This window comes from Salmo trutta, chromosome 30 (genome assembly GCF_901001165.1).
Source record: "Salmo trutta chromosome 30, fSalTru1.1, whole genome shotgun sequence".
In the NCBI taxonomy this organism is placed as follows: domain Eukaryota; kingdom Metazoa; phylum Chordata; class Actinopteri; order Salmoniformes; family Salmonidae; genus Salmo; species Salmo trutta.
Genome location: NC_042986.1, coordinates 39129457 through 39236956, shown reverse-complemented (window position 1 = coordinate 39236956; position 107500 = coordinate 39129457). Strand labels below are relative to the sequence as shown.

Sequence of the window (107500 nt, the reverse complement as noted above, 5' to 3'; positions counted from 1 at the left end):
AGAGAGAAGAGTGTTGAGGACAGAGTTCGATCAAAACACGATCTCAATTATCAGTCAAACTATTTCCACCACGGACTATAAAGCTTGGTCCCAGATCTGTTTGTGTTGTCTTGACAACTCCTATGGTTGTTGTCATTGAAATTCACCATAGGAGTTTTTATTGTTTTATTTCACCTTTATTTAACCAGGTAGGCAAGTTGAGAACAAGTCCTTTATTTAACCAGGTAGGCAAGTTGAGAACAAATCCTTTATTTAACCAGGTAGGCCAGTTGAGAACAAGTCCTTTATTTAACCAGGTAGGCAAGTTGAGAACAAGTCCTTTATTTAACCAGGTAGGCCAGTTGAGAACAAGTCCTTTATTTAACCAGGTAGGCCAGTTGAGAACAAGTCCTTTATTTAACCAGGTAGGCCAGTTGAGAACAAGTCCTTTATTTAACCAGGTAGGCCAGTTGAGAACAAGTTCTCATTTACAACTGTGACCTGGCCAAGATAAAGCAAAGCAGTTCGACAAAAACAACAAAGAGTTACACATAAACAAACGTACAGTCAATAACACAATAGAAACATCTATGTACAGTGTGTGCAAATGTAGAAGAGTAGGGATGTAAGGCAATAAATAGGCCATAGAGGCGAAATAATTACAATTAAGCATTAACACTGGAGTGATAGATGTGCAGATGATGTACTGGGGTGCAAAAGGGCAAGATGATAAATGACAATATGGGGATGAGGTAGTTGGGTGTGCTATTTACAGATTGGCTGTGTACATCTCTATGACACCCTTTCATCACTGTCAACATGGTCAGTTAGGATACCATTCGGAGCAGGTGCTAGAGAAGAGAGCAAAATCTTTCCCTCCATGTCTAGTAGTAGTAGTCGTGCTACCACATCTGTCCACTGGAGGGGGTTGTTGTCCATGTCTTGTTTACATGGTCCTCTCATTCAAGTAGGCTACAGTAAAATCCCTTATATCTCGTCTCTGTGTGTGTGTGTGTGTGTGTGTGTGTGTGTGTGTGTGTGTGTGTGTGTGTGTGTGTGTGTGTCCAACCGTGCGTGTAAACACTGTGTGCGTACCAGTTTGGAGCACTGATTCTTGGCAGATATGGGGGACACAGCGGGGCAGACTGGTGCCTTTGGGTCGGTGGCAGCCGACTACACCACACTGCTGGCACATATCTCCTCCCCGTTCTTCTGTAGTGGGGGGAAATAAACCACACACATACAAAACATATTATATCAGATAGTGAAATATAACCACATCCTCAATATAACACCCAGGGACATAAAGTACAGTATCAGCTACATGTGGCTGTAGTCAGACCATTAGGTCCTTTTTTTAGAAAACTACAGCAAAAATGATTCCACACAGGAAAACATTCCATCCATTACACAGATGCATTACACAGATCAGATTCGTTCATTACATCTTCAAGTGTGAGATTCCTGACTGGACTACAGTTACAGTATATCCATGTCCATGTGTTGGACAAACCCAAATATATGCACAAGCACAGAAGGAGGAACATTTTAATATTGTTACAGTCATGTTTAAAAAAAAAATTTTTTAAAACTACTTTTTGCATTTGTAAACAATGTTGAGGTTATCACATCGAATTGGAGAATTGACACGTTTAATACTTAGTCAGAGGTTTTATAAATCAATCAAAAGAATAACGCCTAGCTAGGTGTATCTGGTTCCACTATGCAACATGTTCTGTCACCTTACTCCTACCGCCTCTCATCTCCTTACCTTGAAGAATTAAATTCCTCACACCTGTACTGGCATGACGCTTGTCTCCAACACAGGAGACACACCAACTCTTAACAAGTCGCACTTAGCATGATTAAACCTAGGAAACATACAGTTTTATAAAACGGTTTTAAACTACCATTACTTGTTGTAAATCATGCAAATATCATGATAAAAATCATCTTCACTCTGACCAGAGACATTGTATCATCAGGCGGGTAAAGGCCAGAGACGGCAGAGGAAGTGAGACAACTCACACACTCCTTTTTTCTTGTTCATATACGGTCAGTGAACTAAGCAGAAAAGACCATAGACTTAGACAGACATCACATCATTGTATCTGTTCCACGCAGGGGTGAGGAATTCCAGTCCTCGGGGCCTGATTAGTGTCACAGTTTTGCCCCAGGCCCAGCTAACACACCAGACTCCAATAATCACCTAATCATGATCTTCAGTATAGAATGTAATTTGATTAATCAGGTGTGTTTGTTAGGGATGGAGAAGAAGTGTGACACCAACCATGCCCCTGAGGACTGTAGTTTCCCACCCCTGCATGGCGTCTGTGAGAGCAGTGCCTCTAATGCCATCTCAGTTGAAAGTATTTAATTTTCTTCTACAACTACTTCTATGAGTTGGTAAACAAAATGAAAGGCTGAATACTGCCCCCTGGAGGGTGTTGTTGAAACATGTATAAAGCCAAGGGTGGCGATTAATGCCACCTGCAGTTACGGAATGTTGTCTTATGAGTATAATTCATTGGCTCAGCCCCCCTGGTGACCTGGATGGAATTATGTGATCTTTCCTTAAGCAATAGGAAGTCCCACCCAGTTGACTGAGTTCCCAAGCTTTTTTTTACCAGGGCCCCCCCCCCCTTTTTCACATTTGAAAAATGTCACTATATTAAATAAACCACCAGCTTGATTTTGTTTAATTTAAAGGACCTAGGAAAATGTGATTGTTTTGAAGCTAATTTCCTGCAATTCTACGTAGTTTAATTATACTTTTGACTTCTTTTAGGTAGGCAATTTAATTATAATAATAATAATAATAATAATAATGGGTTAGGAAAATAAATTATAGACCCGATTTTCCCAAATGTTATTCCGCTAGCAAATATGTTTTATTATGATAATGTAGATGAACTGTCAATTGAATTATTCATGGTTTTTATGTTTCGTCACAATATTGCTTTGAACGTTCGTTTTAGGGCTGATGTCACTATATAAAATACACCACAAACAATGAAGAGACAGCCTACAGGGAGGAGGTGAGGGCTCTAGGAATGTGGTGCCAGGAAAATAACCTCTCACTCAACGTCAACAAAACAAAGGAGATGATCATGGACTTCAGGAAACAGCAGAGGGAGCACCCCCCCATTCACATTGATGGGACTGCAGTGGAGAAGGTGGAAAGCTTCAAGTTCTTAGGCGTACACATCACTGACAAACTGAAATGGTCCACCCACACAGACCGTGTGGTGAAGAAGGAGGCAGAAAAACATTGGCTTGACACCTAAAACCCTCACAAACTTGTATAGATGCATAATTGAGAGCATCGTGTCGGGCTGTATCACCGCCTGGTACGGCAATTGCACCACCCGCAACCACAGGGCTCTCCAGAGGGTGGTGCGGTCTGCAATATTGCCATGAGCTAGCAAAGTAAACTTGACAACATCGTAATGTCAACGAAGTTGTTTTCTACTAATTATGTGTCTACTTTAGCAATGTCATCATATTTCCAGGGCACTATTGTGTAATGTTGATGAAAGAGTCATTAGCTCCCTGTTCAGAAAGACTAAGCATTAACCTTCAGTCGGACGTCAATATGCTGCGGCATCTGTAGAACATTGATAACAATGGTAACGACATGACGGAGGTGCAACCCATGAATGCATATTATCTTTTACAGGAAGTGAACAGATCAATTGATAGTGACAGAGGCAGACATTGTATAAGATTACTTCCCAAGCAAAGTCAAATTTCTTGGACTCCTTTACATTTTAGCTAACCCTAACCCTTTTCCTAACCTTAACCTAATTCCCCTAACCTTCTACGTAAATTATCCTAACCTGCTGCGTAACTTCTCCTAAACCTGCTATGAAAAGTCAATTTTGACAAAAGCTTAAAGAGACAGGAACGGTGTTGTTGTTTTTCAATGGTAAACAGCCTGAGTAAGACATCTTCATTTATCCACCATCTTTGTGAAGGCGCGCGGTCCTTGGTTCTGAAATGTTGAGCCGCTGTCCAGCTCCAGCAGAACATTGATTTTCTCACTGACTTCAGCACAAGCCAAAGAAAAGCAGAGAGAACCCACTGGGCACAGAGGTCAATTCAACACCTTTTCCACCTTGGTTTAAAGTAATTTAATTGAAATGACATGGAAACAACGTTGATTCAACCAGTGTGTACCCAGTGGGAATAACCTCAGCTCTCAATAGACGGGGGACTTGAATTAGGAAGGATTTGTTTTGTGGACTTAAGTGTGACTTTTTTTTCATTCAGTTATAACTTCATGTGACAAGTTAATCTGGATGCTTGGAATTGTCTGGCAGACGACCAAATGGAGACTGAAAATGTGATGGCAGTGAAGAGAAACTCAAACAGACAGTGACTCACAGTAAGTGCTGAAAAACAACGTCTTCTACTTCTCCTCCCCCTCATCCCCCTCATCCCTCCTTCTTCATAAAGGAAGTTCTCTGGACTTCACATCCATTCCTTCTTCTTCGTGGGTACCTCCATGCTGCTGTATGGTCTGTTTCACTCTGTCCTGGTTTTAACACCGGGAGTGTAAACAAGATCTGTGGGTGGATGCAGTTTGCATCAAGTGAGATTAGAAGAATCTAGCTTAACTAACCTGCACATTTTAATGTATAGCATCCCGTGTTTGCTGAGCCAACATGTATAGCCTAGGTGCGGACAAAGAGGCCATTTCAAAATGCCCTTGCTGGCCTTCCTCTCTATCCAGCCTTTAGGCAACCTTAGCTCATGAACAGTCATACAGGCCCCTGGCTGTCACCCCCAGTGACTGAAGTTGTCATCCCTGTTGTCCAGGAGAGGTGAGATGACCAACCTACCCTGTCCAGTCTGTGAAATCTCTCCTGTTTCAGAGGTGGCATGCATCCAGTGCTATTGTCACTCGTTATGCTAGAGGACAGTTTTATTACTCATTATGCTAGAGGACAGTTGTATTATTCATTATGCTAGAGGACAGTTTAATTACTCATTATGCTAGAGGACAGTTTTATTACTCATTATGCTAGAGGACAGTTTTATTACTCATTATGCTAGAGGACAGTTTTATTACTCATTATGCTAGAGGCCAGTTTAATTACTCATTATGCTAGAGGACAGTTTAATTACTCATTATGCTAGAGGACAGTTTAATTACTCATTATGCTAGAGGACAGTTTAATTACTCATTATGCTAGAGGACAGTTTTATTACTCATTATGCTAGAGGACAGTTTTAATTACTCATTATGCTAGAGGACAGTTTTATTACTCATTATGCTAGAGGACAGTTTTATTACTCATTATGCTAGAGGACAGTTTTATTACTCATTATGCTAGAGGACAGTTTAATTACTCATTATGCTAGAGGACAGTTTAATTACTCATTATGCTAGAGGACAGTTTTATTACTCATTATGCTAGAGGACAGTTTTATTACTCATTATGCTAGAGGACAGTTAATTACTCATTATGCTAGAGGACAGTTTTATTACTCATTATGCTAGAGGAAAGTTATAGAGGACAGTTTTATTACTCATTATGCTAGAGGACCAGTTTTATTACTTCATTATGTAGAGGACAGTTTAATTACTCATTATGCTAGAGACAGTTTTATTACTCATTATGCTAGAGGACACAGGTTTATTACTCATTATGCTATAGGACAGTTTATTACTCATTATGCTAGAGGACAGTTTAATTACTCATTATGTCTAGAGGACAGTTTTATTACTCATTATGCTAGAGGACAGTTTTATTACTCATTATGCTAGAGGACAGTTTAATTAAATCATTCTGCTAGAGGACAGTTTTATTACTCATTATGCTAGAGGACAGTTTTATTACTCATTATGCTAGAGGACAGTTTAATTACTCATATGCTAGAGGACAGTTTTATACTATTATGCTAGAGGACAGTTTAATTACTCATTATGCTAGAGGACAGTTTTATTACTCATTATGCTAGAGGACAGTTTATTACTCATTATGCTAGAGGACAGTTTAATTACTCATTATGCTAGAGGACAGTTTTATTACTCATTATGCTAGAGGACAGTTTTATTACTCATTATGCTAGAGGACAGTTTAATTACTCATTATGCTAGAGGACAGTTTTATTACTCATTATGCTAGAGGACAGTTTTAATTACTCATTATGCTAGAGGACAGTTTTAATTACTCATTATGCTAGAGGACAGTTTAATTACTCATTATGCTAGAGGACAGTTTAATTACTCATTATGCTAGAGGACAGTTTAATTACTCATTATGCTAGAGGACAGTTTTATTACTCATTATGCTAGAGGACAGTTTAATTACTCATTATGCTAGAGGACAGTTTAATTACTCATTATGCTAGAGGACAGTTTTAATTACTCATTATGCTAGAGGACAGTTTAATTACTCATTATGCTAGAGGACAGTTGAATTACTCATTATGCTAGAGGACAGTTTTATTACTCATTATGCTAGAGGACAGTTAATTACTCATTATGCTAGAGGACAGTTTAATTACTCATTATGCTAGAGGACAGTTTTATTACTCATTATGCTAGAGGACAGTTTAATTACTCATTATGCTAGAGGACAGTTGTATTACTCATTATGCTAGAGGACAGTTTAATTACTCATTATGCTAGAGGACAGTTTAATGACTCATTATGCTAGAGGACAGTTTTATTACTCATTATGCAAGAGAACAGTTTAATTACTCATTATGCTAGAGGACAGTTTTATTACTCATTATGCTAGAGGACAGTTTTATTACTCATTATGCTAGAGGACAGTTTAATTACTCATTATGCTAGAGGCCAGTTTAATTACTCATTATGCTAGAGGACAGTTTTATTACTCATTATGCTAGAGGACAGTTTAATTACTCATTATGCTAGAGGACAGTTTAATTACTCATTATGCTAGAAGACAGTTTAATTACTCATTATGCTAGAGGACAGTTTTATTACTCATTATGCTAGAGGACAGTTGTATTACTCATTATGCTAGAGGACAGTTTTATTACTCATTATGCTAGAGGACAGTTTTATTACTCATTATGCTAGAGGACAGTTTTATTACTCATTATGCTAGAGGACAGTTTAATTACTCATTATGCTAGAGGACAGTTTTATTACTCATTATGCTAGAGGACAGTTTTATTACTCATTATGCTAGAGGACAGTTTTATTACTCATTATGCTAGAGGACAGTTTAATTACTCATTATGCTAGAGGACAGTTTTATTACTCATTATGCTAGAGGACAGTTTAATTACTCATTATGCTAGAGGACAGTTTTATTACTCATTATGCTAGAGGACAGTTTTATTACTCATTATGCTAGAGGACAGTTTAATTACTCATTATGCTAGAGGACAGTTTTATTACTCATTATGCTAGAGGACAGTTTAATTACTCATTATGCTAGAGGACAGTTTAATTACTCATTATGCTAGAGGACAGTTTTATTACTCATTATGCTAGAGGACAGTTTTATTACTCATTATGCTAGAGGACAGTTTTATTACTCATTATGCTAGAGGACAGTTTAATTACTCATTATGCTAGAGACAGTTTATTACTCATTATGCTAGAGGCCAGTTTAATACTCATTATGCTAGAAGACAGTTTATTACTCATTATGCTAGAGGACAGTTTAATTACTCATTATGCTAGAGGACAGTTTAATTACTCATTATGCTAGAGGACAGTTTAATTACTCATTATGCTAGAGGACAGTTTATTACTCATTATGCTAGAGGACAGTTTTATTACTCATTATGCTAGAGGACAGTTTTATTACTCATTATGCTAGAGGACAGTTTTATTACTCATTATGCTAGAGGACAGTTTTATTACTCATTATGCTAGAGGACAGTTTTACTCATTATGCTAGAGGACAGTTTTATTACTCATTATGCTAGAGGACAGTTTTATTACTCATTATGCTAGAGGACAGTTTTATTACTCATTATGCTAGAGGACAGTTTTAATTACTCATTATGCTAGAGGACAGTTTTATTACTCATTATGCTAGAGGACAGTTTTATTACTCATTATGCTAGAGGACAGTTTTATTACTCATTATGCTAGAGGACAGTTTTATTACTCATTATGCTAGAGGACAGTTTAATTACTCATTATGCTAGAGGACAGTTTTATTACTCATTATGCTAGAGGACAGTTTAATTACTCATTATGCTAGAGGACAGTTTTATTACTCATTATGCTAGAGGACAGTTTAATTACTCATTATGCTAGAGGACAGTTTAATTACTCATTATGCTAGAGGACAGTTTTATTACTCATTATGCTAGAGGACAGTTTAATTACTCATTATGCTAGAGGACAGTTTAATTACTCATTATGCTAGAGGACAGTTTAATTACTCATTATGCTAGAGGACAGTTTAATTACTCATTATGCTAGAGGAGAGTTTAATTACTCATTATGCTAGAGGACAGTTTTATTACTCATTATGCTAGAGGACAGTTTAATTACTCATTATGCTAGAGGAAAGTTTAATTACTCATTATGCTAGAGGACAGTTTTATTACTCATTATGCTAGAGGACAGTTTAATTACTCATTATGCTAGAGGACAGTTGAATTACTCATTATGCTAGAGGACAGTTTTATTACTCATTATGCTAGAGGACAGTTTTATTACTCATTATGCTAGAGGACAGTTTATTTACTCATTATGCTAGAGGACAGTTTTATTACTCATTATGCTAGAGGACAGTTTAATTACTCATTATGCTAGAGGACAGTTTAATTACTCATTATGCTAGAGGACAGTTTAATTACTCATTATGCTAGAGGACAGTTTAATTACTCATTATGCTAGAGGACAGTTTAATTACTCATTATGCTAGAGGACAGTTTTATTACTCATTATGCTAGAGGACAGTTTAATTACTCATTATGCTAGAGGAAAGTTTAATTACTCATTATGCTAGAGGACAGTTTTATTACTCATTATGCTAGAGGACAGTTTAATTACTCATTATGCTAGAGGACAGTTTTATTACTCATTATGCTAGAGGACAGTTTTATTACTCATTATGCTAGAGGACAGTTTAATTACTCATTATGCTAGAGGACAGTTTAATTACTCAGTATGCTAGAGGACAGTTTTATTACTCATTATGCTAGAGGACAGTTTTATTACTCATTATGCTAGAGGACAGTTTTATTACTCATTATGCTAGAGGCCAGTTTTACTCATTATGCTAGAGGCCAGTTTTATTACTCATTATGCTAGAGGACAGTTTAATTACTCATTATGCTAGAGGACAGTTTAATTACTCATTATGCTGAGGCCAGTTTAATTACTCATTATGCTAGAGGACAGTTTTATTACTCATTATGCTAGAGGCCAGTTTTATTACTCATTATGCTAGAGGACAGTTTAATTACTCATTATGCTAGAGGACAGTTTAATTACTCATTATGCTAGAGGACAGTTTAATTACTCATTATGCTAGAGGACAGTTTAATTACTCATTATGCTAGAGGACAGTTTAATTACTCATTATGCTAGAGGACAGTTTAATTACTCATTATGCTAGAGGACAGTTTATTACTCATTATGCTAGAGGACAGTTTTATTACTCATTATGCTAGAGGACAGTTTAATTACTCATTATGCTAGAGGACAGTTTTATTACTCATTATGCTAGAGGACAGTTTTATTACTCATTATGCTAGAGGACAGTTTTATTACTCATTATGCTAGAGGCCAGTTTTATTACTCATTATGCTAGAGGCCAGTTTAATTACTCATTATGCTAGAGGACAGTTTTATTACTCATTATGCTAGAGGACAGTTTAATTACTCATTATGCTAGAGGACAGTTTAATTACTCATTATGCTAGAGGACAGTTTAATTACTCATTATGCTAGAGGACAGTTTAATTACTCATTATGCTAGAGGACAGTTTTATTAGTCATTATGCTAGAGGACAGTTTAATTACTCATTATGCTAGAGGACAGTTTTATTACTCATTATGCTAGAGGACAGTTTTATTACTCATTATGCTAGAGGACAGTTTAATTACTCATTATGCTAGAGGACAGTTTAATTACTCATTATGCTAGAGGACAGTTTTATTACTCATTATGCTAGAGGACAGTTTAATTACTCATTATGCTAGAAGACAGTTGTTTGGACCTTACTGTATCCAATGGTACCCTGTTTCATGTGGTTTTTCCCCCCTTTTCAAGCCTTGGTAATTGAATGCAGTTTTATTTCATCATGTTGTTATTTAGCAATGTTTTCTGTATACAATATAACTGTATAATCATCAATCAAATCAAATCAAATCAAATTTATTTATATAGCCCTTCGTACATCAGCTGAAATCTCAAAGTGCTGTACAGAAACCCAGCCTAAAACCCCAAACAGCAAGCAATGCATGTGAAAGAAGCACGGTGGCTGGGAAAAACTCCCTAGGAAAAACTCCTGAGTAAGGCCAAAAACCTAGGAAGAAACCTAGAGAGGAACCAGGCTATGAGGGGTGGCCAGTCCTCTTCTGGCTGTGCCGGGTGGATATTATAACAGAACATGGTCAAGATGTTAAAATGTTCGTAAATGACCAGCATGGTCAAATAATAATAATCATAGTAGTTGTCGAGGGTGCAACAAGCACGTCCGGTGAACAGGTCAGGGTTCCGTAGCCGCAGGCAGAACAGTTGAAACTGGAGCAGCAGCATGGCCAGGTGGACTGGGGACAGCAAGGAGTCATCATGCCAGGTAGTCCTGAGGCATGGTCCTAGGGCTCAGGTCCTCCGAGAGAAAGAAAGAAAGAGAGAAAGAGAGAATTAGAGAGAGCATATTTACATTCACACAGGACACCGGATAAGACAAGAGAATACTCCAGATGTAACAGACTGACCCTAGCCCCTCGACACATAAACTACTGCAGCATAAATACTGGAGGCTGAGACAGGAGGGATCAGAAGACACTGTGGCCCCATCTGATGATACCCCCGGACAGGGCCAAACAGGCAGGATATAACCCCACCCACTATACCAAAGCACAGCCCCCACACCACTAGAGGGATATCTACAACCACCAACTTACCGTCCGAAGACAAGGCCGAGTATAGCCCACAAAGAACTCCGCCACGGCACAACCCAAGGGGGGGGGCGCCAACCCAGACAGGAAGACCACGTCAGTGGCTCAACCTACTCAAGTGACGCACCCCTCCCATGGACGGCATGGAAGAACACCAGTAAGTCAGTGACTCAGCCCCTGTAAAAGGGTTAGAGGCAGAGAATCCCAGTGGGAAGAGGGGAACCGACAAGGCAGAGACAGCAAGGGTGGTTCGTTGCTCCAGCCTTTCCGTTCACCTTCACACTCCTGGGCCAGACTATACTTAATCATAGGACCTACTGAAGAGATAAGTCTTCAGTAAAGACTTAAAGGTTGAGACTGAGTCTGCGTCTCTCACATGGGTAGGCAGACCATTCCATAAAAATGGAGCTCTATAGGAGAAAGCCCTACCTCCAGCCGTTTGCTTAGAAATTCTAGGGACAATTAGGAGGCCTGCGTCTTGTGACCGTAGCGTACGTGTAGGTATGTACGGCAGGACCAAATCGGAAAGATAGGTAGGAGCAAGCCCATGTAATGCTTTGTAGGTTAGCAGTAAAACCTTGAAATCAGCCCTTGCCTTAACAGGAAGCCAGTGTAGGGAGGCTAGCACTGGAGTAATATGATCAAACTTTTTGGTTCTAGTCAGGATTCTAGCAGCCGTATTTAGCACTAACTGAAGTTTGTTTAGTGCTTTATCCGGGTAGCCGGAAAGTAGAGCATTGCAGTAGTCGAGCCTAGAAGTAACAAAAGCATGGATTAATTTTTCTGCGTCATTTTTGGACAGAAAGTTTCTGATTTTTGCAATGTTACGTAGGTGGAAAAAAGCTGTCCTTGAAGCAGTCTTGATATGTTCTTCAAAAGAGAGATCAGGGTCCAGAGTAACGCCGAGGTCCTTCACAGTTTTATTTGAGACGACTGTACAACCATCCAGATTAATTGTCAGATTCAACAGAAGATCTCTTTGTTTCTTGGGACCTAGGACAAGCATCTCTGTTTTGTCCGAGTTTAAAAGTAGAAAATTTGCAGCCATCCACTTCCTTATGTCTGAAACACAGGCTTCTAGCGAGGGCAATTTTGGGGCTTCACCATGTTTCATTGAAATGTACAGCTGTGTGTCGTCCGCATAGCAGTGAAATTTAACATTATGTTTTCGAATGACATCCCCAAGAGGTAAAATATATAGTGAAAACAATAGTGGTCCTAGAACGGAACCTTGAGGAACACCGAAATTTACAATTGATTTGTCAGAGGATGAACCATTCACAGAGACAAACTGATATCTTTCCGACAGATAAGATCTAAACCAGGCCAGAACTTGTCCATGTAGACCAATTTGGGTTTCCAATCTCTCCAAAAGAATGTGGTGATCGATGGTATCAAAAGCGGCACTAAGATCTAGGAGCATGAGGACAGATGCAGAGCCTCGGTCTGACGTCATTAAAAGGTCATTTACCACCTTCACAAGTGCAGTCTCAGTGCTATGATGGGGTCTAAAACCAGACTGAAGCGTTTCGTATACATTGTTTGTCTTCAGGAAGGCAGTGAGTTGCTGCGCAACAACTTTTTCTAAAATTTTTGAGAGGAATGGAAGATTCGATATAGGCCGATAGTTTTTTATAATTTCTGGGTCAAGATTCGGCTTTTTCAAGAGAGGCTTTATTACTGCCACTTTTAGTGAGCTTGGTACATATCCGGTGGATAGAGAGCCGTTTATTATGTTCAACATAGGAGGGCCAAGCACAGGAAGCAGCTCTTTCAGTAGTTTAGTTGGAATAGGGTCCAGTATGCAGCTTGAGGGTTTGGAGGCCATGATTATTTTCATCATTATGTCAAGAGATATAGTACTAAAACACTTTAGTATCTCCCTTGATCCTAGGTCCTGGCAGAGTTGTGCAGACTCAGGACAATGGAGCCCTGGAGGAATACCCAGATTTAAAGAGGAGTCCGTAATTTGCTTTCTAATGATCATGATCTTTTCCTCAAAGAAGTTCATAAATTTATTACTGCTGAAGTGAAAGCCATCCTCCATTTGCGAATGCTGCTTTTTAGTTAGCTTTGCGACAGTGTCAAAAAGAAATTTCGGATTGTTCTTATTTTCCTCAATTAAGTTGGAAAAAATAGGATGATCGTGCAGCAGTGAGGGCTCTTCGATACTGCACGGTACTGTCTTTCCAAGCTAGTCGGAAGACTTCCAGTTTAGTGTGGCGCCATTTCCGTTCCAATTTTCTGGAAGCTTGCTTCAGAGCTCGTGTATTTTCTGTATACCAGGGAGCTAGTTTCTTATGACAGATGTTTTTAATTTTTAGGGGTGCAACTGCATCTAGGGTATTGCGCAAGGTTAAATTGAGTTCCTCGGTTAGGTGGTTAACTGATTCTTGTCCTCTGACGTCCTTGGGTAGGCAGAGGGAGTCTGGAAGGGCATCAAGGAATCTTTGGGTTGTCTGAGAATTTATAGCACGACTTTTAATCTTCCTTGGTTGGGGTCTGAGCAGATTATTTGTTGCAATTGTAAACGCAATAAAATGGTGGTCCGATAATCCAGGATTATGAGGAAAAACATTAAGATCCACAACATTTATTCCATGGGACAAAACTAGGTCCAGAGTATGACTGTGGCAGTGAGTAGGTCCAGAGACATGTTGGACAAAACCCACTGAGTCGATGATGGCTCCGAAAGCCTTTTGGAGTGGGTCTGTGGACTTTTCCATGTGAATGTTAAAGTCACCAAAAATTTGAATATTATCTGCTATGACTACAAGATCCGATAGGAATTCAGGGAACTCAGTAAGGAACACTGCATATGGCCCAGGAGGCCTGTAAACAGTAGCTATAAAAAGTGATTGAGTAGGCTGCATAGATTTCATGACTAGAAGCTCAAAAGACGAAAACGTCTTATCAATACACTTATGTTTGTGGTCCTACGCACATACATAAAAACATAGGTTCTGGGCTAATAAAGAATACTAGTACAGAACAAGAAGGCCCACACACACTGTTAAAGCTCTCAATTCACATCTTTATTGACAACGCTTCGATCCGAAACAGATCTTCGTCAGGTCAAACAAACTGAGTGCTCACATCCCAAAATACACATTTCACCTCACATGACCATGTGCATCTCTAATAATTTAAAAGCAATGAGATGGGTACATGTAGTAGTTCCAGAAAATAATATATATTTACCCAATGACCAACCCGGAAGGCAAGACAAATCAAAGTGACATTCATGTAAGAAAAATGGTGTGATATCAAACTCTTGGTTCAGACCTGTAGGAGACAGTGCTGATGGACATGCGTACAAAAGATCTTGCACACTTCTTCCAAATGCGTTATTAAAACATCACTACCCAGCTAAATCATTTTAGCTAAGACATAGTAGGGTCCGTTCCAAATTGCACCCTTCTTCCCATGTAGTGCACTATACAGTGCATTTGGAAAGTATTCTGACCACTTAACTTCTTCCACATTTTGTTACGTTGATGCCTTATTCTAAAATTAATTACATTGTTTTCCCCCCTCATCAGTCTACACACAATACCCCATAATGACAAAGCAAAAACAGGTTTTTAGAAATGTTTTCAAATGTCTTAAAATCTAAAAACTGATATCACATGTACATAAGTATTCAGACCCTTTACTCAGTACTTTGTTGAAGCACCTTTGGCAGTGATTACAGCCTCGAGTCTTCTTGTGTATGACGCTACAAGCTTGGCACACCTGTATTTGGGGAGTTTCTTCCATTCTTCTCTACAGATGCTTTTTTGTTACGTTACAGCCTTATTCTAAAATGTATTAAATAAATGTTTCTCCTCATCTACACACAATCCCCCATAATAATAAAGCAAATTTAATAAAGAACTGAAATACCTTACTTAAATAAGTATTCAGACCCTTTGCTATTAGACGCAAAATTGAGCTCAGGTACATCCTGTTTCCATTGATCAACCTTGAGATGTTTCTACAACTTGGAGTCCTCCTGTAGTAAAATCAATTGATTGGTTCCACAGTTGACTGTGCATGTCAGAGCAAAAACCAAGCCACGAGGTCAAAAGAATTGTCAGTAGAGCTCCGAGACAGGATGGTGTCGAGGCACATATCTGGGGAAGGGTACCAACAAATGTCTGCAACATTGAAGGTCCCCAAGAACACAGTGGCCTCCTTCATTCTTAAAATGGAAGTTTGGAACCACCAACACTTCCTAGAGTTGGCCGCCCAGCCAAACTGAGCAATCAGGGAAGAAGGGCCTTGGGCAGGGAGGTGACCAAGAACTCGATGGTCACTGACAGAGTCCAGAGTTCCTCTGTAGAGATGGGAGAATCTTCCAGGACAACCATCTCTGCAGCACTCCACCAATCAGGCCTTTATGGTAGAGTGGCCAGATGGAAGCCACTCCTCAGTAAAAGGCACATGACAGCCCGTTTGGAGTTTGCCAAAAGGCACCTTAAGGACTCTCAGACCATGAGAAACAAGATTCTTTGGTCTGATGAGACCAAGATTGAACTATTTGGCCTGAATGCCAGGACAACAACCCTAAGCACACAGCTAAGACAACGCAAGAGTGGCTTCGGGACAACTCTCGGAATGTCCTTGAGTGGCCCAACCAGAGCCCGGACTTGAACCCTATCGAACATCTCTGGAGAGACCTGAAAATAGCTGTGCAGCGACACTCCCCATCAAACCTGACAGAGCTTGAAAGGATCTGCAGAGAAGAATGGAAGAAACTCCCCAAATACAGGTGTGCCGAGCTTGTAGCGTCATACCCAAGAGGACTCAAAGCTGTAATCGCTGCCAAAGGTGCTTCAACAAAGTACTGAAAAGGGTCTGAATACTTATGTAAATTTTATACATTTCTAAAAACCTGCTTTCACTTTGTCATTATGGAGTATTGTGTGATGAGGGAAAAATTCAAATTTAATCCATTTTAGAATAACGCTGCAACACAAAATGTGGAAAAAGTGAAGGGGTCTGAATACTTTCCGAATGCCCTGTAAAGGGAAGCGGGTGCCATTTTGGACACACCCTAGAATTTGTTAAAAACTGTACATGGCTGTAATATACAGAACAAGGCAAACTCTTTGGTAAAGGTATATACACACAGACGATTTTATTTTTCTCAAAATCTCTTATTTTGGATGGGGCTCTTATGAACATAATATTACTTAATGAAACCCACAAAAACATGGAGAAAAATCAGTCTCTAATCCGATGAGAATGAATCAATGACAAGGTAATACAATAACGGATTCTGTACAAACAAGGTGGTATGGGTTTTACTGACCCGAACAGCTAGACAGCCCTCTAATGTATTTCCTGTGGAGATCAAGAAATAGTTCAGTCCAACAAAAAAAGAGAGTGTGGAGTGCAACCTACACGTTCATTCATGTTCGTTTGCCCTATGTGCAACTTCCTAATACAAAACAAAATGCCTTATGGGTGAAGGTGTAACACATTAGTACTCTTTGCCTTTATCAGAGGAAAACCCAAGTGGTATCAAGTTATATGACAGAGGACAGGATTACAAAAGTGGTGGAGGACACTAGTGACTACAGTTCCTTGATCTTGTTCTGCTCCAGGTCTTGTGCTGGGGTAGAACAAAGCAAGATGGTGGTGGGAATCACAAGTTATCTTACACTACATAACCAAAAGTATGTGGACACCTACTCAACGAACATCTCATTCCAAAACCATTAATATGGAGTTGACGTTGCTTCCAGAGGTAGTTTGGAACTCGGTAGTGAGTGTTGCAACCAAGGAGATGATTTTAACGCGCTTCAGTACTCGGTGGTCCCGTTCTGTGAGTTTGTGTGGCCTACCACTTCGCGGCTTAGCCGTTGTTGCCCCAAGACGTTTCCACAATAACTGCACTTACAGTTGATTGGGGCAGCTCAAGCAGAGCAGAAATTTGACAAACAGACTTTTTGGAAAGATGGCATCCTATGACGGTGCCACGTTGAAAGTCACTGAGCTCTTTAGTAAGGCCATTCATTCTACTGCCAATGTTTGTCTATGGAGATTGCATGGCTGCGTGCTCGATTTTATACACCTGTCAGCATTGGTTGTGGCTGAAATAGCCGAATCCACTAATTTTGAAGGGGTGTCCACATACTTTGTATATATATAGTGTATATGGGTGAGAAGTGTACAGAGCACAGAATTCTGGACCACCAAAATGATTGGTTTATGGTCAGTGATGTCTACTGGCTTCTTAAACATCAGTACAAAAGGAAAGAAAAAAAAGGAGAAACAAACATTAAAAAAAAAGACAAAGAGTCCTTGATGACGATAATAAGAATAAATTGTAAGAATACAAAAAATAAATAAATAGCCATCTCAGATGATCCAATTGGAAAGTGATCTGTTGCAACAAGTCTCTTGTAAGAGGTTTAATTTGCATCCCAGTGGCCAGATGCCTCCACTAGAGGGGATACATCTAGGGATATAATTCAGGGACGTGCAACGCTACTTTTACATTTGGAGTCATTTCACACAGTATTTCCTAACTCCACAACAGTACACATTCTCAGGTAAGCACACCTGATTCAACTACTCAGCAGGTCCTCAATGAGCTGTATCAGGTAGGTTTGTCCAGGTCTACAACAAAATGGGGCTGTTGGGGGTACTGGAAGACCGGAGTTGGGCTTACTGGAGGACCGGAGTTGAGAAACACTGGTCTAGCAGCAGACGCACTGGATAAGAATGTCTGCTAAAAGACTAAAATGTAAAATGGAACATTGCAGATAGAACTGTAATGAAAATAACAGACACGATTGCCTACTCTGACAGATGATCGATCACGTGTTCGACACCATACATTTTTATCTGAACGTTCAGTAACGTTACATACTCCTGAACATAGCCCCAGGGTTTTACATTGCAGTGGTTGGAAGGTTATCAGGGGCAAACCAGGCCGGGCCGCATTCAGCAGGGCAAAACGTTATGGAACGTTCGGATAGAAGTCCTTAATGGAGAACAAACATGCCTCAATGACAAGTAGAAAAATGAGTTAAGTCAGCTCCAATCATTCAAATTAGCTGCAACATTCAAAAACGTTTGCCTACTGAACAGGCCCTAGGTGTTTTGCATTGCAGTACTGGGGGCCGTCACTAGGGGGCGATCCAGGGGTGGCGCAGGCAGTCTGCAGCCGTGGCCCTCTTCTCTGGTACCAGCTCCAGCATGGGGAGGAGGAAGTCAGCGAAACAATCAGCCTCCTCTTTGGACCACTCGTACTTATCCTGCAGCACCTCTAGTAACCCCCACGGCTTCAGCTTGGTGATGTGCTTCAGGTCCCCTAGGAAAGAGAAGTTAAGAGACAGCCTCAGAGACACATAGAAGGATTAGACAGAAAGAGACGGCACTCAGCCAGCCAGTCAGACAGGGTTTTACACCACCACAGCACACGACAAGACTCACCACCATCACACACACACACACCACTCAAGAATGTTACTAAAAGCTTTCCTTTAAATGACAGCATACAAGAAAATCAACAAAAAAAAATGATTGGCACTATGAAATACACAGATTTACAACAAAGGAGAGATAGGTAATATAAAAACCTTACATAACCGCTTTGCTTTACCTTTCTTGGTGAAAAAATCCTTGGAATATCTCCCAGCTGTTACGAGTTTGTGTGGAACTTGCCCCAGCAGCTCAATGATCAATGCAATATGGTCTGCACAGACAATGAGAAGAGAAGAGGGGAGGACGAGACAAACAGAGTCAGACTTGGTGTGCCAGGCAGTCATAGGCCCACCCTGGGTGACGGTGAAGGGGTCAGTCCGACAGCACTATTTGGGTGTACAGTCCCTTTTATTTTGGGGTGTACAATTCCTATAACTACCTGTCAAACAGTACAAAGACAGCTGCCTAAAACTAAGTAGAGAACACCTATACATGACAGAGACTGATTTAAAGTGGTTCTGATTCTACGTAGTATACAAGTGTTGACATTTGGAATGTAGCAGTTGAGTCTCCTGGTGCTGTCAGAGGACCTTGCCTGCTCTACCTCCCCACATCCCCCAGTGCTGGCCACAGACACACAGTACCGCTTCTGGTGAACCATTCCTGGGAGAATTTCCCACTCAGTGCATAGTGGTGGGGAACTTTCCCCCAACAACTCAATAAATCAGAGCGATATATATAAGAGAGATAGAGAAATGAGAAAGTGGAGGAAGCAGAGGAAGCAAGGAGGAAGCAAGGAGGAAGCAAGAAGCAGAACAGAGCCAAGCGGCAGCATATTTTGGGGCTCCAGAGTGGCGCAGCGGTCTAAGGCACTGCATCTCAGACGCGCTAGAGGCGTCACTACAGACCATGGTTCGATTCCAGGCTGTATCACAACTGGCCTTGATTGAGGCCCATAGGGCGGTGCACAATTGGCCCAGCTTCGTTCCGGGTTTGGCCGGTGTAGGCTGTCATTGGAAATAAGAATTTGTTCTTCAATGACTTTCCTAGTTAAATAAAAAAAGGTTAAATAAAACAATATTAAAGACAATGAGAACACAGTACGACCTGAAGCACATGTAGACGACAACCACAGTATCTTCACCAACTGAACACATTCAGTCTTTGGAACAGAGCTGTCAGAAACCATAGCGATAATCCATTTAACACCATCCTGGCAGAAACTCGTTTCAGTAGACTGAAGTCACGAAGCAGAAGAAAGACAATGTGTGCTGCACACACACACACACACACACACACAATACAAGCTAGTAAGAAAGAATGGACATGGAGTTATGGGTTAGAAGATCCTCAGATCAACTCACACAGACCTATGTCTTACTATACTTGAGGACATTCAAAATCCTATTTTCCCTAACCCTTACTCCTAACCCTATAATAGCCTTTAAAAACAAGTGAATTTTAGCTTCTTTATGACTCTTGTAAGGACTTCTGGTACTCACAAGTAGAGTAAAACGTGTCCACACGCACAACGTCGGGCCAATCTATAACTAGGCGTTCAGATTCAAGGTGTGAGCAGTCACCACGTGGCTGTAGCAGATGGAGAGCTGTAGCTTATGACTGCTAGCCTTGGGCTAGCTTCCACCTACCTCAGAAAATACCTAAACGTGCCACTGAATCAAATCAAGCTGTGCCAAACTGATTTTTTATTTTTTTTAAAGTTACTCAACGTACACAAGTATGAGCAAAAAGCCTAGCACAGAATCAGAGGAGAAGAGAAGAAGAGCGAATGAGGGAGGAGGCGGCAGATGAGTAGAGGGTGTGGGGAACTGGAGAGGATGTGCAGTGTTGACAGAAACATAACTCCAATTGCTAAGAGGGGGAAAATAAAACACAGGAATGCAGCTAGGTACTCAACATCACATGTTCATACATTTACTCATAACAATAATGTCCAATAAACACCTAGCAGGTTATTATGTAGCAGGAAAGCTGTAAAACGAGGGGTGGATAGGTACATAATAAACACCGAGCAGGTTATTATGTAGCAGGAAAGCTGTAAAACGAGGGGTGGATAGGTACATAATAAACACCTAGCAGGTTATTATGTAGCAGGAAAGCTGTAAAACGAGGGGTGGATAGGTACATAATAAACACCTAGCAGGTTATTATGTAGCAGGAAAGCTGTAAAACGTGGGGTGGATAGGTATATAATAAACACCTAGCAGGTTATTATGTAGCAGGAAAGCTGTAAAACGAGGGGTGGATAGGTACATAATAAACACCTAGCAGGTTATTATGTAGCAGGAAAGCTGTAAAACGAGGGGTGGATAGGTACATAATAAACACCTAGCAGGTTATTATGTAGCAGGAAAGCTGTAAAACGTGGGGTGGATAGGTATATAATAAACACCTAGCAGGTTTCCGTTGGACTAAAAAACTATTTCAATGTAAAATCTGAACATACTTTCCAGTCAAGGCTTTAAAATAATCCGGGAAACTGGCCCTTTAAGATTGACTATAGCTGACATATAGCCAGCTACAATACCACACAACGTTCTAGAGTCAACAACTTCATCTCTCCAATTAAACACATGGTATGACAATGATAGACCAGCTGGCTACAGTAATGAACAGGCCCAGGCTAGCTGACACATGCTAAACCAATGTATCCAGATGGCTATTAAACCAATTACAAAATCACTGTAGTCTTTACTGTCAACTAGACTACTAATCAGTATTGTACCATGAAATGCATTGCACAGTATTGTACCATTGAATGTACACACCACCTACTGCACAAAGTATAACTGTTGGTTTTTAATCATTAATGAATTTATTAATATTTAGGACCAAGTAAAATCCCAAAGTGACAAGAAAATATTGAAATGAAAACCTATTAATATTTCGGAAGGTATTTCACAGTATGCAAACGGTTAATGTCAAGAATCCAAAATAGCTCTTCTCTGTAGGCCAGGGCTCTCCAACCCCGTTCCTGGAGAGCTACCCTCCTGTAGGTTAACCCTAACCCCGTTCCTGGAGAGTTACCCTCCTGTAGGTTAACCCTAACCCCGTTCCTGGAGAGCTACCCTCCTGTAGGTTTACACCAGGGCTCTCCAACCCCGTTCCTGGAGAGCTACCCTCCTGTAGGTTAACCCTAACCCCGTTCCTGGAGAGTTACCCTCCTGTAGGTTAACCCTAACCCCGTTCCTGGAGAGCTACCCTCCTGTAGGTTAACCCTAACCCCGTTCCTGGAGAGCTACCCTCCTGTAGGTTAACCCTAACCCCGTTCCTGGAGAGCTACCCTCCTGTAGGTTAACCCTAACCCCGTTCCTGGAGAGCTACCCTCCTGTAGGTTAACCCTAACCCCGTTCCTGGAGAGCTACCCTCCTGTAGGTTAACCCTAACCCCGTTCCTGGAGAGCTACCCTCCTGTAGGTTAACCCTAACCCCGTTCCTGGAGAGCTACCCTCCTGTAGGTTAACCCTAACCCCGTTCCTGGAGAGCTACCCTCCTGTAGGTTAACGCCAACCCCGTTCCTGGAGAGCTACCCTCCTGTAGGTTAACGCCAACCCCGTTCCTGGAGAGCTACCCTCCTGTAGGTTAACCCTAACCCCGTTCCTGGAGAGCTACCCTTCTGTAGGTTAACCCTAACCCCGTTCCTGGAGAGCTACCCTAACCCCGTTCCTGGAGAGTTACCCTCCTGTAGGTTTACACTCCAACCCCAGTTGTAAATAACCTGATCCAGCTGATAAGCCAGCTAATTATTACAATCAGGTATGTAAGATTAGCACAGAGGCAACCTAAAATTAGACTACTATAATTATATTCAAATCAAGCAGATGAATAGTCGGCTGCATAACTACCTTCGTCCCTGGAGTAATCTTCCCCGGAATGGGGCTCAAACAAGTAGTCCCCAGTGGCCAGCTCAAACGCCTGCAGAGAAGGAAACAATAAACAACAACAAAACAGACAGCCGAATGGCAGGAAGCAGACAGTGCACGTGTAGGGAGGAAGATCTTGTAAAGCCATTCTAAATATGATCTCTTTCTTGTACAGATGTCCCTCTTTCTTCCATTAGAGTCAAATATCCTCTATTATAAACTGGCTGGTTCGAGCCCTGAATACTGATTGGCTGACAGCCGTGTTATATCAGACCGTATAGCACAGGTATGACAAAACATGTATTTTTACTGCTCTAATTATGTTGGTAACCCGTTTATAATAGCAATAAGGCTCCTGAGGGGTTTGTGGTATATGGCCAATGTATCCAGGCACTCTGCGTTGCGTCGTGCATAAGAACAGCCCTTAGCCGTGGTATATTGGCCATATACCACACCCCCTCGTGCCTTATTGCTTAATTATCCCAAGTGGGGAAATTCACGTGGCTAGTAAAAGGGAATTCTAGTCCGTCGTAGCGTCGCGATCCACCCAAGACTACATCCAATTACAGCAAGGAAACGACAAAATTAACCTCTTCAACTTTTCTATTTACTGGTTTTAAAATGTCTTTAAGTGTGTTGTCGTCCAGTCTTACCATGCAGGCTGTACTCCATATGTCAGCTGGTGTGTTGTAGCCAGACCCTATGAGCACCTCTAGAGAACGGTACTGTCTCGTCTGGATGTCTTCCGTAAAGTGCTTGTGCTGCGGAGGAGAGATAAAGGGGCAAGAGGGAGCCAGGTCAATGAGACTGCTATTGCAGAACTGGGTTCAAACGAGTGGTTTTTCTTTTTGAATTACTTTACACGTTTGATTGAGCCTGCTGGGGAGGAGTTCTGATTTTTTGGGGGATTATTCCATTGGCAAACTCAAGCAAGCAGGCAACATTAATGCCGGGGAAGAGTTAAGCAGGAAATCCCTTAGGTCATCTGCACACAGATACTCACCAGCCAGCATGCGTTCCCCAGGTCTGCTATCTTGACCTTCAGTCTGTCTGCGTTGAGTGGCTCCAGGGGGTTCACCAGGAGGTTCCCCGCTGCTAATTTGGCTGCATGGAGAGAGAGAGAGAAACTCAGCAACCTGCCATTACAACACTGATCTGACCGTCAAATAAAGGACGAATACAACAACGTACTGTAGTCGACGCCCACGCCTAAATCTCATTAGCATAATAATCCAAAATCCGCCTGCTTAAAAATACAGATATCCGATACCCGTCCGCCCACCGTCCCCGACTGTCCGCCCACCATCCCCGACTGTTTGCCCACCGTCCCCGACTGTTTGCCCACCGTCCCCGACTGTTTGCCCACCGTCCCCGACTGTCTACTCACCGTCCTTCAGACTCTCCTGTTCTCCTCCATACTGGACGTTCTCCAGCACCTCCTCTGTGGCCTCCTCCTCCCCACGACTCCTGTTCTGCTCCTTCCAACTCCTGCCCTGCGCCTCCTCTGTGACTTCCACTTGACTCCTTTCCTGATTCTTCTGCTCCTCTGGCGTTAGCTCCTCCTCCTCCTCCCGGCCACCAAAGCTTGTCGTCTCAGTCTCGGATGCTTTAGTCTTTATTTCAGCCACCTTCCTGGTCAGAGCTCCACTCCCCTCCTCACTCTCTGGGGTATCCGGGGACACCAGGCCATTATACACGAGTTGAGGTGGTGGAGACTCCTGAAGAAGAGGACAATTCTCTGTTTGGTCTACGTTACCGTTGTGTTGGTCTTGTTCTCTCCACTGTGCCTTCCTCTCCTCTGTTTCATCGTCCTCTTCCTCGGGATGAAGGCCGTTACAGTTCACTTCTGCGTCTGTTATTATCCCTTCTGGTCCTAACCGCGTCACCTCCGCACGCGCAATGTATCCTGGGTAAATGAGAAAATAACATTAGATCTAGTGGAGGCTGGACTAGTAGTTCCCTTCTAATTAGTTTAATTCTGTGTTCTTAATCCTAATCTGGGAGACCCAACTGGGTGTGCAAGGTTTTGTCCCAGCTCAGTTGGTTCAACTAATCAAGGGCTTGATAATTAGTAGATTAGTTGAATCAGGTGCATCACTGCTGAGCAAAAAGCTGTACAACCCAGTGTGGATCTCCAGGCCCATGATTGAAAAATACTAACTTCCCCTTGAGTGACAAAGTAGTATTCAATTGAATTAAAGAAAGTCACCTGCTGTGTCTTGGCTGGCTACTTCCTGTAAGGAGACCTGTCTGAGAGGAGCACAATATGGCCGCTGCTGCTTGGGAGATACGGGAGATTCCGGATCCTCTTCATCATCCTCCTCCTCCCTCTCAGGAGCCTTCTCCATCTCCTCCAGATCCAGAATGCACTTCTCCAACAGCTCCGCCTGACGCTTCTGCTTCTTCTTTAATTTCTTCTTCTTGTTCTTGGACATTTTGGTCGTCTGGAGACGAGGAAGAACAGACGTCAACAGGGTTTACTGAATACAAGAGCTACTGGTTGCAGTAGCACAGTAACACTGAATGGCTGAAATTGTAAGAAAAGGCAATGAGTGAAAAGGGGAGACTTACTGCTTTTGGAGCTGGAGCTGTGCTGACTGAAAATACAACAGAGCCAAATCAACATACTGCTGTACACCAAAGTACCATATTTTGGGGAAGTTTTGCACAAGTGCTGCTGTCTGTGTGTCGGCGTCTGTGCGGTGCGTATGTGGGGTGCATGGACTTAACCCCTACCTGCGGACCCTGAGGGAGGGGGAGCCCCTGCTTTCTGCCACTCTGTAGCCTCCGCGGCCAGCCTCCTCACGTATGGCTCATTCACCGTCAACAGGATGTTCTCTGGCTTGATGTCAGTGTGGATGATCTCACACTTGGTGTGAAGGTAGTCCAACCCCTGGAGAACCTGCACAATGGGCACCAATTATTTTATTTAACCAGGCAAGTCAGTTAAGAACAAATTCTTATTTACAATGACTGCCTAACCCGCCCGGCCAAACCCTCCCCTAATCCAGACGACGCTGGGCCCTATGGGACTCCTGATCACGGCCGGTTGTGATACAGCCCGGGATTGAAAGGGTGGGGCTGTATTGACGCCTCAGACCGCTGCGCCACTCCGTAATACTAGTCCCATATTGCCATTCCTCTTGGTCATTGGTCAAGGAAGTCTGGAAATCAATTTCACTTCAGCCAGAGACCATGTGATTGTCTTACTTATCTACTTAAACTTAAAAAAAAATAGGATTGAATCGTTTTTAAATGAATCTTTACAAGGTCAATGAGGTGAAGGATCAGTAGCAGGGTTGGTGCCAATTCAATTTCAATTCTTTGCTTTTCAATAGAGGAAATAAGGAATCTCAGTTAACTTGCTGAATTGATATGGAATTGACCCCAATCCTGATCAGTAACAAGGTCTAGGATTAGGTTTGGATAGCCACGGTATGGAGGACTACGCCCTGTGGTATTACCTGTCGTATGATGGTCTTGACGCAGGGCAGAGGAAGGCCCTGGTAGTTGGACTTGATGATCCACTTCAGTAGGTGGTGCCCCAGCACCTCAAACACCATGCACACATGAGTCCCGTTGATGCCGGAGATCTTGAAGTCATCCAGTAGCTGAACCACCATCTCCCTCTTGGGATCGTCAGGGTCTGTGTTTCTCACCTACGAACCACAAACAAAAAAAACAGGAAATAAAAAAAATGTATCAGAACAAATGTCTGAAAGGAAAGGTGAACAAAGGACCAGGGAAGGAAGCATTTTCCAGATGAAAATATCAGGCTGATGTCATGCTGGTGAGTATGATTGACTAAGTTAGTCACTCACAGATCTGAGCAGTTTGATCTCATCTACAGCCGTCTCTGTGTAATGCTCTGCACTCTTCACCACTTTCATAGCCACAAACCTCTTCACCCTACAAACAAACAGTCAATCAGTCAGTCACAGAAGACAATGTATGTTTGATTCTATGCAATATAGGATTATTTCAGCAAAAAATAAAAATGTTGATTTAACAAATAGTGCTTCTGGTATTGTGAAGATCTGTTGATCAGAATCTAATGTGATGCAGTCTCAGGCCTTCACAGACAATGATATGAGATCTTACTGGATGTCCCAGGCCAGCCACACAGTGGAGAAGTGTCCCCAGCCCAGCTTCCTGATCACATGGTACCTCCCATTGAACAGGTCTCCTATCTTTACATGGTGGTAGCCACCTAGACACGCAGCAGAGTGAGATTAATGACAGTAGGAAAGAAAACATCATTAAAACGAGTCATTGGCTCAGCCTTGAAGTCCAGAATAACCTAAATAAGCATGTAGACTCCCAAGTTAATGTATTACAACTAGAGAGGACTAATAATGAAATAACATTCTACTTTTAAAAAAGTCATACAATGAATTGGTTGACTGTGCCAACTTTAAAAACTCTTGGCTCTGCCTGAAACCAGTGGCAAGATTCACACGTTAGGAAGGAACGGAACTTCATCATAGTCGTCACCCCCGCAGCAGTCATCCCCTCACCCCCGCAGCAGTCATCCCCTCACCCCCGCAGCAGTCATCCCCTCACCCTTGCAGTAGTCATTGGGGTCCTCCTGCTCCTCATCATCAGAGCCTAGGATCTCCTCAGGCTCATCTGGCTCCTGGGGAGAGGCCTCTGGCTGGGGCTGCTGCTGGGGTGCTGCCCCCCTGGGGTGGGCTGGCTGTCTGGATGGAGGACACGCATAGCAGTAGTTAGAGACCTTCTTCCTGAGCACTTGGTAAATATTGTCACAGCCTGTGCCAATACTGTTCAGTGTTCAACTTTTCCCTCTTTCCTTAAAAATCACTAGTGGAACTCTTTTCAATAATATATTTTTAGTCACAGAAAATAGTACAAGACAAAACATTCTGGTATTTCTGGCAGACTTACTAATGTATATTACTAATGGCACTAAGATTACATCTTGTTGTATAGCAGCACAGTATTAGGTCTACATTCTTTAACCATCATTCCAGGGAAAACATTACATTTTTCCAGAGATGAGTGATACTTGCATGGCAATTACAGTAACATTTAATACAGGACTGTCACACTTTCCATTCATGACGTCTCACAGTAGAGTGACAGCCCACTAACTGACTTACGTAAGGGATAATCAGTGGGGGGGGCTATGCGTTTTACGGAAAATAATGAACAATATTCCACGGAGTTGCATTATTGTCCAGAGAGCGCATAGAGCCCTGAGGTGATTATCCTTTTATACCATGGCTATAATCGAACACATTGTGTTCAACATCTACTGAAGTAGCTAGAATGTTTACTAGATAACTACCGTAGTTGCCTTGGTAACCAAACCAACATATTTGCTAGTTTAGCTAACCAAACCATCAGTCCTATAGCTTGCCATTATGAAAATTGAATTAAACAATATCAATAATGTTTTCAATTCGGCTTTTGCTTTCAAAAGCAGCTCAAATATGTAAGAATGAACTATAGACATTGAATTCTACTGTGAAATATACTGTGTTATTTAAGCAATAAGGCATGAGGGGGTGTGGTATACGGCCAATATACTATGGCTAAGGGCTGTTCATAGGCACGACGCATCACCGAGTGCCTGGTCACAGCCCTTAGCTGTGGTATATTGGCCATATACCACAAACCCCCAAGGTGCCTTATTGCTATTATAAACTGGTTATCAACGTAATTAGAGCAGTAAAAATAAATGTTTTGTCATACCTTTGGTATATGGTCTGATATACCACGGCTGTCAGCCAATCAGCATTCAGGGCTCTAACCACCCAGTTTATAAAAGGGAAATAATGCATGCTCTAGAATGCCCTTCAAGCCAATCAGATGTGAGGGGGATGCTGATATAGCCTCCAAACACCGGCTTTGAGGGCATTATGACTTTCATACAATGGGTTACATATTCAAAAAAATGATTTACATATTTTAATTAAAAACATTTTGATAAATGTATTCATACTATTTCATCCTTCCACAAGATATAGTTCCGACACAAATCTAGGTTTGCTACCCAAACCGGCTGGTCGTTCGTTCTACCGGTTTGGTTGCCAGAGACGCGACCCAGTCGTTTAATCTAAATGTTCCATTGCCATACTGGCTGGCAACGTTCTTAGCCCTTGCTTGCTAGCCAATTATGGCTAACTTAGTCACGTCAAAAAGTGCAGCCAGAATAACAACAAAGTAGTGCATTTGCATAAGCTGTTTTCTAGTGACATTTATTTGGATACATCCATAATAATGAACTAATGAGATGCAATTTCACCTGGCATAGAAAATGTGCTCTCTCGTCAGGACACTGTTGTTCAGAGGAGCTAGTCAACAACACAACAAACAATCACTTCAAACTGAAGCGGGAAGGACAGCGAACTAGCTACACTTTATTTAATTTGACCTGTTTTCCATTGATAGTTCTTTGAATATATCCATAAAAATGATGCTGATTCATGACTGGCTGACAAAATCTGCCTACCTGTATGTCTCATCCCAACATGTTTATTACTGTGGGACAGCCGGAGATCAAATTTGAATATTGAAACAATGTTGCAAATGTTGGAGAGTCAGAGAGCAAGGTTTATACAAATCTCTGCTGTTGAAAACTAAAATGTTAGATGCTTTTTTAATCTAGAGATCAAGTTTATAAATTGCCTGGCTGGGCTGATGAGACGGTGGATTGCGCAGTCAGATTGAACAGAGTAAATAGGCATTTCAACGCCTTAAATTTAGCCGGTTGTAATTTGTGGACTAGACACCAGCTGGAATGCGGTTTTAACCAATCAGCATTCAGGATTAGACCCACCCATTGCATAATCCTCTATAAAAACAACATTGTTCACACATATACATAGGATGACTACAGTGTGTGAATCAATTGTTTTGAAGGACAACATTAACTTGAGTCATTCTGCTTATGTAATGTTTAAAATGTGATTTATTAATGTGAAACCGAGGACAAAACACTTCTAGGGTGGCAATAGATGTCTGATGAGAGGCGCTCTTACACTAAAATAAATGATTTAGCATTGTTTAGGTCAGCAAAAGCAGGAACTGACAAACGAATAATAACTTCAAGGGCAGGGCATTTTCCCTCATCCATAACGTTGTGCCTCAGCTGGCCCGTGCTGAGGACTTCATCGTTCTCCTGCTGCTCTAAATAGCAGCACAGCAGCTAGGCATTACATAATATCGGGCCTACAGAAAGGATGTCTGCTGGCATAGTGTGGGTTGGCTTGGCTGTTGTTGGGTAAACCACAACAATCTCAATCCTTTCTATACCAACATGAACTAAAATACTCTACGTCACTCAGAATATTGAAAATGGGTGTAATAGGATTTTTTGGGGGGGGTATATTTTTGTTCAGGGCAGGCCCAAGAGTCACCTACATTTGTACTAAACTATGTGCCGGTGCTACTCAAAATCTGGCCCTCGAGGCCAGATACACTTCTGCCAGGTTTCAATCTTGCCTACTAATTCGGGACTGATTTAGTGTAGGCTTAGGACACCAATTAACTGAGTGCAATTAACAATCCGATGGAAACAAAACCCAGAAGTGCTTTGTCGCCCCAGGAGTAGCCCTGCTCTATGCATTCAGATGTCCACATCTACCTTCGACATGTCACAGTCACACGATACCATACACTGATGTGATGGCAGTTTGTGTCACCATGTAAATATTGATGTTATTAGCTCATTACATTTCCAGATATGCTGCATTCCTTCTGACTACAGAGAATACGCCAAACAGAGGATGTTATAGTTCACACACACACACACACACACACACACACACACACACACACACACACAAAGCCAACTGCTGCTATGGAAACGAAGGACAGGTGCCATCTAAAGTATTTTCCCTGAAACTTCACACAAATACATTCATTGCATTTTTCTACAACATCTCATATATTTTCATTCCGAAATAAATAATTAACTGGGTGTTTATGGTATGTGGTACAAAACGGATGTACTGACTGACAGTCAACTTACACAATTTATCAAAACGAAAATTACACGACATCAAGGAGTACTGCGACATCAGTACATCTGCCGCAAGTGTAGTCTAGTAGTAATGTGTCTGTCGTCGACATACTGGACCACATACTGGACCAGTCAGTCCTTTTTAGGACCCTACGGAAACTTTATTCGATGCTTATGGTCAAACGAAATGCCCTGTGTCAAATGTAGCGAGACATGCTAACTATGCTAACAGTACAGTACAGAATTACTCACTTCTTGCTCGACTTCTTTGCTTTCGCCCTCTTCTTCCTTGCTTGAAGTGCTAGAACTGTAAATGCAATGATAAAAACACATTTATTCAATATCTAGCTAACTATCCCATTTCTGGTTAACCAGTATTTTAGGAGCTATGTTTCCTCACTGGGTTGAACGTTATGTGCTAGCTAGCTAAGTTAGTTAGCCAAAGACATTTGAAAGCTGGCTGAGGTATCAAATAAATGATTAGCTAGCTAACTAACGTTAGCCACAGTTGTTAGCCAGCTAGCTATTGTCGCAGAAAACAGACAGGAATCAAATTCTGGCCGTATAACATAAGTGAGATAGTGAAAATATTCAGTAACGTCCTCTTTTAAACAGGAAGAGCCACTGCGATGTTTGGCCAGCTAACGTGCAACCACCACTCACTGAAGATCTGTCGTATAAATACTGCATTATTCCCTCCACGTTTACTCAATTACTTTTTTTTTTCACGAAAAGCGCATGAAATGGAAGCAGTTAGAAATGATTGTAGGGGCCAGGTTGATGGTGCTAACTAACTAGTTAGTAAAAGGTAGCTAGCTGAGCCAACGCGTGCCTGGCGTTCAGCTTAGCAAGAGATGCAGTTCCACAAAACACTTCGCACATAAGATTACGTCGTTATAATGAACTGTAACTTTAAAAACGACATCAAATTAATAATATGTTAACACACAACTGCTTACTGATTAAACGTTTGTATTTTGTATCTTTATGAAGATTACCTTTTCTCTCCATGTTGATCGGGTAGTTCAGAGACGTTTGTTCTGCCAGCAGCACAAACGATGACGTCACTCTCGTATGGCAATGAGGAAACCTTCATATTAAAAGCCCGCGTTTCAACATTGCAACGTCAATAACTGATTTAAATAAATGTATTTTATCCAAAAACATTTTTTTTTTTATGTTAAGGCCCAGTGCAGTCAAAATTCGTTTTTCCTGTGTTTCATGTCATATTGTACAGCAGCTGATAAAACTAACACTGTAAAAGCGTGAAAAAGTTCAGTGTTATTTGCTGATACAGTAGTTGCTGGTTGAAAATACAATCTACACAGGGCCTTCTAAATCACCAGGTTTACATGGGCGGGAGTTTCAGCTTTACACGGTGACATAGACATGTGATAAATTGGTTAATAGACCAATAACAAAGAGTTCCAAACCTCTCTGCCAATAACTGCTAGTTATATCTATATTTTCTCTTCATTATTTCTCTTCATATGACAAGGATTAAAAAGGATTTGCCAGTAGACTTGATTCACGATGATGACTGCTAGCTAAGTGAAAGTACAATGTTGACATGATCAGTCCAATCAAAGCTACTGTACATATAACGTGATTTGACGTCATTTCTGTTGCCAATGACCTTGAGCCTTCTTGGAAGAGCACTTGTAATATAAATCCATGGTAGGAGCCAAAGGGCTGAAATGTTGGATGTCTACCATTACTAAAGGACTGAAGCTAGGCGATTGCGTAAGATCCCGATGAGTGACAGAATACTGAGCCAATCACTGCGCAATGCTCCTATTTTCTGCTGGCCCGCCCCACCACCACAGAAAGCACTGAGCTGGATTGAAACACCTGCATTTTGGAGCTGCCTTACTCAAGAAAACAAACAAGAGACCGTGGTTGTATGTGGCTTTATTAAATTAATTATTTACATTATTATTTTTTTTACATTGTTTGCAAACTGATATGTGACACATATTAATGCCCAAATAACATGCAAGCCCCTCCCCCGCCAAAACATTTGGGTTTTTTTTGTGCAAAAGATGTGGATCTCAAAACAGGTGGGGCAGACTGAATGACGGGTCGTCACTGAATACAGCGTATTACACATTGGGCTATAGCAACAACAAAAAAGCTTGATGGAAAATGCTCAGTAGGGTCTCTACTAACCAAATATGTTCAGGCTTTGAGGGGGACTCTCATACACATCCAGGAGCTCTTCATACCCCTCTATTTAAATAGAGTTGAACATACCAGTATTTGTGTAAACTTTCAAAATAAATGCTGGTATATCTAGTTTTTCTAGATTGTTGCAATGCTGTGCAACAAGTTTCACTGCACTAGAGTGCTTCAAAAATCGATTTTCCCAAAGTTTAGCATGTCTTTGCAGGGGGGACTCTTATTTTGAGAGAAAAAAAGTCCGGCATAATTTCCTGCTGCTAGCAGAACGGAGATGAGAAAACCTATTCAACTGTCAAGGCAATCAAAATCCTGTTTCCCGGAATGGGATTTCTTCATTAAATAACATATGGAATAACATAAAATGTAGCCTATTGCAAATAAAAACTATATTAATTTGATTCAACCTCTTTTCTGGACTGAATAAAATGACTGTCAAATTAGTTTATATTCTATCTCTTAGTTTATATCCTAGCCTGCAGATAGTGAGACCTTCAATAGACAGGTAAAACTGCGACCACTAGCGACTGATCAGGCTATAGCATTCTACATACAGATCATTCATGTAAATAAATATTATCCCGTGACAGAAGCAAATACATCTGGATTTTGTATTTAGTTAATTAAGATCGCATGGCATCAAACATTTTCACAATCAGAATTTCCTCAGCCTATATTTCCCCATTTTAAAACATTATTTCCCATCTACATCAGGTGTAGAGATCTGGACAGCCTCAGGTGTTTGCTTGTGTGATATGTTAGTGTGGTAATTTAATCACCAAAATATTTACATCCCAAAACATCTAATCAAAATGTATAGATTGTGTCTGGTGTTATTCTCAGATTATTTGTATGGAATCTAAAATGATCCACCATAGCCCATGGCCAACCCTAACTACAGCACATATAACACACCAATAATATAATCCTCCTAACATATTGTATAAGCAAGGCCATTTTTAAAAGCTTATCGCGGCTCAGTAGTCACAGAATAGTTCTCCATCGAGGACCACTTTGGAAAGAAGTGTTTTAATAATACTGGTAATACAGTCGTCATAAGTCAATTGCCCCGGAGTTTGCAGTGCAGGGCCCAACTGGGATGCTCACACACATTCCACATGATTGTCTTGAGATTTACCTTCCCATTCATCACATGATTCCTGATGATTAGTCAATGCCATGCCAGCTTCATATATAGACCACTGTAGAGCAGCACCGGCTGGCAGTTTGGTGTAACCCTCCTCTGTAATGTGTTCTATTCTCAGATACCCCCCAGGTTTATGTAGGGCCACACCGTGGATGTGGGAGAAGAGCAAAGGCAAGTCTCTAGTTAGGGTGTAGCGTGACACAAACCCTAGCTCGGCAGGGATGTCCTTCTCCTCAGAGTACTCAAATATGGCAGCCATGTACTTGGAGATGTCTCTCCCCTTGGCTTTGGCACGGCCAAGCTCTTCTCCCATCAGGGATACTACAGCTGCAGCGGAGCTTCTGCTTTCCCCCGCATCTCTCTCCGTTGGCCGCCTCTGTATTCCCCGAGAACAGACGACCAGAACAAAGTCACTCTCCTGGATCCTTCTGCAGTGCCATCCCATGGTCCCCTCCTCTGCCAAGCTTAGAGAATCCCACAGGTCCAGAAACACCTGGCGCAACAATGCAACAGACAACAAGAAATAATAATACAAATAATATAAGATATTATAAATAACATTTACATTTATCCATTTAAAATGCAATTTCAACCAATAATTGTTTATTTTATATTTATTTGACACAAACCAGGGCAGGGGTGCATTCCATTCGGATCAAAGATTGCTGTTTCATAACGGTTTGAACAGAATAACAGGTTTCCTCCCCAAACAGTGTGTACCATTCTTCAACAGCCTTTGAGGAACGTTTGCTCCTGTTTGGTGGGTGTGGCGAGGGGTGGCTTGATCAATATGGATGTGACCATTTGAAATCACGTCCAACATGGCATACACAATCACTCTCTGGGCCACTATAATCACAACATTCTTCAACTGGTCGTTCAGTACAGTACCGTTTGTGTTGAATTAAACGTTGCACAACATTCTGTCGTACTGATATTCTCCTTCCTGTGTTACCTGTGTTGCCATGTGCTGCTGCAGGAAGACTGCTAGTTGCATTACCGCTCGGACGTGGGCATGGCCGTCATCGCTGCTGTAGCAAATCAGTAGTCGAGGCGGAGTTAACCTGCTGGTCAGTGACACATGTTCCTCGTTCCCATTCTTGCCATGATATTGCTCGATTATTTCTGAAAACCACAGAAAAATCTGTATTGTATTACCATGTTCTTGTCAGAGGAAAACCTTTGTTTGACCTGCACACGCAAAGAAAACATTGGTATCGTTAGTGAAATGTAAAAATGCCGACCTGGATTTATCTCCGTCTTCCTCCTAATCTGCCTGGGATTCTTCCAGATGACAGCCAGTAATAACACCACTATCATGGCTGCCAGGGCAACGCCAACAGGGAGCAGCAGGGTCAGGGATGGAGTGGCAGTGGGAGGTGGGTCTGAGGGGAGCAAGATAAACTATATACACTGAACCAAAATATAAAACGCAAAGTGCAACAATTTCAAAGATTTTACTGAGTTACAGTTCATAAGGAAATCCATGGATTTTACATGACTGGGAATATAGATATGTGTCTGTTGGTCACAGATACCTTAAAAAAAAGGTAGGGGCGTGGATCAGAAAACCAGTCAGTATCTGGTGTGACCAACATTTGCCTCATGCATCGCAACACATTTCCTTGGCATAGAGTTGATCAGGCTGTTGATTGTCGCCTGTGGAATGTTGCCCCACTCATTTTCAATGGCTGTGCAAAGTTGCTGGATATTGGCAGGAACTGGAACACGCTGTCGTACACATCGATCCAGAGCATCCCAAACATGCTCAAACGGTGACATGTCTGGTGAGTATGCAGGCCATGGAAGAACTGGGACATTTTCAGCTTCCAGGAATTGTGTACAGATCCTTGCGACATGGGGCTGTGCATTATCATGCAGAAATATGAGGTGATGGCGATGGATGAATGTCACGACAATGGACCGCAGGATCTCGTTACGGTATCTCTGTGCATTGAAATTGCCATATATAAAATTAAATTGTGTTTAGTTGCCCGGTACAGTTGAAACCGGGATTCATTCATTCATGAAGAGCACACTTCTCCAGCCTGCCCTGAATAGGACGACAAGCACGCAGATGACCTTCCCTGAGACGGTTTCTGACAGTTTGTGCAGAAATTCTTTGGTTGTGCAAACCTACAGTTTCATCAGCTATCCAGGTAACTGGTCTCAGATGATCCCGCAGGTGAAGAAGCCAGATGTAGAGGTGCTGGGCTGGCGTGGTTACACATGGTGTGCGGTTGTGAGGCTGGTTGGACATACGTTAAAATTCTCTAAAACGACCTGGGCTGGCGTGGTCACACGTGGTCTACGGTTGTGAGGCCGGTTGGGCGTACTGCCAAATTCTCTAATAGGATGTTGGAGGCGGCTTATGGTAGAGAAATTAACATTCAATTCTCTGGCAACAGCTCTGGTGGATATTCCTGCAGTCAGCATGCCAATTGCACAGTCCCTCAAAACTTGAGTCATCTGTGGCATTGTGTTGTGTGACATAACTGCACATTTTAGAGTGGCATTTTATTGTCCCCAGCACAAGGTGCACCTGTGTAATGATCATGCTCTTTAATCAGCTTCTTGATATGGCACACCTGTCAGGTGGATGGATTATCTTGGAAAATGAGAAAAGCTCACTAGCAGGGATGTAAACAAATTTGCGGCAAAAACAGAGAAATAAGCTTTTTTCTGCGTATGGAACATTTCTGAGATCTTTTATTTTAGCTCGTCAAACATGGGACCAACAGTTTACATACTGTGATTATATTTTTGTTCAGTATAAATAGCTGGATATGCTCTATACTGTTATACACACTACACTGTTTCTCATTTTCAGAAAGGGAGTTTTTGACATTGCCCAATTTATTTTCAAAGCCTAGGGGAGAAGGAGAATTGTATTGTTTGTATAATATGACAAGGTGATTTATGGCCATACTTTATGATTCATTCTGCATATCATTTAGTTCTGTGCACACGTACTTAAAGAAGCAGTGTATTAAGGCCATACCAATTGGTGTATGACACGGAAAATAAAATAAACCAATCAAAAAAAATCTCTCATACCTATGCTAAGTACACAGCAAAAAATATCTACAAGAATTTGTAGAACTTGTTGGTCTTGATTGGAACATACCGTGCTTAATCTGCATCACTTGAACATTGAATGTTTTTCTTACAGCGTCTACCTCATCAACTGCAATCTGTGATTAAAAAAAATATATATATTTATGGAAACGTAGGCTGGAACTACAAGTTTTGTTTGTATAGAGTATAAGTTGTGTAACATTATCAATGACTCACCTCACATGTGTAGTTAAACCCTACCATCAGGCCTTGCAGATGATAACTGTAGTGAGTTCTGTTTTCTGTGGGATTCTAAAGAAAGTAACAATTAAAAAAAGGTAGAAATCATTCTCCACGTAGACACGTAAAATAGTCGATCAAAAGCCGTCACTCACAGGTTTAATGATGTATCTCTTCAGGCCACCTCCTCCCTGCCGCCCCTCTCCGTAACATAATGAGAAGTATCGGTCGATTTCAAAACGTGGGGGAGCAAGGTTGAATGTCACAATAACGTCATGCTCTTCCTGCTGAACTTCTATATGTTTTGGGTACCAATCTATAACAGAAAACAAAAACATTTACAAACAAAATGAACCAATGCCGTACAGAGAACGGTTCATAAGATTGTAAACATTAAAACGCTGCAAAGTTTTATTTCTCACCTTTCTTGCAATGTTCAAGTCCGTTTTTCTCTGGGCATGCTGCAAAACAGCAAGGGAATTCACACATTATATATAATAGATTAGCTTTTTTTAAATTTATTTTTTATTTATTGATTTATTTATGGTTAATTTATTTATTTATTATGGTTGATTGTAAATTTACAAAATAAAAAACATTTGTCATAGATGAAGCCAACAGTGTTAGTGAACAATGTTCTTGTGTTCCATTGATGTGGTACTGTATATTGAGAAGGAAGATTTACTGCGTGTGGAGAACATTGTGCTGTGATAGAATTGATCCCACAACTCAGGAACTGGCAGGGCCATCACAGTGACAGCATACTGGGCCCCCAGGGTTAGACGGGAGAAGGTGTCTGACTGGTACACCTACAACACCCAATAAACATCATTAGACGTTGTAGGAATCTTGACAAGACAAACCCTGCTTTACTGGTCTAATAATGTCTATCATTCTTACCCTAAAACAGTTTCACTTTTCAGTAGCTTTCCTTTCACTACCTTTCAGTGAAAAATAGTATATACAAGTTCTGTATTGAGGTTGTACTGGGTTTTATCCACCTTTTCATAGATGTGTTTTGAAAAAAGATTCTGACAAATTTTGGGGGAATGGTGTCATGTTAGCAAAGTGTCCTACCGTTTGGGCATGTGAGGCAGAGAGAGAAATATTGATTTGAAAAAGAAAAAGCTGACAGGCCATATGAGATCCTCCCAAGGCCTGAAGGGAGACCTGGAACCCTCTGAGGAACGAGATCCCTGGAACAAACACAGGGACAAGGCCAGTAAAGAGTGAGTGAGTTAACATACACAGGTTTGCATGGTAAAACTATTCATTAACATGAATGCATGCATTGTCCAAAAAGAATTTTTATGGCAATACACGATGACAGTCACCATTATTACTTTAAATTCAGATTGGTACCATCTAGGCCTGTAACTTTTCATTCTATGAATTCATATTCCATTTGAGTGACATCACAAACAACCAAATTATAATGACCACTACATTGGATCTACAGTAGACGATTGATGATTACAGGAAAATGTTTATCTTATGTTTGCCCTTACCAAACTGGCTGGGTTGCCAGGAGACAACGATAGTGTCATATTTAGTGTTCTCATCAGCTACGAACTCTACAGTCACATCGTGTGGAGCATGGACATAATGCTGGCACACATCAGAGCTCTGTCCACCCAGAAAGACAAAACATGGCCACGGAACACAACCTGGGGAAATTGATGATAATAATAGATATGATTAACAGATATGATTAACACGGAACACAACCTGGGGAAATTGATGATAATAATAATAGGAATGATTAACACGGAACACAACCTGGGGAAATTGATGATAATAATAATAATAATAGGAATGATTAACACGGAACACAACCTGGGAAATTGATGATAATAATAATAGATATGATTAACATAGAACACACAGCTGTATTTTAAAGTGGTGTTTATTATACAGTGAGATAGAGATATATACACACACAGTTCATTTAAACAATTCAGACCACTTGACTAACTCTACCTACATGTACATATTACCTCCATTTTTACTTAACACTTATTTTTCTTAAAACTGCATTGTTGGTTAAAGGCTTGTAAGTAAGCATTTCACTGTAAGGTCAATAGTCATTTACAACATTAACAATGTCTACACTGTATTTCTGATCAATTTGATGTTATTTTAATGCTTTTCTTTTAAAAACAAGGACATTTCTAAGTGACCCCAAACTTTTGAACAGTAGCATAAGTATTCAGACCCTTTACACTGTACTTTGTTGAAGCACCTTTGGCAGAGATTACAGCCTTGAGTCTTCTTGGGTATGATGCCACAAGCTTGGCACACCTGTATTTGGGGAGTTTCTCACATTCTTCTCTGCAGATCCTCTCAAACTCTGTCAGGTTGGATGGGGAGCATCAATGCACAGCTATTTTCAGGTCTCTCCAGAGATGTTCGATTGGTTCCTTGAGTGGCTGGGACACCCAAGGACATTCAGAGACCTGTCCCGAAGCCACTCCTGCATTGTCTTGGCTGTGTGCTTAGTGTCGTTGTTCTGGCTTCTGGCATTCAGGCCAAAGAGTTCAATCTTGGTTTCATCACACCAAAGAATCTTGTTTCTCATTGTCTGAGAGTCCTTAGGTGCCTTTTGGCTAACTCCAAGCGGGCTGTCATGTGCCTTTTACTGAGGAGTGGCTTCCGTCTGGCCACTCTACCATAAAGGCCTGATTGGTGGAGTGCTGCAGATATGGCTGTCCTTCTGGAAGGTTCTCCCATCTCCACAGAAAGACTCTGGAGCTCTGTCAGAGTGACCATCGAGTTCTTGGTCACCTCCCTAACCAAAGCCCTTCTCCCCCGATTGCTCAGTTTGGCTGGGTGGCTAGCTCTAGGAAGAGTCTTGGTGGTTCAAAACCTCTTCCATTTAAGAATAATGGAGGCCACTGTGTTCTTGGAGACCTTCAATGCTGCAGAAATGTTTTAGTACCCTTCCCCAGATCTGTGCCTCGACACAATCCTGTCTCGGAGCTCTACGAACATGCACTGTCAACTGTGGGACCTTATATTGATAGGTGTGTGCCTTTCCAAATCATGTCCAATCAATCGGGGGCGGCAGCGTAGCCTAGTGGTTAGAGCGTTGGACTAGTAACTGAAAGGTTGCAAGATTGAATCCCTGAGCTGACAAGGTACAAATCGTCGTTCTGCCCCTGAACAAGGCAGTTAACCCACCGTTCCTAGGCCGTCATTGAAAATAAGAATTTGTTCTTAACTGACTTGCCTAGCTAAATAAAACATTTAATTTACCACAGGTGGACTCCAATCAAGTTGTAGAAACATCAAGGATATTTTAGGCTTGCCACAACAAAAGGTTTGAATATTTGACTCAAGACATTTCAGCTGAAATGTTTTTATTAATTTGTCAAAATGTTCCACTTTGACATTATGGGGTATTGTGTATAGATCAGTGACACAACATCTCAATGTAATCCCTTTTAAATTCAGGCTGTAACACAACAAAATGTGGAAAAAAGTAAAAGACGTGTGAATAATTTCTGTAGGATGAGAACCGGTTTAGTCAGACCAGTCTGAAACACACTTACTTCCAAATGCTTCGACAGAGGAAATGCCTAGGGTTCTTCCAACATCTTCTCTGCTGATTCTGCAGTATTCACATCCTGGACCCCCCTGAGATGGTGTGTGAGAGGACAGGGTATGCATAAAGGACTTGTATGTGACACAGTGAACAGGTAAACACAGTGGTGGAGGAGAGGAGCCCAATGTTCTCATTATTTCCTTCAGGCTGTGTACTCAGGAGTCATTGCTAGTCTAAGAGAGAACAACACACAGCTGGAGAAAATGAGAGAAAACAGAAACAGCCAGAGAGCCCAGGCTCTCAATTGTCAGGTAGGTGGTATACTAGGTAGGTTAAAGGCTTAAAGGCCACCATCTTGCCTACTACCTTTGCATGCATGACTGTAAATCACTTTGGATAAAAGCATCTGCTTGTTAATGGCATATATCACTTCCTAAATCAGATGGGAGAAATATACATAGTGTACTAGGGCAAAACTTCACACGGTCAATCACTGTACTACTTTAAATCTACTCTTCAGTGACTATTTACTGGGATTAATCATTTTGTACTTCTGTAATCCACTTAAAGATGCTGTCCTTAATTTAGCCCAATTTTTTTTAATCCTGCATGTCACAGGCCTTCGCTGGTCAGTTACCTTGGTAATATTTTAGATTTTTTCTTTACCAGAAAATGTATATTATGCATGTAGTAAACATGACATATCAGGATTGTCAAGAACTCTTTACAACACGATTTGTAAAGTAAGTGTATAGCGGCAGAAAACAAAGCATTTTACCTTTCAGTATTCCTCATCTGAGGTGCAGGAAACTTTGCAGCTGCCAGATTATTTCCTTAAATCAAATCAACTTTGTTGGTACAAGTCACAGTCTACTGGTTAGAGCATTGGGCCAGTAACTGAAAGGTGACAAGCTAAAAATCTGTCATTCTGCCCCTGAGCAATCTGTCGTTCTGCCCCCGAAAACGTGGATGTTGATTATGACAGCCCCCCTCACCTCTCTGATTCAGAGAGGGTTAAATGCGGAAGACACATTTCAGTTGAATACATTCATTTGTACAACTGACTAGGTATCCCCCTTTCCTAATAACCCAGTCTGATTCCTACCCTTCAGTGTTCAACAATAGCAGTGAAAATTAGCCAAACATTTTGTGAACGATAAAGAAAGTCAGGTAGTGACAGAGGCTTAATTACTGTGTGTGTGTGGAGGCTCACCTTCAGGACACATTCCAGACTGCAGTCCTGTGGTGAGATGGCTGTTAGGTCCTCCTGGGCCCAGAGGTACTGACTCAGAGTCAGGACCTGGAGCAAGATGAGCTTGGCTCTCCGCATGCTGCTAAAGCACACATAGCAGTGCCCTAAAGCAAAGCACTTGGACTCAAACATCTCCCCAATCGAACTGTATATCCGTTTTCTGTGACACAATAGGTGTTGATCCTTGTATGTACAGCATGAAGAACACTATGACGCTCCGACACATCAGGGTGAGCGCGTGAGAGAGTGAGAGAGACATGGGTGTGGTATCTTGAAGCTAAAGAGGAAAGAAAACACAGGTAGCTCAACCTGCAAGTTAACTTCTGTTTTTAAATTATCTCCAAGAGCCAATCAAACCACATTCTCATTCAAGACACTTAAAAACAACAGACAAGGACAAATTAAAATATATTTTTTTAATAATATAAATAAATCAAGTTGATATAATCTAATTTATATCAACACAGTGGACAGCATCCAAGGGAAGGTTTATTTGTATTTAAAAAAAAAAAAAATAGGATCACATATTTTCATAGGACTTCAAATGGGAATATTTCTTCAACAGAACTGTTATGTTATTGGTAAAGAGATCACTATGGTTTCATGATTTAGGCAACAACACTTTGGGGAATTTAAATAAAAAGGTAGAGGAGTAACAATGAAGAGTAACCTAATGTTTTAAAGTTAATGCAATGTATTCATCTGAAAGGAGAATGCATCTGACAATACGTAGCCCATCTATAATTTAGCCCAAACAACTACCTCTTCCCCTACTGTATTTATTTATTTTGCTCCTTTGCACCCCATTATTTCTATTTCTACTTTGCACTTTCTTCTACCACAAATCTACCGTTCCAGTGTTTTACTTGCTATATTGTATTTACTTTGCCACCATGGCCTTTTTTTTGCCTTTACCTCCCTTATCTCACCTCATTTGCTCTCACCTCATTTGCTCACATAGACTTATTTTTCTACTGTATTATTGACTGTATGTTTGTTTTACTCCATTTGTAACTCTGTGTTGTATGTTGTCTAACTGCTTTGCTTTATCTTGGCCAGGTCACAATTATAAATGAGAACTTGTTCTCAACTTGCCTAACTGGTTAAATAAAGGTGAAAAAAATAAAAATGTAAAAAATACATTAATAGTAAAACACGAAACTAAAATCTGGCTCCAGAATGATCCTGAAGGCAATATTTTCAGCGGATCTGAAAAACAAGAAATTACTGCGCGTTTTACGATCAACCTCCCAATTTCATATCCATTTTTTTTACCTAATAACACCATTTTTCACTACAATTATTAAATAGGCCTATTTTCGAGTTGCCTCAGCCATTTCTGACATGTTTTATGAACTAACTGAAAGTGAACAGGCCCACGCATGCAGCACTTTAAAAACGGACACCCATTCGTCGTCATGTGGAGCATGCCTATGAAGCAATCCTGTTGTTGCGGTTTGAAGACGGCTATAAATCATGAGCCACGAGGCATGATAATAATCTATCTAGCAATTGATGCAACATTCTTTTGATTATTAATTTGGGCGTGTGAGAAAATGAGAGACAAAAAAATAAACAGAAACAGCCAGAGAGCCGTAAATAAAAACCTACTATACCAATCACATACAGTGCTGTGAAAAAGTATTTGCACCCTTCCTGATTTCTTATTTTTTTGCACATTTGTCACACTTAAGTGTTTCAGATCATCAAACACATTTTTATATTACACAAAGATAACCCAAGTAAACACAAAATGCAGTTAAGTGATCATTTTAATTATTAAGGGAAAAAAGCTATCCGAACCTTCATGGCCCTATGTGACAAAGTAATAGCCCCCCCTCCCCCTCCCCCTTGTTAAATCATGAATTTTCTGTGGTTAATCACATTTTTTGGAAAGCCGAGTTCAATTTGACTAGCCACACCTAGGCCTGGTTACTGCCAGACCTGTTGAATCAAGAAATCACTTAAATAGAACCGGTCTGACAAAGTGAAGTAGGCCAAAACATCTCAAAAAGCAAGACATCATGCCACCATCCAAAGAAATTCAGGTACAGATGAGAAACAAAGTTAAAAAAAAATTAAATCAGGAAGGGGGAAATACTTTTTCACAGCACTGTAGCGTGATAAAAGTAAGAAAGCAATCATAATATTCCTACATAGATATTGCCAGTGTTTTAAGGTTAGAGACATACTACACACGGTATATTTATCCCATTTGTTCTCCGGGTCGTAGGGCTCCCAGTGACTAGCAGGGAAGATGCGCTTGTTCTTCTCATACCAGCTCCTCAGCACCGCTTTACCTGTGTCAGACTACGACATAGCAAGGAGGCTCACCAGTGTTAAAGCTGCACTGACAAATACATTTGATTTAAAAAAAGTAACAAAAAACGCACTTGAATAGTATATTAATTGTGATTAAACAAATACAGATATCATGACCTTGTCTTTTTCAACGGTGGCGTCGTTCACCAGCCGAATGGCATTGTCGACTTCGAAGCTGAAGAGTGGACCTATGGTAGAATAAAGTTCCATATTTATTTTTACACAAATGTACATATTTCAATATACCGCACATTTGTTTGATGTTTTTGCCTCAAGCTTTCATCACAATGAAGTCATAGAAACAGTGATGCTAAAAGAAAAACACAGAGCGATAATTAACTGCGACGTACAGGAAAATAGAGAGATAATTGTTCAATTTAAGATCAAGAAGAGCTGTAATTAACTACCAAGGAATAACCAGTCCAGCAGCACACATGTGGGGATGATCAAATCCTCTTTGAGGTACAGTTGAAATTGGAAGTTTACATACACCTAGGTTGAAGTTATTAAAGCTCGTTTTTCAACCACTTCACACATTTTTTTGTTAACAAACTATAGTTTTGGCAAGTCAGTTTGGACATCTCCTTTGTGCATGACACAAGTCATTTTTCCAACAATTGTTTACAGACAGATTATTTCACTTATAATTCACTGTATCACAATTCCAGTGGGTTAGAAGTTTACATACACTAGGTTGACTGTGCCTTTAAAGAGCTTGAACATTTCCAGAAATTGATGTCATGGCTTTAGAAGCTTCCGATAGGCTAATTGACATAATTTGAGTCAATTGGAGGTGTACCTGTGGATGTATTTCAAGGCCTACCTTCAAACTCAGTGCCTCTTTGCTTGACATCATGGGAAAATCAAAAGAAATCAGCCAAGACCTCAGAAAAACAATTGTAGACCTCCACAATTCTGGGTCATCCTTGGGAGCAATTTCCAAACGCCTGAAGGTACCACGTTCATCTGTACAGACAATAATACGCAAGTATAAACATCATGGGACCACGGAGCCGTCATACCGCTCAGGAAGGAAACGCGTTCTGTCTCCTAGAGATGAACGTACTTTGATGCGAAAAGTGCAAATTAATCCCAGAACAGCAGCAAAGGACCTTGTGAAGATGCTGGAGGAAACAGGTACAAAAGTATCTATATCCACAGTAAAACAACTCTTATATCGACATAACCTGAAAGGCCGCTCAGCAAGCGCACTGCTCCAAAACCGCCATAAAAAAAGACAGACTACGGTTTGCAACTGCACATGGGGACAAAGATCATACTTTTTGGAGAAATGTCCTCTGGTCTGATGAAACAAATAGAACTGTTTGGCCATAATGACCATCGTTATGTTTGGAGGAAAAAGGGGGACGCTTGCAAGCCGAAGAACATCAGCCCAACCGTGAAGCACGGGGGTGGCACCATCATGTTGTGGGGGTGCTCAAGACATCAGTCAGGAAGTTAAAGCTTGGTCGCAAATGGGTCTTCCAAATGGACAATGACCCCAAGCATACTTCCAAAGTTGTGGAACAATGGCTTAAGGACAACAAAGTCAAGGTACTGGAGTGGCCATCACAAAGCCCTGACCTTAATCCCATAGAACATTTGTGGGCAGAACTGAAAAAGTGTGTGCGAGCAAGGAGGCCTACAAACCTGACTCGGTTACACCAGCTCTGTCAGGAGGAATGGGACAAAATTCACCCAACTTATTGTGGGAAGCTTGTGGAAAGCTACACAAAATGTTTGAACCAAATTAAACAATTTAAAGGCAATGCTACCAAATACTAATTGAGGGCATGTAAACTTCTGACCCACTGGGAATGTGATGAAAGAAAAGCTGAAATAGATCACTCTACTATTATTCTGACATTTTACATTCTTAAAATAAAGAGGTGATCCTAACTGACCTAAGACAGGAAATTTTTATTAGGATTAAATGTCAGGAATTGTGAAAAACTGAGTTTAAATGTATTTGGCTAAGGTGAGCCAGGATATTTCACAGGATGTGTAAATGTGAAGCATCCGGTTTGCCAGATATGGTGGTGAGCGTAAGCCCAGTGGCCGGAAGTGGGAAGAGATGGATTTTGTCTGACATTCTGCTAATTTTCTCATCAATGAAACATTATGTCCATAGTTTTGTTTTGTTTCCAAAACTAGAATCTGTAACAGAGTTGACTGTGTTTTGTAGATTACCCTTAGTCAAATTTTCTAAACATAAATGAATCTGTTTAGAAAGAGTGCCAGGACGAATTTGGTTATTGCACATAGGCACTTCAGAGTAGGCGCTCCTTATTAACGGAAATATGCAAATAAATGCTATAAAGTGTCAACAGGATCTCACTAGTTCATGCTTGGTTCTGCCCACCTCCTCGTTTTGTCCAATGTTGTTCATAGAGTTACTGGTGTGGAGCAGCTGATGTACAGTTGAAGTCGGAGGTTTACATACACCTTAGCCAATAACTTTAATTGATGTTGGACTTGACCATGTTGTCCTGCAGGAGACATTCAGATAGTTAAGAGGGGTGGAAATAGGTAATGCTGTAACGTTGAAGGCTTTCAGTAACTGGAAAGCATTGAATATGCAAGAATATTAACGTTACTTAGCTAACTAACTAACGTTAACAGGTTGACTGACCTGAGCAAGTTTCTCCTTCAGCTGTGAAAGTTGTTCGCTTTCAAGCTTTTTTTTTTATCAGCTGCATGGCTCTTCCAGCCTCGCTTGTTGCTGCTTTGTACTGAGCCATGACGATATCTTTCAATCAGAAAAAAAAAGTAGCTAAATGCCACAGACAAATTTTCTTTACAACAACCAAACACCACTTTATAATGTCCCACAGCAAAATGCACTCGTAGATGCCGAGATATCCTCGTTTCATAACACCACCAAAATCTGTCTCGGTGAAGTGCATTCTGGGTAGTGTGTGATCCTGTTTAAAAAAAAAAAAAAAAAAAACACTTCCGACTGGGTTTCAAAATAAAAGTACAGCAGCAGCTGCTTGCATCTACTAGTGATGGGCATTCGGACTCTTTTTAGTGAGCCGGCTCATTCGGCTCCGTTCACGTAAAAGAGCCGGTTCGTTTGGCTCCCAAACGGATTAGATTGAAGCTCTCTCCCCACTATTTATTGTTTCTGCAGTGAGGATTCATCCTCTTTCGATCATTATTTTGTAAATTATCTACAGAAAAACGTTTTGTTTTGTGCTCAAAAAGCAGTAGTAGCAGTATGCAAATCAGGGAACTAAATGAACGGCTCTTTCATCGATGCGGTTCGGTTCCCAACGTTTACCAAAAGAGATCCGTCCAAAAAGAACCGTTTGTTCGCGAACGATTCATCTACTGCGCTGACTCTGCTGATGGTGACAACAAAGCTGTTTTGACATGATGCTCACTGTACCTGGCGCCGGAATTATCATATTATTTGCTTGGCTCTCTCCAAGTTACGCTCTCTATTTTCACATTGGGGAGACGGAGAAAAAATGCTTTATAGAGGAAATTCCAGATGAAACTATGGTTATTGGTAAGTTAGCTAGCTATGGGTATTTTTTTTTTTTTGCGTTAGCTATAGCTGGTTAACGTTAGCTAGCTAGTTAGCTAGCTGCTTCTGGCTCATAGGCTATTTTTATTCAGTCAGTTAGTGCATGTCTGTCTGTCATTGTCGGATGGATGAAAAATATCTATCACATGGGTCTTAATAAATAAAAAATAGTTTTTGAGCTAGCTATAAAAGATGAGATGATTTAATATGTGGTGAGCCAGTGCAGTGTATTGTTGTTTGAGACGGGAGTATGTCACCTATTGAGGATATGAGGAATAGCTTTCATAAAAATTTATTTTATTTGTCATCTCTCTATTATTAGGGAAATACAGGACCCAGCTGTGGGACAAGCAGACCGGATCGTTCCTCCCAGCCACCCCTGGCCTTGGAATGCATGTGGAGATCAAAGATCCAGATACTAAGGTCAGTCCATCAATGAGAAAAGAGATTAGATGTAATGTAATCTCGGGTTAACCCAGAACAACAATTTAGCTTAATTTACGTTATCAGTCCATGAGAGATTAGAAATGAAGTTACCACACTCTCAAATGTGTACAGTCACTACAGTTTGTATATTCATAAAACTTGAATGACCCTCAACGAGGCAATACATTTTGCATCACACAATACATATACACAAGAAAAAAAAATCTAAATATCACATCTTCATGCACACAATGCCTCCACGTGTGTTTCATCGGCATGTCTCTATTTCTCTCCAAACCCTTCTTATTCTAGATCATCCTGTCTCGTCAGTATGGGTCAGATGGAAGGTTCACCTTCACATCCCATACACCAGGCGAGCATCAGATCTGCCTGCACTCCAACTCCACCAAGATGGCCCTGTTTGCTGGTGGCAAACTGGTATGAGTAGGATGTGTTGCTCATACAGAATGGGTTGTTCAGAAAAATGTTCTGCTCACAACAACAAAAACACCTTCCATAAAGCAGTAAATACACTGAGTATACAAAACATTAAGAACACCTTCCTAATATTGAGATGCACCCCCCCTCTCCCTTTTGCCCTCAGAACAGCCTCAATTCGTCGGGGCATGGACTCTACAAGGTGTCGAAAGCGTTCCACAGGGATGCTGGCCCACGTTGACTCCAATGCTTCCCATAGATGTGTCAAGTTGGCAGGATGTCGTTTGGGTGGTGGACCATTCTTGATACACACAGGGAAACTGTTGAGCGTGAAAAACCCAGCAGCGAAGGAGTTCTTAACACACTCAAACCGGTGCGCCTGGCACCGACTACCATACCATTTCGAAGGCACTTGCATCTTTTTTCTTGCCCATTCACCCTCTGAACGGCACACATACACAAAAGTCTGACATTATAACCTTGTGTTCTATCTTACAGAGAGTCCACCTGGATATTCAGGTTGGTGAACATACCAACAACTACCCTGAAATCGCAGCAAAAGACAAGCTCACAGAGCTGCAATTAAGAGCTCGACAATTACTGGACCAAGTAGAACAAATCCAGAAAGAGCAAAACTATCAGCGGGTGAGTTGAAAGATAAAGTCTACATTTTGAGTTGAATAACTAAGCCACAACATATATGATAATAAATCTTGAAATGTATTTAAACATGTCATACATTCCACAACACAGATTTGTATCTCTTCACAGTATCGTGCGGACTTCCCCTTGTCTTTCAATGTTCTAGTGACTGTCTCTTCACAATATAGTGAGGACCTTGTCTTTCAATGCTCTCGTGACTGTCTGTGTATCTCTTTTAACAGTATCGTGAGGAGCGGTTCCGCATGACAAGTGAGAGCACCAACCAGCGTGTGCTTTGGTGGTCTATAGCTCAGACGCTTATCCTCATCGTCACTGGCATCTGGCAGATGAAGCACCTCAAGAGCTTCTTTGAGGCCAAGAAGTTGGTGTAATGCTCACAGGCCATCACTGATTGAGTTCAAGACAGGCATCACACCCATACAGAGCTGACTGGCAGAGAGACATGGTGTTGATGTGATTTAGTAGAGATGCTTAAAAGGGCAATTCCGCCACTTTCAACCTCAGTGTGTGCATTTGTGGTTAAATAGATTAGGTCCTAAAAAAAATGCTTTTCTGTGGATTAAAAGTTAAAAATGTGATTTTCCAAACCTGCAATGAGTTTCTTGCTCCCCATGTCACTACAAATCTGTTTGAAAAGTTTTTAAAATGTTTTAACTTTTGATGTCATGGGGTAGAACTTTACGTAATTTTTTTTTAGTAAACATAGAAATGTGCCATTTCACATATGTTAACACTGGTATTGTGCTGGAGATAATGAGGTTGAGAAGTGGTGGAGTTGCCCTTTTTAAATGGGCAATCTGCAGCTGAGGGATATAGGGCTGGAGAAATTTAACCACTCTCAAACTTTTAGTCACAGCTATAGATTCAAGGACTGACCAACTATGAGATCAAAATTGTTTGTTTACATTTACTTTGTTTATAAACATTGGCATAAAACAAGCTTATTTTAGGTTCTGATGGGGTACAACAGTTGAACTAAGCTAATGAGGCATTTGTAAGTTATTCTTCAAGAATCAATTAATTTCCAAGTCTAAAAAAATGTATGTAGCAACTGCAGATTGCCCCTTTTTAAACCTGGGAAGCAAATGAATTGAGGCCATCCAGTGTGTTTTGTATTGACCATTATTATTCAGTGATTTTAATTATTGTGATAAGTAAGCAGCACCTGTGTCCATTTTGTTGTATTAGGTCTACTTCTGTGTAGTTGTTGTATAAACCTTGTTGGACTGTGCATATAAGCAGTGGCAAAAGTAAAATTTCATTTTGTGTCACTTTCGACTAAGCAGTAAGATCCATATTACTGGTATTTTGTAGATCTTGGTCTTTCTGAAAACTGTATACTTTTGGTTTAAACACTTGTATATGGACTATATTGTGTTTTAGTCTACAAACATGATTGTAACATAGCTAATAATAGGGATATCTTAATGACTAACCTGTTCACGTCCAAACACCAGTTCACAAGTAGAATGGCATCCACAACCTTACCTTCTGTTGAAGAGCTGTATCATTCCAGAAAACAGGGTATTATTTATATTTCTAGAGGTCCAAACAGACCCATTTTTATTTATTTTTTTAAAAGACCAACTAATCATTAAATCAGGCGCAGATTAAATTTGAATGTTGTGAAATGAATGCCCATGATAAAATACCCTTGAGTTATTCAAAACTGAACAAGGGTTTAGGTTACAATCTAGATATCAGTAAGCTGCGAATACAATATTTAATGACAATACTGTAGTGTTATAACAAGGAATAAAGTCACAAGGTTTTCATTTGTCATTATTAAGGTTTACACTTTTGGTTGGCTGTCATTTCAATGTACTCAATAAAAATGGGAAAAGTATTTGATTCCCATCTGTAGTTCTTTGTTTATGGAACATTCATTTACATTTCCTATTAAAAATTTAACACAACAGTTATTTTCAATAAATATTTTATTGCTTGTCACCTTCCTCAGTATTAATTTAACCCTGTATCTTGTTTAAGTGAATGTTTTGCAATACAATTCACTGAATGTGATCATTATCACCCTTAGTTATGGATTTAGTTTTACATTGATGGTAACTACCGCATTATTGTTCCATAATAACTATAGGATAGAAAATCTCATAACAGAACAAACTAAACTATTTCCTCTTTGCATAGGTTCATTCTTAAATCTTTTACTGCACCAACAAATAATTCAGACCAGAAGAATCACTGACATCACACAAAATGAAATAATACGGCAACCTAAACATATGGTATGAATCCCTCTTTACCTGCCGTTTTCTAATTTGGTTTATCAATTATAAAAACGTCAAATTTCTGACACCATACAAAACAATTTAATCGACTCGTAATACCATACGTCATGATAAGAGTCGAGAGAGTCGACCTCTGCTTGACTCTCCAAATGATCTCTATTTCCGTTATCGTGTAAAACGGTATCTATTGAATCTAGGGTTGGCACAAGATCAAGATGTGAGGTAGGGAACTTCTTATATCCAATACCATCAATTGATTAATGAGAATCTATGTCTAATGTGAGAAGAAGTTTGTAATGTCAACTTAAAAGATCAAACGTCATCTAAAAATGCTCAAATAAATGAATGGGTTTTGTAGAAAACTACTACATCAACCAAAGACATCATAAAGACATACTGTGGAAACTTGCTGTTGTTTTTTTTTCTCTCCAGAAAATCTTCATAAAATACTAAATTCTTTTCAGCCCGTTGTGAGTGTAGGAAGGAGAAACGTCACTGTTCTGTCACAGTGAGACGCTCCATCTTCTTAGCTGCCTCTTCTGTCGGAACCTTGGACTTTTTCTCTGGACTGGGAGTGGGAGTGTTGGGATAATCCCGATTACCAAAAATAGTACTACCCACTCGCACGTTGGTTGAACCCACCTCAATCTAAAAGGAGGAAATGGAAGAGGAGATATACCTCAGAAGGGTATAAACTTATTCAAACAGCATGAGCATTCGAGTTGCAAATGGGTAGCCTTATCAACATCTGATAATTCAATATGTTAAGAACATACTGGATTAGCCATTGAGTAAAATTGGAACAGTGGAACTTACCGCGTGTTCGAAGTCAGTGGACATGCCCATACTGAGCTCCACATCTTCAAGCGGCAGCTGTAGACTGGCACACACTTCCTGTCGCCGACTCAGCAAAGCCTGGTTGGTGATGCGCAACAGACTTAACACACACACCTATAGATCTTTACCAAAAGCCTTAACATAAAACATTAGGGTAATCATAACAGTCAAATACCTGAAAATCTGGGTTAGGGCCATCAGCTAGGTCGTAGCCATAGCGACCAATGGTCATGAGTCCGGAGAAGTGTAGGGCAGAGCATTTGGATAAAATGTGTTTCACTGTGGTCACGGTCTCATCAGGAGGCAGTCCATGTTTACCTAGAGGTAATATACACAGTGTCCAAAACATTACGAACACCTGCTATTTCCATAACTTAGACTGATCAGGTGAATCCAGGTGAAAGCTATGATCCCTTATTGATGTCAATTGTTAAATCCACATCAAATCAGTGTAGATGAAGGGGAGGAGACAGGTTAAAGAAGGAATTTTACACCTTGAGACATTTTTAAGCCTTGAGTATGTGTAATTCAGAGGGTGAGTGGGCAAGAAAAAAGGTTTAACTGTCTTTGGTTATGGTAGAAGGTGCCAGGCACACCAGTTTGTGTCAAGAACTGCAACGCTGCTGGGTTTTTCACGTATCAAGAATGGTCCACCACTCAAAGGACATCCAGCCAACTTAACAACTGTGGGAAGCATTGGAGTCAACATGGGCCAGCATCCCCGTGGAACACTTTCAACACCTTGTAGAGTCCAGGCCCCGAAGAATTGAGGCTGTTCTGAGGGCAAAATGGGGGCAGGGGACTCAATATCAGGAAGGTGTTCTTAATGTTTTGTACACTCTGTGTAGAACAGTAGTTTGTGTATCTGTCTGTGAAGCAGGTTGACTTCATGATTGTTGCCCTTGAGGCAGAACTGAGCGATTTGTACTAAATGGGCCAGCTGCAATGTCAACATTGTCTAGATAGAAATGTTAAAAAATATATACAAAATTGGCTTTTTGGTCTTATTTTAAGGTCAGGGTTAGGCATTAGGATTAAGGTTAAATTTAAAAATCTGATTTTATGACATTGTGGCTGTGCCAGCAAGTGACCTCTGCAGTGCTTCCTCCAGTACATGAGTCATCTCAATAAATGCCAACCTGCGTGTGTGTGAACCAAGGGTTGAAACCGGTTCAGAAAACAGAACCAAAAACGGAAAATAACAAAATGATTTGAGGAACAGAACCCGAACCGAAAACGAACGTGATCCATGCTGTTCTGGAACAGAACCGTTATTTTAAAAGCATGGGAACCGGTTAGTAAAATTATTTCACGTTCCGAGCATTTTATTCCAGTCCCACAAAAATCGCAACAAAGCACCTATGCAAAGCCCTCACTCTGTTACAAAGAAACTTATTCCAGCATCTGCCTGCCAGTTAGAAATCTTTGCCAGTCGGTCTGTGTATATGCTACCTGCCCCTCCCCATGTAAGAATAGGTTACTGTAGCCTACTAACAAAGTGTAATTCAGAAATTAGGGAGAGATGTTTAATTAGAGAAGAATGAATTTACTTTTTCAATGCTATTTGATAGTATAGTTACCATGTTTCACATTGGATTTATTAACTACAAAAAGGTAAATTGTTTATTTTAAATTCTGGTGCCGCTCTGCACACACAAGCTTGTTAGCTAGCTAGCTCTGGTCCAACATTTAACCAACTAGGTAGTTCAAAGATATTAAAAGTTCCTCCATAGAAGCCGCTCCTCCGTAGGTATAATTCTGTGGGCCTAATTCAGATAATGCTTGTCATAACAAGATGCCCAGCGCTTCAAGGCAAGCTTCCTCCATCCTCACCCTTAACATTTCTGATGCATCTCATGTCCTACACTGTGACTGGCAGCACAGTGTGTATTTGTCTTTCAATAGGATTAAACCATGCTTTCACTGCAAAATATATTCTTAACGGCTTTCCTTCCTATACAGATTAAATCGCTCATCCACTCCACAGCAAACTGCTCTATCTGCACTGATTGGTAATTTAATTTAATAACGAGCTTAATGTAAAAATATATATTTCAGAGGTTTGAAAAGGAACAGAAAGGAAAGATAGAAAATGGTACTTTTTTGACGGTTCGAAACCGGTTCAGAACTTTATTTTTCTGGTCGGAACAGTGTAACGTAACAACAACAACAACAACAAAAAAGATGGTTCTGTTCAGAACAAAACGAGAAAAAAAAAATGTTAGGGTTCCAACCCCTGGTATGAACACTTACTTTCCTCCCCACTGGTGTTGATCTGAACCATGATCTTTAACGTCTGCGTACTAGCTGTTCTCAACCGCAGCCAGGAGCTGTTTACCTTGTCGGCCAACTTGACAGAGTCCACTGTCTCCACCATGAACAGGTTTGGTACACCTGTGGGAAGTGTGTGAGTAGAGTTAAGATATGACAGGTGTTACTAAAGGCTTCTACGGAATGCCGTTCAAAAGCTTGCTTTTTGACAAGGACCGCTTGGGTAAAGGGAGACATGCAAGTTGATGTTAACAGCTTTAGAGATATGGAGGCATAACATGTTGCACAAGATGTGACATATTACTTACCCAAAAGTTTGTTGACATTATTCTTCTGTAAATGGCCAATAAAATGCCACTCGATTTCTGGGCATGATTCTAAAATCTAGGTTAGAACAGAAATATAATTTTTATCGGTTGCTGGATAGACATATTACATATAGTAAAGAATAAGGTGACTTAAACCTTTCAACAAACCTGAGGATTTGAGGCTTTATCCACAAGTTCATTCACCTAAAAGTGAGGGGTAAAATGAAAAAAAAAGTCAAGCCACAAATGTCTTCACACTACTAATAAAGGTTTTATGTGGAAATGTACAACATGTTCCCATCATGTATATAACGTATGCCATTTATCAGACTTTTATTATCCAAAGCGACTCACAATCATGCGTGCATTGATTATACGTACGGGTGGTCCCGGGAATCAAACCCACCATCCTGGCATTAAAAGCGACATTCTCAACCGACTGAGCTACAGAGGACTTTTATGCAAACTCTCAGTTCCATTACATCACATAAGACTCACTGGACGAAGAAGTCTTCTGTACGGGGGAGTTTTGTTTCAGAGCCACGACACTCAATCTGAACATTAACACGCGTCGCTTGGATTTTATCTTTCACATCAACAATAAATAATTTTCTAAAAACAAAAAAAGTTACATTGATACACACCTTGATAGGGTTAGTGTTCCCACACGTCCATATATCTCCATGTTACAGCGCTTCTTTACGGAAAAAGGACGGAAGACAAGAGGCTAATGCTAATTAGCTATCTAGCATCCTACCAACCACCTGTGTGGAAGTGTAACTCGGGAAGTGTAGCAGAAGTGTGGTTTAGTAGGATGGAGGCTCCATAGCTGTATGGATCTGTAACTGCTACAGTATAGTTTAGTAGGATGGAGGCTCCATAGCTGTATGGATCTGTAACTGCTACAGTATAGTTTAGTAGGATGGAGGCTCCATAGCTGTATGGATCTGTAACTGCTACAGTATAGTTTAGTAGGATGGAGGCTCCATAGCTGTATGGATCTGTAACTGCTACAGTATAGTTTAGTAGGATGGAGGCTCCATAGCTGTATGGATCTGTAACTGCTACAGTGTAGTTTAGTAGGATGGAGGCTCTATAGCTGTATGGATCTGTAACTGCTACAGTGTCGTTTAGACGGATGGAGGCTCCATAGCTGTATGGATCTGTAACTGCTACAGTGTAGTTTAGTAGGATGGAGGCTCCATAGCTGTATGGATCTGTAACTGCTACAGTGTAGTTTAGTAGGATGGAGGCTCCATAGCTGTATGGATCTGTAACTGCTACAGTATAGTTTAGTAAGATGGAGGCTCCATAGCTGTATGGATCTGTAACTGCTACAGTGTAGTTTAGACGGATGGAGGCTCCATAGCTGTATGGATCTGTAACTGCTACAGTGTAGTTTAGTAAGATGGAGGCTCCATAGCTGTATGGATCTGTAACTGCTACAGTATAGTTTAGTAGGATGGAGGCTCTATAGCTGTATGGATCTGTAACTGCTACAGTGTCGTTTAGACGGATGGAGGCTCCATAGCTGTATGGATCTGTAACTGCTACAGTGTCGTTTAGACGGATGGAGGCTCCATAGCTGTATGGATCTGTAACTGCTACAGTGTAGTTTAGTAGGATGGAGGCTCCATAGCTGTATGGATCTGTAACTGCTACAGTGTAGTTTAGACGGATGGAGGCTCCTTAGCTGTATGGATCTGTAACTGCTACAGTGTAGTTTAGTAGGATGGAGACTCCATAGCTGTATGGATCTGTAACTGCTACAGTGTAGTCAGGGTTGGGTAGGTTACTATCTAAATGTAATCTGTTAGTAGTTACCTGTCCAAAATTGTAATCAGTAACATAACTTTTGTATTACCCAAACTGAGTAACGTAATCTGATTACATTCAGTTACTTTTAGATTTCCTTCCCCTTAAGAGGCATTAGAAGACAAAAATGTATGTTACCAACTGAACAACATCTATTGCAGGATAAATCAATGTTAAAGTTTACATAGCTGGCCATATATGCATGTTAAATTTTACTTTATGGGTTGGTTATGTAGACTTCTTCTAACCCATTGCTTTCTACTACATACTTATTATACGATTAAATTATATCTTTACCATATTATATATAATTTATTAATCCAAAAATGGATGTAGCAACTACAGATTGCCCCTTTAAGTTTATCAAAAGTGTACATAGAGAGGGGTTTTTGTTCTTTATTTTGGTTAGGCCAGGGTGTTACATTGGGTGGGCGTTCTATGTTCTTTTTTCTAGGTTGGTTTGTTTCGTCGATTTTGGCCGTGTGGCTTCCAATCAGGCACAGCTGTAGTTTGTTGTTGCTGATTGGGAGTCACACATAAGTAGCCTGTTTTTCCTTTGGGTTTTTGTGGGCGATTGTTTTTGTTTAGTGCTTTCTGTTTCGTTGTTAGTACCTGACAGAACTGTCGGCTGTCATTTTGTTTATTTTGTCAAGTGTTCTCTTTTTGTATTAAAATTCATTCAAGATGAACACATCCTCCGCTGCACCTTGGCCTAATTCTGACGACGGCCGTTACAACAAGTTTGAGCATGTGTCCATTAGGACTTTTTATCAGCATGAATTAGATTGAGCAATAAAAGCCCCACTTTTATCCCACAGGCTGGGATCTGCACTATGCAGCTGTCGCAAGAGAACATTTTTCACTGGCTGTCCACTGGTTTCAAAAACAATTATCGATAGGCAATTTAAACTTGTTGAATTTAAACCATTATTGGGTTCAAATACACACTTACATTTGTGAACAGCCATCCACAACCACAATCCGTAAGGCACAAATAGCTAAATTGGAGAGCAGCAGCGTGATTCACATCAACGCGCTATGTAGATATCAATAATAGTGATGTCAGTATTGTCGTAGACTAAACCACTGCTGTCATTCTTACCTCCAAGCGTTTATTCAAGTTGGATGCCGACAGCAGTCGCACCATTGAAAGACATAGCTTGGACTGTAGCCTACAAAAGCCTACTCCTGCTCTTTTCCCACGATCCATCAAACACATTTGGTGTGTCATCATAGTGGTCTCTGACTTGTGTTCAGACTCCCTCAGGTGGAACAAATTTAAACTTGCTCCTTTTTTTCAATGCTGAGTTGAATGTCATTGAGAAAACAGAGAAGTGTCAAAGATTTTTTTCCCCCCAAACATTCTTTCAGAATTTAAAAGTAATCCTCGAAGTAATCATCTAGTTTTTCCAAAGTATCTATAATCTGATTACAATATTTTTTGCTGGAAATGTAACAGATTACAGTTACTGTTTTATGTAATCCCTTACATGTAACAGATTACATGTAATCCGTCACTCCCCAACCCTGAGTGTAGTTTAGTAAAATGGAGGCTCCATAGCTGTATGGATCTGTAACTGCTACAAAAAGTGTATCTTTTTTATTTGAAGGATTGTTTCTCGCTGATGAAAGATGAGGGCCATATATTCCGAAAGCAAAACCGCATTCGCAAGTGATTATTAGTTGCCGGTTCTAAATGTTAAAACAGAGCGTCGTGATTGTAGTTCACATGAGTCAGTCGGGGGCAAAGCTAATGGCTTAAAACTGTAGGGAGAAGACAGAATGCCACCTAGAGTTTGAGCGCTACAGAGGACCACGGTCTACTAACTGAACTACAGAGGACCGTGTTCTACTAACTGAACTACAGAGGACCATGTTCTACTAACTGAACTACAGAGGACCATGTTCTACTAACTGAACTACAGAGGACCATGTTCTACTAACTGAACTACAGAGGACCATGTTCTACTAACTGAACTACAGAGGACCATGTTCTACTAACTGAACTACAGAGGACCATGTTCTACTAACTGAACTACAGAGGACCATGCTCTACTAAATGAGCTACAGAGGACCAGTGTACAATACTCAGTATAACACTCACATAGTTTTCACCAAAGTTGCGATGTCCTTTTCGGTACGCCTCGATCACCATGTCAGGTGGTTTCGTCTTACTTACAGCTACCAGGCGGGGCGGCACCACGGGCAACGTCTTGAGTGGGAGAGCAGAGGAAAAAGAAAAGCAATAAAATATATTGTAAATAAATCATGTGTTATATGAACCCAGCCGACATCTGAGGCTCATTCAGGAAGACATATTGGGGTACACAATACAGAACAGGTATGCCTCTGTCATGTAGAAAACTATATTGTACACTCCTGAACGCAACCCAGATATGCTGCCCAAATGCACTTATTTTAGCATGCTGGCATTTCCTTACAATCAAGATGACAGAAATCTGAAAGGGTCGTCTTTGTCTACACTGTATTATGTTTCATTGTTTGTCCAAGATGGCGTAGCAGTCAGATGTATTTTTGTCCTCGTCTTGTCCCATGTATATATCTTTTAATATCTTTTTTCTTCGCATATATTTAAAACGATATATTTTTCTTAACCTCAACTTCAACATACTCTCCTGCAATCCGCCTCACCCAATGTGGTATGGATCTGCTATTTCTTTACTTCTGAACCAGAACCCCAACAGAAACTAGCCAGCTAGCCACTGCTAGCTGTCATCAGCTACCATTAGCCCGGACAACTCTCGCCAGTCTGCACAGCGCGACTCAAACCAGAGCAAATCGGACTTATTTTTCTCCATATCTCCGGATTCCTACCGCAAGCTCGGAACCTTTTCACCTGGATCATCGCAGCTAGCTAGCTGCTATCCGAGTGGCCACTCCTGGCTAACATCTCTGTCCCGAAGCAAGAACCAATTAGCCTGGAGCTAGCCTTGCTAGGCCCATCTCCCGGCTAGCCGAAGAGGTCCATCAGCCACTCCTTGGGCTACAATACCTATTTTGTCAATCGGCCTGGACCCCCGCCGACCCAACACGACTGGACTACCGATGTAATTCACCCGAGGGGGTTTATCAACTGGCTCCTCCGTCTCAACTTCCCCTGAATGCCCATCTGCTAGCTGTCTAGAGCATATCGGACTATTAGCTTAAGAGGCCCATCGGACAAATTCTTTGGCCACTATACCTATTCCACTAATTGGCTTGAACCCTTTTACCACACGGAGCCCTGCTGATCCACGACGACTGGTCTGCAGACGTAACAGCACGAGGGGGCTACAACAAACTTTCTTCATCGCAACGTCTCTCTAAGCCCTTCTGCTAGCTTGCTAGCCCCGGCCCGCTAGCTGCCTGAATCGCCATGTCTCCGGCCCGAACCACTCACTGGACCCCTATGATCACTCGGCTATGCATGCCTCTCCCTAATGTCAATATGCCTTGTCCATTGCTGTCTTGGTTAATAATTATTGCCTTATTTCACTGTAGAGCCTCTAGCCCTGCTCAATACGCCTTAGTTAACCCTTTAGTTCCACCTCCCACACATGCAGTGACCTCACCTGGTTTAAATTATGTTTCTAGGGACAGTATCCCTCTCATCGTCACTCAGTGCATAGGTTAACTTCCACTGTATTCACATCCTACCATACCCTTGACTGTACATTATGCCTTGAATCTATTCTACCGTGCCCAGAAACCTGCTCCTTTTACTCTCTGTTCCGAACGTAATAGACAACCAGTTCTTATAGCCTTTAGACGTACCCTTATCCTACTCCTCCTCTGTTCCTCTGGTGATGTAGAGGTTAATCCAGGCCCTGCAGCCCCCAGCACCACTCCCATTCCCCAGGCGCTCTCATTTGTTGACTTCTGTAATCGTAAAAGCCTTGGTTTCATGCATGTTAACATTAGAAGCCTCCTCCCTAAGTTTGTTTTATTCACTGCCTTAGCACACTCCGCCGGCTTAGGAAGACCACCAAAAACCCAGAAATGTCCATCCCTAACTATAAAACATTCCGACAAGATAGAACTGCCAAAGGGGGCAGAGTTGCAATCTACTGCAGAGATAGCCTGCAGAGTTCTGTCTTACTATCCAGGTCTGTGCCCAAACAATTTGAGCTCCTACTTTTAAAAATCCACCTTTCCAGAAACAAGTATCTCACCTTTTCCTCTTGCTATAGACCACCTTCTGTCCCCAGCTGTGCCCTGGACACCATATGTGAATTGATTGCCCCCCCATCTTTCTTCAGAGCTCGTGCTGTTAGGTGACCTAAACTGGGACATGCTTAACACCCCGGCCGTCCAACAATCTAAGCTTGATGTCCTCAATCTCACACAAATTATCAATGAAGCTACCAGGTACAACCCCAAATCCGTGAACACGGGCACCCTCATAGATGTCATCCAAACCAACTTGCCCTCCAAATACACCTCTGCTGTCTTCAACCAGGATCTCAGCGATCACTGCCTCATTGCCTGCGTCCGTAATGGGTCTGCGGTCAAACGACCACCGCTCATTACATTTGACATTTTAGTAATTTAGCAGACGCTCTTATCCAGAGCGACTTACAGTAGTGAATGCATACATTTCATTTCAAGCATTTAATATTTTTATTAATTTTTTTGTACTGGCCCCCCGTGGGAATCGAACCCACAACCCTGCCGTTGCACACACCATGCTGGCGTTGCAAACACCATGCTCTACCAACTGAGCCACAGGGAAGATCTGTCAAACTCTCCCTAAAACACTTCAGCGAGCAGGGCTTTCTAATCGACCTGGCCCGGGTATCCTGGAAGGACATTGACCTCATTCCATCAGTAGAGGATGCCTGGTTATTCTTTAAAAGTGCTTTCCTCACCCTCTTAAATAAGCATGCCCCATTCAAAAAATGTAGAACCAGGAACAGATATAGCCCCTGGTTCACTCCAGACCTGACTGCCCTTGACCAGCACAAAAACATCCTGTGGCGTTCTGCATTAGTTTCAAATAGCCCCCGTGATATGTCACTTTTCAGGGAAGTTAGGAACCAATATACACAGGCAGTTAGGAAAGCAAAGGCTAGCTTTTTCAAACAGAAATTTGCATTCTGTAGCACAAACTCCAAAAAGTTCTGGGTCACTGTAAAGTCCATGGAGAATAAGAGCATCACCTCCCAGCTGCCCACTGCACTGAGGCTAGGAAACTGTCACCACCGATAAATGCACGATAATTGAGAATTTCAATAAGCATTTTTCTACGGCTGGCCATGCTTTCCACCTGGCTACCCCTACCCCGGTCAACAGCCCTGCACCCCCCACAGCAACTTGCCCAAGCCTCCCCCATTTCTCCTTCGCCCAAATCCAGATAGCTGATGTTCTGAAAGAGATGCAAAATCTGGACCCCTACAAATCAGACGGGCTAGACAATCTGGACCATCTCTTTCTAAAATGATCCGCCGAAATTGTTGCAAACCCTATTACTAGCCTGTTTAACCTCTCTTTCGTGTCGTCTGACATCCCCAAAGATTGGAAAGCTGCCGCGGTCATCCCCCTCTTCAAAGGGGGAGACACTCTAGACCCAAACTGCTACAGACCTATATCTATCCTACCCTGCTTTTCTAAGGTCTTCGAAAGCCAAGTTAACAAACAGATGAGCAACCATTTCGAATCCCACCATACCTTCTCCGCTATGCACTCTGGTTTCCGAGCTGGTCATGGGTGCACCTCAGCCACGCTCAAGGTCCTAAACGATATCATAACTGCCATCTATAAGAGACAATTCTGTGCAGCTGTATTCATCGACCTGGCCAAGGCTTTCGACTCCGTCAATCACCACATTCTCATTGGCAGACTTAACAGCATTGGTTTCTCAAATGACTGCCTCGCCTGGTTCACCAACTACTTCCCAGACAGAGTTCAGTGTGTCAAATCGGAGGGCCTGTTGTCCGGACCTCTGGCAGTCTCTATGGGGGTGCCACAGGGTTCAATCCTCGGGCCGACTCTTTTCTCTGTATACATCAACGATGTCGTTCTTGCTGCTGGTGATTCTCTGATCCACCTCTACGCAGACAACACCATTCTGTATACTTCTGGCCCTTCTTTGGACACTGTGTTAACAACCCTCCAGACGAGCTTCAATGCCATACAACTCTCCTTCCGTTGCCTCCAACTGCTCTTAAATACAAGTAAAACTAAATGAATGCTCTTCAACCGATTGCTGCCTGCATCTGCACGCCCGTCCAGCATCACTACTCTGGACGGTTCTGACTTAGAACACGTGGACAACTATAAATACCTAGGTATCTGGTTAGACTATAAGCTCTCCTTCCAGACTCACATCAAACATCTCCAATCCAAAGTTAAATCTAGAATCGGCTTCCTATTTCGTAACAAAGCATCCTTCACTCATGCTGCCAAACATACCCTCGTTAAACTATCCTATCAATCCTTGACTTCGGCGATGTCATTTACAAAATGGTCTCCAACACCCTACTCAGTAAATTGGATGCAGTCTATCACAGTGCCATCCATTTTGTCACCAAAGCCACATATACTACCCACCACTGCAACCTGTATGCTCTCGTTGGCTAGCCCTCGCTTCATATTCGTCGCCAAACCCACTGGCTCCAGGTCATCTAAGTCTCTGCTAGGTAAAGCCCCGCCTTATCTCAGCTCACTGGTCACCATAGCAGCACCCACCCGTAGCACGCACTCCAGCAGGTATATTTCACTGATCACCCCCAAATCCAATTCCTCCTTCGGCCGCCTTTCCTTCCAGTTCTCTGCTGCCAATGACTGGAACAAACTGTAAAAAAAAAAATCACTGAAGCTGGAGACTCATATCTCCCTCACTAGCTTTAACCACCAGCTGTCAGAGCAGCTCACAGATCACTGCACCTGTACATAGCCCATCTGTAAACAGCCCATCCAACTACCTCATCCCCATACTGGTATCTATTTATTTATTTTTGCTCCTTTGCACTCCAGTATCTCTACTTGTACACTCATCTTCTGCACATCTATCACTCCAGTGTTCAATTGCTATATTGGAATTATTTCACCACTATGGCCTATTTATTGCCTTACCTCCGGTATCCTACCTCATTTGCACACACTGTATATATACTTTTTTTCCTAATGTATGTTTGTTTATTCCATGTGTAACTCTGTTGTTTGTGCTGCACTGCTTTGCTTTATCTTGGCCAGGTCGCAGTTGTAAATGAGATATTGTTCTCAACTAGCCTACCTGGTTAAATAAAGGTGAAATAAAAAAAATAAAAGTGTGCAGCTGTGAATTTGCCTGAATAATTTAATGAACGCTGGCTGGAATTGACAGTAGCTCCATCTAATTTCTGTGTATGTGTGGTCTGATTCCGTCAATTTGAATTTTGTAAGTAGTCTACCAACTTCTAGTTTACCTAGTGTTTTCGAATGGTTTCAAATGAACCAATCAAAACGTTCATTCCTTACGATCAGGAGTGAACGGAAGTTGATGGAAGAAATGTTTTGCAACGTTTACATCAAAATGATAAAAGCAGCAGATCGTCTACAACCCTCCACGCGCAAACCGGTTGCATGCATGCAGCGCGCGCCTTTAAAGAGTTTGCCGTAAAATAATCAGTATGCAATGTGAATGTTATGGTGTGATTTCTCAATCCAAAGGTTTGTGTTTTTCCCTTGCATAACTGGTCCACCGACCCTCGACACTTAAATGATAAGCCCATTTCTCACGACATGACCATCTAAAGTAGATACACCGGTTCTTCCCAAGATTATATTGAACTGGATTTACCTTGGATCGACGTGCCGCGGCTTGATTTACCCTGTCTACCACCGCTTGTAACGCTTTTCCAACCTCCTCCGACATTCCTACTTTCCACATACCCTCGATCTACCGAATGTGCGTAAGCAACATCGAGGTGATCAACCTGTCAAAATAAAAGTCCTTTCTATAGCATAGAAAGCTTGTGTGAGGTGAGAGGGCGACGCCTTGTGTTGACTATTGATAAACCATTCCGCGTCAACTCAATCTAGTGCACACTAACTATCCAGCTGGGTGTTTGTTGAACTATGAGACTGGCCCGAAACCAGAAATAAGACTCCCTAAGTAAATCCATTGGCTGCACCTGTCACTTGCTCCCTGCTCATGGGGGCTGAGTCTCCATATTACAATGCTGAGTCCGCTTGGGCTGCTCTGCTCAATGACGAGGCATGAGAGCAGTTAGCTACTTTTCGTCACTAAACTTCGACAAAACGCAAGGAACGTTATTTTCTGTGTAATAATCTCTCGTTTTATATTTGACGAGGTTGAAGCCCTTCTGACACTTATGATTTTAGTCAGATATGACTTTTGCGAATGGCTCAGCATCAAAATGTCAGTAATCAATTTAGTGATAGCAGAGCTCTGTCCATACCCTAAAATAAAAACTTTCCCTACCCAGCCCTAACCAAATGTAGAATGTCGGCATGTCGGGCTCGGTTCGATTAAATTAGCTCTTACTTGTGGATACCATTTTTATGTCTCTGCGTGCAGTTTGAAGAAAGTTGTCAACTAGCGTTCGCGTAATGCCTTTTAAATGTAACTTCTGATAGGCGTCTATGTATGCACACCTTGTCAAGAATAATCAAATGCTTGAAACATGTAGAGCTAAAAAAAACAGAATTACACAAAAATAAAGAAAACAAAATATCCAAGTTTATTCACAAGATTTCACAATTCAAAATATTTCCAAATGAAACATCTGTAAACGTATCCAGAAAGAAAAGGTCCATTATTCCACTTTCTTGAAGATGATTGTGCCACCCCAACCCCTCATACTCTCTCAAGGGCCTCCAGCATGATGATACTGTTTCCTCGGATTACCTACAGATAGCAACAAAAAACACATTTGATTTACTTGCAAAAAACAAGGTATGTGATAACATTGAGAATAAAAGCAAACTGTGTCTGTCCCCAGAGATAGTGTAGTTAACAAAGTTGTTGGTACTGACCACCATGCCTATCGTGTTCTGTATTCCCCCAGGGGCCATCTCCAAGCAGTCATCCATCACCAAGTTCATGAAGGGGTCAAAACCTCGCAGGACTCCTTGGACCTGCCTGCCACCATTCAGCTTCACTGGAGGGAGAAATATATAACTGTAACAACAGTTGAGGCAGTAAGGCAGGGTTCCCAAACTGGCGGCCCGCGGGCGGTTTTATATACATAAGACTGTAAAAACACCAGGAAATGAGCTTGAGTGATTTTAATTTAAGAAATCTGTTCCAAGTATTCCCAAGCATAGAGAGACACGTGATTGTATGCCAATGTAAGCAAGATTTAAAATGATTCTTTTTTTAGTCAAACATATCTGTTGGGCTTCTTGCAGTCTACAAATTACTTGTAATTCTAAACTGGGTGGCTCGAGCTCTGAATGCTGATTGGCTGTCAGCCATGATATATCAGACTGTATACCACAGGTATGACAAAACATTTATTTTAACTGCTCCAATTACGTTGTGATAGGTTTGGTTTTTGAGCTTTAATAATGATTAATCATTAGTTATAAAAGAGACATGAGGGGTACCATAATGAAGCTAGGGAGGGGCTGAGTGCAGGGAGAAGTGTTAATGTTCTAGAATACCTGCTACCAGAAGTTAGTCATTGTTATAGTTCTGGTAAAATGTGTAACAAAAAAAAGAGCATTTTCGTAGACAGACTTGAAAGCCAGATCAGTGATTGCAAAAAGCAGGTTAAAAAGCAGGGTTCGTTGTTGACGAAGGATTTTTTTTTTTGCGTTTTTTTCAAAACAGGAAAGGCAGATCTAAAATGCTTCTTATTGTACATTTTGCTCGGCTTCAGTCAGAGTTCGCACTAAATCATGAATGTAAACGGACACATTTCATGCTACTTATCTTTGCTCTCATCACTGGATCACCAGACAGTGCTCTGACTGATGTGTAGGCAATTTTTTCTCCAGTACTTTCTTCCAATTGCAAGTTAAAATGCAAAATTAACTTCAAGCAAAACAGTAGGAAATGTAGCTGGCTACATTCTTTCTGTGATAAACATTAGAAATATGAAGGCCTGATCATTTTTGCAAAAAATTCAAATGTATACATTTAATAAATTAAAAAAACGTGCCTTCTCATTGTAAGCAATGCTCCCTCATTTTTTCCTGCACTGAGCAAATTTCTGGTCTGCAGAGCGCAAACTTGAATGTGAAAATTCAGTGCGCATTTACTGGGAACACTGAAGCTGTACCCCCTTTAAGTTACAGTTAACAGCTACAGTGGCTATTTGATCATAATGTAGACCTAACAGAGTGGCCTACCATAAGAAACAATGGAGAAAATGCATCCCATAACATTTTAACATGGAAATAGCTGTTCTATCATTCAGCCTACAGTATCAGCCAATGTGTGGTGTTCAATGTAGGCCTACATTCCATGAGATTTGAAAAAAACAAAAAAACATGCAGGGCTTGACATTAACCTGTTTATCCACTTGTCCTTCAGACAAGGTGACTGAAAATGTGTTGTTTGATGCAAGAAACCACTTTATAAAATGCATTATTCACATAACATTATTACAGATTATCAGACAAATTATGGCTCCCTCTGCCTATTGGCTACATAGCTTATTCAAGCCCGTCTCAAAATACAAACACTGCCCCTTTAAGACCGAAATAAATGCTCTTTACGGGACTCGCTTTTTAAAGATGACTAGACATGTACATGTTTTGTGCTCTTGTAAGATGCAATCACACCTCCATTGCTGAGGAGTGATAACTGGGCTAATAACTCACTACTATCACTAAAGGATATGAACACTTTTATTTCACCTTTTATTTAACCAGGTAGGCAAGTTGAGAACAAGTTCTCATTTACAATTGCGACCTGGCCAAGATAAAGCAAAGCAGTTCGACACATACAACAACACAGAGTTACACATGGAGTAAAACAAACATACAGTCAATAATACAGTAGAAAAATAAGTCTATATACAATGTGAGCAAATGAGGTGAGATAAGGGAGGTAAAGGCAAAAAAGGCCATGGTGGCAAAGTAAATACAATGTGCACATGTGGCTACATGCAGCCCTCGCTTTGATCTCAAAATAAGCGCATCTACTCACAACCGCTCATGCTGTAAACACAGTCCAGTTCAAAGTGAACGGCACAGATCCATATTTGGCAATGGTCTAGTTGCATATAGGGCTACTGCAGCTCTGATTGATTCTATACAGACCAGTGCGGCATAACCATACTCCAATGCATTGTGCCTATAACAAAATCTCATGCATAGTTTGTTTTGTTATGCTGCATATAAAGTGGCTAATATTACGTTGAATTGATCACAATAACCCACAGTAAAGGGAAACGTTGATAGTGTTAACGGAGAAAACTCTCGAAAGTTGAGGAGTTCAACCTTGTGCTTCTCTGCGCAGGATGCCATTTCTTATTCCAGGCAGCCCAGCAAAGCTTAGAGGGAAAATTGAATTGGCGGGGGAGGTGTGCAGCTTAGAGGGAACATTGAATTGACAGGAGACATTGACTGTGAGCCAATATCCTCCTGTATAGCTGCAAGCCAAACAGAGATGCACTTCTGTTGTCATCTGATGAAAATACTAATCTCAATGTGTTTAGAAAAACTATATAGTTGCTCGCCCCTTATCACTCAATTGTTTGCAAAAAAAATGTAAAAAACACTATTGACTTTATATAAAATGCAGGTGAATTTCGTTTTTAAAAAAAAGTTTTAAAAAAAGGCCTGCATTTTGAAAATGCAGATTTCTGAAAGCTAATGCAACCCCTGTAAACTATTTTGATAAAATGATTAGTGGGTCTTATCTTAGGGTTGTAGAAGGCTTATATTTAGCCTAGGTATAATTCTACAAGCCCTGAATTCATTAGATTATTCTTGATTGTTTGACCTTTATTCTCTATAAGCTTGTTGCACAATTATTATTAATTTTTTAAATTATGTACATACACTACATATACAAAAGTATGTGGACACCCGTTCAAAATCAGTGAATTCGGCTATTTCAGCAACACCCGTTGCTGACAGGTGTATAATTTTTTTTTTTAGCACATAGCCATGTAATCTCTATAGGCAAACATTGGCAGTAGAATGGCCTTACTGAAGAGCTCAGTGACTTTCAACGTGGCACCGTCATAGGATGCCACCTTCCCAACAAGTAAGTTGGTCAGATTTCTGCCCTGCTAGAGTTGCCCCGGTCAAGTGTAAGTGCTGTTATTGTGAAGTGGAAACGTTTATTTAACAAGGCAAGTCAGTTAAGAACAAATTCTTATTTACCATGACAGCCTACCTCGGCCAAAGCCTAACCTGAACGACGCTGGGTCAGTTGTGCGCCGCCCTATGGGACTCCCAATCACGGCCGGTTGTGATACAGCCTGGAATTGAACCAGGGTCAGAAGTGACGCGTCTAGCACTGAGATGCAGTACTTAAACCACCATGCCACTTGGGAGCAACAACGGCACTTTTAGGAGCAACAACGGCTCAGCCGTGAAGCGTAGGCCACACAGAACGGGACCGCTGAAGCGCGTAAAAATCGTATGTCCTCAGTTGCAACACTCACTACAAAGTTCCAAACCGCCTCTAGAAGCAAAGTCAGTACAAGAACTGTTCGTCGGGAGCTTAATGAAATGGGTTTCCATGGCAGAGCAGCCGCACACAACCCTGAGATCACCATGCGCAATGCCAAGTGTCGGCTGGAATGGTGTAAAGCTTGCAGCCATTGGACTCTGGAGCATTGGAAACGCGTTCTCTAGAGTGATGAAGCACGCTTCAACATCTGACATTCCGACAGAATAATCTGGGTTTGGCGGATGCCAGGAGAACGCTACCTGCCCCAATGCATAGTGCCAACTGTAAAGTTTGGTGGAGGCGGAATAATGGTCTGGGATGTTTTTCATGGTTCGGGCTAGGCCCCTTAGTGGGGCGGCAGGTAGCCTAGTGGTTAGAATGTTGGACTAGTAACCGAAAGGTTGCAAGATCGAATCCACGAGCTGACAAGGTAAAAATCTGTCGTTCTGCCCCTGAACTGTTCCTAGGCCGTCATTGAAAATAAGAATTTGTTCTTAACTGACTTGCCTAGTTAAATAAAGGTTAAATTAAATAAAAATTAAATGAATTACAGGGAAGGGAAATCTTAACGCTACAGCATACATTCTAGATGATTCTGTGCTTCCAACTTTGTGGCCACTGTTTGGGGAAGGCCCTTTCCTGTTTCAGCATGAAAATGCCCCCGTGCACAATGCGAGGTCCATACAGAAATATTTTGTCAAGATCAGTGTGGACGAACTTCACTGGCCTGAACAGAGCCCTGACATCAGCCCCATCTAACAACTTTGGAACACCTATTATTGCCCAACATCAGTGCCCAACCTCACTAATGGTCGTGTCTGAATGGAAGCAATTCCCCGCAGCAATGTTCCAACATCTAGTAGACGAGTGGAGGCTGTTGTAGCAACAAAAGGGAGACTAACTCTATATTAATGCCTGTGATGTTGGAATGAGATGTTCGACAAGCAGGTGTCCACATAGTGTGTATTGTGAGTTGCCCATAATCTAGATATGATTTTAAGGCCATTTGGCCCAGCCCTAATTGGGTTTGTCAACATTAGTCTCAACTCCGCAAGCAAAGAGATGAGGTTTGTCCGTTCAACTCAGCAGAACCATAAACATTCAGAATCAGTACTCACACGAAAGCTTCTTGTCCATGAACCTGAAATGAAACAAATATGTTATTATTAGTTGCTAATAGAGATCGCAACGCCACCGATTGTATGTCTATACCAGAGACGGGTTGGCTCTGGTGCATGCCTCTGATTTTCACTAGGAGCTGGACCAGAATTCGTTTTTCGCTAAAGCATCAAAAGTTTTTTAAATTACAATTTTTACACAAGAGATCCATATAGCACGTTGGGAACGATGAAAACGGAAATGCCATTAATTTTCAATAAAGGAAGCGAAGTGCGCTGGGGAACCGTTGAGAAAATTGGAATAAACTAAACATTATTCAAATACACCGCGACATAGCTTCCAGACCCAACTAGATTGGCTGTTGATACCGAAAGTTAGCATTCTTGCTCCCACAACAGTGCGAAACTAAATGTGGCTATCAGTATAACTTAGTGGATCACTTCTTTTGAGCACAGAAGTTCTCCAATCTAACATTTTAATGCGACAGAGCGCAGAGGCAACTCGTTGTCGTCGAGCCGTTCAAATCGCTTTCGTTTATAATACTGACACTTAATGATATTCGTACATCAATTAAATGTTAATGAATACATGGTTTGGTTATCTAACCGTTTCATTCAATAGCTAGCTAGCAATTGTACTAGCCACAACCAGTGTTAACTAGTTACCGACTACCGGTAGCTTTGTGCTAGCGCGTAGCTACCAATGTTAGCTTGCTATCCACATGATCTAAAATTAACAGCGAAATATTAGAAATTACACTGGATCGAAGACCAACTATGAATATGTATTTTTTTTATTTTATAATAACTCACTTTTTCAACTCTGGTGGGTGTGCTTTACTCATGTTTCTTCTTTTTGTTTGTGGCCTTCAGCTCGTGAGACTTCCTTTTGTGGAAAAAAAAAAGCGGAAAGGACGCGCAACGAGCGGATCCGGAAACCGTATTCTTCTTCTACGATATAATGGCGTTCCGCAAACTAACGTTTAAGGTGCATGCCGTCACCTACTGTGCTGGAGTGTGGGGTCAATTGCGGTTTTACAACAGTAGCTCCGCATTTCTAAATCCTCCGAACTAACTCTGTACTTCAAATAACCTCTCCCATCCCCCAAACCTCAATGACCATACACCGGAGAACGTCATGCAAACTTCCTCTAACATAAGTGGGCACGTCGCTGCTCTACTGTATGGGAGTAGATCATTGAGGAGTTCTCTCTCTCTTCATATAAATTGCAGAACTACCTTGACAGAAAAGTTTTTCGAAATGTGTGCCTATTTACGTTGTCATAACATTTCTCACTCTCTATAAATCTGAATTATTTATTGATTTGAGGGTAGTTTCACAATCTGCATCAGTGTAAAAATGTGCCACGTAAATCAACAAATCATATTTTAGAATGCAGGGCAGTTCCACATGTGAAGAACTCTTCAAACCCAAGAATGTCTTATGTTGTAATGGTTATCGTGTATATATAGATAGTATTGTTGTTTTCTGTAACAATATTAATAGAGTCAACACAAAACATCATGGGAGAATACTTTTAATGAGGTATGTTATAAGAAAAGGTTGCTAACTCGGACACAAAAGGCACTTTCCTGAAATAGAAACTTAAAAACCTTTTTTTCCAAATAAAATATGACTTTCTTTAAAAAAAGGTAGACTCAGCGATATGACAATGTTATGCAGAAAGTAAAACAGAATAGTGGGTCAATTTCCAAAACAACTAAGAGAGTGTTGAAGCACAAGATCTACTTTTAAGTCTTTTATTTTTTAAATTCTCTTCTGTTTTTGGTTTTGTTTTACTAAACTGCAGAAAATGGATAACCTGGTAAACTAATTTCTATCCAACAGTAGCAGCAAGGTTGCAATCACTGCTTGTTTTGCATAATATCCATGTTATGTTACATCACTGTCTTAACTGGCTCCATGAATATGCATCTCACACACAGACAGACAGGCAGAGAAAAATAATTAGGAAATTAATGCTAAATCAGTGTCACACTTACATAAGTCAAATCTCATCAAGAGTTTAAAAAAAAAAAAATCCTGTAACAAATAAAAAAAATCTAAAAGTTCAATGCGTTTCCACCGCATTTTCAACTCTACCAATAGTTTTGTCACAAAATGGTAGTAGGTACCAGGCGCACCGGTTTGTGTCAAGAACTGTAACGCTGCAGGGTTTTTCATGCTCAACAGTTTCCCCGTGTGTATCAAGAATGGTCCACCACCCAAAAGGACATCCAGCCAACTTGACACAACTGTGGGAAGCATTGGAGTCAACATGGGCCAGCATCCCTGTGGAATGCTATCGACACCTTGTAGAGTCCATGGCCTGACGAATTGAGGCTGTTCTGAGGGCAAAAGGAGAGGGGAGGGGCAACTCAATATTAGGAAGGTGTTCATAATGTTCGTTATACTCAGTATATCTTTCCACACTGTGAGGTTGGAATAATACTGTGAAATTTTGAAAATTATGATAATGCCCTTTTAGTGTAAGAGCTGTTTGAAAAGACGGCCTGAAATGTCTGTTTTGGTGTCATGGAGTAAATTTGGGTGGAGTAAATTAGTTAATTAGCAAATAAGAAAGAGTTCCAAAACTCAATCCCAATAACAGCTTTCAGTTTTCCCCTCCCCACTCTGAACACTTCGACAGTCCTAGCTAAATTCTTGCTTGAGAAATAGCTCTTTACTAAGAAGCAATTTTCTGTTTCCATTTTGACCATTTGAATTGAAAACAAATCACAGTAAGGTACTTAATTGTTAACCAGAAATGATTTGATATTGAGATAAAAAAAAAAAAAAAATGCTGCATTGGACCTTTAATGCTGCAGCAACATACTAAATTAGTTATTGCGTATATTCATTTAATTTAAACCATATCGACAAATGGGATGGTTGGATCCGATCAACATTTGTAAAGGAATATATAAAGGTCTAAATCAAGAGGATTTATGATCAAGAGGATTTAGGATCAAGAGGATTTAGGCCTAGTAAGACTGTTTCTGTACTGCTTTCACAGAGTACCACTGTTGGTCAGTCACAAAATTAATGGTATCAAACAGCACACACACAAAAAAATAAAAAAATGTTGCAACTTGAATCGCATGTTGATATGAATTACATTCAAACAGCTATTCTGGTGAGTGGTCTAAACATATTTTTAAATGTACATGAACACATATTCTCTTGGGAACTCAGTACAGCTTGTTAAAAAACAAAAAAGTTAGAGTACATCATCTCACATTTTGCTGTCAGGATCATACATTTCTCCCTTCCTCATCGCCACTGACAACAAGGTGATCTTGGCAGTGTTGTAAGAAAGTGTCCAGTGTTACAAAAGCCTTCAAGCAGGGAACACAATGGTAGGACCTCCGAAGCTTGGCCCTAGGCTTCTTAGAGATACCCATGCCCTGACTGCACACGCTGCACTGTCTCATACTCCCTGTAGGCTGATGCAGCTCCTCATGCGCCTTCAGGGCAGACTGCAAAGAAAACACCTCAGCACAAGACGGGCAAGGAAACTCTCCCTCTTCTTCTGGAACTTTCTTTGGTCTCCCTCTGCTAGCCTTGACCAATGTTCCTCCCATCTTCCGTGCTAGGTTGCTTTTAGGCTTTTTTGGCATCTTCTCACCTAACTTGGTCTCCTTGGCTGCTTTCCCAACATGCTGAACATGGCTTGGTGGTTCTTGACTATGATTCTTGACGTGTGCTTTAAGTGACAAGTGGTGCAAGAACACTTTACCACAAACGTCACATGGGTAAGTCTCTCTTTTCCTCCGCTTGCTAATCAGTGGCCTTGGATCTCTTCTGATATCCTTCTCTCTGCTGTGGGACTCTTGTCTGTGCAAGTACAGCTTGGCAGTGCTTAGGAAGACCCTGTCACAGGAACGACAGGAGAGGAGCTGGCTCTTTCTGCCTCTTCTTTTTGGTTGGGATGGCCCAGCCATCTGCTGATAATCTGATAATCTATTAACCCCATTTGTGCATCCTCCTTTTAGTAGAGGATACTTAGAGATGATCCATTCCTTCCGATGGGTGGATCGCTGATGGCATGCAAGGCCAGCCCCTGAGCGAAACCTCTTGGCGCAAAGTGGGCATTGGCTTGGCCTGTTAGGATCTGGGGCACTAGTGGCATGAGGGGGGAGAGAGGAGTCCAAGATGGCAGATTCAGGCGAGGGAGAGTCAGCGGGAGGGCTGACAACTTTTGCAGTTCGTGAGGCAGATTTACTACAGCCAGCCTGCTGATGGTGAAGCAAAGCTTGCTTTTGGCTATAGCTTTTACCACACGGAGCACAGGCATATGATCTGTTATCATGATGGTGGGACTGGTGATGAAGGGACTTATCCTGGACACTCTGAGAGTCTGAGGTTGAAGCCTTGCATGCACTGCATGGAGCACCTAGCTGAGGTTTACCACAACAGAGCTGACAAGGAGCAGCATCATGAATGCACTTGTGCAACTGCAAAGAGGATAGGAGAGAAAACTCTTTGCCACAGGAAAGGCAGCGATGACACTTACGTAAGGCATGTTCCCCCTGCTGGTGGTGCAATAACTCAGCCATGTCAGAGAATCCCTGGCTGCACTCTGCGCACACACATGGGCACACATCAGGCAGTAGCTGGTTCTGGCTTTGACTCTCTTGCTTTTGTGCCACAAGTTTTGCCAGCTTTGTTAGAGTGTCTGAGGCAGGCTTAGTTCGAGCAAACGACTCCTGAACTCTTGTGGTGTTCCAACGGCAAGGTACTGCATCCATCTTCAACCAAGGCACCTATTTGGAGGTACAGAGGACAGTCTATTAGACATGTTCATCATTCTGATGAGGGGAAAACTTAAGCTATAGCCTACAAAACATTTCCCTGGTCTCTCTTTTTATAGCACCAATGGTTGGCTGCAGAGACAGGCTGTATATCCGTCACCCTCTCTGTAGCTCAGTTGCTATTGCAACGACAGGATAGTTGGTTCGAATCCCGGGACCACCCATATGTAAAATCTACGCACGCGTGACTAAATCGTTCTGGATAAAAGCGTCTGCTAAATGGTATATTCCTCCTTGACGCATAGCTACCAATGCCAGTCCATAAGCCAGAACCCCAACTTTTAAGGATGGTAAATTATTCACAGAATTCTGGTAAGAATGTGTCAAAAAAGGCAAAGGACTAGAAACTTGCTGCATAGATTACAATGTAAAATTCCATAGTAATGCCAATAAGTTTTCATCTGATTGTAAGAGCAGCAAACCATTACACATAGTTAGTCTAAATGAAAACGTATTCTTACTATGGGGGCATAGCAGATTGGTCTGTTACTACAATACTAAAAGTAATATAATTGGCCTCAACAGGCCCAACATTGGATTTTACTACTGTACATTGCAATGGAATGTACGGGGCATGGTTTATAGTCCGCATAAAGAAAAAAACAAATTCAGTGAATCATTTGACAACTTTATATATCTGGCTCATGTGGTTGTGTATTCCACATCACTATATGAACATTAAGAAATTCTGTGCATACTACAATTATATTTCATACAGGTATCGCCATGTGAAATTATCCAATGAGACCCCATTGAGATGTTTGGCAGCCATATTGGGGAAAAGTCTTCTGTGGGATTAAGGGAAAGTTAATGGATGAATTCTATGATGGCTCTACATCTACAAATCGTTTTAACCCTCTGTTCTAGCCGTGTGCGCAATTTGGTGCCTCTGTCACCAAAGTTGAAATTCAAAAAATATAGCTGCCCCATTACATGGAATTCTATGGATAAGCATCCAACATTTTAATGTCACAATATGGGGCTGATTTTTAAACAATTATTGTAGCTGATGCTTTCAAAGTTGGTTATATTATATATCATTTCAGAAGTAAGAACCACTTGTCAAACAAGGGTTTGACACCCATCGGAAGGAATGTATCAGGGTTAATCCTTCTACTTTCATATTCCATCAAAATAATTTCACAAACGCAAAATACACACTTGTTGTAGACTGTTTTAACAGCGTTGCAGCCGACAGTATTTTTCAGTGACAACACATTTGTGAAGAACATATTCTGATAACACACAGGTGCTCGGAGACGCAGATAGTTCATTAGTCCAGATATCAGACTGAAGAAAGTGGACTTTCTGTTAACAAGTGCTATAAACACGGAAATATAACCGTGTCGGAACCCTATAAAAATGGTGTGTTATCAATTTAACCTTTTTTTTTTTTTTATGATTTCTCCCTGACATGAAAGATAAGGGCCTTATGTTTCCAAAAGCGATGCGTTTTAACGTTCAGACCGAGCGTCGGGGCTCTTAACGAAACGCCTTCGTCCAAAGACTTGTGTGTGTAATGTAATGGCTAACTGTGTGGTAGGTGAGTGTAGGCATTTCCCCCATTTCTAAAACGACTGAAAAGATTTACCGCCTGTATAGCAAAATAGGCTGACATGCAGTGATAACGTGGTAATGAAGCAAATCAAATGAAACATTATGCAGGAAATCGCTATTGCTACCAGCTATTAACCTCAACTCCACGATTTAGGATGTCACAAATTTACGTTTGTATACTTATTTTTTAAGATTTTTTTTTTTTTTAACTACTGATTTGAGCACACAAAGAATAGCCGGCAATTACACACGACATTGTTATTCGTAATTGCGGGCTATTCTTTTGGTGCTCAAATCAGTCGTTTTCTTTAATAAAAACATTTCGTGACGTCGGGAACTCCAGTCCGCCCACACTAACGTTACTGTTAGCCATCGGCTAACTAGCTAGCTAAAACAAGACAGAAATGTTAAAACATGCAACGAAATTAGCCCACCTTTTTTTTTTGGTCAAACAAATCCGAATACTGGCGACATGTCAGTTTCCAACAAGTTAATGGAAGTAATTTTTTTTAAGATAAATACTTGGATACCAAAACGTTGTTTTCATTTCCCTGCAGCACCGTAGCCATGTGTTCCAAAGTGAAGCCAAGTTGTTTGTGTACTTTAAGCTTTGGTAGGACTACAAAACTTTGCATTCTGGTACTTTCTTTTTCGACCAATGAGACATTCAAGAACACAAACGGCTTCAGGAAACTTGGTAATAATGGTAGAGTTGAAACCCATGGTTTATATGATTAGAGAATGAAGTGGACAGTAACATATTAAAATATTAGATTTTTCCAGAGAGTATATAAAAACACCAGATTTAGTATGTACATTCAAAGTGTTGCAAAGTGTAAGGGATCAGATTTAGCATGGCAATTCAAATGAACTCTGCTCTGTATGTGGAAATCAATGTGTGCATTTAATGCAACAACAAAAAAATCTGCTCACTTACCTCCATCCATCTGAGTTTATCACATGTATTTCAATGAGGTGAGGTATGCATCCTCTCCCACTAACCCCCCCCTTATGCACAACACCATGGCTCAGTCAAAACAAAGGGTAACAATCGTTTAATATAAACAAAACGTTTATATACAGCAGATTACTGTAATATTTCCTCCATTTAAGGCTACAACCAGTATTGACTACAGAAGCATTGAACTGAATGAAAACATTATTGGCCAAATAGTTTGGCATTGAAGATAAGAAAATGAAAACTGAATGACTACAGATGAATTTTAGACAATGAATTCAGGTTTCGTAGTCCTGTTACTGTACATCCAAAATGCAGTGAAACCTTTGAATGACCATAAAACAACATGGGACATGGATTGAATAATACAATCGTAGAATGAATTCAATTGAAATAATAAAGTCATACATTTTTGGGAGCAAATAAACACATGAGGACAGAGCATAGTTTACTTTAAGGCTGAAAGGTAAATATTAAAATACACACAAAGTAATCATTATGTATTTGAAAATGCCAACAACGAACATGAGTCTGAATTTGTTCTACAAAAACCCTGAATTGAGAACTGAATTGAGAAGACATGGTAAAATGTGCACTGGGATGATGCAGAAATCAAAAGTGGAATGATTAAATTAGATGATTAAATTGCAGAAAAATCCTAATTGAACTACATGTTGATCTTGAAAACCAATATGAGAATAATAATGGTACGGAAGTTATGGCACTTCTGTTTCCTCAGTATTATGAAGTTAATTCATATCATTACAGGTCTAATACCACCAAGGTCACTGTCCTAGTACTGATTATTAAAAAAAAATGAACTTCAGTTAAAACATGTTTTTTTTTTTAGGTTGTCACAGGGTCACTAAAACCTGACAAAACAAATGTACTCCATATTGTTCAATGCCATATCCACATGTCAATTTCACAAACTTGAACCTCAATGCCAATACAATAATTATAAAATCTAAATAATGATTGTCAAACCTTTCGTACCATAGCAGAGAAATGGTTATGAAGGTTGGTGAAATAATAACATAAATATTCACATTCCATTGTTTAAATGTAATTACTATTCCTGCTTTACGTCACCTAAGTGAGGTCACAGCAGGTAAGCTACTACATAACCCCAATATTTTACATTGAAACACAAATGCTGTACAAACAAAACAGGGCAAATGATAACATTTCAGTTTTCTATGCTAGTCAAAGTGCATTTACAAATGCTTATAACAAAGGCATCATTACAGACTTGAAATACAGCTGTGTTGATATCACAGTTTCCAACAGATCAAGTAACTGTGTCGGGACTCGGGAGGGCTACTAAAAGATGCCTTTGAATATCAACATTAGCATTAGCAGACAACCCTCAGAGGCAAGTCAAAACACATTCATTTACTGAAAAACAAACATTTGAATTCTTAATATACACAATTTTCACTTCTATATTATTAAAGTTTACAGACAACTGTTTAAGTTAACCATACTAAATAAGAGTAGATGCTGTTGCAAACAACAGACAGGGAAGTACAACAGTCATCTTCTCTACTATCTGAAGAACTTCCTGGATGGTCGTTACATTGCGTTGCAGATTGTTGATTTAGATTGCACTGGTTGCTTTGTATATATCTTCAGAAAGAGGAAATAGACAATGCAAAACCTTCAGCGCATGTTATGGACACTGCAAACATACAAAATATACATTTGGTAAAGTGTCAGATACTCTTAAATTTACACTACTTGAAGGGTAAACAGGTCTCATCAGTTTCAAATGACAACTTAATTTTAAAACAATTTAGCAATTTTCATATGTGCCACAGTTTCAAATAATCTAAAAAGAAAGTGTGACTAATCTGAATGTGAAAATTAAGCCTGAGAATTACAAAGCAAAATAGCTAGTAATCAGTTGAGATAATCTGGAGCTTAGGTTATGTTTAACTGAAAATGTAGCTCAAGTGCTAACAATAATACACCATCTAAAAACACACGGTCCCCATTCTCATCCTATTCACATTGAGGCCTTGGGATTCAATATGGCACCACTATAGATAAGCCCTGAAATAAAGTACCTTTTCCTGGTCTACAGAGCGGCAATTAGTAACAGCTGTGACACCTCTTGTATCATGTTGTACTACATTGGACAATTTCTTCAGTAGATATTCAGACTGGCCTTTTACTGGACTCAATATAGCCATGAAGAGAACAACTGGGGACAAAGTGGTAAAATATGTGGACTAGCTTTACCACAAAACTCTGTTAGTTAAGAAATGAAATAACTCAAATATATTCTCTCTGAAACTTGAACGATGATCACTTAAACATTCATCGTCCATTCAGAGTTCTTTCAAGTGTATGTTCAAACTTCTGAGACAACCAATACTGATTAATGCCAGTATGAATTTGAATGTAAAAGACCATAAACCGATGGCCAAGTATTTATCCCCTCTGGACTAAAATATAATTCATTTATGCAGTATTGTAAAGAGTTCCAATACCAGGACAGTATAGAGTTCCAATACCAGAACAGTATAGAGTTCTAATACCAGAACAGTATAGAGTTCTAATACCAGAACAGTATAGAGTTCCAATACCAGGACAGTATAGAGTTCTAATACCAGAACAGTATAGAGTTCTAATACCAGGACAGTATAGAGTTCTAATACCAGAACAGTATAGAGTTCCAATACCAGGACAGTATAGATTTCCAATACCAGAACAGTAGAGTTCCAATACCAGAACAGTAGAGTTCCAATACCAGAACAGTATAGAGTTCCAATACCAGAACAGTATAGAGTTCTAATACCAGGACAGTATAGAGTTCTAATACCAGAACAGTATAGAGTTCCAATACCAGGACAGTATAGAGTTCCAATACCAGAACAGTAGAGTTCCAATACCAGAACAGTAGAGTTCCAATACCAGAACAGTATAGAGTTCCAATACCAGAACAGTATAGAGTTCTAATACCAGAACAGTATAGAGTTCTAATACCAGGACAGTATAGAGTTCTAATACCAGAACAGTATAGAGTTCCAATACCAGGACAGTATAGAGTTCCAATACCAGAACAGTAGAGTTCCAATACCAGAACAGTAGAGTTCCAATACCAGAACAGTATAGAGTTCCAATACCAGAACAGTATAGAGTTCTAATACCAGAACAGTATAGAGTTCTAATACCAGGACAGTATAGAGTTCTAATACCAGAACAGTATAGAGTTCCAATACCAGGACAGTATAGAGTTCCAATACCAGAACAGTAGAGTTCCAATACCAGAACAGTAGAGTTCCAATACCAGAACAGTATAGAGTTCCAATACCAGAACTCATATAAGGTTATGGTTAATAGGAGTTAGGTTGAAGGGAAAGGGAAAGGGGGATACCTAGTCAGTTGAGGATTAGCTGTGTTGTATGTCCAGAACCTACCGCATGAATTGTAACAGACTACTATTGAGATGTCTAAGCCAGTGGCTCTGAGATAATACGCTGCAGTGTCAGTGGAATGAAACTTGCCAATACAAGTCTTAACAAACAGAGAGAACCTGCAAGAAAACTATTGTAGAAACAGGGTTCGAGGGTTCCCATTTTGAGTGAATTATTCTGTACCTGTGTGCAAGCTATATGTCGGTCAGTCATATCAAAGAGAGGAATGAAACCTTACGTTCCTCCTAACAGTATATCAGAATCTGTTTTACACCATTGCATAGAAGCCTATCTCTTGTAGTGATTGGGCGCGTCAGCGAACATATACTTGAGTCTGTACGCTTCAGCCAGGAGAAGGCCCACTTCCTCATTCCCCCAGTGGATTGTGGGAAGGTTCTGGAGTAACATGAGAAGACCCTGGAAAGCCAGAGACACATTTGATGACATTAATACTATGTTGGAACCGGATGGGTGGAAGTGTGTAAATAAACCCTGGTGGGCCTCAGTCACAATCTGCAGTGTCATGAACATTGAAATATGCCGATTTGTTTTTAATGAGAGCTTTTCACTGAAGGGGTCAGGTCATACAAAAAAAGTAACACATTTTCAAATAGAAAGTACTCGAGTATTGTTCACTCAAACAAATCAAGAAAGGATAGAATTAATCGTACCTGAAAATCGACCATGGAGAGTATCTCTTTGCGCCACTCAATCAGGAAAGCAGCACAGACGTAGAGGTGGAAGTGGGAGAAGCCCTCTTGTTCAGCCTGCAGGGACACACGACAGGTCAGCATGTGAAGAACACGTACACATCATCTCTGTAAATCACACAGACATTCAGAACTAAACACAAAGGTTCAATGCAAATATCTATGTGTTTGTGTGTCACCTGATAGGTGTCCCAGAGGCGGATGGTGCAGCGTAGAGGCAGCTCTCTCATCAGCAGGTTGTTCATCCAGCGGAACGCAAACTGCAGGTACTCCACCTCATACCTCTTAAAGTAGTTGTGTATGTCCTCTGTGAGAGAAAAGGACGCAGTCACACAGTGAGTTGAGAAAACACAGAGAGATGAAAACTGACCCTGAGGCCATCTGAAAATAATGGGAGACTAGAGATCTATTTTCATATGAATTAAAAGGTAAGATCTTACCTCAGATGCGGTAACAACATGAGGAGATCATATCTCACCATCGATTCTGCTGACCAATTCTTCCAAAGCTTTCACATTGTTCTGAATCCCTGGCTGAGCAAAAGTGTAGTTGTCCTGTACAGACACAACAACAATAATATCAACAACACATCACGAGGAGGATTTTATTTGTGATTGTAAGACCATAACAGCAGATGGAGAAAAATAACTGACTAACATTACTAACCTGTATTCCATCCAGCAGCTTGGTCATGCACCAGAAACTGTCTGCCTCAATGTTCCTCTGGGTGTCAAGAGGCAGGGACGCTACGTCAAAATTCTCCACATCCTCCTCTGTGGATGTAAACCCAAACGATCAGTCAGCGAAACACAACCCTACTTCCAGTTCACTAAGGCAGGGGTGTCACTCAGTTCCCTGCGGGCCGTATTCGGTCTTCACCGAGGTCCTGGGGGCTGCACTTAAAGTTGATTATTTTTCCTTGCCGTGAAAATGTGCAAAAAAAAAAGAAGAGTTTTGGCATTTTTGATGCTCCCTGACTGCCTAGCTTTCTTTTCGGTGACTGTTGGGAAGCTATACAGAGTGAAGAGACTATAGATGACTGTTATCTAGCTGGACAGAGGGAAGAGACTGTATATGACTGTTATCTAGCTGGACAGAGTGTAGAGACTATAGATGACTGTTATCTAGCTGGACAGAGGGAAGAGACTATAGATGACTGTTATCTAGCTGGACAGAGGGAAGAAACTATAGATGACTGTTATCTAGCTGGACAGAGTGAAGAGACTATAGATGACTGTTATCAAGCTGGACAGAGTGAAGAGACTATAGATGACTGTTATCTAGCTGGACAGAGTGAAGAGACTATAGATGACTGTTATCTAGCTGGACAGAGGGAAGAGACTATAGATGACTGTTATCTAGCTGGACAGAGGGAAGAGACTATAGATGACTGTTATCTAGCTGGACAGAGTGAAGAGACTATAGATGACTGTTATCTAGCTGGACAGAGTGAAGAGACTATAGATGACTGTTATCTAGCTGGACAGAGTGAAGAGACTATAGATGACTGTTATCTAGCTGGACAGAGTGAAGAGACTAAAGATGACTGTTATCTAGCTGTGCAGAGGGAAGAGACTATAGATGACTGTTATCTAGCTGGACAGAGGGAAGAGACTATAGATGACTGTTATCTAGCTGGACAGAGTGAAGAGACTATAGATGACTGTTAGGAAGCTGGACAGAGTGTTGAGACTGTAAATGTAGCTCCATTATCAGTTCTACAGTTTCCATTTGGTTTTAGTCATTTCAATGTCGATTGAGATCGTTTTCCAGGGAGGGATACAAAAATAAAGTATTACTCAAACTCAATTAAATTCGCACCACGGGTGGTTTGATAAGAAAATTGATATATTTGAGTTTGACATGTGCACTAAGGGAAGCAGACTGGTTTGTAATGCTGACGAATAACCAGACAGGAAAAATGTATGCATTAATCCTTCCGTATGTAATATAAAACAAGATTATTGGACACCCTGTATGAGGATTCAGAGGCCATTTTCCTTTCATATGGACAAGCCTCATCTGGTTGGACAGAAATCTATGACACACACCAGAGGAGGCTGTTGGGAGTAGCTCTAGGAGGACATGCTCATTGTAAAGGCTGGAATGGAATTAATGACACAGAGTCAAACATATGGTTTCTATAGGTTTGATGTGTTTGATACCATTCCATTTATTCCATTCCAGCCATTACACTGAGCCCGTCCTCCTCTACAGGTATAGGATATTAATTTGATCGCTTTTGTTGCTGAGAATTGTTTACTGCACAGGAGGAAATGCAAACTTGTAGTGTATTTATTTGTGGTTTAAAATGGCTTCTAAAGTTTGGAATTTCCACTTTAAAATGTCAGACTTGATTTGCCCTAACAATTTTTTTTATCAAACCCTACAAAAAATGTCCATTAATTATAATCCACATGTCCTGTTGCTGCAGGATTATTTTCCTGCTGTAGTAAACTGGTTCAAATTATGATCCTACATCTGTAGCCCCTCCCAGCCTCCTCTGACACACACACACACATTATCCTCTAGCCGACCTACCAACAAATTCGGAGAGGAAGACTACAAAGAATGGAGTGACCAAGTCGTTGATTCCCTGGACGTAGCCGCTGGCTGGATGGCGGATAGCCCAGATGAAGAGGATCCTCTCAAACACCTGATTGAACACATGAAGGCACAGACAGGACAGGATTCAATCCAAAGTGATATGCCATGTCTATTACGCGTTAACAAAACCTTTCTCCAGAATATCAAAAAGTGGAATTGTCAGACTGTCCATCCAAGCCAGGCAACTAGTATGAAGAGCTGAGAGAGAGAAGCTCACCTCTTGCACAGCGGGCTGCTGGAAAAGTGGAATTAGCGGGTTTGTCCTCGGAATGTCGATGTGGATCTGTGGAAACAAAGCATGGGCTACTTAAACACTGACTCACTACAGAAGGCAGGGCTACTTAAACACTGACTCACTACAGAAGGCAGGGCTACTTAAACACTGACTCACTACAGAAGGCAGGGCTACTTAAACACTGACTCACTACAGAAGGCATATCCTACTTAAACACTGACTCACTACAGTAGGCAGGGCTACTTAAACACTGACTCACTACAGAAGGCATATCCTACTTAAACACTGACTCACTACAGAAGGCAGGGCTACTTAAACACTGACTCACTACAGAAGGCAGGGCTACTTAAACACTGACTCACTACAGTAGGTATGACCTACTTAAACACTGACTCGCTACAGAAGGCAGGGCTACTTAAACACTGACTCACTACAGTAGGCAGGGCTACTTAAACACTGACTCACTACAGTAGGCATATGCTACTTAAACACTGACTCGCTACAGAAGGCAGGGCTACTTAAACACTGACTCACTACAGTAGGCAGGGCTACTTAAACACTGACTCACTACAGTAGACAGGGCTACTTAAACACTGACTCACTACAGTAGACAGGGCTACTTAAACACTGACTCACTACAGAAGGCAGGGATACTTAAACACTGACTCGCTACAGAAGGCAGGGCTACTTCAACACTGACTCACTACAGTAGGCAGGGCTACTTAAACACTGACTCACTACAGAAGGCAGGGCTACTTAAACACTGACTCACTACAGAAGGCAAGGCTACTTAAACTCTGACTCACCAGAGTGGGTAACATTGGTTGTTAGGATTTAGTACTTTGGTGGCTCATGTATTACCTGTCTATATGTGTCTTTGTAAGTCTCGTCTGTCCTGGAGTGGTAATACTGTTCAATGAAGCCAAAGTACTCATCTCTCTTCCTCTTCAGCACCAGGTCTCTGCGCTCCATGTTGGCTGGGAGGTAACCCTACCATGACAGAGACGACGACAATGAAAGAAAAGAGGATATTCTCTTTGAAGATGTGAACAGTACCGGAACAGGGTAGAAGAGTGATTACGAGTCAAGGGTCAATCCTACAGTCAGGATTATGTAGATCATATCACAGCAAATACCAATGTGTGTGTAGTTGTCATATATAATACACTGAGTGTACAAAACATTAAGAACATGACATAGACTGACCAGGTGAGGGCTATGATTCCTTATTAATGTCTCTTGTTAAATCCACTTTAATCAGTGTAGATGAAAGGGAGGAGACAGGTTAAATAATTATTTTTAAGTCTTGAGATAATTGAGACATGGATTGTGTATGTGTGCCATTCAGAGGGTGAATGGGCAAAACAAATAATTTAAGTGCCTTTGGTTATGGTAGTAGGTGCCAAGAGCACCAAGAACTGTCAAGAACTGCTTCGCTGCTGGGTTTTTCACCCTCAACAGTTTCCCGTATGTATCAAAAATGGTTCCACCACCCAAAGGACATCCAGCCAACTTAACACAACTGTGTGAAGCATTGGAGTCAACATGGGCCAGCATCCCTGTGGAACACTTTCGACACATTGTAGAGTCCATGCCCTGACAAATTGAGACTGCTCTGAGGGCAAAAGGTGATACTCTGAGGGTCAATCGTCATACTCCTTGTGTGTGATCTCCAGCCTAGTCAAAGGTCATCATGGTACATACAGAGAGCAAGTCAAAGGTCATCAAGGTACATACAGAGAGGAAGTCAAAGGTCATCATGGTACATACAGAGAGGAAGTCAAAGATCATCATGGTACATACAGAGAGGAAGTCAAAGGTCATCATGGTACATACAGAGAGCAAGTCAAAGGTCATCATGGTACTTACAGAGAGGAGCCTCCATGTGATGGGCCTCACTTCTCGTGGAATACCTGACCAGCTGTGCTTCCGGAGCTCCTCTGTGGATCACAAGGACCAGGAGATAGAATGAGAATACAGTACATACATTGTAAACACAACATTGGCCTTCTTGTATTAGCTATTTCAATCTATAAGGTGGCGTTTATTCTCACCAAGGTCGGTGTTAGGACAGGACAGAAGGTATTTGAATTTGTCCAATCGGCTCTTGTCTCGCACTGTCATGATTGGGGCCCCCGAGGAATTTTGGTCAGAGATTCTGGCGACTAACGGGATGATAGGACGAACTGGGAGAGACTGTTGCTTCTGCAGGGTGGAGCGCACTGTGAAGGAAGAGACCCAGAGTGGAGGATCATTGAGCAAGTCGCAGAGAGTAGACTCAACAATATCAGTTTTTAGTTGATAATGAGAAATATCTTTAATACATCCACATGGGATATGAACACTAAATGCAAAGACATGTTCCCTAAAATCCACCCCACCCCCCTGACGTTAGTGTCCAATGTCCACATTACCTGTATTGGTGTTGAGCAGGGCCTCACTGCTGGACTTCACCACCACTCTGCCATTGATCTGTCCACAGTCTGTGTCCTCCTCCTGCTGAAGACAGCCCTCTGCTGTTGGGGGAGCCGGCCGGTCTGCAGGCCCCGTGTCTGGCTCCCTGGTGGTGTCACTGGGTTGTTGTAAAGGAAGAGGAGGCACCTGGTGCGTGGAGTGCAGGGTGGGCGGGAGAGATGAGGGGTGAATGGGAGCTAAGAAGTCCTCATCGTTCTCGTCATCAATGTCCCAGGCATCGTTGGTGCTACGGGCAAATTCATGGAAACTAGACGCTTTTTTAGACTTGAGATTGTTTCCCTTGGGAGTGTCTTTAGGAAACCTGCAGAGAGAAAAAGGGGACAAAAATGTAATCTACGTGTCACTGATACAAAGAAGATACCATTGAGTAGCTACAGCACTCTCGTGGTAAAGACAAGATGGTACATTGACAACAAACAATATAAAAAGGAACAGCTGACCAAATGGCATAAAAAGGCCAATAAAACAACAGCGTAAAAAGAAAGACCAATGTATTACGCTTCGGACACACCGACAGCGTCGTTACGCAAACTAGTACGCAGCAACATCTGGATGTGTCTGCAACACAAGTTCCAACATTCACCTTCTGTTTACCATTTCTGTCAAGCCGCGTAGAGCAGACAGTTTGACGCATACCGAACGCGCACTGCAACTGCCTCTGCAACGTAACGCTGCGTTTCATTGGAAATGAATGTAATTCTGGCGTACCAAAACGACGCTGTCGGTGTGTTTGGAAGCGTTAACGTGGAACAATCAAACCAACAGTACCATTCTCATCCACAACATGTTCAAGGGCTTTTGGCCATATAGACACGAACATCCACCATCTAAAGTAAGCATAATACAACAACAACAAAAAATACATGTTGAATGAAGGGTGAAAAAAGAATCCCTGTGGGCTGCATGCAAAGCACTTACGTGCGATGTATTCTGGGGTCAAGGGGAGGATGCTGCGCTCCATAAACTGGCTGTATACTGTAGAGGAGAAAGAGCAGTGGCCTAGCAGCACTTCACTAGGAGCACGTGGGCTCATTGAGGCCTCTTTTCATGTTTCATTGACAATGTTGGCCATTATAGTGGACTCATTACGAATTTGACAGGTTCATAAAGCATAAGACTCCCCAGAGCAACCATTATGGGCAGACAGAGGACTTCATTTTCTCTTCTGTTTGGGTTTTGGATAATAGTTGTTCGTACAGTAGGCGTACAGCTGTAACACCTTATGTGACGGGAGACGACAGCCTTACTGACACCCCATGGAGAGTAGCCACTCACCACCGATCTGATGATGCTACAAGACCTGTGACCTGCAACACAATCCAACGGCCCTCGTGTGTCTGTCTCCCTCTGTGTTTCTGATGGGAACCAAGCTCGGTGGAGAGGAAATAGCCCTACTGTTGTAGATGACTAAATTAGTCAAGTTACTGAGTCTTTAAAAATGGCAATCAGCAATTGAAACAAGAACAAAACCTCTTCCCCGCCACTGTTTCGGTAAAAAGATGAGGGATTGGGGCTGGAGAAATGTAACCACTCTTAAATTCAAGGACTGACAATCCATGATATCGACATTATAGTTTTAACCATGAGGCAATATATATATATATATATACTGTATAGCATTAAACTGTATTGCCTCATGGTTAAAACTATAATGGCGATATCATGGATTGTCAGTCCTTGAATATATGTAGAAACTGCGGATTGCCTCTTTAACCCAATAATAGCTCATGTTGTAGTAAAGTGGCTCATCAGCTGGGTCTTAGGAGGATGTTGTAGGATATCCACATGACCTAGTAACCTTTTAGTAGACTATTCATTTGTACAATGGCAATACCCTATCATGTCTGGTTGGTATCTCATAACAGCTTATTACATAGCTTCTTCTGTTAGGGATTGGGAACAATGTTACTTCCTGTTCCTGGCCCTAGTGTTTGCATTGTGGCTACCACCAAAGACAACACCCAATCCTTAGAGACCACTCACATTACCTTGGCTCCTGCCTCCAGAGATAAGACACATTGTGTAAATTTCTGTCAAATGTGTCAATTTTCTCAGCCATAAAGGAGTTCAACAAGAAAGACCATATGCCAATCTATTTGGTAATACTGTATTGGGGACGTTTCTGAAGTACTTTCTCAGTCTTTCCTGCTTATCCTAGATGTCAACATTCACCCATTACAGACCACCTGCCATGTTGTGTGGACATATGGTAGCCAAGACAAAGGCATGAAGATTACCTCATGAGCTCCAATGTGCAACAAAGACCACCACTTCCGTATTGCCTAAAGGGAAGGTTTATGTTTATTGTCATGAGTCTTGTCCTGGAGGCAGAACTGAGCGATATCTCCATAGAACAGCTGCGAAGTCAAAATTGGCTATACTGTACTGCTATAATTTATGAAAACAAGAAAATAGCTTTTTGGTCTAAATTTAAGGTTAGGGTTCGTTATTCGGATTAGCAATGTGGTTAGGTTTAAAATACGATTGTATGACTTTGTGGCTGTGCCTGCTAGTGACCACGTAAAATGATAACCTGCGCATAACGGCTTTATAAACTAGCTATCTATCAAACAAGGTTAAGCATATGTTTTATTAACATTTAATGACACTGTAATTACGCAAAACCAACGCTATTATTCCCACTAAAATACAGAGTTAACTCATTATCAGAATACACATTTATAATCTTAAAAATCAGGAAAGATGAGAACTGAGAACTGAAACATACCTTCCTGGAACCTTTGCGTTTTTCCTCCAGAAATGAATTATGTTGTCGGTGGCCATGCTCGGTTAATGCAAATCCCCTCAGTCTAACACCGCGCGTACTTCTACACATGTACAAAGCATTGGAGAAGATTTTAGCGTTTCAGATCCGATATACTAAACCGGATTGTCTTTGCAGCAACCAACAACAAAGTTTTGACGTGTGTCAATAATGTCCTTTTGTTGCAATTGCCGATACCGTATAATACAGAACGGTGGAGGTCGCCATCTTGGACACATTGACATGGACGTGTGATTGGCGGACGGTTTAACAGGTGCATAGACACTTACCAATAGGAATACTATAGTGAAAGGAAGTCAACCTTGTCTGAACACGCCTCCTCCATCACGTTATAATGAAGTAATAAGGCCCGAGGAGTTGTGGTCTATGACCAATAAACCATGGCTAAGGGCTGTTCTTTGTCACAATGCAACTCTGAGTGCCTGGTCACAGCCCTCAGCTGTGGTACATTGGCCATATACCACAAACTCCAAGGTACCTTATTGCTATTATAAACTGGTTACAAACGTAATTAGAAAAGTAACAATAAATGTTTTGGCATACCCGTGGCATACCACAGCTTTCAGCCAATCAGCATTCAGGTCCTCGTACCACCCCAGTTTTTAAATTATATTATAAACTGGATGGTTCGAGCCCTGAATGCTGATTGGCTGACAGCCGTGGTATATCAGACAGTATACCACTGGTATTTTTACTGCTCTAATTACATTGGTAACCAGTTTATAATAGCAGTAAGGCGCCTCGGTGGTTTGTGGTATATGGCCAATATACCACGCCTCCTCGGGCCTTATTGCTTAAACATGCAACAGTTTAGATAAAGGGGGAAACAAACATTTGGCTTTGTTATTATTACTGTATAATAATATTAAACGAGCTAGCCTACTGAGGCCTACCCTCGGCCAGTGTTCCTACACTCCAGTTATAACCAATACATTTTTTTGACAACGTCATGTCTGAATCTGTCCGTAGGTCTACCCTCCATTCATACTGTACACAGTTTGGGATTATAACTTGTGAAGAGTTTTATTATATTTTTACATTTTAGTCATTTAGCAGACGCTCTTATCCAGAGCGACTTACAGTAGTGAATGCATACATTTAATGCATTTTTTTGTTGTATTTTTTATTTTTTAGTACTGGTCCCCCGTGGGAATCGAACCCACAACCCTGGTGTTGCACACACTATGCTGGCATTGCAAACACCATGCTCTATCAACTGAGCCACAGGGAAGGCTTGTGCTAATGAATCACATGGGCTAATGACTATGTGATCTGCTAGGCCCACTGTGTATGTAACAGTGTAGGTTCCGTCCCTCTCTTCGCCCCAACCCGGGCTCGAACCAGGGACCCTTGCACACATCAACAACTGACACCCCACGAAGCAACGTTACCCATCGCGCCACAAAAGCCACGGCCCTTGCAACGCAAGGGGAAACCCTACTTCAAGTCTCAGAGAGAGTGACGTCACCGATTGAAACGCTATTAGCGCGCACCACCGCTAACTAACTAGCCATTTCACATCGGTTACATGTACATGAAGATCAGATATAGCTCACACTGAAGTTATTACATCATGCATTGCCTCATTCTGCTAAAGTCTAAATAGGTTTATCAGATTTGTTTCGGTCAGATTTGGGAAGTTAGATTGTGAAATTGATAGAGATACAAGGCTATTACTTCTAGTTCTATCACTAATAAGATTTATGCTACATAGTTATTACTTTGTAAGGGACGGTGTTATTTTTCCAAACAGAAACAAAACAGCGTCAGTCTTGCCCCTAGGATTTTTTTCAGCAGTGGTGGCAAGGGCAAAAAAAACCCACAGATTTTATGCCTTTTTAGCTGTGCCAGCTAGGGTGGGGTAGGGGGGTGCATTGTTACTAGTGTTAGCGCAATGACATGCTAGCTGTCATTGAGCCAACGGCAATCCATTTAAAAGTGTGTCTTGGCACAAATATATACAGTAACAGTCAAACGTTTGGACACACCTACTCATTCCAGGGTTTTTCTTTGTTTTTTTACTTTTTTCTACATTCTAGAACAATAGTGAAGACATCACAAATATGAAATAACACATATGGAATCATGTAGTAAACAATATATTTTATATTTGAGATTCTTCAAAGTAGCCACCCTTTGCCTTGATGACAGCCTTGCACACTCTTGGCATTCTCTCAACCAGCGTCACCTGGAACGCTTTTCCAACAGTCTTGAAGAAGTTCTCACATATGCTGAGCACTTGTTGGCAGATTTTCCTTCACTCTGTGGTTCAACTCATCCCAAACCATCTCAATTGGGTTGAGGTCGTGTGATTGTGGAGGCCAGGTCATCTGATGCAGCACTCCATCACTCTCCTTCTTGGTCAAATAGCCCTTACACAGCCTGGAGGTGTGTTGGGTCATTGTCCTGTTGAAAAACAAATGATAGTCCCACTAAGCACAAACCAGATGGAATGGTGTATCCCTGCAGAATACTGTGGTAGCCATGCTGGTTAAGTGTGCCTTGAATTCTAAATAAATCACTCACAGTGTCACCAGCAAAGCAACCCCACACCATCACACCACCTCAATGCTTCACGGTGGGATCCACACATGCGGAGATTATCCATTCACCTACTCTGCATTTCACAAAGACACAGCAGTTGGAACCAAAACTCTCAAATTTGGACTCATCAGACCAAAGGACAGATTTCCACCGGTCTAATGTCCATTGTTTGTGTTTCTTGGCCCAAGCAAGTCTCTTCTTATTGGTGTCCTTTAGTAGTGGTTTCTTTGCAGCAATTTGACCATGAAGGCCTGATTCACACAGTCTCTTCTGAACAGTTGATGTTGAGATGTGTCTGTTACTTGAACTCTGTGAACAATTTATTTGGGCTGCAATTTCTGAGGCTGGTAACTCTAATGAATGTATCTTCTGCTTTGGAGGTAACTCTGGGTCTTCCTTTCCTGTGGCGGTCCTCATGAGATCCAGTTTCATCATAGTGCTTGATGGTTTTTTGCGACTGCACTTGAAGAAACTTTCAAAGTTCTTGAGATTTTCCGTATTGACTGACCTTGACGTCTTAAAGTGAGGATGGACTGTCATTTTTCTTTGATTATTTGAGCTGTTCTTGCCGTAACATGGACTTGGTCTTCTACCAAATCGGGCTATCTTCTGTATACCACCACTACCTTGTCACAACACAACTGATTGGCTCAAACACATTAAGAAGGAAAGAAATTCCACAAATTAACTTTTAACAAGGCACACCTGTTATTTGAAATGTATTCCAGGTGACTACCCCATGAAGCTGGATGAGAGAATGCCAAGATTGTGCAAAGCTGCCATCAAGGCAAAGGCTGTCTAGTTTGAAGAATATAAAATCAAAAATATATTTTGATTTGTTTAACACTTTTTTAGTTAATATATGATTCCATATGTGGTATTTCATAGTTTTGATGTCTTCACTATTATTCTACAATGTAGAAATAGTAAAAATAAATAAAACGGTGTCCAAACTTTTGACTGGTACTGTATTTTCTAAAAAGTACATGATATTATTCTACAGCAGTGGGCAACAATTTGGCAGCAGTGGGCCTCCGCTGCTAAATTAATATAGGGGAAACACTGAGCATCAGTTGCATTGACTTTGATTATTGCAAAGCAAAAACACTAATTTCTTGACCTTGTTCCCCATTTCCAGGTTCTGCATTGTGTTCTTATTTCCACAAGAGGGCAGACGTTTACTGATGGTAAATAGCTGTGAGCTTTCTAGAAACCAGTTGAACCACTCTATTTACTGTAAATTGTTGATATGCCAAATAATTTGTAGATTTGTTTTGGCTTGGGTTGCTCAGTCATCACACACTTCATTTAGTTTGCTCGAGATCATAGCAGTGGAAGCCAGTGGAAGTAAATAGTGTGTAGATTAGTGTTACACACAGTTGTAGGATATTGTTAGTCGATTGCCTTTAATACAGCATATTGTTTGTCAATGGCTTTCACAAAAACATGTAATTTACAATGCTCTTTTATATTTAAATGTAGGGAAATGAGAATTGCGCATACATAAATAAGCTGGTCTTTCCACATCACCTTATATTTGAATGTCAGGTAGACTCCTCTGTCTGTTTGCTTAGGGAAATGTCAGGTAGACTCCTCTGTCTGGTTGCTTAGGGAAATCACTGCAATCTTCCTCTTCTTCTCTTTCTTCTGCTGACGAGCTTCAACTGGCAAAATGCAGGTAGACTGTTTTTACTACCTACTGTATTATGTTTTCTGTAATAACTTTTTATTTCTCGTACACAGTGAGAAGGGTAGCTAATGTAGCCTGCAAACAAAAATGCTAATGTGTTTGTTATGTGTGTTTTAGGGTAATTTATGTATCCTTCTTGACTGTGCCTCTACCTGACTCAGTAGCCTACTCTCTATGTAAATCAACTGGGTAAACTTTTTGAAAACTTTCTGAAACTTTTTTTTCTCTCTCAAACAGGTCTTGTGATCTTTTTCCCTCTTTTCTTTTTGGCATGGGTTGACTTAACAAAAACATGGTTGGGAAGAATGTCACAAGACATGACAATAAGTAACTCTGTTTTCTGAAATTAGGGACTTTTAGTGGTGCCTGGGGCAGAATGAGGCTCCGTACTAAGTCAGTTTGAACTTCAGAGGGATACAGGAATATGTGTTATAACGGTCTTGGAAGAATATGAGGACATGTTACTCATGCTGCTTATTTTTTAAGGGCTGTGACATTTGACCATATTATGAGAACATATTTAGGCCTACATGTATAACATAATGTGAACAATCAGGCCTTTGTAAGCCTTTCAAAGTTCCATAAATGTCATAGAATCACAACCAAGATGTGTTCTTTCAAATCTTATTTCGAGGTTTAGAGACAAAAATCTATACAGTACCAGCAGTTGTTACATGCTCAGCTGAATTACACATTTTATCGTGTCGTTCAGCCAGGGTTGTGGACTTTGGACAAACCCTGGGACTTGGGATGGGATTTTGTTTAAGTGGAGTGTTTGGTCTTCTATAATGAGGTGTATTCTGTATATTTTTTTTCTTTGAGGAGAGCTTTACAGCCCCCAGACATATTTGGGTTTGTGTGACCCTCTTGTTTTACTCTGGCGCTCCCCTCTGAAAGAAAAGCATTGTGACTTTTTCTTCATGAATGTTTAAGTAGCAACAAAACCACTCCGACAGCATTCTTTCAGGAAATAGGAACGTTTTCTTCTTCTATCCTGTTAGGCTACTACACTGCATGTTGTAAGCAATAGTTAACTGTAAAGAAAGAGTGAGGAAATCACATAACATTTTTAACTCTTTTTTTGCAGCTGAGGTAAGCTTTTTTATCAAAAGGAAGGTTACATTTATTTTTATCTAGTTACAGACACATCCTTCGGTTAACATGTAATGCTAAACTTCAACAATGTTTACTGTAAGTGTAATGTGTTTTTTTTGGGCGAAGGGGGCACTGTCAGATGTTTTCATGTTATTTTGTTGGTATTAGAAAGTGAAAGCTTTGTTTTTAAACAGAGAACTCACATTAGTGGCAGTGTTGGGTGTTGTGAACAGTACAGTTAAATGTTCACATTTGTTAATTTTAGTCATTTGGCAGACGCTCTTATCCAGAGCCTTGTACAGTTAGTACATTCAGCTAGGTGAGACAACCACATATCACAGTAAGTAGTAAGTATATTTATCCTCAATAAAGAAGTTATAAGCAAAGTTAGTGCTAGTAGTAAAATACAAGAGCAGTTTCTTTGTTGTGTGGCGAGGGGGGATAGCGCTGAGATGTCTTATTTAAGATACTGTTTACTGAAGAGGTAGGGTAACTTTGCGTGTCTTCTCATCAGGCGGTCGGTGATGCCGAGTCAGTGGTCTGATTTAGAGGTTATGGTGTCAGCTGTAACACTACGGAGAGACTCAGCCAAGGTCATGGAGGTCTGTGAATTCTCAGAGAAAGGTAGGATCCTTGTGCTGATGTACTGTAAACATACCCAACAATAAGGATCATAGGGTAATAGGTTTCTCCTGACAAAGAGCTGCAACCCCAAATGGTTAAAATGAAAAAAAAAACATTAATATTACCGTATTGACCTCTTCTTGTATGTGTGTGTCAAGTATAAGTATTCTTTCTGTGGGCGGAAATTAGTTGACTCATCTGTCCAATTTTCCTATTCTCTAACATTAATTATATAAGCCATTGCCTTTTATGTGTTTACAGTATGACACTGGTATAGGCTGGCAGGTAGCCTAGCAGTTAGGAGCATTGAGCCAGTAATCGAAAGATCGCTAGTTTGAATCCCGTAGCCGACAAGGTGAAAAATCAGAGCAATGCACCTGACCCTAATTGCTCTGGATTAGAGCGTCTCCTAAATGACTTTTAAAATTGTTTTAAATGTACAAGATATGACAATTAAGGACAGGATGACTCTAAAGGACAGGATGACTATAGAGGACAGGATGACTATAGAGGACAGGATGACTATAGAGGACAGGATGACTATAGAGGATGACTATAGAGGACAGGATGACTATAGAGGACAGGATGACTCTAGAGGACATGATGACTATAGAGGACAGGATGACTATAGAGGACAGGATGACTATAGAGGACAGGATGACTATAGAGGATGACTATAGAGGACAGGATGACTATAGAGGACAGGATGACTCTAGAGGACATGATGACTATAGAGGACAGGATGACTATAGAGGACAGGATGACTATAGAGGACAGGATGACTATAGAGGATGACTATAGAGGACAGGATGACTATAGAGGACAGGATAACTCTAGAGGACATGATGACTATAGAGGACAGGATGACTATAGAGGACAGGATGACTATAGAGGACAGGATGACTATAGAGGATGACTATATTGGACAGGATGACTATAGAGGACATGATGACTATAGAGGACAGGATGACTATAGAGGACAGGATGACTATATTGGACAGGATGACTATAGAGGATGACTCTAGAGGACAGGATGACTATAGAGGACAGGATGACTCTAGAGGACAGGATGACTATAGAGGACAGGATGACTATAGAGGACAGGATGACTATAGAGGACATGATGACTATAGAGGACAGGATGACTATAGAGGACAGGATGACTATAGAGGACAGGATGACTATAGAGGACATGATGACTATAGAGGACAGGATGACTCTAGAGGACAGGATGACTCTAGAGGACAGGATGACTATAGAGGACAGGATGACTATAGAGGACAGGATGACTATAGAGGACAGGGTGACTATAGAGGACATGATGACTATAGAGGACAGGATGACTCTAGAGGACAGGATGACTCTAGAGGACAGGATGACTATAGAGGACAGGATGACTATAGAGGATGACTATATTGGACAGGATGACTATAGAGGACATGATGACTCTAGAGGACAGGATGACTCTAGAGGACAGGATGACTATAGAGGACAGGATGACTATAGAGGACAGGATGACTATAGAGGACAGGATGACTATAGAGGACAGGATGACTCTAGAGGACAGGATGACTATAGAGGACAGGATGACTATAGATGACAGGATGACTCTAGAGGACAGGATGACTATAGAGGACAGGATGACTATAGAGGATGACTATAGAGGATGACTATATTGGACAGGACGACTATAGAGGACATGATGACTATAGAGGACAGGATGACTATAGAGGACAGGATGACTATAGAGGACAGGATGACTCTAGAGGACAGGATGACTATAGAGGACAGGATGACTATAGAGGATGACTATATTGGACAGGATGACTATAGAGGACATGATGACTATAGAGGACAGGATGACTATAGAGGACAGGATGACTCTAGAGGACAGGATGACTCTAAAGGACAGGATGACTATAGAGGACAGGATGACTATAGAGGACAGGATGACTATAGAGAACAGGATTATCTCAGAGGCCTTTTGCCTACAGTCATGAATTACATCATTACTGGTATTAGAGAGGGAGAACATAGTGTGCTGCTGACGTGTGTTTGCTTGTTCCGTTTCCATTTGGGCTGAAAATGAATTATGTATAGATAAGATGGTATCCCAAACTAGTGTTACATATAGCTAGGTGAATTCCCCTGGTCAGCTCCAGCTGTGAGTTCACTGTGTTGGTGACTTTAGGTGTCTGACTGACTCCAGATCAGGTTGAAGGCAGTGAGTGGTGCTTCGCACCTCAGTGCCCTTGGATGGCATTCTCTCTCACACTGCATAAATCAGTGTGTGTGTGTGTGTGTGTGTGTGTGTGTGTGTGTGTGTGTGTGTGTGTGTGTGTGTGTGTGTGTGTGTGTGTGTGTGTGTGTGTGTGTGTTGGTAAGGGGTCGACGACGACCAAGGCTCAGCTCCCCCATGTGGTACTGTACTCTACAGTGCCTTGTAAAAGTATTCACCCCCTTTGACATTTTGTTGCATTACGACTTGTAATTAAATGAATTTTTATTTGGATTTCATGTAATGGACATACACAAAATCATCCAAATTGGTGAAGTGAAATTAATAAAATTACTTCTCAAAAATGTTTCAAAAACTTATTACAAATAAAAAATGGAAAAGTGGTGTGTGCATGATCTCAGTATATATACACCTGTTGTGAAAGGCCCCAGTCTGCAACACCACTAAGCAAGCAGCACTATGAAGACCAAGAAGCTCTCCAAACAGGTCAGGAACAAAGTTGTGGAGAAGTACAGATCAGGGTTGGGTTATAAAAAAATATCAGAAACTTTGAACATCCCACGGAGCACCATTAAATTCATTATTAAAAAATGGAAATAATATGGCACCACAACAAACCTTTCAAGAGAGGGCCACCCACCAAAACTCACAGACCAGGCAAGGAGGGCATTAATCAGAGAGGCAACAAAGAGACCAAAGAAAACCCTGAAGGAGCTGCAAAGCTCCACAGCGGAGATTGGAGTATCTGTCCATAGGACCACTTTAAGCCGTACACTCCACAGAGCTGGGCTTTACTGAAGAGTGGCCAAAAAAAAATAAGCAAACATGTTTGGTGTTCGCCAAAAGGCATGTGGGAGACTCCCCAAGCATATGGAAGAAGTTACTCTGGTCAGATGAGACTAAAATTGAGCTTTTGGGCCATCAAGGAAAATGCTATGTCTGGCACAAACCCAACACCTCTCATCACCCCGATGATACCATCCCCACAGTGAAGCATGGTGGTGGCAGCATCATGCTGTGGGGATGTTTTTCATCGGCAGGGACTGGGAAACTGGTCAGAATTGAAGGAATGATGGATGGTGCTAAATACAGGGGAATTCTTGAGGGAAACCTGTTTCAGTCTTCCAGAGATTTGAGACTGGGACGGAGGTTCACCTTCCAGCAGGACAATGACTCTAAGCATACTGCTAAAGCAACACTCGAGTGGCTTAAGGGGAAACATTTAAATGTCTTGGAATGGCCTAGTCAAAGCCCAGACCTCAATCCAAATGAGAATCTGTGGTATCACTTAAAGATTGCTGTACAGCAGCAGAACCCATCCAACTAGAAGGAGCTGGAGCAGTTTTGCCTTGAAGAATGGGCAACAATCCCAGTGGCTTGATGTGCCAAGCTTATAGAGCCATACCCCAAGAGACTTGTAGCTGTAATTGCTGCAAAAGGTGGCTCTACAAAGTATTGACTGGGGGGGGTGAATAGTTATGCACGCTCAAGTTTTCATTTTTTTTGTCTTATTTCTTGTTCGTTTCACAATAAAACATATTTTGCATCTTCAAGGTGGTAGGCATGTTGTGTAAATCCAATGATACAAACCCCCCCAAAATCTAATTTAATTCCAGGTTGTAAGGCAACAAAATAGGAAAAATGCCAAAGGGGGGGGGGGGGGTGAATAAAGCCAATGTATGTACTGTCCTGGTTATTATGACACACAGGGTTAGGACAGACAGAATGGAAGGTTGTTTACCCTGTAGTGTAGAGTATGTTATGTTGTCCCCTATCAGATAGAATGGAAGGTTGTTTACCCTGTAGTGTAGAGTATGTTATGTTGTCCCCTATCAGATAGAATGGAAGGTTGTTTACCCTGTAGTGTAGAGTATGTTATGTTGTCCCCTATCAGATAGAATGGAAGGTTGTTTACCCTGCAGTGTAGAGTATGTTATGTTGTCCCCTATCAGACAGAATGGAAGGTTGTTTACCCTGTAGTGTAGAGTATGTTATGTTGTCCCCTATCAGTATGTATTATGAGAGCTGAGAGGAAGAGGACAGGAATTGTTAATTGAGAGGAGAAGCCTTAGTTGAAGTGTCATGAAGGGGAATGGAAAGCGGTGTGTTTTTGTGGTTTGCACTTATCGTAAACTATAAATGACTCGAGGCGTGAAAATATTTACTGCTTCTCTGCTTTTAGCAAATATCCATTGTTACTGCTATGGTTTGTAACCTACTTGTCATGCATCTACAAGCAAACACGCACCCACTGACACACACACACACACACACACACACACACACACACACACACACACACACACACACACACACACACACACACACACATCCCATTGATACACTCGGTTTAGCTTTGTGTGTGTGTGTGTGTGTGTGTGTGTGTGTGTGTGTGTGTGTGTGTGTGTGTGTGTGTGTGTGTGTGTGTGTGTGTGTGTGTGTGTGTGTGTGTGTGTCCAGCAGACTGAGTTATGAGAGTGAATGGAGCCTGGTAGTTGACTATGTGCATTGTGCTTTATGAGATGAGCAGGCTGTAATGACTCTGTCACTAGTAAATAGGATCTGATTTGTAGCACAGCTGTCGTTCCACACTCTGTACAACTCTTCTGTGGATGAATACACACACACGCACACACACGTACGCACACACCTCAACACACACTTGGGCTCATGTTGATTGTTATGCTGGTACAAACATTCTCACTTACACATGTAGTTGATATGGGCCTAAGTAATTACAATTTGAAATATAATCAGTGAAAAATGACAAACATTCACAGTTACAGCAGTCTGGCTTTAGTTATCTCATTTCCAATCAAAGCAACCTTAGATCTATACAATATGATCTATACAATATGATCTATACAATATGATCTATACAATATGGACAGAGGAATTAACTTCCAGAGTGCACAATATACAGTGATATACAGTGAACAAATATACACAATATACAGTGATATACAGTGAACAAATATACACAATATACAGTAATATACAGTGAACAAATATACACAATATACAGTAATATACAGTGAACAAATATACACAATATACAGTGAACAAATATACACAATATACAGTGAACAAATATACACAATGTACAGTGATATACAGTGAACAAATATACACAATATACAGTAATATACAGTGAACAAATATACACAATATACAGTGAATAAATATACACAATATACAGTGATATACAGGGAACAAATATACACAATATACAGTGAACAAATATACACAATATACAGTGAACAAATATACACAATGTACAGTGATATACAGTGAACAAATATACACAATATACAGTGATATACAGTGAACAAATATACACAATATACAGTGAACAAATATACACAATATACAGTGAACAAATATACACAATGTATAGTGATATACAGTGAACAAATATACACAATATACAGTGATATACAGTGAACAAATATACACAATATACAGTGAACAAATATACACAATGTACAGTGAACAAATATACACAATATACAGTGAACAAATTTAAACAATGTACAGTGATATACAGTGAACAAATATACACAATATACAGTGAACAAATATACACAATGTACAGTGATATACAGTGAACAAATATACACAATATACAGTAATATACAGTGAACAAATATACACAATATACAGTGAACAAATATACACAATATACAGTGAACAAATATACACAATGTATAGTGATATACAGTGAACAAATATACACAATATACAGTGATATACAGTGAACAAATATACACAATATACAGTGAACAAATATACACAATGTACAGTGAACAAATATACACAATATACAGTGAACAAATTTAAACAATGTACAGTGATATACAGTGAACAAATATACACAATATACAGTGAACAAATATACACAATGTACAGTGATATACAGTGAACAAATATACACAATATACAGTAATATACAGTGAACAAATATACACAATATACAGTGAACAAATATACACAATATACAGTGAACAAATATAAACAATGTACAGTGATATACAGTGAACAAATATACACAATATACAGTGATATACAGTGAACAAATACACACAATATACAGTGAACAAATATATACAATGTACAGTGATATACAGTGAACAAATATACACAATGTACAGTAATATACAGTGTACAAATATACACAATATACAGTGAACAAATATATACAATATACAGTGAACAAATACACACAATTTACAGTGAACAAATATACACAATATACAGTGATATACAGTGAACAAATATACGCAATATATAGTGAACAAATATATACAATATACAGTGAACAAATATACACAATATACAGTGAACAAATATACACAATATACAGTGAACAAATATACACAGTATACAGTGATATACACTGAACAAATATACACAATATACAGTGACCAAATATACACAATATACAGTGAACAAATATACACAATGTACAGTGATATACAGTGAACAAATATACACAATATACAGTAATATACAGTGAACAAATATACACAATATACAGTGAACAAATATATACAATATACAGTGAACAAATATAAACAATATACAGTGAACAAATATAAACAATGTACAGTGATATACGGTGAACAAATATACACAATATACAGTAATATACAGTGAACAAATATACACAATATACAGTGAACAAATATACACAATATACAGTGATATACAGTGAACAAATATACACAATATACAGTAATATACAGTGAACAAATATACACAATATACAGTGAACAAATATACACAATATACAGTGAACAAATATAAACAATGTACAGTGATATGCAGTGAACAAATATACACAATATACAGTGATATACAGTGAACAAATACACACAATATACAGTGAACAAATATATACAATGTACAGTGATATACAGTGAACAAATATACACAATGTACAGTAATATACAGTGTACAAATATACACAATATACAGTGAACAAATATATACAATATACAGTGAACAAATACACACAATATACAGTGAACAAATATACACAATATACAGTGATATACAGTGAACAAATATACGCAATATATAGTGAACAAATATATACAATATACAGTGAACAAATATACACAATATACAGTGAACAAATATACACAATATACAGTGAACAAATATACACAGTATACAGTGATATACACTGAACAAATATACACAATATACAGTGACCAAATATACACAATATACAGTGAACAAAACATGGTTAAAATTATAATGTTGATATCATGGATGGTTAGTCCTTGTGTCCATAACTCTGTCTAGTGTTGATATCATGGATGGTCAATCAATCAATCAAATGTATTTATAAAGCCCTTTTTATATCAGCCGATGTCACAAAGTCCTTATACAGAAACCCAGCCTAAAACCCTAAACAGAAAACAATACAGATGTAGAAGCACGGTGGCTATGAAAAAGATCCTAGAAAGGCCAGAACCTAGGAAGAAACCTAGAGAGGAACCAAGCTATGAGGGGTGGCCAGTCCTCTTCTGGCTCTTCCGGGAGGAGATTATAGGAGTACATGGCCAAGATGTTCAAATGTTCACAGATGACCAGCAGGGTCAAAAAATAATATTCACAGTGGTTGTAGAGGGTACAACAGGTCAGCACCTCAGGAGTAAATGTCAGTTGGCTTTTCATAGCCGATCATTCAGAGTTAGAGACAGCAGGTGAGGTAGAGAGAGAGAGTCGAAAACAGCCCGTCCGGTGAACAGGTCAGGGTTCCATAGCCGCAGGCAGAAGAGTTGAAACTGGAGCAGCAGCACGACCAGGTGGACTGGGGGCAGCAAGGAGTCATCAGGCCAGGTAGTCCTGAGGCATGGTCCTAGGGCTCAGGTCCTCTGAGAGAAGAGAAAGAGAAAGAGAGAGAGAGAGAATTAGAGGGAGCATACTTAAATTCACACAGGACACCGGATAAGACAGGAGAAATACTCCAGATATAACAGACTGACCCACGCCCTCTGACACATAAACTATTGCATCATAATTGTCAGTCCTTGTGTTCATAGCTCTGTCTAGTGTTGATATCATGGATGGTCAGTCCTTGTGTTCAGAACTCTGTCTAGTGTTGATATCATGGATGGTCAGTCCTTGTGTTCAGAACTCTGTCTAGTGTTGATATCATGGATATCAACATCCTTGTGTCCATAACTCTGTCTAGTGTTGATATCATGGATGGTCAGTCCTTGTGTTCATAACTCTGTCTAGTGTTGATATAATGGATGGTCAGTCCTTGTGTTCATTGTTCATAGCTCTGTCTAGTGTTGATATCATGGATGGTCAGTCCTTGTGTTCATAACTCTGTCTAGTGTTGATGTCATGGATGGTCAGTCCTTGTTTCCATAGCTCTGTTTATTAATTAAACTATATAAAATTACCTATAGTCAGTACTATTGGTTTGTTGTCTTATATATTATTACTGTAAACATATGTTTATCATTTGAGTTTGTATATGCTTTAAAATGTTATTTCACTCACTTTACTTTCCATGTATTCACTGTGTAAATAATAACAAGCTACACTAATCAATTTGTCTAAGATTCATGGTTGCTTGAAAATCTATTGCATTCAAATATTGTTGGGATTTTATTTGCTGGTTGCTATGTGCTTTGTTTCCATGTGCTTTTTCACCAGCAGATGTCCCTGTTGCAAAGTAGTTAACGTGTTTGAGTTCGTCTTTGAAGAGAAGGATATTACCAACCAACTGTACTTGTAGGTCTTCACAATGCTGCATTCAGCATTCTCTTCTGGCTTAACTGACTCTATGAATTATATATTTCGACCTCCTCATCTACCTACGATATATTTAAATCTCCTCATCTACCTACGGTATATATTTAAACCACCTCATCTACTTACGATATAGTTTAACCTTCTCATCTACCTACAATATATATTTTAACCTTCTCATCTACCTACAATATATATTTTAACCTTCTCATCTACCTACGATATATATTTAAACCTTCTTATCTATCTACGATATATTTAAATCTCCTCATCTACTTATATCATATAATTCTTCATCTGACCAAGGATAGCTAAAATCAGTGAACATGCAGATCAGATGTCCACATATGACCTGTGTATTTATGAGAAACATACGTATTTGGCTTCATATAGACTTAATGTTGTTCAATTTTGAAACAGGTATGTGTTATGTTAGGGCCAGGTTAAGTAGTGTACAACGTTGATATACTAGATGGAGTGAATAATCTGTCACTACCACCTGTCACTATCACCTGTCACTATCACCTGTCACTACCACCTGTCACTATCACCTGTCACTACCACCTGTCACTATCACCTGTCACTATCACCTGTCACTATCACCTGTCACTATCACCTGTCACCATCACCTGCCACTACCACCTGTCACTTCCACCTGTCACTACGACCTGTCACTATCACCTGTCACTACCACCTGTCACTATCACCTGTCACTATCACCTGTCACTTCCACCTGTCACTACGACCTGTCACTATCACCTGTCACTACCACCTGTCACTATCACCTGTCACTATCACCTGTCACTATCACCTGTCACTTCCACCTGTCACTACCACCTGTCACTATCACCTGTCACTACCACCTGTCACTATCACCTGTCATTATCACCTGTCACTATCACCTGTCACTATCACCTGTCACTATCACCTGTCATTATCACCTGTCACTATCACCTGTCACTTCCACCTGTCACTTCCACCGATAAAACATGTAATACTGGTAACCTTTACTAAGTCAAGGTCACTGTGTGTGTGAGAGTGTGTGTGTGAGTGGGAGTGTGTGTGAGAGTGTGTGAGTGTGAGTGAGTGTGAGTGTGTGTGAGAGTGTGTGAGTGAGTGGGAGTGTGTGTGAGAGTGTGTGAGTGTGAGTGAGTGTGAGTGTGTGTGAGAGTGTGTGAGTGAGTGGGAGTGTGTGTGAGAGTGTGTGAGTGTGTGTGAGTGTGTTCTACTCGTGTATGTACCTTGTTGACTGCACACTCATTAAAGACCAAATGAATGTGACGAGTTGTGACATTAGGCTGCAGCTGGAACAAATGGGCCAGGCGCTCTCTATCCAGTCAGGCCAATTTTGAGAACCTCCGCCTCATACAGCCACTTGTTTATTTTGTGGGGTGTGAGGGGGTGGAGGGTGTGAGGGGGGTGGGGGGGGGGCCTGGATATTGGAAATGTAGATGGGACTGTTTTGAATTGGATTGCACGCTTTGATGCAGAGGCAGATTGTAAACTGTGATTTTATTAAATCCTTCATTAGGATTCATCAGTGAGATTGGATCAGAAAAAGGTCACTGTGCTCTTTCTCTACCTCTCTCTCTCCATCCCCCTCTTTCTCTCTCTCTCTATCCCCCTCTCTCTCTCCCCACCCCCCTCTCTCCATCCCCTTCTCTCTCTCTCTCATCCTCTTCCCTCTCTCTCTCAGTCTCTCCATCCCTTTCCCTCTCTATCCATCCCCTACCCTCTCTCCCTGCATCCCCTTCCCCCACTCTCTACACCCCCTTCCCTCTCTATCTCTCCATCCCACTCTCTCTCCATCCCCTTCCCTCTCTCTCTCTCCATCCTCTCCCCCCTCTCTCTACACCCCCTTCCCTCTCTATCTCTCCATCCCCCTCTCTCTCCATCCCCTTCCCTCTCTTTCTCTCACCATCCCCTTACCACTCTCTCTCTCCATCCTCTCCCCCCTTTTTCTACATCCCCTTCCCTCTCTCCATCCCCTTCCCCCTTTCTCTCCATCCCCTCTCTCGCTCTCTCTCTCTCTATCCCCTTTCTTCCCTCTCTCTCTGTCCCCTTCCCTCTCTGTCTCTCTCTCTACATCCCCTTCCCTCTCTCTACCCATCACCTTCCCTCCCTCTCCCTCTCTCCATCCCCTTCCCTCTCTATCTCTCCATCCCACTCTCTCTCCATCCCCTTCCCTCTCTCTCTCTCCATCCTCTCCCCCCTCTCTCTACACCCCCTTCCCTCTCTATCTCTCCATCCCACTCTCTCTCCATCCTATTCCCTCTCTCTCTCTCCATCCTCTCCCCCCTTTTTCTACATCCCCTTCCCTCTCTCCATCCCCTTCCCCCTTTCTCTCCATCCCCTCTCTCGCTCTCTCTCTCTCTATCCCCTTCCTTCCCTCTCTCTCTGTCCCCTTCCCTCTCTGTCTCTCTCTCTACATCCCCTTCCCTCTCTCTACCCATCACCTTCCCTCCCTCTCCCTCTCTCCATCCCCTTCCCTCTCCCTCTCTCCATCCCCTCCTCTCTCTCTCCATCCCCTTCCCTCTCTCTTTCTCCATCCCCTTCCCTCTTTCTCTCTCTCATCCCCTTCCATCTCCCTCTCTCTCTCTCCATCCCCTCCTCTCTCTCTACATCCCCCTCTCTCTCTGCATCCCCCT

At 40.9% G+C, this 107500-nt stretch overlaps 7 protein-coding genes and 1 long non-coding RNA gene across 15 annotated transcripts; 2 read left to right on the top strand and 6 right to left on the bottom strand.

The window, feature by feature from the left end:
• Window positions 1-17445: 17445 nt before the first annotated feature.
• Window positions 17446-31448, bottom strand: LOC115168662 (SRSF protein kinase 1). Of its 2 annotated transcripts, XM_029724132.1 has the most exons (17): window positions 31347-31448; window positions 30601-30655; window positions 26925-27061; window positions 26463-26571; window positions 26183-26270; window positions 25826-26020; window positions 25098-25263; window positions 24933-24958; window positions 24571-24805; window positions 24118-24267; window positions 23861-24024; window positions 23749-23797; window positions 23365-23465; window positions 23015-23122; window positions 22344-22413; window positions 18657-18749; window positions 17446-18365 (listed from the first exon to the last, which is right to left on the bottom strand). In XM_029724132.1, the coding sequence occupies exons 1-17, from the start codon at window positions 31357-31359 to the stop codon at window positions 18181-18183; spliced, it is 1944 nt and encodes a 647-aa protein (XP_029579992.1). In that variant the 5' UTR covers window positions 31360-31448; the 3' UTR covers window positions 17446-18180. The 2 variants fall into 2 exon arrangements, with proteins under 2 accessions (XP_029579992.1, XP_029579991.1); XM_029724131.1 differs by having other exon boundaries at window positions 23861-24267.
• A 796-nt stretch (window positions 31449-32244) lies between these two features.
• Window positions 32245-47010, bottom strand: si:ch211-207e14.4 (interleukin-17 receptor D). 4 transcript variants are annotated; one of them, XM_029724123.1, is made up of 15 exons: window positions 46721-47010; window positions 46427-46577; window positions 43966-44276; window positions 41728-42043; window positions 40522-40606; window positions 38479-38637; window positions 38048-38166; window positions 37656-37779; window positions 37393-37431; window positions 37126-37286; window positions 36968-37042; window positions 36801-36867; window positions 34918-35058; window positions 34629-34798; window positions 32245-34166 (listed from the first exon to the last, which is right to left on the bottom strand). In XM_029724123.1, the coding sequence occupies exons 4-15, from the start codon at window positions 41896-41898 to the stop codon at window positions 33630-33632; spliced, it is 1848 nt and encodes a 615-aa protein (XP_029579983.1). In that variant the 5' UTR covers window positions 41899-42043; window positions 43966-44276; window positions 46427-46577; window positions 46721-47010; the 3' UTR covers window positions 32245-33629. The 4 variants fall into 4 exon arrangements, with proteins under 4 accessions (XP_029579983.1, XP_029579982.1, XP_029579984.1 ...); XM_029724122.1 differs by having other exon boundaries at window positions 46451-46577; XM_029724124.1 differs by lacking the exons at window positions 46427-46577; window positions 46721-47010 and adding an exon at window positions 44912-44934.
• A 401-nt stretch (window positions 47011-47411) lies between these two features.
• Window positions 47412-50993, top strand: LOC115168659 (transmembrane emp24 domain-containing protein 4). The gene is made up of 5 exons (XM_029724129.1): window positions 47412-47602; window positions 47943-48043; window positions 48359-48484; window positions 48983-49129; window positions 49369-50993. Exons 1-5 carry the CDS (start codon window positions 47464-47466, stop codon window positions 49516-49518), a joined length of 663 nt encoding a protein of 220 aa, XP_029579989.1. The 5' UTR covers window positions 47412-47463; the 3' UTR covers window positions 49519-50993.
• A 73-nt stretch (window positions 50994-51066) lies between these two features.
• On the bottom strand, window positions 51067-64553 carry LOC115168658 (pyridoxal phosphate homeostasis protein). 3 transcript variants are annotated; one of them, XM_029724126.1, is made up of 8 exons: window positions 64408-64553; window positions 58732-58839; window positions 54981-55016; window positions 54813-54888; window positions 54487-54627; window positions 52409-52551; window positions 52213-52311; window positions 51067-52044 (listed from the first exon to the last, which is right to left on the bottom strand). In XM_029724126.1, exons 1-8 carry the CDS (start codon window positions 64495-64497, stop codon window positions 51889-51891), a joined length of 849 nt encoding a protein of 282 aa, XP_029579986.1. In that variant the 5' UTR covers window positions 64498-64553; the 3' UTR covers window positions 51067-51888. The 3 variants fall into 3 exon arrangements, with proteins under 3 accessions (XP_029579986.1, XP_029579987.1, XP_029579988.1); XM_029724127.1 differs by lacking the exon at window positions 64408-64553 and adding an exon at window positions 63315-63336; XM_029724128.1 differs by lacking the exon at window positions 64408-64553 and adding an exon at window positions 60402-60422.
• Window positions 64554-65288: 735 nt separating this feature from the next.
• snrpg (small nuclear ribonucleoprotein polypeptide G) lies at window positions 65289-71257 on the bottom strand. Its single transcript, XM_029724130.1, has 4 exons — window positions 71136-71257; window positions 70323-70345; window positions 65607-65731; window positions 65289-65478 (listed from the first exon to the last, which is right to left on the bottom strand). The coding sequence occupies exons 1-4, from the start codon at window positions 71165-71167 to the stop codon at window positions 65428-65430; spliced, it is 231 nt and encodes a 76-aa protein (XP_029579990.1). The 5' UTR covers window positions 71168-71257; the 3' UTR covers window positions 65289-65427.
• Window positions 71258-73033: 1776 nt separating this feature from the next.
• LOC115168656 (zinc finger protein 271) lies at window positions 73034-77325 on the bottom strand. Its single transcript, XM_029724121.1, has 2 exons — window positions 77129-77325; window positions 73034-75089 (listed from the first exon to the last, which is right to left on the bottom strand). Exon 2 carries the CDS (start codon window positions 75072-75074, stop codon window positions 73578-73580), a length of 1497 nt encoding a protein of 498 aa, XP_029579981.1. The 5' UTR covers window positions 75075-75089; window positions 77129-77325; the 3' UTR covers window positions 73034-73577.
• Window positions 77326-77732: 407 nt separating this feature from the next.
• LOC115168655 (TBC1 domain family member 22B) lies at window positions 77733-90122 on the bottom strand. Of its 2 annotated transcripts, XM_029724118.1 has the most exons (13): window positions 89830-90122; window positions 88020-88076; window positions 87041-87402; window positions 86681-86848; window positions 86496-86566; window positions 85488-85616; window positions 84609-84674; window positions 84326-84440; window positions 82451-82557; window positions 82263-82338; window positions 81964-82091; window positions 81746-81841; window positions 77733-81491 (listed from the first exon to the last, which is right to left on the bottom strand). In XM_029724118.1, exons 1-13 carry the CDS (start codon window positions 89883-89885, stop codon window positions 81363-81365), a joined length of 1560 nt encoding a protein of 519 aa, XP_029579978.1. In that variant the 5' UTR covers window positions 89886-90122; the 3' UTR covers window positions 77733-81362. The 2 variants fall into 2 exon arrangements, with proteins under 2 accessions (XP_029579978.1, XP_029579979.1); XM_029724119.1 differs by lacking the exon at window positions 88020-88076 and having other exon boundaries at window positions 89830-90121.
• Window positions 90123-93845: 3723 nt separating this feature from the next.
• On the top strand, window positions 93846-95838 carry LOC115168836 (uncharacterized). The gene is made up of 2 exons (XR_003870763.1): window positions 93846-94108; window positions 95730-95838. It is a non-coding gene; the product is annotated as an uncharacterized LOC115168836 (long non-coding RNA).
• The last annotated feature ends 11662 nt before the right edge of the window (window positions 95839-107500 follow it).

Excerpts from the sequence above, each read along its gene's own strand:
- LOC115168662 (XM_029724131.1), bottom strand. Across the intron at positions 24,268-24,570 it reads AGCCAGCCAAGACACAGCAG|GATACATTGCGCGTGCGGAG; the intron begins GTGACTTTCTTT and ends TCATTTACCCAG. Across the intron at positions 23,123-23,364 it reads TGGGGAACGCATGCTGGCTG|CACAAGCACTTTACGGAAGA; the intron begins GTGAGTATCTGT and ends TCTCCTCCGCAG.
- LOC115168655 (XM_029724118.1), bottom strand. The coding sequence starts at position 89,885 with ATGGCCACCGACAACATAATTCATTTCTGGAGGAAAAACGCAAAGGTT. Across the intron at positions 82,558-84,325 it reads CTTCCTCTCCGAATTTGTTG|AGGAGGATGTGGAGAATTTT; the intron begins GTAGGTCGGCTA and ends TTACATCCACAG. Across the intron at positions 82,339-82,450 it reads AGCTGCTGGATGGAATACAG|GACAACTACACTTTTGCTCA; the intron begins GTTAGTAATGTT and ends GTGTCTGTACAG.
- LOC115168658 (XM_029724126.1), bottom strand. The coding sequence starts at position 64,497 with ATGTGGAAAGTAGGAATGTCGGAGGAGGTTGGAAAAGCGTTACAAGCG. Across the intron at positions 54,889-54,980 it reads ATAAAGCCTCAAATCCTCAG|ATTTTAGAATCATGCCCAGA; the intron begins GTTTGTTGAAAG and ends GTTCTAACCTAG. Across the intron at positions 52,552-54,486 it reads CAACACCAGTGGGGAGGAAA|GTAAACATGGACTGCCTCCT; the intron begins GTAAGTGTTCAT and ends TATTACCTCTAG.
- LOC115168659 (XM_029724129.1), top strand. The coding sequence starts at position 47,464 with ATGATGCTCACTGTACCTGGCGCCGGAATTATCATATTATTTGCTTGG. Across the intron at positions 47,603-47,942 it reads AGATGAAACTATGGTTATTG|GGAAATACAGGACCCAGCTG; the intron begins GTAAGTTAGCTA and ends CTCTATTATTAG. Across the intron at positions 48,044-48,358 it reads TCAAAGATCCAGATACTAAG|ATCATCCTGTCTCGTCAGTA; the intron begins GTCAGTCCATCA and ends TTCTTATTCTAG.
- snrpg (XM_029724130.1), bottom strand. The coding sequence starts at position 71,167 with ATGAGTAAAGCACACCCACCAGAGTTGAAAAA. Across the intron at positions 70,346-71,135 it reads CACCCACCAGAGTTGAAAAA|GTTCATGGACAAGAAGCTTT; the intron begins GTGAGTTATTAT and ends GTTTCATTTCAG. Across the intron at positions 65,732-70,322 it reads CATGGACAAGAAGCTTTCGT|TGAAGCTGAATGGTGGCAGG; the intron begins GTGAGTACTGAT and ends TTCTCCCTCCAG.
- LOC115168656 (XM_029724121.1), bottom strand. The coding sequence starts at position 75,074 with ATGGATGCAGTACCTTGCCGTTGGAACACCACAAGAGTTCAGGAGTCG.
- si:ch211-207e14.4 (XM_029724123.1), bottom strand. The coding sequence starts at position 41,898 with ATGTTTGAGTCCAAGTGCTTTGCTTTAGGGCACTGCTATGTGTGCTTT. Across the intron at positions 36,868-36,967 it reads GGTTTAACTACACATGTGAG|ATTGCAGTTGATGAGGTAGA; the intron begins GTGAGTCATTGA and ends TTTTAATCACAG. Across the intron at positions 35,059-36,800 it reads AGTGATGCAGATTAAGCACG|ACCCACCTCCCACTGCCACT; the intron begins GTATGTTCCAAT and ends TGCTCCCCTCAG.